Source organism: Giraffa tippelskirchi, chromosome 5 (genome assembly GCF_054371585.1).
Source record: "Giraffa tippelskirchi isolate mGirTip1 chromosome 5, T2T-mGirTip1v1.2.pri, whole genome shotgun sequence".
Taxonomy (NCBI): domain Eukaryota; kingdom Metazoa; phylum Chordata; class Mammalia; order Artiodactyla; family Giraffidae; genus Giraffa; species Giraffa tippelskirchi.
In genome coordinates, this window is record NC_137279.1 from 193,682,529 (window position 1) to 193,818,038 (window position 135,510).

General features: G+C 54.1%; 2 protein-coding genes across 17 annotated transcripts; one reads left to right on the plus strand and one right to left on the minus strand.

Moving 5' to 3' along the window:
- Nucleotides 1–752: 752 nt before the first annotated feature.
- FARP2 (FERM, ARH/RhoGEF and pleckstrin domain protein 2) lies at nt 753–103,198 on the plus strand. Of its 8 annotated transcripts, XM_081490584.1 has the most exons (28): nt 753–845; nt 16,107–16,320; nt 47,375–47,479; nt 48,657–48,699; nt 49,788–49,866; nt 51,988–52,085; nt 53,902–54,016; nt 61,795–61,942; nt 71,489–71,584; nt 73,205–73,368; nt 73,706–73,774; nt 74,371–74,428; nt 76,062–76,296; nt 83,839–84,002; nt 86,349–86,438; nt 87,013–87,146; nt 91,869–91,950; nt 92,945–93,194; nt 93,517–93,647; nt 96,504–96,572; nt 97,147–97,236; nt 100,073–100,093; nt 100,261–100,343; nt 100,995–101,113; nt 101,312–101,475; nt 102,070–102,177; nt 102,292–102,443; nt 102,701–103,198. In XM_081490584.1, the coding sequence occupies exons 2-28, from the start codon at nt 16,135–16,137 to the stop codon at nt 102,768–102,770; spliced, it is 3,123 nt and encodes a 1,040-aa protein (XP_081346710.1). In that variant the 5' UTR covers nt 753–845; nt 16,107–16,134; the 3' UTR covers nt 102,771–103,198. The 8 variants fall into 8 exon arrangements, with proteins under 8 accessions (XP_081346710.1, XP_081346711.1, XP_081346709.1 ...); XM_081490585.1 differs by lacking the exon at nt 100,073–100,093 and having other exon boundaries at nt 97,147–97,254; XM_081490583.1 differs by lacking the exon at nt 100,073–100,093 and having other exon boundaries at nt 100,237–100,343.
- A 108-nt stretch (nt 103,199–103,306) lies between these two features.
- On the minus strand, nt 103,307–113,042 carry STK25 (serine/threonine kinase 25). 9 transcript variants are annotated; one of them, XM_081490598.1, is made up of 12 exons: nt 112,961–113,042; nt 112,409–112,532; nt 108,674–108,858; nt 108,000–108,056; nt 107,328–107,436; nt 106,635–106,792; nt 106,361–106,546; nt 105,770–105,915; nt 105,519–105,633; nt 105,270–105,341; nt 103,969–104,105; nt 103,307–103,855 (listed from the first exon to the last, which is right to left on the minus strand). In XM_081490598.1, exons 4-12 carry the CDS (start codon nt 108,033–108,035, stop codon nt 103,816–103,818), a joined length of 999 nt encoding a protein of 332 aa, XP_081346724.1. In that variant the 5' UTR covers nt 108,036–108,056; nt 108,674–108,858; nt 112,409–112,532; nt 112,961–113,042; the 3' UTR covers nt 103,307–103,815. The 9 variants fall into 9 exon arrangements, with proteins under 9 accessions (XP_081346724.1, XP_081346721.1, XP_081346717.1 ...); XM_081490595.1 differs by having other exon boundaries at nt 106,361–106,444; nt 108,628–108,858; XM_081490591.1 differs by having other exon boundaries at nt 108,628–108,858.
- Nucleotides 113,043–135,510: the final 22,468 nt, after the last annotated feature.

Genomic DNA, 135,510 nt, shown 5'->3' on the forward strand with positions numbered 1-135,510 from the left:
TCCAGGATGGTTCGGGACCTACTCCCTAGATAGCGCGCGGGGTCGCTCCTGGCCTGCCCCGGGGGACGCGGGGACCGCGACGGGGGCAGGACCGGGGCAAGTTGAGCCGGGTCTCCAAGAATGCATAGGAGCTCACTCAACTGCTCGAAGAAGGGGCGTGTGCTCCTGCAAATCGTGGGCCTGGGGGCTCCGGAGATGGTGCCGCGTTTCCATTCCTCGGTGGGGGACCGGGAAGGCTAGGGGGCCGCTAGCCTCCCAGCACGGCCCGCTTCCTCTGCAGCATACCTTCTCCTGGCCCTCGGCGACCCTAGGCCGACCCCGGTAGCCCAGGAGAAGAGCACATGGTGGCAGGAGCTGGTAACAGGAACGCAAGCGGCCACGGTCCAGAGAAGTACGAGCCTGCAGACGGATCTGGGCCGGAGTCGCGCCCCGCCCCCCGAGCCGACGCCCCGCCCCTCCCCGAGCCGTAACCACGCCCCGCGCACTGAGCTGACGCCCCGCCCCCTGACCCGACGCCCCGCCCAGAACACCCCGCGGCCCTGCGAGCCGAGCTGGCCGAATTACATCCGACTCTGCGCGTGGCCTCTTGCCCTACAAATCCACCAATCAGAGCTCTGTGCCGCGCTTTCAGGCCGAGGCAGCGGAGGCCCCGCCCCAGAGGTACGGAGGCCACGCCCCAGATGCCGTCAGGCCAATCGGCGGCGCATCCGCGGGGCGGGGGCGGGGCTCCGGGCGGGGCGGGGAAGGGGCGCGGGGCGCGGGGGTGGCCCGCGGGCAGGAGGGAGCGGGCGGAGCCGGCGCGGACTCGGAGGCCGCTGCGGGCGACAGCTCGGGCCGGGCAGCCGGTGAGGGTGCGGGGCCGCGCGGCAGGGGGCGAGCAGGGGCCAGGCCGCGCCTCGGGGGCGGGCGGCGGAGGCCGCGGGCCGAAGCCCGAGGCAGGGCGGGCGCCTCCGGACGGCGAACGGCCAGAGGAGTCTGCTCCCGGGCTGGGAAGGCCTTCGGGCGGCCGGCCGCGTGTGAGAAGGGCGCTATGTGGGGAGCCTGCCGTCTGGGGGGCCCTGGGTGCGCGTGAGGGTCCCGCTGGGGGCCCCGGGGTGCGCGTGAGGGCTCCGGGGTGCGCGTGAGGGCCCCGCGTGGGGGCCCCGGGGTGCGCGTGAGGGTCCCGCGTGATGGCCCCCTGTGCGCGGGAGGGTCCCGCGTGAGGGCTCCGGGGTGCGCGTGAGGGCCCCGCGTGCGGTCCCCGGGGTGCGCGGGAGGGTCCCGCTGGGGGTCCCGGGGTGCGCGTGAGGGCCCCGCGTGGGGGCCCCGAGTGTGCGTGAGGGACCCGCGTGGGGGCCCCGGGGTGCGCGGGAGGGTCCCGCGTGGGGTCCCCGGGGTGCGTGGGAGGGTCCCGCGTGGGGGCCCCGGGTTGCGCGTGAGGGCCCCCCATAGAGGCCTGGGCAGAACCACAAGTGGAAGCTCGGGCGACTTGTGGCCATGCCCTTTTTGGCCTTTCCTTAAATGATCTTAAGGCTGGTATTAGGTGTTAATGCTTTTACTCCGGGAAACCTGGAAGGGCTCCTCAGGCAGTGAGAGCCTTCCAAAGGCCGTCCTGAAAGCTGGGACCTGACCATGCCTAGTGATAGCTCAGACCGGGGTCCACACCCACCCTGGTGGCGGCAGCCTCCAGAGGCCTTCCACGTGCTGGTCGGTCGTAATTGCCCTAAAAACAGCAATTCCCAGGAGGTGCACTGAAGGAAATAGTGTGAGTCCACAGTGAAAGGAAAGATTTACATCTCGGGGTGGCTTTTCCCTGCGCCTTTGCTGTTTCTGTGAGGGAGCTTTGGGCGGAGCACTCTGGAGAGCTTGATGGCCGTCAGGGGCACAGCGCCAGAGGGCTGGTGGTGTGGAGGGACCGTGGAGCACCTGGAGCTGGGCAGGCATGGAGTGGCCTTTGCTCGCAGGCAGACCTAATGCTCGTCTGTATCTGCTGCTCTTTGAAAGTTCTGTGAGATCCTTACACCACGAGACTTAACTCTCTGTGAGGGGTTATGAAGCACTTCACATCTGATATTTGTATTTTGTTTTGTTGTTGTTGATCAGTCTCTAAGACTAAGTCGTGTCTCTTTGCACCCGCATGGACTGTGGCACACCAGGCTCCTCTATCCTCCTCCACACACTGTTTCCTGGAGTTTGCTCAAACTTATGTCCATTGAGGGACTGTTGTCATCCAGCCGTCTCTTCCTCTGTCGCCCTCTTCTCCTCCTCTCCCTCAATCTTTCCAGTGAGTCGGTTCTTCGCATCAGGTGGCCAAAGTATTGGAGCTTCACCATCAGTCCTTGCAGTGAGTATTCAGGGTTGATTCCCCCTAGGATTGACTGGTCGGTCTGCTTTCAGCCCAAAGGACTCTCAAGAGTCTTCTCCAACATCACAGATTGAAGCATCAATTCTTCAGCACTCAGCCTTCTTTAGGTCCATCTCTCACATCCGTACATAACTACTGGAAAAACCATAGCTTTGACTATGCAGACCTTTGTCGGCAAAGTGATATCTCTGCTTTTTAATACACTGTCTAGGTTTGTCATAGCTTTTCTTCCAAGGAGCAAGCGTCGTTTAATTCATGGCTGCAGTCAAGTTGTCTCAAAATCTGCAGAGATGACGTGGCCAGGCCCTGGCCCCATTTGGAAACAGAGTGGGTGGCCAGTACTGGATCATGCCTGGACCTGCTTCCCGGGGTGGGACTCCTGCTTTGTTGCAGACCCTCAGTGAGCACTGAGTCATCTGGACCAGATGCTGGCAAGAGCTGCAGAAGTTTGCTGGCTTGTTTACCTGCTTGGACCTCCTCTCCTGGTAGACTTCCTGCTTCCTTCTATACTAATTCCTTTCCCAAAAGGGGAGTTTATATGATACATTCACGCATCTCTCCTCGGGTTTCTTATCAACAAATAAGGTTGCAGTTTACCTGCCTCATAGACTTGTTGTGAGGATTAAGCATCAGTAGCTAGATGCCTGGAACCCACTAAGTGGTTAATCGGTGTTGGCCGTCATGTTTTCAGGTAGAAGAGCAGTCTGAGTGCACAGTCAAGAGAAAAGGAGGCCATATTTACGCAGAGTTGTCCTGCTTGGGGGAAGGGTATGCCCTGTGTTGACAAAGATGGAGGCATGGATAGTTCTGTGCATGTCCTTTTAAATTCACCAGGCCCCTCCTCTCCTTTCCAGACACCTTGCTCTCTGCACATCAGTGCGTCCTCTGTCCTGAGCAGGCAGCAGATGGCTGGTCCTGCTGCTTATCCTTTCAGGTTACTTCCTGCTTTCCCTTCACCCACCCTCTTGTAAACCTGCCACCTCCCCTTTTGCCCAGTGGGTCGCGAGTTTCCTGCACACACTTGGCGTTCTGTGTGGGAAAACCCCTGTAAAGTTGACTGTTGAGCCGAAGTCACCCCAGTCCTGCTCTCTGAGATGCCATGTGTGGAGCATCATTGGACTGAAGCATATTTGTCAGTTCCAGGCTTTACCTTGGCAACAGGGCATCAAAGGTGAGGGCTCCACAGAGCTTAAGATAATAGAGGCCAGAATGTGATGGCTTTCTGGTGATTCTGTAAATTGGTCTAATCTTTTTGGAGAGCAGCTAGCAATAAGTGATAAAAGGTTTTGATTTTGGAACCCCGGTTTTGAAAACAAACCTGGATACACTCTGCATGTAAGAGTGATAGAGCGCTGTGCAGCCTGCAGACACTCCAGCAAAATCCCCTTCTTACTCTTCCCTCCCAACAAAATTTGAACCATTATGATCCCTGGAGATACGTTCAAAAACACACCTTAACCAAAAAGGCGAAGCCGTTTGTACACAGCAATTACACTGATTTAAAAATATGTGAGAATGTGGACAAGGATCGGAGAAGGTGGAGTGATGTAAGTAGTTTTATTTTAGGGTCACAGGACTGTTTTCCAGTTTACAGTCGTTTTAAAACTCAAGACCAGAAAGGCCCTCTGATGCCGTCGGATGCAGTGATGAACCCGTCTTCACCCGTCGCCCCTAGCTGCAGAGTACCAGGTGGTGAGATTCCACCCAGACCTCTGAGGTGGGCTCTCAGGACCCCCAGAGCCCAGCCCCGTGGGCGCCCTCAGGGTCCCGTCCGTGTGCACTGCCCTTGTCCAGCCGGCCTTCCGTTCCCCTGTGGACCCAGCTCCACTCCATCCTGGAGAGGCGGCTGGGCAAGGCCGGCCGCACCCCCTCCTCAGTGCTCCCTGGTGCTGCCTGCACTCCGCCGTGTGGTCCAGGCTACTTCCACGGCGTCTCCCCTTCTGGCTCATCCCATACTTGGCACATGAGGTCCCTTAAGCCCAAGAGGGGATGGCACACCGTGAGGTCGGGGGTGGAGTGAAGGTTGAGGTCACACGCGTTGCAAGTCACTAACCTTTCTGAGCCTGAATTACTTGTTTTGTGTGGCAAGGGTTGTGAGCCAGGTGCGGGCATGGCGGCCCCTCGGGACTCTTGGGGGATCTGACACAGACACCCATCTTTCGCTGAGGCCTCCTCCCTCCCTCGCCACCCACGAGATCCCTGGCGGCTTCTGGCTTCACTCCTTGCAGCTCTTACCAGCACTTAGGAGTCTGGCTCCTGTGTCTTCCCCGCTGTGATGGGAGGGGTTTTCTTCTCTCAGAGGCTCCTGTGCTTTTAGGGACTTGGACTTGCTCTGTTCAGAAGCAAGGTGCTTGCTGAACGTTTGGACGAGTCAGATTTCATCGGGGCAGAGTGGATGGCAGTTTTTATGGGACCTGAGATTTACCCAGTCTGGGGGAGGAAGCCTCTTTAAGAAATACAGTGTTAGAAATAAAAATTAACTTGGAGTGCAAGTATTTATTTAGAATGAGAAAAAGTAAACACGTTAGAGAGTTGAGAAAGCTGACCATTAATACAACAGCCAGAAAAATCCAGGAAAATCGCTTCTTTGTTAATTGCCTGGCACACCTCTGTTTCCCAGCGGCTCAGGGGTAAAGAACCCGCCTGCCGCGCAGGAGACCCAGGTTCAGTCCCTGGGTCCGGAAAATGCCCTGGAGAAGGAAATGGCAACTCACTCTAGAATTTTTGCGTGGAAAATTCCATGGACGGAGGACCTTGGTGGGCTACAGTCCATGGGGTCACAACGAATCAGACACAACTGAGCAAGTTAACAGCAGCAGATAGGAGTTGGTGTTGTCATCTTGAGCCCTCGACACACCTCTGTACCACCCTTCATTTGGCCATGTACTTTTTAATTCATGTGACAGAGAAGAGAATGAGTTCAGCGACTCCTCTAGCGTGGTCGATCAGAAATCTTTATTGTTGACTGTTAGGAGATATGAAACATGGTTTCACGCTTGCTCTTTCTAGCATAGCTACAGATTATGTCTTGGAACAGGAGGAGTTCTGATAAATTCTGTTTTGCAGAATTCCATTCAAAACAGTTAAAAATCTATGGCATATTTAAAGTACACTGCTGCGGTGTACGTTCTTTTTTCTGACAGGCAGGCGGTGCGGTTTTGGCTGCTGAGCGCCGAGCTCTGCTCGCCTTTTCACGCGTCTGACGATGACTCCAGTGTCTGGCTCCCTGCACCACCAGCCTTGCTCCTTTCCGAGGCGCACATGCCCCCTGCACCAGGCGCTGCTGGGCTGTCAGTGTTGCCACAGGGTCCAGCCTGCATGCAGTCCCCTGGCCCCGGGCACAAGTGCACGGCAGCAGCGAGGCTCCCGGAGCCAGGCCTGCGGCGTAATGGCTGGTGATGACCTCGGTGTGAACAACCGAGATGTGTCCTGTTAAGCCCGAACTCGGTGTGTGTCCTGCTCCTTGTGCAGGCAGCTGGGTCTTCTCTTGAGCCACGTGACCTGGGGACGGAGAACGGAGGCAGCATCAGGGTGGAAGGGACAGCAGTCTCAGCCGATTGCCATTGGAATATGTGTGTAAGCTTCCTAGAAGGCTTCACCAAGGGCCCCTTCTTAGGACCTTGGAAGGGGCCGTGCCAGCGAGGAGCTCAGAAATGAGGGAGACGAGCTTCAGAGTCACATGGCCAGCACAAAGGCAGGGTGTGGCCAGCTGCTTGAAGGTGCCTGGGACGCATGTGTTAAGGGTGCTTGGCACCTCTTCCACCAGCTGGTGGGGCGTGTTTGGAAGGAGGAAGCAGCACTGGGTCATTTTACAAATCACTGGAGATCTTCTGTCTCCTGTGGCCTTCGGATCCCGGCTGCCTTGGTGACAGTTAATAAGATGCATGTTGGGGGAACAAGTCTCAATACCTGAACAAGAAACCCATTCCAGAGACTGTTTAAAAATGATCATTTTTACTTTAACTGAACTGTTTAAGAAGGAGGAGACACAGGGTAGGTCCCCTGTTTTCTCCTTGGAAATGAGCCATGCTCAGCTCCAGGACCCCTGCTGTCCTCCACCCAGAAACCGTCTGATTTCAGAAGGAACGTGTGTTCGTCCCTGGAGGCAACTCCAAAACTACAGACCCTCTGAAGGAAGGAAATAGAAATCAACCCTCTTCCCAAAGAACACCATGCAGACACACTCTAGATGCCCAGATGTCGAGTTCTGTTTCTGGGAAGAGGCATAAGCCCCCTCCGCCCCAGCTTGCTCACCGCCGGTGGCTGCAGAGCTGGACGGCTGCGCAGAGCAGTTGTGAGGAAACGGCGGGTAACACTGCCGCACAAGCACTGCGGCTCCTGTTCCTCCTCCGCCTCCCCAGACTGCTCCCCGGGCAGCCAGAACCCAGAGATGGGCTCCAGGTGCAAACCGGGAGGGCTGCAGAAGGAGCTGCCCAGTTTGGGTTCCACAGAGACTGGGAGACAGGCACCATACCCACCTCCCTCTCCCTGTCCTCCAGCCGGGCCTGTGGCAGCAGGGCCTGCGGACACCTGTGCCTCCAGGGCACTCTACTCTCTCCTGCAGCCGGGGCAGCCCCCAGCAAGCAGGGCGTCAGCTGCAGGCTTCTGGCTGGAGAACTGAGGAGTAAGCCAGGGAGCTGTGGACAGGGGCAGAGGGGGTGACCCCCGTGGAGAAGGGGCCTGAAGGGATGACCACAGAGTTGCTGATGAATTTGTGGGCTCAGCGCTGAGCTATGCGTACACGGGGCCGACTCTGCACCGCTTGCCTGTGGGAACTCAGCTAAGGGGGAGACCACAGCCCCGGAGCCAGGCGGGCGCTGGGGATGGTGCCCAAGGAGGGTGGAGCCTCTGCAGGTGGGGCTGATGTTGAAGCCTCCACCCAACCCTGACAAGGCCAGTGTAGCTAAAACAGAGGTGCCACATTCTCGTGGGATTTAAATGATGCCAGAGACTCACAGTGCAATGTTTTGTCTGTTTTATTTATTTATTTGTGGCCATGCTGGCTCTTCATTGCTGCTCAGGGTCTTCTCTAGTTGGGCTGTTGTTCGTTGTGGTGTGTGGGTTTCTCGCTGCAGTGGCTTCTCTTGTTGCAGAGCACAGGCTGCAGATGCTCAGGCCTCAGACGTTGTAGCTTGTGGGCCCTGAAGCGTGCAGGCTCAGTAGTAATGCCTCATGGGCCTAATTGCTCCATGGTGTGTGGAGTCTTCCTGGACCAGGGATCGAACCCATGCGCCCTGCACTGGCAGGTGGATTCTTACCCGCCGCACCACCAGGGAAGTCCAACATAGTATTTTAACTCTCCAGGATACAATCCAAAATTACCTGACATACATAGAACCAGGGAAATACCAGCTCACAGGAGAGAAGACAGGCTACAGCTAAGATGACGCGGACATTGGAATTACTGGACAAAGACCTTGTAGTTGGCAGAACTTTGTCCCCTAAGGCCATCACCCCCAGTGTTACTTCTGAGAACAGGTTATGTTATGTGGCAAAAGCACTTTGCAAATGTGAGACCATCGACGAGGTTCCCTAGTTGACCTGAGACGTGAGCACCACAGACTCCAGAAACAGGGTTCCCAGCGCTGCCCTCCCAGCACTAGCCAGAGGTGGTGGTTTGGGCAATTTATCCTCCATTGTGCTTGTTTGAATGAAAGAAATGCGTCTGTTCGTAGTCCTCCTCTTAACCAGAATTCATGTGCCACGCACCCGCTTTGACCTGGCTCGTATCCACCTTCACACCGGAGAAGTGCATAGAGACCTTCTTCTCATGATAGAAATTCCAGCAGCCACCTCTGCTGTGGACGGAGGGCTGTGCTTGCTACTGAGCCACGTGCTCATCTTCCAGCCAAGGGGGAGGCAACTTGGGAGCAGCCCATTTTTTTTTAATAGACTTTTTATAGAGCAATTGTAAGTTCACAGAAACTCTGAGTGGAAGTTCTGCAGGTTTCCCGTGTGCCCCCCGCTCCAGACACGCACAGCCTTCTCTGTCGTCACTGCCCCACCCCAGTGGTACCTCTGTTACAAACCTGTATTGACACGTCATCACCCAGAGCTTCGGCAGACTTTTGAGCTGAATTGTTCCAACTTTAGAATGGAAATTATACATCACAAGGTGGTTTTGAAGTTTTTTTTATTAAATGAGAATATATAGGAGCCAAGTTCGTAGCACTAGACGTCAGTGGTGGAAATTGTATCCAGCCACCAGAAATAGTTTAGGAATGAAACTGCAAAACATTTCATTCACATAGAGGAAGAAAGGAAAATGAACTGGAGTCCCTTGTAAGTCCCTGGATTTTGATTGATTCCCTCCAGGTCTCTGGAGAGGGTCCCCCTGAGGAGGTTCCCTGGGTCCCTCTGGAGAGATCTCTCTGGAGAGGGTCTCTGGAGAGATCTCCCTGGAGAGGTCCCCATGGAGAGGTCTCCCTGGAGAGGTCCCCCTGGAGAGGGTCTCTGGAGAGGTCCCCCTGGAGAGGTCTCCCTGGAGAGATCCCTCTGGAGAGGTCTCCCTGGAGAGGTCCCCCTGGAGAGGGTCTCTGGAGAGGTCCCCCTGGAGAGGTCCTCTGGAGAGATCTCCCTGGAGAAATCTCCCTGGAGAGAGCCTCTGGAGAGGTCCCCCTGGAAAGGGTCTCTGGAGAGTTCCCCCTGGAGAGGGTCTCTGGAGAGGTCCCCCTGGAGAGGTCCTCTGGAGAGATCTCCCTGGAGAGATCCCTCTGGAGAGGTCTCCCTGGAGAGGTCCTCTGGAGAGATCTCCCTGGAGAGAGCCTCTGGAGAGATCCCCCTGGACAGGTCCTCTGGAGAGGTCTCCCTGGAGAGGGTCTCTGGAGAGGTCCTCTGGAGAGGTCTCCCTGGAGAGAGCCTCTGGAGAGATCTCCCTGGAGAAATCTCCCTGGAGAGAGCCTCTGGAGAGTTCCCCCTGGAAAGGGTCTCTGGAGAGTTCCCCCTGGAGAGGGTCTCTGGAGAGGTCCCCCAGGAGAGGTCCTCTGGAGAGGTCTCCCTGGAGAGGGTCTCTGGAGAGGTCCCCCTGGAGAGGTCCTCTGGAGAGGTCTCCCTGGAGAGAGCCTCTGGAGAGGTCCTCTGGAGAGGTCTCCCTAGAGAAGGTCCCTGGAGAGGTCCCCCTGGAGAGGTCCTCTGGAGAGATCTCCCTGGAGAAATCTCCCTGGAGAGAGCCTCTGGAGAGGTCCCCCTGGAAAGGGTCTCTGGAGAGTTCCCCCTGGAGAGGGTCTCTGGAGAGGTCCCCCAGGAGAGGTCCTCTGGAGAGGTCCCCCAGGAGAGGTCCTCTGGAGAGGTCTCCCTAGAGAAGGTCTCTGGAGAGGTCCCCCTGGAGAGGTCCTCTGGAGAGATCTCCCTGGAGAAATCTCCCTGGAGAGAGCCTCTGGAGAGGTCCCCCTGGAAAGGGTCTCTGGAGAGTTCCCCCTGGAGAGGGTCTCTGGAGAGGTCCCCCAGGAGAGGTCCTCTGGAGAGGTCTCCCTGGAGAGGTCCCCCTGGAGAGGGTCTCTGGAGAGGTCCCCCTGGAGAGGTCCTCTGGAGAGGTCTCCCTGGAGAGAGCCTCTGGAGAGGTCCTCTGGAGAGGTCTCCCTAGAGAAGGTCTCTGGAGAGGCCCCCCTGGAGAGGTCCTCTGGAGAGATCTCCCTGGAGAGAGCCTCTGGAGAGGTCCCCCTGGAAAGGGTCTCTGGAGAGTTCCCCCTGGAGAGGGTCTCTGGAGAGGTCCCCCAGGAGAGGTCCTCTGGAGAGGTCTCCCTGGAGAGGTCCCCCTGGAGAGGGTCTCTGGAGAGGTCCTCTGGAGAGATCTCCCTGGAGAAATCTCCCTGGAGAGAGCCTCTGGAGAGGTCCCCCTGGAGAGGGTCTCTGGAGAGGTCCCCCTGGAGAGGGTCTCTGGAGAGGTCCCCCTGGAGAGGTCCTCTGGAGAGATCTCCCTGGAGAGAGCCTCTGGAGAGGTCCCCCTGGAGAGGTCCTCTGGAGAGGTCTCCCTGAAGAGGGTCTCTGGAGAGGTCCCCCTGGAGAGGTCCTCTGGAGAGGTCTCCCTGAAGAGTGTCTCTGGAGAGGTCCCCCTGGAGAGGTCCTCTGGAGAGGTCTCCCTGAAGAGTGTCTCTGGAGAGGTCCCCCTGGAGAGGTCCTCTGGAGAGATCTCCCTGGAGAGAGCCTCTGGAGAGGTCCCCCTGGAGAGGTCCTCTGGAGAGGTCTCCCTGAAGAGGGTCTCTGGAGAGGTCCTCTGGAGAGGTCTCCCTGAAGAGTGTCTCTGGAGAGGTCCCCCTGGAGAGGTCCTCTGGAGAGATCTCCCTGGAGAGAGCCTCTGGAGAGGTCCCCCTGGAGAGGGTCTCTGGAGAGGTCTCCCTGAAGAGGGTCTCTGGAGAGGTCTCTGGCAGCAGAGGAGCTGCCCTCTGCCCTTTAGAGCCCACAGGACTGGGAAGCGCTTGCTGTGTGTCTCGTCTAGTTTGCATACTCTTGCCTTTTTAATGTTTATTTATAAGCACACAGAGCAAAACAATGTAATTTCTGTTAGGCTGTAATTTATGTAAAGCAGATTCAGTGCATACATTTTTCCTTTCTTCCTGTGGTCAGACTAGAGGAAGCAATCAGGCTGAGGCAAGACTGTTGAACAAGCAACTTCATGCTCCTACAGGGAGAGTTCTGTCACTGCTGTTTGCAACACAGCGGTTCCATCTGATTTTCTAAGTTCCTTTCTTCTTGAACTTTCTTAAGCTAAAAGATGTTCAGTTCAGTTCAGTAGCTCAGTTGTGTCCGACCCTTTGAGACCCCATGAATCGCAGCACGCCAGGCCTCCCTGTCCATCACCAACTCCCAGAGTCTACCCAAACCCATGTCCATCGAGTCAGTGATGCCATCCAGCCATCTCATCCTCTGTCGTCCCCTTCTCCTCCTACCCCCAATCCTTCCCAGCATTAGGGTCTTTTCCAATGAGTCAACTCTTCGCATGAGGTGGCCAAAGTATTGGAGTTTCAGCTTCAACATCAGTCCTTCCAATGAACACCCAGGACTGATCTCCTTTAGGATGGACTGGTTGGATCTCCTTGCAGTCCAAGGGACTCTCAAGAGTCTTCTCCAACACCACAGTTCAAAAGCATCATTTCTCCGGCGCTCAGCTTACTTCACCGTCCAACTCTCACATCCATACATGACCACTGGAAAAACCATAGCCTTGACCAGACGGACCTTTGTTGGCAGAGTAATGTCTCTGCTTTTCAATATGCTGTCTAGGTTGGTCATAACCTTCCTTCCAAGGAGTAAGAATCTTTTAATTTCATGGCTGCAGTCACCATCAGCAGTGATTTTGGAGCTCAAAAAAATAAAGCCTGACACTGTTTGCACTGTTTCCCCATCTATTTCCCATGAGGTGATGGGACCAGATGCCATGATCTTAGTTTTCTGAATGTTGAGCTTTAAGCCAACTTTTTCACTCTCCTCTTCACTTTCATCAAAAGGCTCTTTAGTTCTTCTTCGCTTTCTGCCATAAGGGTGGTGTCATCTGCATTTCTGAGGTTATTGATATTTTTCCCAGCAATCTTGATTCCAGCTTGTGTTTCTTCCAGCCCAGCGTTTCTTATGATGTACTCTGCATATAAGTTAAATAAGCAAGGTGACAATATACAGCCTTGACGTACTCCTTTTCCTATTTGGAACCAGTCTGTTGTTCCATGTCCAGTTCTAACTGTTGCTTCCTGACCTGCATACAGGTTTCTCAAGAAACAGGTCAGATGGTCTGGTTTCCCATCTCTTTAAGAATTTTCCACAGTTTATTGTGATCCACACAGTCAAAGGCTTTGGCATAGTCAGTAAAGCAGAAATAGATGTTCTTCTGGAACTCCCTTCGTTTTTTGATGATCCAGCGGATGTTGGCAATTTGATCTCTGGTTCCTCTGCCTTTTCTAAAGCCAGCTTGAACATCTGGAAGTTTGTGGTTCACGTATGGTTGAAGCTGGCTTGGAGAATTTTGAGTATTACTTTACTGCCGTGTGAGATGAGTGCAATTGTGTGGTAGTTTGAGCATTTTTTGGCATTGCCTTTCTTTGGGATTGGAATGAAAACTGACCTCTTCCAGTCCTGTGGCCACTGCTGAGTTTTCCAGATTTGCTGGCATATTGAGTGCAGCACTTTCACAGCATCATCTTTCAGGATTTGGAATAACTCAACTGGAATTCCATCACCTCCACTAGCTTTGTTCGTAGTGATGCTTTCTAAGGCCCATTTGACTTCACATTCCAGGATGTCTGGCTCTAGGTGAGTGATCACACCATCGTGATTATCTGGGTCGTGAAGATCTTTTTTGTACAGGTCTTCTGTGTATTCTTGCCACCTCTTCTTAATATCTTCTGCTTCTGTTAGGTCCGTACCACTTCTGTCCTTTATCGAGCCCATCATTGCATGAAATGTTCCCTTGGTACCTCTAATTTTCTTGAAGCTAAAAGATGAGTAATCATTAAATAGGATGTATGTGTGCATTGCTGATGCGTGATAGCAAGCAGAGCTCTCCTGGAGCATCCTCAGGAGGGTGCCTGGAGTCCTCCAGTCCTCTCAGGAGAGTCGTCCTCTCCTGGAGCATCCACGGGAGGGTGCCCCGTGGGCTCGGGTCCTCTCAGGAGAGTCGTCCTCTCCTGGAGCTTCCACGGGAGGGTGCCCCATGGCTCGGGTCCTCTCAGGAGAGTTCTCTCCTGGAGCGTCAACGGTAGGGTGCCCCGTGGGCTTGAGTCCTCTCAGGAGAGTGGTCCTCCCCAGGTGAGCCTCCAGGGTGTGAGGGTGTCTTGTGGTCCTCGGTCTCGGCTTCAGCTGGGTGGGTGTCTTCCTTTGACCAGGTGAAAATGACTGGGACAGAAGCTTGCTGCTCAGAAGACATATAAATGTGCAAAGGCCATGTTTTAGAATTCCTTAATCCAGGAAAAGTGTTTTTCCATTTATCTAACATGTCTTTTGTTCTTAGGAGAGATGAAACAGTGGTTGATTAAAAGTGTGCTGTTAAAACTGCATGAATCAAATGCACAGCTTAATGAGCTGAGTGAACAGTGTCCAGTTGGGCCGTGGAGCTGTGCTGGCCACACCTGCAGCCCTTCCCCTGCGCCCGCCCCCAGGGCAGCCCCCCAAAGGGACCCCAGCCCTGACTCTTCTGGGAACAGCCTCCCTGCACGTTCTTCTTGATGTTCCTCACCTGAATGCATACAGTAGGGTAGTCTGGTTTGGTTTGGGTTTTCTGTTGGTGTTTTGCTTTTTTTTAAGAAGTAGGTGTTTAGACATGACTTTCTTGTAATAAGTCAAAGGGAAGAACCTGAAGAAATTTTTTCCATCTAAAATTTTTATGAAAAAACATAAATGATAATTATACAATGGAATAGACAGCAGAACTGATTCAAAAAAAAATACCTTGGTTATGTATATTGCTTCAGAATTGTAGCTTTACTTAAAAGGGAAGCATCGTTTGGAGCCCACAGCTTGTTTCGGAAGGGCCTCTTCTGGTGGTGGGTGCGTGCTAGGAGCCAACCGCGTCTCCCTCTCAGCTGTTTGCACACCTGGGACCCTGGCAGATGGGCTCATCTTCCTTCACACCCTTGCTTCCACAGCAGCTTCTCACGTTTGTGAAGCTGGAATGAAAGCGCTGACATTCATGGTTCTCAGCGCCTCATGGATCTCACACTCAGTGACATGGAAGCAGGTTTCTGCCGCGTCGGTCACGACTGTGGCCTGCGCAGTGCCTCGCGTCATGACGCAGTGCATGCTCTTTGATGCCTCTGACATTAGCCACAGTAACCATTACTGCTCCCAGGGCCATGCCGCCTGGGGAGAGCTCTGAAGATGGTGGGTGACCGCCAGCCTGAACTGCCCTCGTGGGGTCAGCCGTTGGCTTGTGCGGAGGCCGGCTGGGAGCTGCGTCTGGCAGGATGACCAGCTGCCTCGTCACTTTGCTTGTGCTGTACATGTCTCACTTTCCCAGCGGTCTTGGCTTGTTTTCTGTTTGCTTGTTGATAAACCAGACGTGCAAGTCAGTTCTCAGCCAGACAGTTGGGAAGGCCTTAGCTGAGCAGGGCTGAAGCAGGAGGCGCTTGGCAGCAGGTCACTGAGAAGCTTTTCAATCTTAATTCAAGAGATAAAAAGTTTGTGAGCTAGTTTGTCTTGATAACAAAATTAGCTTGAAAGAGAGAAGAAGGCCAGGGAGCTCAGCATGAAACGGAGTGGACCAGGAGTCCAGTGAGATTAATTCTCCAAAATATTTACTGCAAACTAGTTGAAGACTTTTCGCAGATGATTAAGCAAAATAAAATGATTTTTGTGGCATCTGCATTCTTTCTTGATTAAACATCTGGTATTTGTTTTTGTTTTACCATGTTTAACCATTAAGTATGTTTCTTTAAATTGACTTTTGTACATGAATGCTGCTGCTGCTATGTCGCTTCAGTCGTGTCCGACTCTGTGCGACCTCACAGACGGCAGCCTGTACATGAATAAGCATATTTAAGAAGGGAATTTGCCATAAGTAGAAGGTAACTTTATTAATAAGGACAAATGAAAGCAAGTCTGTATTACTGGATTTTAGCAGATACTTAGCCTATTCTTTCATTGTTAAAGACAATGATGTTTTGGGCTCTTTTCAGCTTAATAGCTTAGAGCCGGAGACCTTTCCCCACACAGCAGGAAGGGTTGGAAGGGCGCAGGCACCTCCTGGGGCTGCTCCCTGAGCCTCTCATACCCTCAGCATCCTCACCACTGAGGAGGGCGGAGATGACAACGAGGTTATTGCAGGGCTGGGGCGAGGCAGTGTGAGCAACGGCAGCAGTGTGCGGGGCTCCCTGCGGCCTGTGCTCCCCGTGGTGTGTGCCACGCTGCCGTCAGGGCCGGGGGCTCCCCGTGGCCTGCACTCCCTGCAGCATGTGCCGTGCTGCCGTCCGGGGCGGGGGCGCCCCACTGTGTGTGCCACGCTGCCGTCAGGGCCGGGGGCTCCCCGCAGCCTGCGCTTCCTGTGGTGTGTGCCATGCTGCTGTCCGGGGCTGGGGGCTCCCTGCGGCCTGTGCTCCCTGCAGCATGTGCCACGCTGCCGTCTGGGGCTGGGGCTCCTCACGGCGTGTGCCACGCTGCCGTCTGGGGTGGGGGATCCTGGCGGTGTGTACCACGCTGCCGTCAGGGCCGGGGGCTCCCTGCGGCCTGCGCTCCCCGCGGCGTGTGCCACGCTGCCGTCTGAGGCAGGGGCTCCCCACCGCGTGTACCACGCTGCCATCCGGGGCCGGGGGCTCCCCGCAGCCTGCGCTCCCTACGGCGTGTGTCACACTGCCGTGTGGGGCCAGGCCCGGCGACGCCTCTGTAGCCTGGAGACACAGCTGAGAGACCAGGGCTTGCAGGGCTGGCAAAGGCGGCCCCAGCATGTCCATCCATCTTCCTTGCGCTGTCCCCTCCATGTCGGCGGGACGGGGACCCGTGACTCAAGCTGTGGGTACCCATCTACCTTTGCTAGAAGGCCCTGGGCAGCGCACATAGCGTGTGGGAAGCGCCTGAACCTCTGGGCCAGGGTGGGAGGAGATGGCTGGAAGGAGAGGCCGGTGGCTGTGGGCCACCCCGTTCCCGGGGCTGCGGGTCAGCTGGCTCTGTGCTCCACCCGCCCATGTATGAGGAAAAGATAATCTTTCTAAACTGTTTCCAGGTAGTTTAAGACTCACTGAAGTACAAAATCAGTGCTGAGAATTCTGATCTACCCAGTAATTTTCTTATGTTGTTTTAAAATGGAAATAACTGAAGATAATTGGGGGTTTTTTGTTTGTTTTAGCACACTCCTCCCTCTCAGCTGATGAAGAATGGAGGAACTGGAAGGAACATACAGGGTCCTGCAGACCCCGGGGACACGCCTGGGCACCGCGGCCCCCATGGGCATCAGCACCCTGGAGCCTGGGCTGGGCCCGCCTGGGGTGGCACGGCCAGCGGCCAGGACCCACCTCCGTGTGCAGCTGCTGGACGACTCCATCGAGGTATTTGACATCGAGGTGAGAAGCCCGCAGGCCTGTGCCTCGTGTTCTCTGAAAGTCAGAGGCCGAGTTCCACGTTGCTGGTGAACTTGGCCTGTTTATCAAGTTGCCTCGAGCGGCTGGGTAACAAAGTGCTTGGACACAGTGAGCCTGGAGAGTGACATTCTCCTGACTTTCCTTGAAGCTTCTGACGCGATGTGGTCGTTCGAGAGTCTGGCTGAGTGCCGTGTGCTGCGGGCGGGAACCAGCTGGCCTGCTCCCGGGTCTGGGTGGCCAAGCCGCTGTGTGAGGGGCACCCCTCAGCCTCGCCGTGTGTCCACTTCCTTGTCTGCATGTGGGGGTGACTCCAGGCCCCGCTTCTCGGGGTGGCTGGGTGAGGGCTGAGCCCTGGCACATGAGGAGCCTGGCGTAGAGCTCGTTTTCTGGGTCAACAACAAAAACGTTTTTACTTTGAAAATTCCCTGTAGTAACTTGCACTGATAATGTTGGCAAAAACAACCGAATGTAGCAAATGTTTGAAACATTGTTTCTGATTTTCTACATAGCATTAGAATGAATGGTCTTTATAAAAATTTCTTATTTTCATAAGTGTGTGTGTGTGCTTAGTTGCTCAGTTGTGTCCGACTCTTTGTGACCCTGAGGACTATAGCCCACCAGGGTCCTCTGTCCATGGGGTTCTCCAGGCAAGAATACTGGAGCGGGTTGCCATGCCTTCTCCAGGGAATCTTCCTGACCTGGGGATCAAACCCAGGTCTCCCGCATAGAAGGTGGATTCTTTACTGTCTGGGTCACCTGGGAAGGCCATGAATACTGGAGGGGTAGCCTATCCCTTCCCCAGAGGATCTTCCCAGGAATCAAACTGGGGTCTCCTGCATTGCAGGTAGATTCTTTACCAGCTGAGCTACCAGAGAATGCAGAAATATATTATTTTTTCTAATATTTTTTATTGGTTTAAAGTAATACCTTTGACAGTGTTCCCCTGCTGTTAACATGACAAACTAGAGAGAGAGTGAACTCTAACTTGAGCAGAGGTTGCCGTGTGCTTGAGGGGAGGTTGGGGGCTGCACAGAACGTGGGTGGGCACCGGGTGTGAAGGGGCTGGAGGAGGCCGGAGCCTGCCTGCAGAAAGCGCTGTGAGAGCAGAGGTGAGGAAGGTGAGCGTGAGGAGGAGGCAGGCAGGCCAGCTGGACTGGGAGGAGGAGCGGTGCCGCCCCTCCAGCTCAGAGCTCAGGGCCTGCCGGCCTCTCTTGCTCACGTGTTCCGTGGCAGGTATCCAGTGCCTGGGTCCGTAGTGTCTGGACTCGAGGACCCTGCAGGTTCTTAGGTCTCACCTGAAAAAGAAAGCAAGTATCACTTAATCAGGCAGTAACTGAAACTGGCAGGACCTGCCCGACCGCCTTCATCGACACTCCTGTGTTGCAAGAGGCCGCCTTTGCAGGACAGGGAGTCTGGAGCAGGCACCTTTGTGCCCCGGGCAGCGGGCAGCTCTCTGTTCCCTCTCACCTTCTCACCGTCCTCTGATGAGTCACCTGGAGGAAGCGGTTAAAGTCTGGGAATTAGTTGGGCTCCCAGGTCTCTTCCAGCCCAGTCTTTGGGAGGATCTCCACCCTGAAGCTGCCCTGCAGTGAACGCACTTGCTGTGGTCTAGGCTTCAGAGGGGCCTCTCAGGTGCTTAGTGGTGAGAAGCCTGCCCGCCAGTGCAGGAGACACAGGAGACGCGGGTCCCATCCCCGGGTCGGGAAGGTCCCCTGGAGAAGGCATGGCTACCCACTCCAGTGCTCTTGCCTGGAGAATCCCATGGACAGAGGAGCCTGGTGGGTTACAGTCCACGGGCTCACAAAGAGTCAGACACAACTGAAGCTACTTAGCATGCAAGCAGGCTTAGAAGAGATTTAGATTTTTTGAAAGAAAGGAAAGAAGGAAGGAAGAAGAGAAAAGAATTGCATTATTTAGGGTTTACTTTTGGAGCATCTTTTTTTTGGTCCTGGTTAATAGTCTTTATCAACTAAACCTAGGCTCAAAAAAGGAGAAAAGCAGACATTTATTGCCAAGTCACAAATAAGGTGTAATTCTTCTCTGGGAAATTCTCTTGTAAATCAGAAACACCATTTTATAAAGGTTCAAAATATATTGAACTTGTCAAAGTTTTAATAGATTGAAATTGCTGTTTCCTTTAATCGGATAGAACCATCATGTTTGGTACTTTGAGATACTTGGCGGAGTCCAGAAATTAAGAGTCAAATTGCTGTTGCGTATCATGAGTTGGATAGGGCACTTTTTAGGTGGTGCCTGAGGTCACTGATGTCTGCCTTTCAGGAGAAGCTCAAACTCAACAGATATTTTTGTAAATTACTTGTATTCTAAGTGCTCTGTCCTCCACAGCTGTTTCAGTCAGCTTTGCTGAGTAACAAGCCACCCCGAGACTTGATGACCTTAGCGAACCTTTAATGCTTCCTGCACGTCTGAGTGTTGGCTTGGAGGGTCTCCTGGCTTGGCCTGGCTCAGAGGGCTGAGTAGCTGGCACGGCCTCACTTGTGAGTCTGGGCCCAGCCAGAAGCTGTCTGCGTGTGGACCTCGCCCTCCAGCGAGCTGGTGTGGCCGTGTTGGCATGGGGATGGGTGTGTGCTCGGGGTGGGAGCCGTGAGATCCCGGCTAGGGTTCACCCCTGCAGCTTCCGCTGTATCCCCCTGCTCAGGCAGGCCACCGGCCAGCCGGGCTCCAGGGCGGAGAGGTGTGCCGAGTGGGAGCACTCACGAGGCCTTCCCAGCAGCCGTTGCCGGCAGTTAGGACTGCAATCTCTGTGAAGAAACTGTCCCGGAGCCCTGGTGTCGATGTCTTGGCTGGTGACGCCTCTCGGCCTGCTCAGGAAGGGCTGCAGAGAAGATGTGCCCGCTGCCCCCTTCTCCCGCAGATCCCGGACGCAGGGTCGAGGCTGGCTTCCGCCTGGGCCCCCTCCCCGCCCCCCCATCACCGCCCCTCTGTCCCCGCCAGCACCGCCCCCTCGTCCAGAGGCTGGGACTGAGAGGCGTGCTGTGGCCTGGTGCTTGCTGTGCGCTGGGGGCTGGTGTGGACGCAGGCGCTTGGCGGGAGGCCCCTGGCTGGTGGCCTGTCTCAGTAGCTCAGAGGAGGTCTCGTGGGCCTGGAGCCAGGCTCTGCTCCTGAAGGCAGGTCAGGGCAGCGAGGCCACGTCCACGTGTGGCCCAGTGTGGCCCAGGGCTGGGCGGGGCGCAGACGAGCTGGACGGGGGCATGCTCTCTCCCGGAGGGTCTTTGTTTCTCCTCGTGCGGCAGCGTCCTCTGACCTTAGGGGCTCACTTGCTGTTTGTGGGGGGCTCTCTGGCCACCCACGCCTATCGCGTGTGCTCATTTGGTTTACTTTCCACTAAGTGTTCCACAGTCACGTCTGTGAGCCCACAGGGTCAATGTGCTGACCTTCCCTCCTGGTGCAGACTGTGGTGCAGCGTGGGGAGGCCCATGGAGACCCTGAAGGTCCCTTCTCAAGGGCCGAGGATGCAGTTAGTAGTTTGGTTACTTTTGAAGCGTTGTCTCTGCCTCTGTGAGAAGCCCCCCGGGCTGAGTCTGACAGGCAGCCCTCGCGTCCCCGCCCCGGCCCCTGCCCCCCAGGTCCGAGCTCGTCCCCTCCCCCCGGAGCCCCAGCTCTTCCCACCGCCCACGGGGCCACTTGCACGTCCCCGGGCCCCCTGCTGCCACCCGAGCACCCCACAGTCAGCCACTCCAAAGGTAGGCCCGCTCTTTCCGGAGCAGCGTTGCACATGCTGAGCTTCACCGAGGTGTGACACACGCGGCCACACGGTCACCCCCGGAGAGCGTGCAAGGCAGCAGCTCTACCGTGGTCACAGACGTGCACAGCCACCACTGCGGTCAGCGCCCCGGTGTCTCATCCTCACGGGGACCCCACACCTTTCAGATGTCCCCCCCCACCATTGTGCTCCACCCTCGCCTCGGCCTCTGAGCGTCCGGGACCGGCGTCCTATCCGCACAGGCGTGAGTCTGTGTCCTTCCTCTGAGCGTCCGGGACCGGCGTCCTGTCTGCACAGACGTGAGTCTGTGTCCTTCCTCTGAGCGTCCGGGACCGGCGTCCTGTCCACACAGACGTGACTGCCGTGGGCTTTCCTGTGAGGAGCTGCACGTGGCCTTCTGTGGCTGGCTTCCCCCTAAGCGTGGTGTGTTAGAGTTTCCTCTGTGGAGCGCAGTGTTCAGCACTGTTTCCCTTTTGCTGGTAGAATCACACTCCGTGGTGCCTGTGGGCGGAGAGAAAAGTAGCTGAATGGCGATGGTCAGGCCCTCTGGCGGCACGGCCTCTTGCTCCCGCCCGCAGTTAGTAAAGACACGCTCATGAGACGGCTGAACCCGCTGCAGCCTGTGCGTGCATGTCACGACCTCCTCGCTTGGCCACGGGCCACGTTTGCTCTATAAACACATATGAGCTCCACCTGAGAAGCCCTTGCGGTTGCCTTGTGGCCGTGTCTGCTGGTCAGCCACGAGAGAATGCAGCATGTCTGCCGTTCCTACGGCCCCTCAAGTTTTCTTCCTGTTTCCCCGCTCTTGCCTTGCCTACCATGGGTTCAGCGAACCATGTGAACAGCGAGACGGTACCGACAGACCACGTTTCTCCTCCACCATCAGCTGGGGCCATTCCCGCGGGGCTGCAGTGGACACTGCTGCTGTGAATGTCCGTGTGCACGTTTGGGGGGTGCCCGTGTCCGTGTATCTGGACCAGACTCCCGTGTGTGAGCGCTCGGGGGGCAGGCCCACTGCCTTCCAGGGGGCTCCCCGTCTCCCTCCCACCAGCAAGGGCTGCAGTTTCTCCACGTTCTCACCTGCACTGACTATTACCTGACTTTTTGAGTCTAGCCGTCCTGGTGGATTTGAAGTCGTGTCTCATTGTGGTTTCAGCTAAAATTTTTTAAATTCTTAATGGCTTAAAAAAGGAAGGTTTTGAGCCCCAAATAAGAGAATTGTACTATTAAAAAGTCCCCTTTTGGGGTGGTTCCTTGGATTGATGGTGAGTCATTGTGAAACTAAGCGTCTTACTGAGCCCATGACCTCATGTGGAGTGAGCGTCTCTACACCCCAGAGTGGTGAGGACCACCGGGGAAGCAGGCCAGGGGCAGGGCCTGCAGGCCTGGGCACTGAGGCTGGCAGACAGCGGGGGCCGCCTTGTGTGATATCTGAAAACACTGACGTTCCATTTAGCGAGGTCGTGCAGACTCATCGCAGCGGGGCCATGTACTGACTCCGTATTTTCAGCTCATGTGTCTTATTATAAGTAATAGCTGCCAGTGTCTATGAGTAGCTTCACATATGTTGCTCATTTGTGCAACAAACTTAAGCTTATTATGGTCAGGTACGATGATGGAGCAAGATGTACTTTATGGTTCTTCTTACTGATCACTGGTTGAAACACTTCTGTTTTGTGTGGAAGGGTGGGAAGGGGAGAGAGAAGTCTGTCTGACGGATGCAGGATGCAGCTTCAACTGTGACCTATTTTAAGTGATGTTTGGCATTTATTGATGGCATTCTTAGCTCTTAGGTCGGTCAGCGGCCAGGTTTTTGATCTAGCAAACTCATGATTTGTTTTCAGTTAATTAAATGAATTCCATGGTTTTTAAATTAGAGATCTGGCCTCAGCTCTGGAAAGTCTTTGTTCTGATCCGTGAGAGAAGCCGTCTGGAGGCCGTGCCGGCCCCCTGGCCCTGTGCGCAGAGGCAGGCAGTGGAGAGCCCGCCCTGTCGGCGGGAGCCCCGTGGGGCCGTGCCGGGCCTGTGCCCCCTGGAGGGGCCTCCCCTGGCCCACGGGGCACAGCGTCGGGGAGGGGGCACATAGTGGGCCCTTTGCTGACTGGTCAGGGACTGAGGTCAGCTGTTGCTTTCCTGTTATCTGGAGCCGGTCTGTGGACAGAGTGCTACTTGGTGACTGAAAACCGTCTGGGGTGGTTTGGGCAGGGGGACCTCTCCCCAGAGTGAATGTCCTGCCTTTGCTGCCGGGGCTGGGGTCCCAGCGAACACGAAGCTTGTGCGCGTTCCCCCGTTTCCTAACACACTGAGAATTTCCAGAATGGGCTTCCTTTTCTTTTCTGTGAATTGCAAAAGCTTTGGCTTGAATATGTAACAAGTAGGAGGACAGACCTTGGTCATGAAGTCCCATTCTGGAAGACTTGAAGTTGCTGTTCCAGTAAAAACTTAGTGTCTTCTTTCTGGCCAGGAGGACAGAGCCAGGATTCCAGAAAGTGTCATAGCGAGACGTCTGTCACTGCTCCAGCACAAGCATCCTTAATATGGCAGAGAAACCGCCTCGGAACTTATTTTGGTCTGATCTCAGGAGAAGTCAGTAATTCAGCTTCTGAGGTTGGGGACAATGCAGGCTTCGCCCAGAGCCCTGCGTCTCCAGCCCACGCAGCCTCTATGTGATCCTGCCCAGCTCTGGAAACCTGTCATTTGGTTTTAGAAAGTTGGTCTCCGTTTTTGACCCTGGAGCCCAGGAATGTGGCAGGGTGAGACGGGCCAGGGGTGTGGACGTTTCCCCAGCTGTGGCATCGTAGCGTCAACACACACTCACGCACATGCCTGCACACGCGCACACCTGTGGGTTGGCGTGTACAGCCTGTTGGATGAGCCAGCGAGGACGACTGATGACACGTGGAAGAGAAGCAGGAGACGCCTCCCGGGGAAAACCCGGAGAACGGCCGCTGTCTCAGGGTCTCTGCAGAGGCCTAGGAAGGACACGTGCTGACGGACAGCCGCTGTCTCAGGGTCTCTGCAGAGGCCTAGGAAGGACACGTGCTGACGGACAGCCGCTGTCTCAGGGTCTCTGCAGAGGCCTAGGAAGGACACGTGCTGACGGACAGCCGCTGTCTCAGGGTCTCTGCAGAGGCCTAGGAAGGACACGTGCTGACGGACAGCCGCTGTCTCAGGGTCTCTGCAGAGGCCTAGGAAGGACACGTGCTGACGGGTGGCCTGAACCTGGGAGCTGTCCCCTGAGAACCTGAGACACCCGGTTGGCCTGTGTCCCTGGCCGCCCGGTGACGCATCTGGCCCGTGACAACCCCCCCACCCTGCTCCGCACACTGCCCCCAGAACCCTCACTGCTACCCATGTGGTGCTGTCATTTCTGACCAGGAAGAGTCTGATGTCCTCTGTTTGTGGGAGCCCAGGAGAGCTGAGCTGACGCTGTCTCACGTTGCTCTCCGAGTTGCCGCCCTGTTCAGCTTCCCCCATCCCTCCCCAGCTGCCCGCAAGGAGGCCCTGCCCGCCTGCCCAGGGTGGGCGCCCCAGCCACCTGGGCCTCCGCGGGGTCACCTGGCCTGCAGCTTGTCGCCCCCCCCGCAGTTCCCTTTCCCTAAGGGGAGCGAGCTGCCCTCTGTCCCTCAGGACGCCAGGTGGGGCAGGTTGGGACCAAGTAGTAGGTCTCAGCCTGGGTGGCTCGAGGCAGCGCCTTTTCCAAGTCTGGGCGCAGCTTTGCTCAGGGCCCGTCCTGACGTGTGGGCACCTGTCTGCTCCTGTGGGGACTGCGTGGGCCGGCTGGGGCAGGAAGGCCCAGGGCCACCCCACAGGCCTCTGCTCAGCTGCCCAGCACCATCCCCCACCCTGCCTGAGCTGGAGCCTGCTCTGCTCGGGGTGGACAGTGTCTGGATGTTAGGAGCAGGGCTGCTGCGGAAGTTGTGTGTGTTGCACACACGTGTGCACGTGTGCAGATTTCCCCATGCTGTGTCCCCAGCATGGCCTCTGTGGCTGTGAGTGTGCCCGTCTTTGCCCTGCCCGGGTCCGTGAATCACTCTGGGGACGGGCTAGCCTGTCTCCCTTGCCACTGGCTACGCGGGACCGCTGCCCGGCTGTCCTCTGGGTCTCTGGCTGTCCCGCCGCCGCGTCCACAGGGCTGCCGCCCAGTGCGGGCTGCTGCTGGGGCCGGGCCGTCTCCTGCGTGCGTGTCCTGATTCTGCCCCCGGCCAGGTGGTCTCTGCTGAGAGCACTGCCATGCTCCTGGTCCCCCACCCAGTCTCCAGTGGGCCCTGCTCACCTTTTGCACATCCGGGTCGCCAAGGGCACCTTTAAAACCTCCTGTGTTGCTGAGGCATCTTCAGGTGACTCTGGGCAGGATGGGCAGCCGGTGGCTTGGAGAAGAGCCGCCAGGTTCTGGAATGTGCGCCCTCCCAAGCGGGCGGGCTCCCTCTGCTGACCCATCCTTCCTGACCTGCCCTCCTCGTCTGCCCATTCACTCAGTCCCGGAGCAAAACAAGCACACCCCCCTCCCTATCCCCTCCCTCCACACCCACCCCTCTCCTCCCTTTCCATCTCCCAGAGCTAAGGTTTTTCCAGTGGTCGTGTATGGATGTGAGAGTTGGACTATAAAGAAGGCTGAGCACCGAAGAATTGATGCTTCTGAACTGTGGTGTTGGAGAAGACTCTTGAGAGTCCCTTGGACTTCAAGGAGATCCAACCAGTCCATCCTAAAGAAGATCAGTCCTGGGTGTTCATTGGAAGGACTGATGCTGAAGTTGAAGCTCCAATACTTTGGCCACCTGATGCAAATACTGACTCACTGAGAAAGACCCTGATGCTGGGAAAGATTGAAGGTGGGAAGAGAAGGGGATGACAGAGGATGAGATGGTTGGATGGCATCACTGACTCAATGGACATGAGTTTGCGTAAACTCCAGGAGTTGGTGATGGACAGGGAGGCCTGGCGTGCTGCAGTCCATGGGGTCACAGAGAGTCGGACACGACTGAGCAACTGAACAACCAGCACCCCTCCCCCTCCCCTCTCCCTCCTCCCCCTCTCCCTCCCCTCCCCCTGCCCTCCCCTCCCTCCCCTCCCCCTCCCCCTCCCCCCCCTCCCCAGGGAGGTGCAGTGTTCCTCATCTGCTTCTTGGTGGACTTTTCTAGGTCATGCTGGGCCCATGATTCAGTTTCTGTCTTAAGGGACCTAACTCTGAGTCACTGATCACTTTCAGTTGAAGGAAGTCACGAGTTTCTCCAGAAAGCTGAGTGTAGGGTGATGGTTGTCCGTGTCTTGTCGCAGAGCGCATGCTGGGTCTCCGCTGGTACGATGTTTAGAACTTGCGGTTTTTGAGTTCCTCTCACTGTTTCCCGACTAGCGTGTCCCCCAGTATTAACCTTGAACCGCAGCCTCGCCCTGGTGAAGCCCTCACAGCTGGCACCTCGGAGACCAGCCAGGACGGCACGCAGGGTTCCTGACACTGCCTGTTTGGGTCACAGCCAAGACCAAATTCATGCAAATCATATGTGTTCGTTGTAGAAAAACAAAGGATGTTGAAAGGCCCACAGCCAGGGGTCACCCCGGGCGGGGGGGGACAGCCATGTGCAGTGTCCTGGGTGTCCTCCCAGCCTCTTCATGTACGTTAGCTCAACACGCCTGGAATCAGACCACACACGCTTGTAGTCTGTCTTTAAACTTCACATAGTACAAGCGTGTTTCTGTGTAACTTCTCCTGAAGGTTTTAATGCCTTTGTAGCTTTCTGGCTCTCAGCTTCTTTAATGAATCTTTATGCACGCTCCGGGTTTTCCATTGAGATAAGTATGTGGAGTGGAGGTTCTGCGTCATCCGGTGTTGTGTGCCCCCCAGGGCCACAAAGAGCAGGAGCCCCTCACACACCCCTGCCCAGCAGCGGGTGCCTAGTACGGTTTCAATACGATCTCCAGTTTAACAGGCGGAAGTTATGTTTTTAGACACAGGTTTATCAGACTTGGCTGTTTGGGGTTTTGTTTTGAGGGATTTTGTGTATGTGTGTGTGTATGGGTGTGTGTGTATGGGTATATGGGTGTGTGTATGTGTGTGTATGTGTATGTGTGTGTACATGTGTGTTGTGTGTGTTGTGTGTATGTGTGTATGTTTGTGTACGTGTGTATGTGTGCTTGTGTGTGTGTGTATGTGTACGTGTGTATGGGTGTGTACCTGGGTGTGTGTATGTGTGTTATGTGTGTGGGGGTGTGTGTATGTGTGTGTATGTGTACGTGTGTGTGTGTACGGGTGTGGATGTGTATGTGTGTGTGGATATGTGTGTGTGTGGGTCTGTGTATGTGTACGTGTGTGTATGGGTGTGGATGTATATGTGTGTGTGGATGTGTGTGTGTATGAGTGTGTGTATGTGTGTATGGGTGTGGATGTGTATGTGTGTGTGTGGATGTGTGTACATGTGTGTGTATGGGTGTGTGTGTACGTGTGTGTGTATGTGTATGGGTGTATGTGTGTGTATGTGTGTGTATGTGTGTGTACGTGTGTGTATGTGTATGTGTGTATGGGTGTGTATCTGGGTGTGTGTGTACGTGTATGTGTGTTGTGTGTGTGCATGTGTGTGTGTGCGCGTATGTGTGTATGGGTGTGTGTATGGGTGTGTGTATGTGTGTGTGGGTGTGTGTGGGTGGGTGTGTGTATGTGTACATGTGTGTGTGTATGGTGTGGATGTGTGTGGATGTGTGTGTGTATGTGTACGTGTGTGTGCGCACGTATGTGTGTACGTGTGTGTGTATGGGTGTGTGTATGGGTGTGTATGGGTGTGTGTGTACGTGTGTGTGTTGTGTGTGTACATGTGTGTGCATATGTGTGTATGGGTGTGGATGTGTGTGTGTGTGTGTGGATGTGTGTATGGGTGTGTGTATGTGTACGTGTGTGTGTGTGGATGTGTATGGGTGTATGGGTGTGTATGTGTGTACGTATGTGTATGTGTGTATGGGTGTGTGTGGTCAGCACTTTTTTCTCAGTGAAATGCATACATCAGAGATGCACCACGTCTGCCGTTTTTCAGTGTGCAGCTTGGTGGACCGGGACTGTGCACACCGCTGTCATCCCCGTCACACTTCCTCCTGTGACGCTGAGGTTCTGTCCCCAGGAAATGCTCACACACCCCCGCCCCCCCCCGTGACTTCTCTGAGCACCCCGTGAGCGTAGGTGGAATCACGCATTTGCTCTCAAGCGAGCGGCTGGTTTCCCTGCACGTGAGGTTGAGGTTTGCTCCTTTCAGGGCAGATGGTGTCCTGCTGTGTGGACGGACCACACTTTGCTGAGCTGGTCAGGTGCTGAGGGACAGTTGGGCAGCTTCTGTGTTTTATCTGCTGTGAACATGGGTGCAGACGTCACCTCGAGACACTGCCTCCATTTCATTTGAGTGTCTCCCCCGTAGTGGGGGTGCTGGATTGTATGGTTCTACCTTCATCATTGGAAAGTGAAAGTGAAAGTCACTCAGTCCGATTCTTTATGACCCCAGGGACTATACAGTCCATGGAATTCTCCAGGGCAGAATACTGGAGTGGGTAGTCTTTCCCTTCTCCAGGGGATCTTTCCGACCCAGGAATCGAACCGGGGTCTCCTGCGTTGCAGGCGGATTCTTTACCAGCTGAGCTGTGAGGGAAGTGCTGGAGGGGCCTCCGCACTGGTTCCCACAGTGGCAGCGCCGTTTCACTTTCTCAGCCCCGGTGCACAGGGTTTCTCATCTCTCCACATTTTGCCGATGCTTGTGTTATTTTTCTTTCAAATTTTTCCTTTCACTCTTTCTCTGCTTCCTTCCTTTTTTGATAGCAGCCATCCTGACAGATCAAGGATGGTATCTCACTGTGGTTTTGGTTTGCATTTCCTGATGATCAGAGATGCTGAGCATCTTTTCATGGGCTTATTGGCCATTTGTGTGTGTGTGTATATATATATATTATTTGTGTGTGTATATGTGTGTGTGTATACTTGTGTGCATATATATGATATTATTTGTGTATGTATATGTTATATTGTGTGTATATGATGTTACTTGTGTATATATGTAGTATATGTGTGTATATGTATAATATTTGTGTGTGTATATATTATTTGTGTATAATTTGTGTGTGTATATATATTATTTGTGTGTGTGTTTATATTATATTATTTGGAGAAATGTCTATTCAAGTCCTTTGCCCACTTTTTAATTGAGTTGTTTGGTTTTTTGTTGTTGAGTTTAAAAGTTCTGTATATATCCTGAATCTTAACCCCTTATCAAATACATGATTTGCAAATTTTTCTACATCATATTAGAAGTTTAAAAAACAAACAGGAATTTGAGGGCTGAGGGAATGCTAAATATCTTGTATTTGAAGTAAAAAGAACAAGTCAGGGGATGCCGGAGACCCAGCAGCGGACAGCTTTCAGTGAGGAAACAGGAGTGAAGGCCGGACACACACGGCGCGTCCACAGCGGGACCGGACGCCTGCCCAGGCCGTCAGCGTGGCTCTATGCCGCACCCCGGGGCCCCTGGCCCTCAGGAGGCTGACACTGTGGAAGGCCGGCTGCAGCCTCTCAGTGGACGGTGAGCCGCCTTCTTCCTGCTTGTGCTGCAGCAGGAGCTCAAAGATTCACCAGGGGAGCTGAGCCCTTAGTGCTCAGAGAGAGACTGGGGATGGGGCAGGACTGTGGGTCCACCTCAGACAGCAAGGCCTGGGGACAGACGGGCGCTGCGGGGCCACGAGTGTGCGCGGGGCGTCGGCGGGTGGGTCCCCGGGGAGGTCCTGGCCCTCCCACGCTGGCAGCCCCGGCTCCTCGCAGGGAAGCACGGCAGTCAGTCGTCTGGGCTGTGGGCCACGGAGGCCGCTTTAAACCCCGCTGTTCCTTGACTCCTGGGTCGCAGTAATTATGGGCTTTTATTTTTAGCGAGATTTTGGCCAGTCATTAAAGAGGGACACAGAGCAGCTGTAGGTGCCTCCAGGTTGTTGTTGTGGGACTGCTTTGGTGTGTTCTTTGCACACGTGTTGTGGCTTTGCATGTGTGTGTAGTTTATGTAACTTTGGGTGTTCTTTGCACACGTGTTGTGGTTTTGCATGTGTGTGTAGTTTATGTAACTTTGGGTGTTCTTTGCACACGTGTTGTGGTTTTGCACGTATACTTGTGTAGTTGATATAACTCGACTTGATTTTGCCACCGTGGCTGTGAGGATCCCAGCCAGCCTGCAAGGGCTTTTTTCTGGTGAAAATCAAACTGACATTTTCTTGCTCAGCCCTTGGTCCCAAACTCCCTCCTGGGTTGAGCTCTCTTTAGGAGCCTCTGTGTAGACTTCTGTCCCAGTTTCACTGTCCAGCCTAAGATATCTTTCTTTAAAGTAACTCTAACATTCCTAATTATGAAAAATACATCCTTTCTTACTGTTCTAATTGTAGATATTTATAGTGTTTTCTCATAATTATATTTTTTGCATATGTTTAATCCACTAATATGTGACCTTGTGCTTTTTTGCATATTTTGATATTTGAATCTGATGAACTTAGATTTTTGTAGCCGAAGAAAAGCTTTTTTTTTTCCTATTGAAGTAATTTTCAGTGAGTTCAGTTCAGTTGCTCAGTCGTGTCTGATTCTTTGTGACCCCAAGGACTGTATAGCACTCCAGGCCTTCCTGTCCATCACCAACTCCCAGAGTTTACCCAAACTCATGTCCATCAAGTCAGTGATGCCATACAACCATCTCATCCTCTGTCGTTCCCTTCTCCCGCCATCAATCTTTCCCAGCATCAGGGTCTATTCCAGTGAGTCAGTTCTTCACATCAGGTGGCCAAAATATTGGAGTTTCAGCTTCAGCATCTGTCCTTCCAAATAACACTCAGGACTGATCTCCTTTAGGATGGACTGGTTTGATCTCCTTGCTGTCCAAGGGACTCTCAAGAGTCTTCTTCAACACCACAGTTCAAAAGCATCAATTCTTTGGTGCTAAGCCTTCTTTATGTTCCAACTCCCACATCCATACATGACTACTGGAAAAACCATAGCTTTGACTATATGAACCTTTGTTGGCAAAGTAATGTCTCTGCTTTTTAATATGCTGTCTGGTTTTTTCATAGCTTTTCTTCCAAGAAGCAAGCATCTTTTAATTTCATGGCTGCAGTCACCATCCGCAGCGATTTTGGAGCCCAAAAAATAAAATCTCTGTTTCCATTGTTTCCCCATCTGTTTGCCATGAAGTGATGGTACCAATGCTATGATCTTAGTTTTTTGAATGTTGAGTTTTATGCCAGCTTTTTCACTCTCCTTAATTAAAACTGTTAAACAAATTCGTTAAGGCTGAAGGATACAAGATCTATATACAGAGATTAATTATATTTCAACACATTAGCAATGAACAATCCCAAAATAAAATTAAGAAAACAGTTGAATTTACAATGGTATCAAAAAAGAATAAAATTCTTGGGGAAAAATAAAAAGAACCTCAAAAGTTACATGCTCCTTGGTGGTCAACTACTAATTTTTTAAAGGGGAAATCTAGTTTTAACCCACAAAATCAGTTGTGAAAAGCCAGTGAGGGGCTTCCCTGGTGGCCAGTGGTTAAGAATCTGCCTGCCAACACAGGGGACACAGGTTTGATCCCTGGTCTGGGTGGATTCCACATGCTGCGGGGCAGCCAAGCTCATGCACCACAGCTACTGAGCCCATGCTCTGGAGCCTGGAGCTGTAAGTGCTGAAGCTTGAGCATTCTAGAAGCCCGTGCTCTGCAGCGAGAGAATCCACCGCAGTGAGAAGCCTCAACACCAGAGCTAGAGGATGCCCTTGCTCGCCACAACTAGAGCAAACCCAGGAGCAGCAACAAAGACCAGATGTGACCGGAAATTGTAAAAATAATAGATTTTTTTAAAAATTGCAAATTCTCAAGCACAATAAGTTTCTAATTAAATTGCCATCCAGTAATCTTTTAATAATTTATGTGGTCAAATTATCCTCGCTTTTGTATTATCTATTCATTTTCCTATATTTTAAAACTTAAATCAGAGTGGTATTTATGTTGAATCCAGCTATAAAAATATTCATCATTTTTAACATTGCATTTTTTTCCTAAAAACTAAACACAATAATATGTGTAATGTCCTAAAACAATTGACTCTGTCCATTTGCATTTGTGTTTGTCTACTAGCAGTACTAATTTGTGATAGAACAAGAGCGAAGTTTTCTTTGAAAAGCTCTATTAATTGTGGGGCAGGAAATGCCTGCATGTAACTACAAACAAATTCAATGAATCTCACTCTGTGTCTCTGAAAAACATGATCTTTAAAGCTGAATTTTAAATGCCAGAATCAAATGTCAGGAGAGACTGAGCTGGGTTTTCTTTTTGCCTTCAGTGAACAGCTAAAGATTAAAATTAAAGATGTGGTTTAGAGAGCACATTCACTGGCGTTGTATTCATAGGATAGTGTTTGTTACAGTGCCGTTGCGACTGCTTATTTGCAATTGTAACTTATTTGTAACTGGTTCCTCCTGCTTCTAGCTGAAGGCAGTGAGAGGGAGCTTGCAGCTCAGCGGTGGGAGCCCCAGTGTCCTGCCCTGTGTCTCATCCCCACCGTTACCCATCCCGTTTGGGGTGGCCCAATCCTGACCATCACCAGGGCCAGTTCAGTGCAGTCCCAAACGCATCGGAGCTGCAGTGAGACTGGTAGTTAAAAACGAAACAAAGCCATGGGCACTGGAAACTGTAAGAGTGCTGAGAGACATGAAAGACCGAAATCAATCAGTGGGAAGACGTTCAGTCTTGTGGATCAGCTGAGTTACCATTGTTCCCCGGGCAGTGCCCACCGATGACCTACAGACTGAACGTGACCCTGTGAAATCCCCGCTGTGTCACAGAATTTGACAAGCTGGTCTTAAAATGTATGTGGGAATTCAGAGACCTAGAACAGCCAACAACAGTCACGAAAAAGAAGAGCTGGAGATCTCACCTGAGTGGCTGGACTGTGACAGCGACCCAGGCCACGCTCTGTGTCCACAGATTCACTCAGCCACGGGCAAGCCGTGGGCGCATAACCTGCACGCCCGGAGGGCCCCCGGGGCCTTGAGCGGCTGCGGATCCACAGGGTCCATGGATACCAGGGACGGCAGCAGTGGAGTAGAATTGAGAGCCCAGAAATAAATCCTTCTGTGAAGTTAGACCTCTGCCTCACCACACACAAGAACTCCTCAAAATGGGTCAGTGACCTCAATGTCAGACTTACTAATAAAACTGTCAAACTCTTGGGAGAAGACCTAGAAGTAAATTTTCATGCCCCCAGGTTAGACAGTAGTTTCTTAGTCATGACACCAAAATCACAAGTGACAAAAGAAAAATAGATAAATTGGACTTCGTTTTTTCAAAAAATTGTGCTAGTTTAACTTTAACTGTGAAAATTAAAGGAATTTTCTTTCTTGATTTTCAATGATTCCACCAAGAGGCTGAGGAAATGCCAGTCTGCTCTGCCACCCTCAGGAGAGCGTTTCCCCACCTTCCCCTCCTGGACGTGGCTAGGTCCTCATTCGCGGCCCTGAATCTGAGCTGTACTCCATCGTCCACCCGATGCCCACGCGGGCCTCACCCGTTCAGTCCGGGCTGCCTGCTGGCCGCGTCCGTCGTCCACCCGATGCCCACGTGGGCCTCGCCCGTTGAGTCCGGGCTGCCTGCTGGCCGCGTCCGTCGTCCACCCGATGCCCGCGCGGGCCTCGCTGGTTCAGTCTGGGCTGCCTGCTGGCCGCGTCCGTCGTCCACCCGATGCCCGCGCGGGCCTCGCCTGTTCAGTCCGGGCTGCCTGCTGGCCGCATCTGTCGTCCACCCGATGCCCGCGCAGGGATGCCGCGTCCATCGTCCACCCGATGCCGACGCGGGCCTCACCCGTTCAGTTCGGGCTGCCTGCTGATGTCTGATTTCTGGAGGGAACTTTTATTTTCCCTCTTGCTCTTTAGTTGTTGTTTTTCTTTTCTTCGAAATCTCATTTTATAAATACATTGACCTCTTCTGTTGACCTTTTGGAGGATCTTCATTTTTTCTTTATGTGAAGTTGTTCAGGGTTTGGTTGCCACCTCCGCCCTGTTCATCAGGCATTCGCCTCCCTGCTTCCTCGGTCCACACCTCTGTCTCAGGAGTTGGGCGTTAAGCATCTGCTCATTCCTGGTTGTCAGTGCATAAGTTCCAGGCTGATGGGTATCGGTTCCAGTGACCTCTTTAAAGGCAACAGTTGGGTATTGCAAGCAGGCCTCTGCTCTGCAGGGCCGTGGGGGTGAGCAGGGCCCTGGCCGGGGAGCAGGCAGGCTCCCCAAGTGCGCTCACGGCAGGACAGGCACGCCAGCTGGACCTCCCGTGGACGCAGAAGAAAGAAGAGGTGCGCCCAAGGGCCTCACTGCGCTGGGAGAGCCACGGCTGAGCTAGGTACACCCTCCGTCTTATTTTCCCTGATGCCGAGTTAAGGAATAAAAGCATAGCGGGTGGATCGCCCAGCGACTGAAACCCACCAGAGAGACAGCAGGGTGCTCCCTTGGCTGCCGCCGGTGACATAACCCACGTGAAGACGTGGGGGAACACCGGCCTCGTTCACCGCCCCCCACCGTGTGCTGAGCCTCTGCTGGGGGAGCGGGACGGGCCTTCCTGCCTCCTGCGGGGAGAGGGGCTCCCCTCTCGCTCCTCCCTGCCCCCACCGCAGCCCCCCACCCTTGGGGGCCCGTCAGGACACTCAGCCCCGCCCCTGCCCCGCTCGTGGCCCTGCCGGGAGGTGGCCGGGCCCAAGCAGGGACCCGGAGCAGACGTCTGAGCGGGCCAGGTTTAAGCCTCACCTGGGCCAGCAGCGTCGTGCTGACGCCTGTGCTTGGGCTTAGAGGCTTGCTGTGGACCTGACTTCGCCTGTTTAAGCGCTCTCCACTCTAGGCTGTGCTGTCTGGGTGCCGCCCAGTCAGGGCCCCGAGCACACCCTCTGTGTGAACTGGGAGACGTGTGATGATTCACTAGTCCCGGATACTAACTGGGAAGGTGGAGGGCGGCCCCGGCCCACCCCACACAGGGCCCGCTCTTCCCGTGCGGCCCCTGGCTGGTCAGAGGGCAGGCCCGCAGGTCCATCTGGGTCACAGAGCAGGCGGGGGGGCGGGCTGGGAGCGGACGGGCGGCCCAGCCGGAACTGACGGATGGGTAGCAGGTTCGGGGCTGGGGTCTGGAGCCTGTCTCTGAGTGGCTGGAGGAGCTGCCAGAGGAGGAGCCGGGGCACCAGCGGGCCCACGGGCGCGAGTGCTCTCGGGGTGGTCTCTGAGGACACGTGTGCCTGGCCTGAGAGACACACTCCTTCCCTGAGGAGCAGGCGGAGCTGCCCTGTCCTCGCGCTCCAGCAGGGCTCCAGGCTGGCAGCCGGCAGTGCAGGGGGCAGGGGCCCTGCTCACACGGCGCCTGGGGAACCCGGAGACCCTCGGGCTCCAACGGGCTTCGGAGCAAGGGCTCAGCGCCTGGTAGAAGCGCTGCTGACCTTCCAGAGGGTCTGCAGTGCGAGTGGCTGCAGTTGCCTCTGGGCTCATGAAGTCACCGTTGCTGCGCCGTGTGATTTACAAGTAGAAGTCTGGGGCTGATCTAATTATTAGATGGAAACACCGTACGTCCTGAGGCTCACAGGGAGACGTGGGTTTGGTAACAGGAGCACAGACGGAGGTCCTGTCATCCGGCAAACAAGCTGCAGAGGGCACGTGGAACAAAGGAGCGGAAGGTTGGAGTCAAGCGTTTTCTAGAAGCGTTTTCCCACACTGTACACACAAAGGATAAAGAAGTACTTTGTTAGTGAAGCTTCTGTAGCCCGTTTCCATCCAGACAGAATCTTTAATGGTACTTTTGTTGATGTAAATTTTAAACAATATGCTTTATGTCTAAGCTTGGAGACGAGCTCTGCTGTGGAGACCAATTGGGAAAATGGAAGCCCTGCACCATACACTCGTAACCTGTATTTTCTATATTATCTTGTTAGCGCCACATCTCTCCAGCTTGGCATTCGCATCCCAGTCCTGGTTCAGGCTGTGAAGTCAGTCTTGGTCGTGTCTTTTGGGGGCGCAGGTTCTCAGGGCGCCTCCACGTGGTCAGGCAGCCCCGTTCCCTCTGACCGCCCCTATAGGCACAGACCGTGGGGACCGCAGTCCAACTGATGGTCAGTGTCTGTATTTTTAGGAACAGAAGGTGAACCCTGAGTGTGGAAGCCGTGAGAGGGCACAGCCGGGTCGGGGGCTGGCTGCCGTTTCGGAGCTGGTCCGGCAGCACACCGATTATTTTTCCTTTCACTGTCTTGACCGTCGATGCCAGGACGGAGGGCCCTAGGGCGTCTGGGAGCAGCCTGGACGCCACGAGTCTGCCTCCTGCTTTCCTTTCCCGATCTGTGTGCGGCCTGCGTGGTCCCTCACACGTTTCTTGTCCTCTTGTTCATGGTGGATCACCCCATCTTTTAACAAATGACTTTGGATTGGATGTCAATATTTCTGGTCAAAACTGAAGGTTCTCAAGGCAAGACTACTGAAGTGGTTTGCAATGCCCTTCTCCAGTGGACTGTGTTTTGTCAGAACTCTCCGCCGTCCCCCATCCATCTTGGCTGGTCCTACACGCCTTGGCTAATAGTTTCATTGAGTTAGACAAGGCTGTGGTCCATGTGATCAGTTTGGTTAGTTTTCTGTGATTGTGGTTTTCATTCTGTCTGCCCTCTGACAGATAAGGATAAGAGGCTTATGGAAGCTTCCTGATCCCCATGAACAGTATGAAAAGGCAAAAAGATATGACACTGAAAGATGAACTTTCCAGGTCGGTAGGTGCCCAATATGCTACTGGAGAAGAGTGGAGAAATAACTCCAGAAAGAATGAAGAGACGGAGCCAAAGGGAAAACAACGCCCAGTTGTGGATGGGACTGGTGACAGAAGTAAAGTCTGATGCTATAAAGAGCAATATTGCATAGGAACCTGGAATGTTAGGTCCATGAATCAAGGTAAATTAGAAGTGGTCAAACAGCAGAGGGCAAGAGTAAACATCAACATTTTAGAGTCAGTGAACTAAAATGGACTGGAAGGGGCGAGTGTAATTCAGACAACCATTGTATCTTGTGTGCAAGAATCCCTTAGAAGAAATGGAGTAGCCCTCATAGTCAGCAAAAGAGTCCGAAATGCAGTACTTGGGTACAATATTAAAAATGACAGAATGATCTCTGTTTGTTTCCAAGGCAAGCCATTCAGTTTCACAGTAATCCAAGTCTATGCCCCGACCAGTAATGCTGAAGAAGCTGAAGTTGAACAGTTCTATGAAGACCTACAAGACCTTCTAGAACTAACACCCAGAAAAGATGTCCTCTTCATCACAGGGGACTGCAATGCAAAAGCAGGAAGTCAAGAAACACCTGGAGTAACAGGCAAGCTTGGCCTTGGAGTACAGAATGAAGCAGGGCAAAGGCTAATAGAGTTTTGCCAAGAGAATGCACTGGTCATAGCAAACACCCTCTTCCAACAACATAAGAGACGACTCTACGCATGAACCTCACCAGATGGTCAACACTGAAATCAGATTGATTATCTTCCGTGCAGCCAAGATGGAGAAGCTCCATACAGTCAGCAAAGACAAGACTGGGAGCTGACTGTGGCTCAGATGATGAACTGCTTATGGCCAGATTCAGACTGAAATTGAAGAAAGTGGAGAAAACCACTAAACCATTCAGGTATGACCTAAATCAAATCCCTTATGATTATACAGTGGAAGTGACAAATAGATTCAAGGGATTAGATCTGATAGGCAGAGTACCTGAAGAACTATGGATGAAGGTTCATAACATTGTACAGGAGGCTGTGACCAAGACCATCCCCAAGAAAAAGAAATGCAAAAAAGGCAAAATGGTTGTCTGGGGAGGCCTTACAAATAGCTGAGAAAAGAAGAGAAGCTAAAGGCAAAGGAGAAAAGGAACTATATACCTATTTGAATGCAGAGTTCCAAAGAATAGTAAGGAGAGATAAGAAAGCCTTCCTCAGTGATCAATACAATGAAATAGAGGAAAACAGTAAAATGCGAAAGGCTAGAGATCTCTTCAAGAAAATTAGAGATACCAAGGGAACATTTCATGCAAAGATGGGCACAATAAAGGACAGAAATGGTAGGGACCTAACAGAAGCAGAAGATATTAAGAAGAGGTGGCAAGAATACACAGAAGAACTGTACAAAAAAGATCTTCATGACCCAGATAACCACGATGGTGTGATCACTCACCTAGAGCCAGACATCCTGGAATGTGAAGTCAAGTGGGCCTTAGGAAGCATCACGACGAACAAAGCTAGTGGAAGGGATGGAATTCCAGTTGAGCTATTTCACATCCTAAAAGATGATGCTGGGAAAGTGCATCACTCAATATGCCAGCAAATTTGTAAAACTCAGCAGTGGCCACAGGACTGGAAAAGGTCAGTTTTCATTCTGATCCCAAAGAAGGGCAATGCCGAAGAATATTCGAACTACCACACAATTGCACTCATCTTACACGCTAGCAAAGTAATGCTCAAAATTCTCCAGGCCAGGCTTCAACAATAAGTAAACTGTGAACTTCCAGATGAGTCAAGCTGGATTTAGAAAAGGCAGAGGAACTAGAGAGAAAATTGCGAACATTCCTTGGATCATAGAAAAAGCAACAGAGTTCCAGAAAAACATCTACTTCTGCTTCATTGATTACGCCAAAGCCTTTGACTGTGTAGATCACAACAAACTGTGGAAAATTCTTAAAGAGATGGGAATACCAGACCACTTTACCTTACCTGTCTCCTGAGAAATCTGTATGCAGGTCAAAAAGCAACAGTTAGAACTGGAGAAAGAACAACAGACTGTTTCCAAATTGGGAAAGGAGTACGTCAAGGCTGTATATTATCACCCTTCTTATTTAACTTCTATACAGAGTACATCATGCGAAATGCCAGGCTGGATGAAGCACAAGCTGGAATCAAGATTGCCAGGAGAAATATCAATAACCTCAGATACGCAGATGACACCACCCTTATGGCAGAAAGTGAAGAGGAAGTAAAGAGCCTGTTCCTGAAAGTGAAAGAGGAGCGTGAAAAAGCTGGCTTAAAACTCAACATTCAAAAAAATGAAGATCATGGCTTCCGGTCCCATCACTGCATAGCAAACAGATGGGGAAACAATGGAAACAGTGAAAGACTTTATTTTCTTGGGTTCCAAAATCACTGCAGATGGTGACTGCAGCCATGAAATTAAAAGACACTTGCTCCTTAGAAGAAAGGCTATGACCAACCTAGACAGCATATTAAAAAGCAGAGACATTACTTTGCCAACAAAGGTCCGTCTAGTCAAAGGTAAGGCTTTTCCAGTGGTCACGTATGGATGTGAGAGTTCAACTATAGAGAAAGCTGAGCGCCAAAGAATTGATGCTTTTGAACTGTGGTGTTGGCGAAGACTCTTGAGAATCCCTTGGACTGCAAGGAGATGAAACCAGTCCATCCTAAAGGTAATCAGTTCTGAATATTCATTGGAGGGACTGATGCTGAAGCTGATGCTGCAATACTCTGACCACCTGATGCGAAGAGCCAACTCACTGGAAAAGACCCTGATGCTGGGAAAGATTGAAGGCGGGAGGAGAAGGGGACGACAGAGGATGAGATGGTTGGATGGCATCAGCGACTCAGTGGACATGAGTTTGAGCAAGCTCTGGGGGTTGGTGATGGACAGGGAGGCCTGGTGAGCTGCAGTCCATGGTGTTGCAGAGTTGGACACAACTGAGCAACTGAGCTGAAGATGTTTTCCCAGTTATTATGTGATTTATTCATTTATAGACATCTGAGTGCCTGTCATGTAAATGACTCTGCACAGAGAACCCCCTGGCGATGCTTTTGTAATTTAAGTATCAGGAACCACCCAGCATTTGTCCCCAAAGAGAGCCTGTTCTGTTGTAAGTCTGCGTGTGTCAGTTCAGTTCAGTTCAGTTCAGTCACTCAGTCGTGTCCGACTCTTTGCGACCCCATGAACCACAGCACACCAGGCCTCCCTGTCCATCACCAATTCCCGGAGTCCACCCAAACCCATGTCCATTGAGTCGGTGATGCCATCCAACCATCTCATCCTCTGTCGTCCCCTTCTCCTCCTGCCCTCAATCTTTCCCAGCATCAGGGTCTTTTCCAATAAGTCAGCTCTTCGCATCAGGTGGCCAAAGTTTTGGAGTTTCAGCTTCAACATCAGTCCTTCCAATGAACACCCAGGACTGATTTCCTTTAGTATGGACTGGTTGGATCTCCTTGCAGTCCAAGGGACTCTCAAGAGTCTTCTCCAACACCACAGTTCAAAAGCATCAATTCTTCAGCACTCAGCTTTCTTTATGGTCCAACTCTCACATCCATACGTGACCACTGGAAAAACCATAGCCTTGACTAAATAGACCTTTGTTGGCAAAGTAATGTCTCTGCGTTTTAATATGCTGTCTAGGTTGGTCATAACTTTCCTTCCACGGAGCAAGTGTCTTTTAATTTCATGGCTGCGTGTGTGATGAGTTGTTAATTGCTGAGCACGATTCAGAGTGCGGTTTCTGCTCTCTGCGAGCCTGTGGTGTAAGGAACCTCTCTGTCCCTCATGTCGGGCACTTGGTGCAGTGCTTGTTACAGACTGGAGGGGACTGGTGTGTGCCTGGGCGTCATGTTGCCCCAGAGACCCGTGTCTGCTCAGGTCACAGCCTCCAGGGAGTCCGTTCTAGGTGGAGCCCTGCGCTGGCCCTGGGCTTCTTGGGTGTGCTGTGTTCTGGGTCACCTTTCTGAAAAGGCCCTTGACTGGACCGTGTCTGGAGGAGATTGATCAGGGCAAGGTTTAGGGCAATGTATTTGGGCCCAGGGCTGGAAAGCGTTCCAGGCAGAGTGTCCAGCAGTGGAGCCAGGTGCCTCGGGAGCTGTGCGTCCTGATGCCATTGGGCAGGAGTGATGCCTCAGAGCATCTCTGGAGGGATCAATGTAAAAGGTGACAGGTTGCTTTCCCTGAACTCCCAGAGCTGTTTGAGTCCTGCTTTCCCTGTGGTGACCTTTGTCCTGAGGAGTCGCCTACCACAGTTGGGCGCACGGCCCTTGGAGTGCAGCCTGGTGACCCGACGTGTGTGCACCTGCCTCCCTCCCCGGAGAGCCTGCCAGAGGCCCCCTTGTGCCCTTACAGCCCCCACAGAGCCACTGCTTTGATCTTCAGACCATAAAGTGGTTTTGCAGATCCTCAGTTTGCTGCAAATGTAATCGTACAGTGTGGGCCCCGACATTTTCAGTAATCAACATCGCTGTACGAAGCAGTGTTTCTTTTTGTTTCATTGCTGGGTCATATTTCATTGTGTCAACAAAACCACTTATTATTTATACACCCTATCTGACATTTCCGTTTTTCCCTGTAAGTAAAGCTGCTGTCTTCCTCAGAGATCAGTGCAAAGAAATAGAGGAAAACAATAGAATGGGAAAGACTAGTGATCTCTTCAAGAAAATTAGAGATACCAAGGAGATAAAATTAGATAAAATTAGAGATACCATTTCATGCAAAGATGGGCTCAGTAAAGGACAGAAATGGTAGGGACCTAACAGAAGCAGAAGATATTAAGAAGAGGTGGCAAGAATACACAGAAGAACTGTACAAAAAAGATCTTCACGACCCAGATAACCACGATGGTGTGATCACTCACCTAGAGCCAGACGTCCTGGAATGTGAAGTCAAATGGGCCTTAGGAAGCATCACGACGAACAAAGCTAGTGGAGGTGATGGAATTCCAGTTGAGCTATTTCAAATCTTGAAAGATGACGCTGTGAAAGTGCATCACTCAATATGCCAGCAAATTTGTAAAACTCAGCAGTGGCCACAGGACTGGAAAAGATCAGTTTTCATTCCAATCCCAAAGAAAGGCAATGCCAAAGAATGCTCAAAGTACCGCACAATTGCACTCATCTCACACGCCAGTAAAGTAATGCTTAAAATTCTCCAAGCCAGGCTTCAGCAATACGTGAACCGTGAACTTCCAGATGTTCAAGCTGGTTTTAGAAAAGGCAGAGGAACCAGACATCAAACTGCCAACATCTGACGGATCATCGAAAAAGCAAGAGAGTACAAGAAAAACATCTATTTCTGCTTTATTGACTATGCCAAAGCCTTTGACTGTGTGGATCACAATAAACTGTGGAAAATTCTGAAAGAGATGGGAATCCCAGACCACCTGACCTGTCTCTTGAGAAACCTGTATGCAGGTCAGGAAGCAACAGTTAGAACTGGACATGGAACAACAGACTGGTCCCAAATAGGAAAAGGAGTACGTCAAGGCTGTATATTGTCACCCTACTTATTTAACTTATATGCAGAGTATATCATGAGAAAAGCTGGGCTGGAGGAAGCATAAGCTGGAATCAAGATTGCCACGAGAAATATCAATAACCTCAGATATGCATATGACACCACCCTTATGGCAGAAAGTGAAGAACTAAAGAGCCTCTTGATGAAAGTGAAAGAGGAGAGTGAAAAAGTTGGCTTAAAGCTCAACATTCAGAAAACTAAGATCATGGCATCCAGTCCCATCACTTCATGGCAGATAGATGGGGAAACAGTGGCTGACTTGATTTTTCTGGGCTCCAAGATCACTGCAGATGGTGATTGCAGCAGTGAAATTAAAAGACACTTACTCCTTGTAAGGAAAGTTATGACCAACCTAGATAGCATATTGAAAAGCAGAGACATTACTTTGCCAACAAAGGTCCATCTAGTCGAGGCTATGGTTTTTCCAGTGGTCATGTATGGATGTGAGAGTTGGACAGTGAAGAAAGCTGAGTGCCGAAGAATTGATGCTTTTGAACTGTGGTGTTGGAGAAGACTCTTGAGAGTTCCTTGGACTGCAAGGAGATCCAACCAGTCCATCCTAAAGGAGATCAGTCCTGAATATTCATTGGAAGGACTGATGTTGAAGCTGAAGCTCCAATACTTTGGCCACCTGATGTGAAGAACCGACTCATTGGAAAAGACTCTGATGCTGGGAAAGATTGAGGATGAGATCGTTGGATGGCATCACCGACTCAATGGACATGGGTTTGGGTGGACTCAGGGAGTTGGTGATGGACAGGGAGGCCTGGCGTGCTGCGGTTCATGGGGTTGCCAAGATTCGGACACGACTGAGCGACTGAACTGAACTGAAAGCTGTGTGGGCATCCGTGCTGACGTCTTCTGTTTGCACTGAACGTGGACAGGCGTTTCTGTGGCATGTGTGCCCGGGCTGACTGCGCCGTCACGAGGACGTGCGGGGTTTCGGCGGAGCATTTCCCCGAGAGCCCCGCAGCCTCATGTCCCCACCCCTGTGCCGGTGTGTCCGTGCCAGCCCCGGCGCCGCCGGCCCCTCGCTTTGGGTCCTGGGGGCTCCGATGCAACAGGGCCACCCTGTGCCACCCAGGGCAGCTCTTCTCTGCGTTGGTCTTCAGTTGCCTAGTCGTGTCCGACTCTGTGCAACCCCGTGGACTGTAGCCCACCAGGCTCCTCTGTCCATGGCATTCTCCAGGCAAGAAGACTGGGGTGGGTTGCCATGCCCTCCTTCAGGGCATCTTCCTGACCCAGGGATTGAACCCGCGTCTCCTGCACTTGCAGGCAGGTTCTTACCACTGAGCCACCTGGGAAGCCCCCTTCTTGCTGTGTATTGGCCATTAAATATGTTCTTTGAAAGTACCTATTCAAATGTCTTGCCCGCTTCTCTTTAGATGGACTGTCTACCTTTCCCTTATGATTTGTGGACCTTTGTTGGACTTTTGTGTTGCAAACAGCCAGTTTGTGACTTGCCGTTTTCATGCCTTACCAGTGTCCTCTGATGTACAGAAGTTTGGTTTTCAGGTGGTCCGTATATCCAGCCGTTCTTCTGTGGTTTAAGTGCCTTTTGTGTCACGTGGTTCAATTCTCCCAAACCAACGGTCACTGTTAGTTCACTGTGCCCCTTCCGAGGAGGGTCTGCTTTCACCTGCAGCCCGCACGTGTGTTTACAGGTTGTATGTGTATGTATGTCTCCAAGCCGCGGCGCGCGTGCGCTCTTCTGCAGCCGGCTGTGTTCTCCTCACAGTTTACCTTGATGGTCTTCTCAACTTCTGTGCAGAGAGCGGTCTAGCAGCCCGGCCTGTGCTGCAGCTTTGGGGTACATTAACCGTCTGCTCTGAGAAGCACTGTGGTGACGAAGGTTGTTCTACATGCGTAGTTTAGCACCTGTGAAATACTTCTTTTGGGCCCACTCCGTATGCCTTGCAGGATCTTAGTCCCCCTCCAGGGCTGGCCCCGTGCCCCTCAGCAGTGAGAGCATGGAGTCCTCCTAACCGGGAAGTCCCGAGAGGCCTCTTGAGAGTAGGGGCTTGACAAGCCCGGCGGACACTTCAGTCCTGGGGATTGGCGCCCTCGTGGGCTCCAGAGATGGTCCTGTTTGCTGCCCTGCCCCACGGGGGGCCTGTGTCCTCTGCTCCCTGACTCGGCGCCTTCAGATTCTCCGCCCGTCTGATAGACAGAAGGTGGGTCTGGTGTGGTTTATCTGCCTTTCTCTAACTCTGCCCAAACGTCACTTAGGCTTCTGTTTCTGTCAACAGCCTGTCCTTTTGCCATTTCCTATTCGGTTGCAGTTTGCTTGTTTGAGAGAAATCAGCCCTTTGCGGTGTGAGCTCTGAAAGTTTCTCCGTTGTCTTTGAAGACGTCTTCCGACTGTGCGGGGTTTCTTTGTGTGCAGATGTTTTATGTCAGTGTTCATTCTCTCAATGCCCCTGTGATGGCTGTTAGCTGCTGGAGTGGTCTTCTCCCACGCGGAGTACAAAACAGGTTCATCTCACTGCAGGACTTACATGGGTAGGTGCTTATGTGTTTAGATATTTTATTCATCTTGAAATTAGTATGTGAGATAAGGATACGCCTAGTTTTTTCCAGATGGATACCCAATAACGTTTATTGAATAGTCTGTTTCCTCCCACTGGTTGATCTGAAATGTCACTATTACCAGACATTCACCCGTTTTATGTGTTCTGGTTTATTTCTTCACCTCTCGTTGTATTTCCCTGATTCATCTGTATGGACGTGCACCAGATGTTTGCATTACTATGGTTTCTCAACAATTTGAGTATCTGCTAAGGCTCATCCTCTCTTATTTTTCTTTTTCAGAATTTTCTTGACTGTTCTTGCATTCTAAAAAATGTAATACATCAGCTGTGGAATGAGCCGATCCTTTCCTTAAAGAACCCTCTTGGTACTTTTATTAGGGGTGCCAGGGGTCTGTGGGTCAGCGGAAGGAGAACTGACGCCCCTGTGGGTATCTCTGCAGGAAGGCGGATGCTGTCCACCTCTGCCCCTGATTCTGTCTCGTAATCATGTTTTTAAACTTTTCTCCATAAGGCTCTCTTTTATTGGAAGTTTATTCCAAGATATCTCAGCTTTTCCATTGCTGTTCCAGACGTGGCTGTTTCTTCGTCTGCGTCCCGAAAAAGCCACTGGTATCTGTACAGTAATTTCCCCATCTCCTACCTGAATCCCAGCTTTTGTGTAGTGCCTTTCTAGTTGATGTAGTGCTGTGAAGCTCATAGGGCTGGCATCACAGGACCTTGACCTGGAAGGCCTGCGTCTGTGCTCCGTGAGCTGTATCTTCAGGGAGATCACTGAGTTCACCTTTCTGTCTGGACAAGGTGCTCATTCTGTGGTTCTCCGTGAGCATCCCTGCTAGGATGAGGGACAGGGTTTTATTCCTTCAAATAGCAGTTCTCACTTCAGGAGCCTCAGCATCTCCCAAGCATGCAGGGAAAAAATCTGGTGGTTAAACGTGGTTGTGTCCCTCTTACTCCACTTATGTGTATTTTATCTTAACTGCACAAATGACATGCCTGCTGATGGAAAATTTAGACTTTAATATCTAGGACTAGTTAATAATTGAGGTGAGCGTGGCAGGCCTTACCCCATCCCCCACTTCCGCTCAGCCCCTTAAAGATGCAGCACACAGCCTTCATGACTTGTCTCTGGTTTGTGTGGGTAGGGTGCGCCGTCTCTGTGGCGCGTGGGTAGGGTGCGCCGTCTCTGTGGCGCGTGGGTAGGGTGCGCCGTCTCTGTGGCGCGTGGCTAGGGTGCGCCGTCTCTGTGGCGCGTGGCTAGGGTGCGCCGTCTCTGTGGCGCGTGGGTAGGGTGCGCCGTCTCTGTGGCGCGTGGGTAGGGTGCGCCGTCTCTGTGGCGCGTGGGTAGGGTGCGCCGTCTCTGTGGCGCGTGGGTAGGGTGCGCCGTCTCTGTGGCGCGTGGGTAGGGTGCGCCGTCTCTGTGGAGCGTCGGTAGGGTGCGCCGTCTCTGTGGAGCGTGGGTAGGGTGCGCCGTCTCTGTGGAGCGTGGGTAGGGTGCGCCGTCTCTGTGGCGCGTGGGTAGGGTGCGCCGTCTCTGTGGCGCGTGGGTAGGGTGCGCCGTCTCTGTGGAGCGTCGGTAGGGTGCGCCGTCTCTGTGGCGCGTGGGTAGGGTGCGCCGTCTCTGTGGCGCGTGGGTAGGGTGCGCCGTCTCTGTGGAGCGTGGGTAGGGTGCGCCGTCTCTGTGGCGCGTGGGTAGGGTGCGCCGTCTCTGTGGCGCGTGGGTAGGGTGCGCCGTCTCTGGTGTGTGTGGGTAGGGTGCGCCGTCTCTGTGGAGTGTGGGTAGGGTGCGCTGTCTCTGTGGCGCGTGGGTAGGGTGCGCTGTCTCTGTGGAGCGTCGGTAGGGTGCGCTGTCTCTGTGACGCGTGGGTAGGGTGCGCTGTCTCTGTGGAGCGTCGGTAGGGTGCTCTGTCTCTGTGGCGCGTGGGTAGGGTGCGCTGTCTCTGTGGAGCGTGGGTAGGGTGCGCTGTCTCTGTGGAGCGTGGGTAGGGTGCGCTGTCTCTGTGGCGCGTGGGTAGGGTGCGCTGTCTCTGTGGAGCGTGGGTAGGGTGCGCTGTCTCTGTGGCGCGTGGGTAGGGTGCGCTGTCTCTGTGGAGCGTGGGTAGGGTGCGCTGTCTCTGTGGAGTGTGGGTAGGGTGTGCTGTCTGTGGCACGTGGGTAGGGGGCGCTGTCTCTGTGGTGTGTTGGGCTGTCTCTGTGGCGCATGGGTAGGGTGCGCTGTCTCTGTGGAGTGTGGGTAGGGTGTGCTGTCTGTGGCGCGTGGGTAGGGGGCGCTGTCTCTGTGGTGTGTTGGGCTGTCTCTGTGGCGCATGGGTAGGGTGCGCTGTCTCTGTGGAGTGTGGGTAGGGTGCGCTGTCTGTGGAGTGTGGGTAGGGTTGTTTTATGAAAGGGAGTCACAGTGTATGGAGACGGAAACTGCTTTCTTGACTGAACTGTTGTCTTGACTCTGTTTCATCATGGTCCATACAGAGTTCCGTGTTCTTCTCAAGGGATGTGTAACTTAATTATGGATGCGCCCATCACTACTCATTTTACAATTCTCTGCGCGTCCGTCCTTGCATGTCAGCTCTGCAGCTGTTCTGGGTTATCTGCAGAAGGAAGCGAAAGTGGAGTTGCTGGGGCAAAGGTGCACGTATGAGGTGTTTTCACGTCATCCGGGCAGTGGATGTGGTCTCCCCGCAGCCACACCGCGCGCTGCCAGCATCATCATAACCTGTTTGATGGGTGAAAAGGGAGACCTCCCTGTTTTCATTTATTTATTACCAGAGGCTTGAGTCCTTCGTTTGCCTGAAGCCATGCATATTTCTTCACACAGTTCATAAGAGCAGCATGAGACAGGAGTTGTTTAGCGTGATTCAAGATTGTAACTTTGCTCGGTGTCTTTCTTTTCAGAAAATGTTTAGTTTTGTTTCATTGAATCTGTCTCCCTTTGTGCTCTGCTTAGGGGACTCTCCTCACCCCGAGGCCACAGACACAGCCTCCTCTGTGTTCTTCCAGCCTTTAGTCCGGGGGAACTCATCTTTGGGAGCACAGTGAGGGCTGCCCTCTCACGCTGTGCGGGGCGGCCAGACACTGCCTCACCGCTGGGATCCCCTGCAGGCATGGACGCGAGGCTCACCTCTTCAGTAAACGTCAGAATCCTTTGATGAAATGTTTACTGAGGCTAAAAATGGTTCCTGTAACCTTAAAGTTAGGGAAGAATGTAACTAAACACACTGACAATGTCAAATCAAGGCCCTTTTAGCTTCATTGCCTGTCAGTTTCTGGGAAGGGAGAGCCTGTTCATTTGTTCGCGCTGTGACAGTTTGTGAGCCTCATCAGAGGGGAGAGGGCAACAAGGAGTTAAGGTAACAAAGCTCTGCCTGTGGGGAGGGGGAGGGGGAGGGGGAGGGGGAGGGCTCCCGCCCAGCGTTCATAAATCTTTGTTATTGACGGTAGTGTAATTAATCCTCCTCCCGTTTCCTCTATCTCATCACAGCCTAAGTGCGATGGCCAGGTCTTACTGACACAGGTGTGGAAGCGCTTGAATCTGATAGAATGTGACTACTTCGGCCTGGAGTTTCAGAACGTGCAGTCCTGCTGGGTACGTGCCCGGGGTGTCTTTTTGAAAACAGGCTCTGGATGAGCTGCGGGATGCTGACGGTGGTGCTCCTGGGCCAGTTCCCCGGGACCTGCTGGCATGATGCAGGCAGGGCACACTGTGATCCTCAGACTGTGCCATTGAAATGTTCTCTGTACAGCTTCAGAGGAACCCCTTCTGCACAAATTACAAAAGCAAGTAGCACATATCTTCTGTGATACTCTTTTCAAGGGTTGTTCAGGCTCTCAGTTGTGTCCGACTCTTTGCAACTCCATGGACTGCAGCACTCCAGGCCTCCCTGTCCATCACCAACTCCCGGAGTTTGCTCAAATTCATGTCCATCAAGTCAGTGATGCCATCCAACCAACTCATCCTCTGTCGTCCCCTTCCCTTCCTGCCTTCAGTCTTTCTCAGCATCAGGGTCTTTTCCAGTGAGTCATTTCAAGGGTGGATTTGAGCAAACTGCTTTACTAAACTGGTTATGCTCATTCTACTTAATAGATGAACCATCAAAGTGTGGAGCTTTAGTGTTTATAGGTGGGAATGTTCTAAAGAAACCAAATGACCTGTTAGTTCAGAAAGCACGTCAGCATCATGGAGCCACGGCCACCCCATCACACGGGAGTCCTCTCGTCAGCTCGCCGTTTACAGAGGCAGCGGGTGCCTGACGTGTGTTTGGTCCTAGCAGATACCCCTACATACACACACACTACATCACACCCACACCCCACACACCCCACACACACCACACGCCATACACACATACCACACTCACACCACACATCACACACACATACCACATCATATACACACACCACACAGACATCACACACACACACCACACACATACCACACTCACACCACACATCACACACACACTCACACACACACACACCACACAGATGTCACACACACACACCACACACATACCACACACCATGCACACACCTACACACACAGAGTTCTCTCTACTCTGCCCAGCGATAGCACACTCTGTGACTCGGTGGTTTACAGCTGGCCCTGCGGTACTTGGCGTCTGTTGTGTCAAGATTCGACATGGGGGGGATGTTCCTGCTTTAAATATTTGTCTTACATATAAATATTTTTGTGTTTTGTGATATACTTATTAAATAGAGAAGTAAGTTAATGAATTTGATATCTTTCCTTAAATTCTCTTTAGATCTGGCTTGAACCTATGAAACCCATCATTAGACAAGTACGAAGTAAGTCCTTTTTTTAACTCTTTAAAATTCTGTTCACTTAAGATGCCTTGTCCTTGACTGTTCAAATTCAAGGCACAGCCGATCATGGTTGTCTCCCTCGGGGCAGCAGTGAAGCAACACCAGCCGCAGGAGCACTTAGAGGTCGCTTTGCCGTTTAGCTTTAAGGGTGGAGGGTGGGGCGCCATTTAACTCAGATAGTTCTTGGTTACCTGCCTCACTTGTGGGAGAAATAAGACATGCTGGTCAATATTGCTTCCATTTTTAGCCAATATGCAAAATAAGTGTGCAGCTTCTAATTATGAAAGGACATTCAGGGTGACATCTCCAGTAAACTCACCTGTAACTTTCTTAGAACTAAATTGAGGGGCAGAGGATTATGGAAGGAATTTCTGTTCACTTAGAAGCCAAGGCCATTTCAATTGCCATAGCATTTTAGCAAAGCAGTTCCTCTTTTCTGTTGGTGAAAATTACATGACTGTGTTATTATAAAATTTCAGTAAAGCTAAAATACTCAGATGAGCTAATATCTTATGCTTTTCCTTTATAACATTTTTCTTTCACTAAAGTATATAAGAGTTTAAAGAATAATGGACTTTTAACTTTTTTATTTATTTTTATTTTTTGGCTTTACCACTCTGCTCATGGGATCTCACTTCCCTGACCAGGGGTTGAACTCAGGCCCTGGCAGTGAAAGCCCGGAATCATAGCCACCAGGCCACCTGGAAGCTCCCAGGCTTTTTAAATTATTGCTACTACTATTAGTATAAACACTGTAATTTTTTATCACTTTTTTACTCCTAAAATAAAAAGAATATATTTTAAGATTTTAATGTGCAGTCTTTTTTTTTAGGGTTTCAATAACCCCTGCTTAATACAAAAGTTTTTCATTTTTTTCTTTGCTACATGTGACCGGTACTTAGGACTAATAATAGCTCCATGCATAGGAAGTGTCTTAATATCCTCTTACTTGAAAAGATTTGCTCTAACAGTCCATTTGAAAGCACCAGCTCAGTTATGCCAGAACATGCAGAGAGATAGCAAATACAGAGAGTGACTTATTTGTGGACTTTAAATTTTTCTTTCTATAGGACCAAAGAATGCAGTGCTTCGCCTGGCGGTGAAGTTTTTCCCACCGGATCCGGGTCAGTTGCAAGAAGAATATACACGGTAAAGAGCCTGCCTGACAAGAGCCGCCATGAGCAGGGTCCCACTCATCCACGTCCTCTGCAGCACCTGTGTGTCCCCTGGGGGCCTGGTCCGGGTCCTTCACACAGAGAACAAGCCCAGTGTCCATGTCCAAGCTGGAACCAGAGCGTCACAGCTAAAAGAAGCATTGTTGGAGTTAACTCTTCACAGACCCAAATACAAATAGGATTTAGAAGAAAGATTGTGGTACAAATTTGAGAATTGAAAGTGGGGTGTTAGGGTACTGCTGAGCAAATATTCTCCAGATGAGCCTAGATTTGTGTGTGTGCACAAAGTTTGAAGAAGGGCATGGCACCCCACTCCAGTATTCTTGCCTGGAGAATCCCATGGACAGAGGAGCCTGGTGGGCTGCAGTCCATAGGGTTGCACAGAGTCAGACACAACTGAAGCGACTTAGCACGCTCACACAAAGTTTGTAGGAATTTTGCCCATTCCTTTACTATTTTATCAACAAAATGACTTTAACTGGGAGAAGGACCAGTGTGAGAGTCCTTAGGAGTGTACAGAGCAGAAATTCTTCAGGGAATCTCTTTTGTACTGCTTTTTTAAATTCATGATTGATTCTTTGCAGAAATGATTGAAAGTGTTTGCAGTCATTTCACCTGGGTAATAAGATTATGGAAGTGGTTTTTTCCCTTGTGTTTTATGTACCGATTTTATCATGAGGAATAAAGCAAAAATCTAAAAATCAAGTGAAAACCCAGAGTCGGATATAAGTGAAGAAAGGACTACAGTGACGATGCAATAGTAACAGAATAGCTTCCTGACCTAACGTAGATTTGTACCCGAATCCTCTGGGTCTTGGGCCCTCGGCCTGGGTCTTTGCCAACTGTTCCATTGTCATAAATCCCCAGGCTGGGCTGCGGGGAGGCTTAGACCACGTGGCTCCAGCCTCAAGTCTTCACAAGAGGGAGGCCGACCCCAGGGACAGCAGAAAATATGACTGTGCACAGAGCTTATTTTAACAGTGCATTAAATACCTGACATTTACCAAGAACTCCCTTTTCAGGAACCGCTTTTAAATATTTATACCTCGACAACTGTGAGCAACAGGAAGTGTCAGCCTAATTATGTCCTGGGGCCAAGCTGGGTTTATGCAGAAGGTCCTTGTTTTATTTATTAAAAAATGACATATCTGTGGTAAAAGAAAAAAAGCTTTAACGTTACGTGGAGTAAAAAGTGGGCATGCCTCTTCACTGCATGCCACTCCCGTCCCTGAAGGATTGACGCGGGGGCGTGTCCTCCAGGTGGAGTCCCACAGACCTGGGGCCTTAAATGATTATCTTACAAAACAGCATCAAACTGCACACGCAGCTGCGGGTGGGCGGCTTTTTCTGTCTGCGTGCCCGCTGCCTGCCGTGGACGTCCCTCCGTGTCCGTGTGTGTGGCTGCCTCCAGATTGGGTTGACCAGCCTCGTGCTGGTGCGGGTCCGGGTTGTTTCCAGCTGTTCTCTGCGGCAGCGCTGCAGATAAGTCTCCTTCTGCACACATCTTCATGAGCTCTGGGAACATTTCTGTAGAAAAGTTCACGGGGTGGGATTGTTTGAGAAGGGGACGCACATTTCCGGTGTGAGCCCCAGGAAGGACGGGGAGGCTGTCCCGCTCCCCCCGTGTCTCCAGCACCTGGGGCACCCTTGTGTTTGGGGCTGCCCACTGGTGGAGTGAATGAGTGTGTAAATGGTGTCAGCTCACCCCTGCTGCACTCTGACCAGTTAATTCAGGATGCCTGTGTCTCAGCCTCTAGCCAAGACCGGGTATTATCCATCTCTCTGAAACTCACAGCCACACTGACGCTCTGTCCTTGTTGGCTGTTTCTGCTACTTCCTACAAAACCGTGAGTGCGGTTTTGTCTATGTAACACAAGGAGCACGAGTTTGTGAGCCTCCTCCTTGAAAGCGTGGCTCCGGTAGTCTGGTGCCCGGGCTGTGGTGTGCCACCTGCCATGTGGATGCTGAGCTCTGTGGGGCCAGGCCTCCTGGGCACCATCTGCTCCGTGTGGCAGGGCTGTGTGTCTTCCTGCGACGTGGGGGCCTGTGTCCCAGGAGCCTTGGGGCTGACAGCTGTGCTTATACCTCCTCCTAGATACCTGTTTGTCCTGCAGCTTAAGAGAGACCTTCTGGAGGAACGTCTGACCTGCACGGACACCACGGCTGCCCTCCTGGCGTCCCACCTCCTGCAGGGTGAGTGTCCCCACATGGTCCACACTCATGGGACCCGTTGTGCCCAGGTTTTTCTGAGGGGCTAAAGGTTAGCTTCCTGCCTGGGAGGGAGACGGGCCATGCGAGCCCCCAACGGTCTCCCTTGGCCTTAGACCTCCAGTTTGGCCTCCAGGCTGTACCCTGACTCTGGGGTGACATCACAGCCCCTGCGACAAGGCAGGTGTCAGTCCCTGAAGGACAGAGGAGACCCTCCAGTATCAGCAGGAGATGCTTCAGAGCATGAAGCGTTATGTGACTTCAGACATGAGCTGGGAGGAGCGTGAGGGGAGGCTGTGGGCAGCAGGTGTGGGCTCCCCCTGTGCAGGACAGAAGGGAGGAGACCCAGAAGGCCCCTGGATGGGACCGTGTCTTCCTGTGTAGAATGGGGGCTCTGGAGTGGAGGCTCAGGAAGCAGGGCGTATAGAGGTTCCAGCACGTGAGGACCACAGGGTATGTGCCCTTCCTTGGTCCTTCCCTGACACACCATCTCCAAACAGCAAATGTTCTCAGAGGTTTGCCACCCTGCCAGGTGGGTCTTGTTCACGGTTGGCAACACAAGTGTCGGAGCATCTTTATCGTTGTTCAGTCACTCAGTCGTGTCTGACTCTCTGTGACCCCATGGAGTGCAGCACACCAGGCTTCCCTGTCCTTCGCTATGTCCTGGAGTTTGCTCAAACTCATGTCCATTGAGTCAGTGATGCCATCCAACCATCTCATCCTCTGTCGTCCCCTTCTCCTCCCGCCTTCAGTCTTTCCCAGCATGAAGGTCTTTTCATATGAGTCAGCTCTTCGCATCCGGTGGCCAAAGTATTGGAGTTTCAGCTTCAGCATCAGTCCTTCCAATGAGTATTGAGGACTGATTTCCTTTAGGATGGACTGGCTGGATCTCCTTGCAGTCCAAGGGACTCTCAGGAGTCTTGTAGTTATTGTCTGTCCTGGGTCCTCTCAGACGGAAGGTGGCCTTCAGTGCACGCCGCCATTTGGCGGTGCCTCTTGCTTGAGGGCTGTGTGTGCAGCTCATGTGTCCCTTAGTGACTTGGCCACCTCGGGCCTGTGCTGCGGAGACTGGAGGCCGGTGAAGACGCATGCGGCCAGATGTCCCGGAGGGTTCTGACCTGGTCCTTGGCTTTAGAGACACGTCAGGCAGCTGCCAAGCCGTGCCCGGGGCTGAGGCTCAGACGCAGCAGCAGGTGGTCCTGGTCTGGGTGGTGGGTGCGGGGTGGGGTGAGCAAGTCCTGTTGTGTATACACTCGTGCCAAGGTGTGATCCTGTGCCTGCAGCTCTTCTCTGAGTGTGAGACTGTCTCCAAACAGAGTATATTGCCTAAAATGATTGGGCTTGAACCACTGTTTTTCAAATAAGTGGAGCCTTAAAATACATGAAACTAGAGAGACAGTCGTTGTTTCCTGAGAATTTGAGAAGTCCTGAAGGAAAAAACAATTTAAAATACATTATCCCAAAACAAAGCACAGGACCTCATCCTGGGTGCAGTGGTCTTGAGACAGCTGACAGAGAGAGTGTGGATGAAAACGTAGCCGACAGCAGCTCGGGATTTGCCGCCCGAGTTGCTTGCCAGCATCTTTCCTGTTTAAGACTCAGGAGAAATTCCCTTCACCTGCCTGTGAGTTTGCTTCTAATAGCATAAAGTATTTGGGAAAATCTAGTATAAGATTTTGTTTGAGGGGTATATTCTTTTATTACAGAATTAGAATAATTTTTTTGCTTTTAATTCATGCGTTTACATGCTTATATTTTTACGTAAGCACTAAGATTGCCTGCTGTTCCCCTCTCACCTCAGCTGAAGTCGGGGACTACGATGAGGCACTGGACCGGGACCACCTGCGCGCCCACGAGTACGTGCCGCGGCAGGAGCGCACCCTGCACAGGATCCTGGAGTTTCACCGCGAGCTCGCGTGAGTTGGGGCCTCATCAGGCTTGGGCGAGACACTCGCCCCTGCCCGCTCCGCAGGGCAGACCTGGTCCTGTGGCGGCCACGCTGGGTCCGGTGTCCGGGGTGGGGTCATCCGTGCCGCAGCCCTGTCGTCTGGCTCCCTGAGACTTGGCCCTGGGGTGAGGTGAGGGCGACCCGAGGAGGGGCTGAGAGATGGAGAGGCCGGGACGGGCTCTGGTGGGGAGGGTCCTGGAGGCCTGGGCCTGGGGAGGGAGCCTGCAGATGCAGGCGCGCCGACGCCCTGCAGGTGAAGCTGCCCTGCAGGTGAAGCTCCGCTGCAGGCCCTGCTGTTGGCTCAGGGTAGGGGTGGCTTTGAGTGACGCAGACCCAGGTCAGACCCTTGACGATCCCCTCCCCTTCCTGAAGGGCTGTGCTTGCCCACGTGTTCTGCTCGCAGCCAGAGGAGCCTCCTGCATGTCTGGTTGGGTGGCACTGGCTTCCAGACCTGTCATTTGTGACCTGTGGGCTGGAGTGATGGGCGGAGCCCACTCTGAGAGGACCGCAAGGGTGAACCACAAGGATGAACCTAAAAGATGAGCCACAAGGGTGAACCACAAGAATGAACTGCAAGAATGAACTGCAAAGATGAGCCACAGGATATGGCTGAGGCAACAGCCTGGGATGGGAGGGCCGACCAGCACCCAAGGCTCTAGTCCTGGTTTAAGCCATGGAGCCAGAAAAAGCCTTGTAGAACCTGAAACCATGAAACTCCTGGAAGAAAACAGGCAGTGTGTTCTTGGACATGGATTTTTGCAATACAGTAGACCCCTTAACAACATAGGCTCGACCTGGGCAAGTCCACTCACACACGGGCTGTTTCAGTAGCGGATGCTACATGGGGTGGTCCGAGGCAGGTTGAATTCTCAGATGTAGAACCATGGATACCGAGGGCCGACGGGGGTGTGTGTGCAGAGGGTTGGGGCCCCTAACCCCCAATTTGTTCAAGGGTCACCTCTCTCATTCTGGATCTGTCTCCTCAGGCAAGGGAAACAAGCAAAAATTAACAAATGGGACCTAATAAAACCAAAAAGCTTTTGCACAGCAAAGGAAACTCATCAACAAAACAAAAGGCTACCTACTGAAAAGGAGAAAATATGTCTGGTATGGTAAGGAGTCAGTATCCAAAATATACACAGAAGTCATACAACTCAGCGTGAAAAAAAAAAAACTTGATTGAAAACTGAGCAGAGGACCTGAAGAGACATCTTTCTAAAGAAACACACAGACACGTGAAAAGATGCTCAGCATCACTAGTCATCAGGAAAATGCACATCAAAACCACAATGAGATACCCCCTCACACCTGTCAGTTCAGTTCAGTTCAGTCGCTCGGTCATGTCCGACTTTTTGTGACCTCATGGACCGCAGCACGCCAGGCCTCCCTGTCCGTCACCAACTCCCAGAGTCTACCCAAACACATGTCCATTGAGTCGGTGATGCCATCCAACCATCTCATCCTCTGTTGTCCCCTTCTCCTCCTGCCCCCAATCCTACCCAGCATTAGGGTCTTTTCCAATGAGTCAACTCTTCGCATGAGGTGGCCAAAGTATTGGAGTTTCAGCTTCAACATCAGTCCTTCCAATGAACACCCAGGACTGATCTCCTTTAGGATGGATTCGTTGGATCTCCTTAAGTCCAAGGGACTCTCAAGAGTCTTCTCCAACACCACAGTTCAAAAGCATCAATTCTTCGGCGCTCAGCTTTCTTTATAGTCCAACTCTCACATCCATACATGACCACTGGAAAAACCATAGCCTTGGCTAGATGGACTTTTGTTGGCAAAGTAATGTCTCTGCTTTTTAATATGCTGTCTAAGTCGGTCATAACTTTCCTTCCAAGGAGTAAACGTCTTTTAATTTCATGGCTGCAATCACCATCTGCAGTGACTATACAGTGGAAGTGAGAAATAGATTTAAGGGACTAGATCTGATAGACAGAAAGCCTAAAGAACTATGAACAGAGGTTCATGACATTGTACAGGAGACAGGAATCAAGACCATCCCCAAGAAAAAGAAATGCAAAAAAGCCAAATGGCTGTCTGAGGAGGCTGTGAAAATATGGGAAGCGAAAAGCAAAGGAGAAAAGGAAAGATATACGCATCTGAATGCAGAGTTCCAGAGAATAGCAAGGAGAGATAAGAAAGCCTTCCTCAGCGATCAGTGCAAAGAAATAAGAGGAAAACAATAGAATGGGGAAGACTAGAGATCTCTTCAAGAAAATTAGAGATACCAAGGGAACATTTCATGCAAAGATGGGCTCAATAAAGGACAGAAATGGTAGGGACCTAACAGAAGCAGAAGATATTAAGAAGAGGTGGCAAGAATACACAGAAGAACTGTACAAAAAAGATCTTCACGACCCAGATAATCACGATGGTGTGATCACTCACCTAGAGCCAGACATCCTGGAATGTGAAGTCAAGTGGGCCTTAGGAAGCATCATGATGAACAAAGCTAGTGGAGGTGATGGAATTCCAGTTGAGCTATTTCAAATCCTGAAAGATGACGCTGTGAAAGTGCTGCACTCAATATGCCAGCAAATTTGGAAAACTCAGCAGTGGCCACAGGACTGGAAAAGATCAGTTTTCATTCCAATCCCAAAGAAAGGCAATGCCAAAGAATGCTCAAACTACCACACAATTGCACTCATCTCACATGCTAGTAAAGTAATGCTTAAAATTCTCCAAGCCAGGCTTCAGCAATACATGAACCGTGAACTTCCAGATGTTCAAGCTGGTTTTAGAAAAGGCAGAGGAACCAGAGATCAAATTGCCAAATCCGCTGGATCATCAAAAAAGCAAGCGAGTTCCAGAAAAACGTCTATGCTTCATTGACTATGCCAAAGCCTTTGACTGTGTGGATCACAATAAACTGTGGAAAATTCTTAAAGAGATGGGAATACCAGACCCGCTGACACCTGTCAGAGGCTGTTACATAAAATACAAGAAATAAATCAACAGAGGAGTGGATAAAGAAGATGTGGTGTGTGTGTGTGTGTGTGTGTGTATATATATATATACACACACAATGGAATACTACTCAGCCACAGTAAGAAAGAAATCCTGTTATTTGCAACAATACGGATGGACTTGGAGGGTAGTGTGCCAAGTGAAATAAGTCAGATAGAGAAGGACAAATACTACAGGATTTCACTTACATATGGAATCTTAGAGATACAGCAAACTAGTGGGTAGAACAAAGAAGAAACAGATGCATGACACAGGCCACAAACTAGTGGTTACCAGTGGGGAGAGGGATGGGGAAGGGGTGGGCTAGGGGTAGAGGAGTAAGAGGGACAATCTACCGTGTATCAAATAGACCAGCCACAGGATGTACTGTGCACACAGGGAACATAGCCAGTTGTTGTGAAGTCACTCAGTCGTATCTGACTCTGCGACCCCATAGAAGGCAGGCTTCCCTGTCCTTGATCATCTTCTGGAGCTTGTTCAAACTACTGTCCGTCGAGTCAGTGGTGCCCTCCAACCATCTCATCCTCTGTCGTCCCCTTCTCCTCCTGCCTTCAATCTTTCCCAGCATCAGGGCCTTTTTCTAATGAGTCAACTCTTCACATCAGGTGACCAAAGTGTTAGTATTGGAGCTTCAGATTCAGCATCAGTCCTTTCAATGAATAGTCAGGACTGATTTCCTTTAGGATGAACTGGTTGGATCTCCTTGCAGTCCAAGGGACTCTCAAGAGTCTTCTCCAACACCACACAGTTCAAAAGCATCAGTTCTTCAACTCTCAGCCTTCTTTATATTCCAACTCTCACATCCATACATGACTACAGGAAAAGCCACAGCTTTGACTGTGTGGACCTTTGTCAGCAAAGTAATGTCTCTGCTTTTTAACATGCTCCCTAAGTTTGTCATTGCTTTTCTAACAAGGACCAAGCATCTTTTAATTTCATGGCTGCAGTCACCATCTGTAGTGATTTTGGAGCCCAAGAAAATAAAGTCTGTCACAGTTTCCATTGTTTCCCCATCTATTTGCCGTGAAGTGATGGGACCAGATGCCATGATCTTAGTTTTTGAATGTGAATTTTAAGCCTGCTTTTTCACTTTCCTCTTTCACCTTCATCAAGAAGCTCTTTAGTTCTTCTTCACTTTCTCCCATTAGGGTGGTGTCATCTGTGTATCTGAGGTTATTGATATTTCTTCCACCAGTCTTGATTCCAGCTTGTGCTTCATCCAGCCCGGCATTTCGCATGATGTACTCTGCAAGGAGATCAAACCAGTCAATCCTTAGGAAATAAGTCCTGAATATTCATTGGAAGGACTGATGCTGAAGCTGAAGCTCCAATACTTTGGCCACCTGATGAGAAGAGTGGACTCATTAGAAAAGACCTTGATGGTGGCAAAGATTGAAGGCAGGAGGAGAAGGGGACAACAGAGGATGAGATGGTTGGATGGTATCACCAACTCAATGGACATGAGTTTGACCAAGCCCTGGGAGTTGGTGATGGACAGGGAAGCCTGGCATGCTGCAGTCCATGGTGTCACAGTTGGACATGACCGAGCAAGTGAACTGAACTGAACTCTCCATATAAGTTAAATAAGCAGGGTGACAATATACAGCCTTGACATACTCCTTTCCCAATTTTGAACCAGTCCATTATTCCATGTTCAGTTATAACTGTTGCTTCTTGACCTGCATACAAATTCCTCAGGAGGCAGGTAAGGTGGTCTGATATTCCCATCTCTTGAAGAATTTTCCACAGTTTGTTGTGATCCGCACAGTCAAAGGCTTTAGCATAGTCAATGAAGCAGAAGTAGATGTTTTTCTGGAATTCTCTTGCTTTTTCTGTGATCCAGTGGATGTTGGCAATTTGATCTCTGCTTCCTCTGCCTTTTCTAAAACTACCTTGTACATCTGGAAGTTCTTGGTTCACATACTATTGCAGCCTGGCATGGAGAACTTTGAGCATTAATTTGCTAGCATGTGAAATGGGTGCAATTGTGCAGCAGTTTGAACCTTCTTTGGCATTGCCCTTCTTTGGGATTGGAATGAAAACTGACCTTTTCCAGTCCTGTGGCCACTGCTGAGTTTTCCAAATTTGGTGGCATATTGAGTGCAGCACTTCCACAGCATCATCTTTTAGGATTCGAAAAACCTCAGCTGAAATTGCATCACCTTCACTAGTTTTGTTCGTCGTGATGCTTCCTAAGGCCCACTTGACTTCACATTCCAGGATGTCTGGCTCTAGCTGAGTGATCACACCATCATGGTTATCTGGGTCATTAAGATCTGTTTTATGTAGTTCTTTGTATTCTTGCTACCTCTTCTTAATATCTTCTGCTTCTGTTAGGTCGATACCATTTCTGTCCTGTATTGAGTCCATCTTTGCATAAAATGTGCCCTTGGTATCTCTAATTTTCTTGAAGAGATCTCTAGTCTTTCCCATTCTATTGTTTTCCTCTATTTCTTTGCATTGATCGTTGAGGAAGGCTTTCTTATCTCTCCTTGCTATTCTTTGGAACTCTGCATTCAGATGGGTATATCTTTGCTTTTCTCCTTTACCTTCCATTCTTTTCTTTCCTCAGCTATTTGTAAGGCCTCCTCAGTCAACCATTTTGCCTTTTTGCATTTCTTTTTCTTGGAGATGGTTTTGATCACTGCTTCCTGTACAATGTCATGAACCTCTGTCCATAGTTCTTCAGGTGCTCTATCAGATCTAATCCCTTGAAATATTTCTCATTTCCACTGTATAATCGTAAGGGATTTGATTTAGGTCATACCTGAATGGTCTAATGGTTTTCCCTGCTTTCTTCAATTTAAGTCTGAATTTGGCAATAAGGAGTCCATGATCTGAGCCACAGTCAGCTCCTAGTCTTGTTTTTGCTGACTGTATAGAGCTTCTGCATGTTTGGCTGCAAAGAATATAATCAATCTGATTTCATTATTGGCCATCTGGTGATGTCCATGTGTAGAGTCATCTCTTGTGTTGTTGGAAGAGGGTGTTTGCTATGACCAGTGCGTTCTCTTGGCAAAATTCTGTTAGCCTTTGCCCTGCTTCATTCTGTACTCCAAGGCCAAATTTGCCTGTTACTCCAGGTGTCTCTTGACTTCCTACTTTTGCATGCCAGTCCCCTGTGATGAAAAGGACATCTTTTTGGGTGTTAGTTCTAGAAGGTCTTGTAGGTCTTTATAGAACCGTTCAATTTCAGCTTCTTTGGCATTAATGCTTGGGGCGTAGACTTAGATTACTGTGATATTGAACGGTTTGCCTTGGAAATGAACAGAGATCATTCTGTCGTTTTTGACATTGCATCCAAGTACTGCATTTTGGACTCTTTTGTTGACTATGAGGGTTACCCCATTTCTTCTAAAGAATTCTTGCCCACTCTAGTAGATATAATGGTCATCTGAATTAAATTCACCCATTCCGGTTCATTTTAGTTCACTGATTTCTAAATATATAGCCAGTATTTTATAACAACTATAAATGGAGTTCAGTTCAATTGCTCATTCGTGTCCGACTCTTTGCGACCCCATGAACCGCAGCACGCCAGGCCTCAGTACATAACCTTTAAAAATTATGAATCCTCTTGCACACCTATAGCTTATATAATATTATACATTAGCTATACTTCATTTTTTAAAAAAACAGGAAATAAGTGTTGGTGAGGATGTGGAGAAAAGGGAACCCTTGTGCAGTGTTGATGGGCGCGTTCGTCGGTGCGGTAGCCGTGGGAAACAAAATGGAGGTGCTTCAAAAAACATAAATCGACTCAATATTCTGTGGCCTATGTGGGAAAAGAATCTAAAAAAGAGTAGACATATGTATATGTGTCAGATTCACTTTGCTCTACACCAAAAACTAACACAATATTGTAAATCAACTCCAATTTAAAAATCTAAAATTAAATACATAAAAATTTAAACTAGAGCTGCCATATGATCCAAAATTCTACTCCTGGGTGTTTACCCAAAGAAAACAGAAACACTGACTGGAACAGATGCACGCACCCCCGTGCTCACAGCAACATTCCTTATGGTAGCCAGGACACAGACGCCCCCTGAGTGCCCATCAGGAGACGAGCGGGTGAAGAATATGTGTACATACAGTGGGGTCATCGCCTTGCTGATGGTTTATTAGAGTGTCGGTTGATAAGCGTCTAGTCAGCTTCAAAGGATGGACATTTCTTCAAAGAATGGAAATCACAGGAATGGCGTAAACCAAGCAGTCGTGTTATTCCTAAAAGATCCAAAACCTCAGGCCCTCAGAAGCATGAAGGAAAAGAGCTGTTTATGGAAGTTGCTCGTGGGGGCTCTGGGCTGTCCTGAGCGCCAGCCCTGGGGCCGCTCGGTGTCGCCGGCCGTGTGCCAGGCGAGGACAGCGCCAGTTGTTTTGGTGATTCTATTTTTGTTCATTTTCATAATTCAATTTTTATAAAGGTATATTCTAATGGTTAGAATTGTACACGTTAAAGTTTTGAAGTGGGTTTAATGAGATACTAGGGTTATCCGTGGTCTGTCCTGTATTTAGTGTTCCTCTCTGCCTGTAATGTTTGCACATCACTTTGTCCATATTAAGATAAAATTATAAGGCTGAGCATCTCATGAGTGCAAAGAAACTACTCGCCCCCTGGGGATTCCAGAGCAGAAGGAAGGGGGCAGTTTCTGTGGCCTGTGTGCAGTGCTGTTTGTCGTGGGTAAGTATCTGTAGGGGACGCTGGTTGTGCTCCGTCCTGTTTCCCCGGCTCTCTCAGGGGCGCTGTGAACGTGTTGTCTTTTATTGCAGTGGCCAGACGCCTGCGGAGTCAGACTTCCAGGTGCTGGAAATTGCCCGGAAGCTGGAAATGTACGGCATCAGGTTTCACTCGGCTTCTGACCGGGAGGGGGCCAAGATCAAGCTGGCTGTGTCCCACGCGGGCGTCCTGGTCTTCCAGGTAGGTGGGCAGGGTGCTGGCCTCACGTGCGCTGGGAAGTCCTGGTGGCTGAGTCGCCTCGGACCGGGAGGCAGAGCGTTGCGGACTGTGCGATCCGGCCCGACCCCCTTCGAGAGGTCGTTTTCTTGTCCTGGACTCTGTCCCGGAGCCCGCTCTTCCTTCTAGTGCTGCTCGGAAGGGCCCCCACTCGGAACCTCACCCCGGGGCTCAGAGCACCCTGCGGGGCGGCGTCTCCCCGGGGGTGCGGGGCTGCTGCCGGGGGGCCTCCGCCGCGGGCCGCAGCCCCACCGAGTGCGGGAGCCAGAGCCGCCTGGAGACCCCCTGGGGCAGCCCGTGGTCCCGGGAGCGCGGAAGGAGGCCCGTGCGGGGCCCCGAGCTGCCCCAGAGGCCGTGTCCGCGTGCTGCGCCGGCCGACGCGCCCGCCTGCGGCTCCGGAGCCCTCCCTGGCGCGGGGCCTCGGCGCCTCCGGGGAAGGCGGCTGCAGCTCCTCCCTCCGGGCCCGGCTTCACGCAGCCCCCGAGACAGCGGGTCTGAGCCCGGCCTCCCCGACCGAGAACGCTTAGTTTCTCCTTCTCTTCCTTTCTTTTTTAAAATTAGGCATCAAATTTCAACTTCCTGTCAGAAAGAAGGTCAGGGTTGCGCTTAGTCAGCCGTGTGGCCTCCTCGGGCGTCCAGGCCCCCACGTGCGCCCTCTGCCGGCGGCCCCTGCCCGGCGCGCAGGGGCGAGCGCAGCCCTCAGGATCGAGGCTGTCATCCTTCCAGAAAAGGACAGGCCATCTAGGACCAGAAGACATCGTAAAAGCAAAGGATTAGAGACTTTGGGTTAAAGGCGGCAGACTGAATCCATTTCCACTCCCTCAGGATCCCCACTGGAAGAACAGTGAAGGGACTTTTTAAACTTGACATCAGTAAGAACCAAGAATGGAAGGGAGACCGCAGCGAGCAGGGACTGTCCGCGGAGTCTGGGAGCTGGGAGGCGAGGGCCGGCGGGCCGGGGGCAGGGCAGCTACAGTGGCCGCCTCCCCGGGCGAGGGCCTCCCCGAGGAGGTGGAGGGGGGCGCCTGCGCGTGGGCTTCTGACCCCGGGGTCCCCACTCCAGCCCCGGGAGCTGCTGGCCAGCCCTTCAGAGCCTCCTCCTTAAAGACTCATCACAGACACGTTCCGACGGCCTGAAAGCACCGAGAATCCGAAGAGCTCCCAGAGTCCCACGTGCTCGTCACACAGGCTCTGCCCACACGGGCTCTGCCCAGCGTGTGCTCTCACCCCTGCCCCTCCACACATACAGATCACATATTCAAGGGCCAGCACACGTGTGCATGAACAGACAGGCAGAACACACACACGCTGACACATAAACACACACACAGAGACCACATACACACACGCAGACACATACACACACGGACATGCATCCAGACACATATCCACACACACAGACACATATACAAGGACCAGCACACACATCCGCACACAGAACACACACACGATGACACATAAATACACACACAGACCACATACACACACACGCAGACACATACACACAGACATACATCCAGACACATATTCACACATATCCACACACAGAGACACATATACACATCCAGACACATAGACACACAGACACACATATATACATACAGACATACACACACATATCCACACACAGAGACACATATACACACATAAACACACACAAACACAGAGATATATATATACACAGACATATCTGCGGACACACAGACACATAAACATACATACAAACCACATATACACACACATACATACTGACACACATATATACACAGAGAGACACATATACATACAAAGACATACACGCATACACACAGACCACACATACACAGTTCAGTTCAGTTCAGTCACTCAGTCGTGTCCTACTCTTTGCGACCCCATGAACCGCAGCACACCAGGCCTCCCTGTCCATCACCAACTCCCGGAGTTTACCCAAACACATGTCCATCTAGTCGGTGATGCTATCCAGCCATCTCATCCTCTGTCGTGCCATTCTCCTCCTGCCCTCAATCTTGCCCAGCATCAGAGTCTTTTCCAATGAGGCAGCTCTTCACATCAGGTGGCCAAAGTATTGGAGTTTCAGCTTCAACATCAGTCCTTCCAATGAACACCCAGGACTGATCTCCTCTAGGATGGACTGGTTGGATCTCTTTGCAGCCCAAGGGACTCTCAAGAGTCTTCTCCAACACCACAGTTCAAAAGCATCAATTCTTCAGCGCTCAGCTTCCTTTATAGTCCAACTCTCACATCCATACATGACCACTGGAAAAACCATAGCCTTGACTAAATGGACCTTTGTTGGCAAAGTAGTGTCTCTGCTTTATAATATGCTGTCTAGGTTGGTCATAACTTTCCTTCCAAGGAGTAAGTGTCTTTTAATTTCATGGCTGCAGTCACCATCTGCAGTGATTTTGGAGCCCAGAGAAATAGTCAGCCACTGTTTCCACTGTTTCCCCATCTATTTGCCATGAAGTGATGGGACCAGATGCCGTGATCTTAGTTTTCTGAATGTTGAGCTTTAAGCCAACTTTTTCACTCTCCTCTTTCACTTTCATCAAGAGGCTCCTTAGGTCTTCTTCACTTTCTGTCATAAGGATGGTGTCATCTGCGTATCTGAGGTTATTGATATTTCTCCCAGCAATCTTGATTCCAGCCTGTGCTTCCTCCAGCCCAGCGTTTCTCATGATGTACTCTGCATATAAGTTAAATAAGCAGGGCGACAATATACAGCCTTGACGTACTCCTTTTCCTATTTGGATCCAGTCTGTTGTTCCATGTCCAGTTCTAACTGTTGCTTCCTGACCTGCATACAGGTTTCTCAAGAGACAGGTCAGGTGGTCTGATATGCCCATCTCTGTCAGAATTTTCCACAGTTTATTGTGATCCACACAGTCAAAGGCTTTGGCATAGTCAATGAAGCATAAATAGATGTTTTTCTGGAACTCTCTTGCTTTTTTGATGATCCATCGGATGTTGGCAATTTGATCTCTGGTTCCTCTGCCTTTTCTAAAACCAGCTTGAACATCTGGAAGTTCACAGTTCACGTATTGCTGAAGCCTGGCTTGGAGAATTTTAAGCATTACTTTACTAGTGTGTGAGATGAGTGCAATTGTGTGGTAGTTTGAGCATTCTTTGGCATTGCCTTTCTTTGGGATTGGAATGAAAACTGACCTTTTCCAGTCCTGTGGCCACAGCTGAGTTTTCCAAATTTGTTGGCATATTGAGTGCAGCACTTTCACAGCGTCATCTTTCAGGATTTGAAATAGCTCAACTGGAATTCCATCACCTCCACTAGCTTTGTTCGTCATGATGCTTCCTAAGGCCCACTTGACTTCACATTCCAGGATGTCTGGCTCTAGGTGAGTGATCACACCATCATGACTGTCTGGGTTGTGAAGAACTTTTTTGTACAATTCTTCTGTGTATTCTTGCCACCTCTTCTTAATATCTTCTGCTTCTGTTAGGTCCCTACCATTTCTGTCCTTTATTGAGCCCATCTTTGCATGAAATGTTCCCTTGGTATCTCTAATTTTCTTGAAGAGATCTCTAGTCTTCCCCATTCTATTGTTTTCCTCTTATTTCTTTGCACTGATCGCTGAGGAAGGCTTTCTTATCTCTCCTTGCTATTCTCTGGAACTCTGCATTCAGATGCGTATATCTTTCCTTTTCTCCTTTGCCTTTCGCTTCCCGTATTTTCTCGGCCTCCTCAGACAGCCATTTTGCTTTTTTGCATTTCTTTTTCTTGGGAATGGTCTTGATCCCTGTCTCCTGTACAGTGTCACAAACCTCCGTCCATAGTTCATCAGGCACTCTGTCTATCAGATCTAGTCCTTTAAATGTATTCTCACTTCCACTGTATAATCATAAGGGATTTGATTTAGGTCATACCTGAATGGTCTAGTGGTTTTCTCCACTTTCTTCAATTTCAGTCTGAATTTGGCAATAAGGAGTTCATGATCTGATCCACAGTCAGCTCCCGGTCTTGTTTTTGCTGACTGTATAGAGCTTCTGCATGTTTGGCTGCAAAGAATATAATCAGTCTGATTTCGATGTTGACCATCTGGTGATGTCCATGTGTAGAATCTTCTCTTGTGTTGTTGGAAGAGAGTGTTTGCATAACACATACACAGAGACACACACATATACAGAAACAGACCACATACACACAGACACACATATATACAGATACATATATATACACAGATACACACCCACAGCCACACACACATATACACAGAGAGAGACACACACAAAGACACACACATACAGACCACATATAGACACACAGACACACAGAGGGAAACATAGACACACGACACACACACACAGACATGTACACACATATACACAGACACACACATATACACACACACCCACATGTACACACATATACACACACACCCACATGTACACACATATACACACACACCCACATGTACACACATACACACAGACACATGTATACACACAGACACACAGGCCACATGTATATGCACAGACACGCATGTGTTTCTGAAGCTTCTGCGTGTGCTCCCCAGGAGGAGACCGGTCCCTGTCGTGACTGCTGGGCAGCTGTCACTGAGGCCCCTGATTCTTGAATCTACGGGTCTGTCCCCAATGTCGTCAGCCGGTCAGTCGTGTCCACGCAGCTCGTTTTCCTGTAGGACGGGCCAGTCTAGAAGCAGCCCCAACATTCAGCTGTCATGCTGCAGCCGCCTGTGACCCGGAGCACTGTAACTCTGAACATGGAACTCTGTGGGCTGTTTTCCTGTGGCTAGAATCAGGTGACGGTGCCCAGCTGGACCACATGCGGGTGACATGTGACCCCCTCGGGCATCACCTGGGCACCACCTGGCCTCCCTGGCGATGCAAACGCTGACCCCTGTGCTTTCTGGTTCTTCCACTGTATTGTTACTGGTCTTTCTCTTTCAACCAAGAAGCATCCTTAGAGAGATGCTGGACCTTGTCCAGTGCCCCGTAGACTAGCATCCCCTGGCGGTGCCTGGCCAGGGTTTGCCAGCTGGTCTCTGATTTGGGCACACCAGGGGCCCCCTGCTAAACTCAGATGGTGACAGGGAGAACCAGGAACCTGAGGAAAGCCTTCTTTCCGAGGAGGATGGTGTTTGCAGGGCAGGTGCCAACCTAGTGGGAAGAAGAGACTCAGAGAAGCAGAAACTCGGGGCTGGAGGAGGTGCAGAAGCAGGAAGGCCCCTTTACCCCACGCCTCGTGCCCAAGGAGCAGGGCATGGCTTCAGCACGTGCGTAAGCTCTCTCTCGTGAGTTTTTATTCTGGCCTGGTTTGTCATAGTGAAATACTGGTAATTAACCGTTAGAAGGCTGGTTATGCAAGTGGTGCTGGCATCTGTGTTACAGGATAAGTGGCCACCTGTCCAGAGGATGCAGACTCTGTGCTAATAAATGAGGCAATCTTTGAGATACGCTGTTACATGGAAAGAGTACCAAGAGCTGTGTGTGTGACTTGCTGCCACTTGTGGGGAAAAGAGAGGAAATCACAGACAGGCACACCCACACACAATTTATTCCCTACGGAAAAGCTGGCATTGACCACCCCTTGGATGGTGACTAGAGTCAGCAGGCTTTCAGAAGAGAGGAGAAAGAAAGTGAAAGTGAAGTTGCCCAGTCATGTCTGACTCTGCGACCCCATGAACTGTAGCCCACCAGGCTCCTCTGTCCATGGGATTCTCCAGGCAAGAATCATGGAGTGGGTTGCCATTTCCTTCTCCAGGAGATCTTCCCGACCCAGGGATTGAACCCGGGTCTCCCGCATTGTAGTCAGATGCGTTACCGTCTGAGCCACCAGGGAAGGTGAAGAGGGGAGAAGGCAACGCTAAATCTGGGCTCATTGTGGTGCCTTGTTAGTAGATTACTGCATTGCATGCTCTTTCTTTTTTTAATTTAAAAGTACATTATTGCTAAAAGTGTTAACCATTATCTGAGCCTTAAGAGAGTCATAATCCCTTTGCAGTAATAATGTCAAAGATAACTGATGACAAATACCTTAGCAAATATAATAATGAAGAGGTTTGAAATATTGTGAGAATTACCGAAGTGTGGTACAGAGAAGTGAGTGAATGCTGTTGGGAAAACGGTGCCCATAGACTTGCTCAGTGCAGGGTTGCCACCGACCTTCATTGTGTCTGTAAGACATTCTCCAAGAAGCCTCAGAAGTAGGAGAAAAGCCCACACCTTGAATCAAGAGCTGGGCAGGCACAGGGACACAGGGGCCCAGAGAGGCACAGGCTGGCGGCAGGAGGACTGGGAGACACGGCCGAGAGCTCCGCAAAGCAGAGGAAGAGACAAAGGGTGAGAGACGGAGAGAGAAGTAGAGGGAACTCCAGCAGTGTCCCAGAGGCCCAGCATCCCAGGATTCTAGAAGCAGGACCCAAACGGCAGCGGAGGAGTTGTTACAGACATGCCAGGAGGAGAAGTGTCCAAACCTCCAGGCACGGGTTTCCAGATGGAAGGTGCCCACAGGCTTTATTCCTAGTGAATGAAGATGGGCAGGACTTGTCTGTCTGAGACGTCAGAACACAGAGATCAGAGGGCTTCCTGGGGAGAGGCAGGGAGGCGTGAAATGCCGCCGGGCGGACGCTGAAGGATGGAGGATCTAAATGTTAAAGAAAATCATTTCCAACCCGTAATTCTGTGCCTGTGCAGCCGGACTCCTATACAAGAAGGAAATAAAAGCATTTCCAGAGATGCTGCTTTTCAGAAAACTCAGTCCCCGCACAGCCTTCAGAAGCCCGAAGGTCCGGGAGAGGCCCTGGGCGGGAGCTGAGGACACAGGGCGACGTGCTGGGGCGGGCGGGCGGGGGGAGGGTGCGCCGTGCTCAGATGCGGAGAACCTGTGTCAGCAGAAGGACATCAGGGGCTCCAGGGAAGGCTGCCAGGAAGGAAACAGACCTGACCAGACAGTTCCCTGAGGGTCCAGTGGTTAGGACCACTGGCGTGTGTGTGCCCTCAGTTGTGTCCGACTCTGTGACTCTTTGGACTGCAGCCCACCAGGCTCCTCTGTCCTTGGGATTTTCCAGGCAAGAATACTGGAGTGGGTTGCTGTTTCCTCATCCAGGGGATCTTCCTGACCCAGGAATCGAACCCGCGTCTCCTGTTTGATCCCTGGTTCCCAGGTTCAATCCCTGGTCGGGGAACTGAGATCCTGCAAGCCCTGCAACACAACCAAAAAAAAAGCTGATCAGTGATGTCATGGGTGAGATCATATTGAAGAGTTTTAAAGGTCTGCAGGGAAGTTTTGAGCTGAACCAGTAATGGGTACATAGAAAATTAAGCAAATGGAAAGAGGCAGTTAGTAACCCTGGGAGAATTATAGGTAAAGGAGGAAAACACAGTTGTAATTCACCCCTGCCGGGTTTGTGAGCAGCACTCACATGATCAACAGCACAGGTCAGACTGGGGCGGGGGGCCCCGGGGGAGCGGTGGACTCGGAGTCCCATGGTGTGCGGTCCAGGCAGACAGCAGCGTGAGCGAGCTGTGTGGACGCGCAGGCACTGGCAGGCCCTCTTCCTGCCTCTCTTGAGCCCCACGTCCAGAGCCAGGAGCTGAGGCACGGCTTTCCTTCTGGTGCTGTTTGAAGGTTCGCTGGTTCTGAGGATGGAGTTGAGAAGCCTCCGGTGTCTCACTTTGAGCCGCAGGTGGAGTGATTCCACGTCGGCTGCGTCGGGAGGTGGGGGCTGACATTTGAGTCAGGACCTCAAGGACATCTCTTAACTCAGGAATGCAAAGAATTGAGACGGAATTCACAGAACGTGACGTCCACCCTTCAGAAGTATAATTCAGTGTTCTCAGTATTAATACTCTCTTTTTAGTATCTCTGGTGGGAAAGCATTCTGCATCTTGCCATTCCCCCATCCTGAGTTTGTGGAAAAGAGTAAATGGTCATGAAGGCCAAGGACAGAAAAGAAAATGCCAGAAGGTGCTTCCATATGTTGAGAATTTTCATTCTGAAACGTTTTCAAGCTTAGAGAAGTACAAGGACGTACCGTGAGCCCCTTCGCTGGGGACCCCCACCTGGGTTCCCCAGGCACCCCCGCCTCACTGATTTCAGATGCTCCCAACCGAGGTCAGCTGCTCCGCCCGGTCAGGGTCTGCCTGTGATCATTGGTGGGAACCGTCTCTCTTCTCTGCTTGTCCCCACGGCTGGGGTGCTCCGGAAGGTCCAAGGCCAGTCGTTCGTGACGTGGGCCTGCCTGGCCCGGCTGCTGCTGAGACCGAGAGGAAGCCGCTCGGGCGGTCAGTCACGGGAGGGAGGCTGTGCCCGGGGCAGCCACGCAGCGGCCCGCAGTGCCGTCTGTCCCTGCTGGGGACGGCATCCGTCGGAAGGCACGGACAGGCTTCTTTGCTACAAGGTGACTTTCACAAGCTGTGTCTTTATTCGTTGGCTGCACTGGGTCTCTGCTGCTGCACTTGGGCTTCCTCTAGCCTCGGGGAGCGGGGCTCCCGTTCACCGCTGTGCCCGGGCTCGGGAGTGGTGGTGCGTGGGCTTAGTTACTCCGTGGCCTATGGGATCTTCCCAGACCGGGGATGGAACCCAGGCCCCTAGATTGGCAGGTGGGTTCTTATCCACTGCACCACCAGGGAAGCCCGCAAGGAGACTTTTTATCCTTTGTAATTAGTATTTTGTGGAGAGATACTTTAAGACTGTGAATTTCCCTCATGGTTGCCAAAGGGCCGCTTTTTAAATTCCATTATTCACACTCCTGGGAGGGGTTTCTCATTTGTTTTATTTCGTCACTGTGGACACGTGGGTTTGTCTCACGATCATACTGTCACTCGAGGTGTAATTCAGGCTGTAATCCGATAGATGATCTGTTGTCGTTATTTCTTTTGGTCTTTAAGTTGCCCCCCATCTGGGAGTCCCTTCAGGTAACTTCTGTGCCCTTTTGACACCTCCCTGTCCTTTCTGAGCACTTATTTACTTTGTCACACAATAATGTGGTGGAGGTTCCTTTGTTCCTTGCCTGCCCCCCCAGAAGAGCAGAGAGTCCCAGTCTCCAAGGTGAAGAGCGCTTAGCAGCCAGAGTCCTGACCCCGGCGCTCGCTCTGTCTGGAGAGTCAGGAGTTCAGCCGCAGCTCCAGGCCCGGTCGGGCACCCCCGGGGTCACTGCATCCTCCTCACCTTCCTTCGCTGAGCAGCTCAGCTCTGCTCCAGCCCTGCCCAGCCACCCCCAGGCCCCTCGCTGGGGTGGCTTCAAAGTGTTCACTGTTAACACTAACAAAAAAAGAGAGTTTGTATCAAAGCTTTATCGGAGCAATAAAGTATTCTTCCTGAAACAGATTAGTATGTTTAGTATTGACGTTTTAATTGAGTCATTCCGAATGTAACAACTGTATAATGAGTTCTAAATATAATTTGCTTCTGACTATAACATTGGGCTTTCTAGCAAGGATGTAACTCAAACCTCTGTTTCATGAGAAAGCGTGTGTGTGCGTCTGGATTACACGCGTGTCGTTACTCAGTGTGCGTCTCTTGGATTTTAGAGCAGCACCAGAATCAACACTTTCAACTGGTCCAGGCTCCGAAAGCTCAGCTTCAAGAGGAAAAGGTTTCTCATCAAACTCCACCCGGAGGTCCATGTGAGTGTCAGCGTGAGAACTCGTGAAGTGAAGGGAGCACCCCTCTGCTCAGTTGTCAGTTACTGGTGTATCATTTCGGCATAATGCACACGAGAATGCAGGACAGGATCGGTGGCCGGGACGGGGCTCTGGGGAGACCTGCCCCGCAGGGCTGGCCCGCAGGGTGTGCCGGCAGCCAGGGGTGGCCAAGTGGCCTCAGTGCGTCCACGGCTGACGGGCTCCCGGGCTGCTGAGAACCGTAGCTTCACTGCAGCCGCTCCTCCTTTGGGTGGCAAAGCTGAAGTGCAGAGTGTGTAGCTGTGGTCCGAAGCCCCACAGCAAGTCAGTGCTGGGGCTTCTGTCCAGCGTGAATGGACGGTGTTTCCAGTGCCTTTGACTGAGAAATTGACCCTTCTATAGTTCTAACTGAGGAAGCCTTGGCTTTCAGAAAATAAATGTTCCTTTCTTTTGTGAGTCCATAAGTTGATAATTAAATATAAATTTACTGAAATTAGTAAAAAGGGACACACGTCTATAGAGTCTGATGGGAGGAAAAATCCAATGCTTCAGACAATTCTAAGATGTTCACGGTGTTACATGTCCACTGTGCCAGGAAGCTGGGAGGCGGATCAGCCAGCCGCTGTGGGAGGAGGGCCTGGGGGCTGCAGCTCAGCCTCACCCCGAGCCTGGGAGCCTGGGCGCCTGGGAGCCTGGGCGCCTGGGAGCCTGGCCCAGCCCGGGGAGGGGCCGCCCCTAAGCTTCTCAGAGGCACTGGATTAGCAGGGGCTTTGTCAGACCAGGGTCACCATGACCTGCAAGTGTGTTTATTTTGTGCAGAAAGTGTGGACAGATAGCTTCATTGTTTGTTATTCAAATATTTCTTCTAAGAATGAAAGAGAAGTATAAAGAATGCCAAGAACACGTACAAAATGCAAGTAAAAGGCTGGTTTTTTTCCTCTATAAGTTAAGTGTTTTTGGCAATTATTCCACAGAGACAGGGAAATAAGAGAATTAGTGCAAAATTCTGAACTGTGTCTATTTCTACACCTGGTGAGGTTATGTTTTATATCGAGTCCTAAGCACTTAGATTTTTAGGATTAAATATAGGAGTTAAAGTATTGATATTATACTCTTTTGGAAGATAATTTGGTAATAAACATCACAGTGTCCAAAAATGTACATTGTTTTTGAGTTCAGTATAACATTTCTAGGCATTTATCCTAAGGAATAACCATGAGAGATAAGGCAGTAGGTTCTTCACGCGATGTTTGTGAGCCTGAAAACCTGTGTGTCCGGCTCATCCCAGACACCCTCAGGACACCCACAGGAAGGTGGCTGGGTGACGACAGGCAAACGTGTCGGCCGGCGCAAAAAGATGCCTTGGTTTCCTCTAACGTGGGAAAAGGTTTCAAAAGAAACTTCAAAACATTAGCCCTTGTGATTTAGATGACCACACTTCTCTGGTATTTCTACAAAGAAATACACCACTATATTTTTCTCCTCTCAAATATAAATGGAACCAGAAGTCTATACACAACTTCCAGAAAGACAGTCTTCCAGGTTTTAACGCTGGAGCAGCCCGTGGTCTTCCTAGATTCTCACCCTGCTGCAGTTACTCGAGCCTTTGCCTTTCCCTCACAGGGGCCCTACCAGGACACCCTGGAGTTCGTGTTGGGCAGCAGAGATGAATGTAAGAACTTCTGGAAGATCTGTGTGGAGCATCACACCTTCTTTAGACTCGCTGATCAGCCAAAGCCGAAAGCTAAAGCCGTCCTCTTCAGCAGAGGCTCCTCCTTCAGATACAGGTGGGCGGCCGCAACGGGCAGCTCTTGGCCTTGTCGTGGCGCTGAGAGCCCAAACGTCCAGTCAGGATAAGGGTGGTTCATTTACAGAGAATTCCGTACAGGCTGCGGCCACGGAGCCACTGGAGAAGCACAGCAAATACAGCAGTGGAGAGATAGGCCTGCTGACGGCTGTTTGGAACATTGGTTATGCTCATTAATGCAAAGCATGCTTTTTAAATGCATGTGTAAACTTAAAGACAGAAGCTGGGCAAGTCTTACTTTTCCTTTGCTTCTGTGGAAAATTTGTGCTGTCTATTTCTGTTTGTTCTCTCATGTAAAATCTGAATTTTATTCTCAGTGGAAGAACTCAGAAACAACTTGCTGATTATGTCAGAGACGGTGGGATGAAGAGGGTTCCGTATGAAAGGTAAATTCTCTCCTCTTCATGATGCAGAGTGTGGGCGTTTAAATCAGCATTTTAAGTATCTTAACCTTTGCTTGAATAAAAGGTGCTTCTGCTGTGTAAATGTGTGTCTTGACACTTGAGTTCCGTTTCTTCTCTTTGATTTAACGGTGATGGTTTGCGTTTTACGTCATTTAAGTTGTTCAGACGCAGATGACCCTTTTTGCTTCCAGTCTGCCTCGCTCCACGCAGACGCGATGCTTTTACAGAGCATGGTTTTCATGGTATTAAACTTGGGGTCTGTTTCTGTGAATGTGGGTCTCGTCCTTAATTTCACCTCTTCTGGACGTGTATTTTTGTTTGCATCCTTGTTTTCCGTCATCCTGCCGTTTCTAGTTAGATGCCTCAGGCGTGTTACAAACCCTTGACCACGTTTTCATGTGAGTCCTCACAGGTGCAGCACAAGCTGCTTTAGAAACAGGGTCGGCACCTTAATGCTGTGCGCTCCAGGAGTGCCTCTGATGATGGCATTTTTAGTAAAATGCACTGAAGATGAAAAAAAAAAGCGGGGGGGTCAGGCAAGCAGGGCATGGGGCTCACAGCCTGTCCTCTGCTTGCAGGAGACACAGCAAGACCCGGATGTCTCTCCGTGCCCTCAAAGTGGACTTGCCGCGGCAGGTTAGTCCTGCGTAAACGTACCCGATGTAGTCCCCGGTCCCCTTGTAGGAAATAGCCTGGCGTGGTTGTAACAAGAGTCCTAAAGTTAGTCTCATCATTTACATGGCAATTCCAGTCCTGGGACCCTGTTTGCAGAAAAGAGTCCTGAGTGAAGAGGAAGCTTTGTGGGTGCACACGTGTCACGGTGTCGCTTGTGATCCTAGAGACCCCAGCAACCACCGTCCGTGCTGGTGAGCCACCAGCTGGTCTGGATGTGGCCACCTGTCGGATGACTCAAGAGCCACTAAGAATCCCATTTCAGAAGAGTGGAGCCCGAGCGGGACACGTTCAGGAAGCATTAGCAGTGACACTGGCAGTTTGCACAGTGGCCCGTGGAGAACCCTCTTCCTGATTGAAAAAGACAGCTGGGTGCACGAGGGACTAAGCCTCACAGCGGTTCCCGCCCGGTGCTCGGGTCCCGGGCGGCTCTATCTCCTTATGCCTCTCGTTTGACTTGGTTTTCTGCAGTGGGCACAGGCTTTTTGTTGTCAGGAAAACAGCTGAGAAATACAACTTTTATAAAAGTGTGAAGTGATGAGAATGCCAGCTTGCGGAGGTGGGGGGGTTGCGATTTGCTCAGTGAAGCTGTGTTCACTCAGTGGACATTTTAGTATTATGTTAAAGGTAAAAAGCAAGGAGCAAATGTGTGCACCGGAGTGTCTGACATGACCACAGCTACTAAAACAGGTGCACACGGGCCCCCACACACGCTCCACAGGGAGCACGTGGCCCCCGTGCCAGACGCGACCGCAGCCGTTCTATGCCCTGAGGCCGGGGCGTCGCGGACTCCGGGTCGGTCTGCTTCGCCGTCTCTCCCTGTCTTCGCGTTTGCGTGTTGACTGCCACGTGCGAGCCGATCTGTATGTAGGCTCTCGCTCTTTCCATGTAGTATTATTTCATAATCCTCTGTGTGCAGCTGTATAGTTTCATATTAATAATTTTTTATTGCTGCACAGTGTTCATTTTTGTTGCAAATTTATCATTTATACTCTAATAGTATTTATAGAGCTACAGTTGTACCTCATTTATTAACACTTCTGTGTCCCAAATTTTTTTAAATTGGGTTTTTAAATAAAAACATTCTTTGATTCTTCTGGGTACGTTTTCTATTTAGGAATTCCTTGCTAAATCATTGAAATTAAAAGAGCTTACCTTTGGATGCACCCACGCGTCTCATCCCCCAGCAGCCCTGGCGGGTCGGGGGCACCTTGCTAGCTGCGAGGGGCAGCTGAGCCCATCTCCAGCCACCCAGCCCCAGGGGACGCCGGTGTCCAGAGACGCCCCAGGGAACTTCAGGGTGACCTGGGTGCCAAGGCGACTTGGGACTCTGGTGACAGAAGGGGTGTGGCACCGAGCGCGTAGAGAACAGTGGGGTCCCAGGGACCGTAGACAGGCGCTCCTGAGCCAACCTCAGCCCTCAGCAGCGCTCACAGAGCTTCTGTTCTGCTATTCGGAGAGGGACGGTCTGACCGCTGCCCCCGTAGGGGCCGTGAGAGGCGCGCGTGGTGGGCTCACCTGAGCCTGGCCTGCCGTGCGCCTCTCCGACGTGACCTGTCGTCTCACGCACTCCTTCTTTCTTCTCATTCTGCCCCAGAGCTTCTCCTTCTCCGAGGGTGTGAGGACCCCTGTGATGCCGTCGCCCACAGCTGCCTCCTTCTGCTCGGCCCCCGCGTCCCCTCCAGCTCCCCTGGGCCTGCGCGATTCCCAGGTCAGCGGCGGCAGCTCCGAGACGGGGCCCCCTGCGCCTGGCGCCCAGCGGCCGGCTACAGAAAGGAGCTCCGTGGCTGCAGCCCAGCCCCCCAGGCCGCCTGCACTCCAGCCTCACCAAGGTGTCGGGTTCGGTTGGGGCATGAGGAGCTGTGGCCCCCGCAGTCCTGAGGGGCTGAGCTGCCCCACCTCAGGCCCAGACACAGGGGGTGTGGGCAGGGAGTGCCCGGCTGTGGGGCGCAGTGACCGCAGTGAGGGACCCCTGACCGGGGGCTTCTCCTCCAGGGAGGGGCACCTGTGCGGCCTGCTGGGCCGCGGGGGGCGCCCGGTTTTCACATTGACAAGTGCCCAGCTGCAGGTGTCTGAGGAGTTCATAGACGACGACCCTGCAGACATCTCCTTCTTCGCCGGGGGCTCGGAGGCATTCTCCTTCCCCTACGGGGGGCTGGGCCCAGGCTCCAGCCCGTCCAGCCCTGAGGGGTCTTCCCCAGAGGTAGCCCCCGGTGACAGGGAGCACGGCTTTGAGTTTGAGGAGGGCAGCCTTGGCGATGTGCACCCCTCGGACACCTCGGAGCTGCTGGAGGTGAAGGCGCAGGCCAGCCTGATGCAGCGCCTGCTGAGCCCATCCGACACCAGCTCGCTCCGGAACAACCAGTCCGAGGCCAGCTCGCTGAGCAACGCACCCCTGCCCGGCAGCCTGTCCGCACACACGCCTGGCTCTGCCCCCCAGTCCGGGGCTAGCTCCATGGCCAACTTCCCCGCCTGCTCCGTCCGCTCTGAGGCCAGCTCGGCCTTCCAGTTCTCCGATATTGTGGACCAGTTGGAGCAGCTGAGCTACCCGCCCACGACGGCCGAGGACTCGAGCAGCTCGGACACGGACTCGTGGGGCTCTGAGGCCGAGGTCCCCCTAGACGTGAGCCTTTTCTTCGGTAACCCCTTTGCACAGGCGAGGGCGGACAGAGTCATTTTTGATTTGCAGAATAACATAAAGAATTTGATTCCTGGAGAGCGAATTGATGAAAACCTGCCCTGACCGTTCCCGGGCTCCCTTCTGGGGTGACCCCCGCCCGCTTGTGGGGCGAGGGCTCAGGTTGTTGGCTTTGGTGTAGGAAGTGATTTTGTGGTCATGGCTGGGTATTCTTCATCCCCCTGATTCCCTGACTGTTCCATTTTAAATGTAAAGAAGTGAAAAGATGCGCTTGTTACGGTGTTGCAGGCTGTGCAGCAGAGTTAGGATGGCCACGTGTCCCCTGCCACCCCTCGGGACCACTCTGTCTTTGCAGCTTTACTCTCCAGCATTCGCTCTCATTTGGCTGAACTGTGCATTTCGAGTGATTCGGATTCACATTGGCCTTTAGTGGAACACGTGCCTTATGCCTGTCGCTGCTTTTTAAGTTGAGACGCTGCCCAGGATTAATTAGCTCGTAGTTCTGTCTGATCTGACTGTGCGAGACCCTGCGGGAGCTGCATGAGACCCGGTCCTGGGGCGGGGGTGCTGCGGCCTTAGGGCCCAGCGTGCCTGGTGCCTGAGGAGTCACCATTTGTGACTGACCCCGGGGCTCTGCTTGGGGGAGGCGGTGGGTTAGCCTGCGATGGAAACAGGGCCGTGTCCTCTCTGCTTTCCTTGGGGGGCGCTCTGTGTTCGGTTCAGGGAAGGCAGAACCAGGCACGGCAGCCAGGGCTGACAGGACTTGCTCCCTGTGGAGACCCGGCGCCCAGGGCCTCCCTGAGCCGTGGGGGCTCGACCTTTTGTACGGATGCCGGCTCCTCCCTCGGGTCAGGCGCGTGCTGGACACAGCTGCTCCAGTTCTGACAGAGCTCCCCCCCGACACGTGGTATTAAGGCCGGGCCGGGCGTGTGTGTGGACAGGTGAGGTGGCCGCGCCCCTGGGGGCCCCGCACCCCACACCCCGAGGACGTGGCTGGCCACGGGGAGAGACTGCAGTGTTGGGTTTCTCACTGGGTCCATGGCCGAGTTTCTGCTCCTTTCTGGCTGCACCTGGTGGAACAGCTGTGTTTAAAGGGCAGTTTAATTCTGAAAGTCGACTCCCCCTGTGGGCAGGGGCCTGCTGGCAGTGCTGTGAGGAGCTGCCCAGGCTTCTCTGCAGGTGTGGGCGCCTCCCGGCGCTGGCGGCGGTTGGCACCGGCGGGGCCTCCACTGACGTGTCGGTGCTTCACCTCCACACTCCTGCCGGGCACGCGGCCGCGTGCAGGGGCGTCGGCCCCGTGGCCCCGCACTCGGCCCCCTTCCGTCGGTTCTCATGCTGCCCTGGCCGGCCATGCTGTGCCTTCTCGTGTCATGGGTATCCCCGCAGCCCTCTCCCAGGGAACCCGTGTTTCTAAGACTGTGGTAATGACCGAGGTGTGGGCAATAAAAGCTGTGCAGACAGCCTGCTGTGAAAGCCCTTGGCTGTCCCCGCGGTCGTCTCTGCCAAGTCCTCTGGTGCTGGGGCCCAATGCAGCAGTTTCCAGCACAGGCACCGTCTTCCGATGCCGCGAGGGTGGCTGAGCGCCAGGCAGGCTGCGCTCGGTCCTCTGGGCATGTGGGCCGCGACCCCGCGGCATATGACGCGGACACCAGGTTTGCGTCTGCAGGGCTCGCCCGGTTCAGAGTCACAAAACCTTAGAACAGGGAGGGACACAGCCAGGTCCCGTCGGCGCCCGACATGGGCATTCTCGTATCTGTTCTCAAGGCTGTGGAGGGGCGCGGGGGCCGTGCCAGCCTCGCTCCGGGCCAGATCTCCTGCCTTCCAGCCGCATCCCCTGGTGCCGCCTTTTGCATGAACGCGTCTACGTCCCCAGGAGTGAGGAGGAAAGGGTTGGCGTTTCCCTGTGAATCTGAACTTGCTTATTCTTTAAAGACATGTTGACATTTCCTGGCTTGTGGTTCTTGAAAGTTTGTTTCCCTTTGAAATCGCCATTTATGCAGATATGTACTGACTCAGAAACCTTTTGTTTACTCAATAAAATAAGGGAGCGTTTGCTACAGATTTTAGTGCCTTTTTAGCTTCCTCTCCTCTGCTCGCCTGTGGTTTTGATTTACATGCACTGAAGGTCGTCTCGTGTGCCAAGCCCACCCCTGAAGCGGCCTGTGTAGCCTCCGTCTGTGACTGCAGCCAGCCAGCCCCACGCTGCCCTCGGCCTGCCTCACTGCGGCCGTGGGTGGTGACTCCCTACGGGAGGCCAGCAGGGGAGCCTCTCGCCTTCCTGAGCAGCCCCGCTCCGGCCTGCCGTGGCCCTTGTGATCAGAATGTAAGGAGGGTATAGGGAGCCCATGGTCTGCTGCTCTGGGCCCACACGAGCCTCCACGGTGGGGAGGAAACACGTGGTCCTCGGGCACAGAACACGTGCTGTTGGCGTCTTTTGAAAATGAGGCCATTATTGCCTCCCCACAGTCAGCTAGTCGCCCCCCACAATCCGATCCTTGGGCTGAAATGAGGCAGCTGCTCAGATTCTGGCCCCCCCTTGGCCACCAAGAGCTCTCCGCACCTACAGGAGCCGCCCACCTCTCCAGCCCCCAGCGTCCCAGGCAGCGGCTCCCGGGGGCCGGCTGAGGAGAGTGCCCAGCAGCACAGGCCTTGGGGAGGGGTACCTCCGCTCCAGGGCCTGGGGGCACCTGGCACCCAGTGTGGGGGGTGCCGGGCAGCTCTGGACCGGCCCCTGTTGGCCCACGCTCCCTGGAAACCTGCGGCGGGCGGTCACGACTCTCAGAGGAGAGGACAGTGGGTCACGGGGGCATAGGTCCCTCTGTGACTCCGGCCCCAGCCCTGACTGGTGCCTCCGTGCCGGCGCCCCCAGGGGTGAGCCTGGTCGGTCCCCAGGGCGACCAGTCAGGAGCGTAAAAGCTGTGTGGCCTTGCTTTCCGGGAACGTCCACTCAGGCTGCAGCTCCCTGCCAACGAACGTCCCTGCAGACCGCCTACTGTCAGGAATGCTTTGCTTTGGGAACCTTGCCTCCAGCGCTCCAGTGGTCCAGAAGATCATTAAGTGACAGCTTCTGAAGCTTTAGACAGAAGGTGTCGTTTATTAGAGCCTGCTCCCTGGGCCAGCCGGAGTGTCCCCCAGAGAAGACCCCACACCTGGCGGGCGTCAGCCGGACAGTCGGCCCAGAGTGGGACTGAGCTGTCCCCAGTTGGGGTGCTCGCTTCTCTCAACAAGGAAAGAGTTACGTTTACTTAGAAGGAAACTCCAGGAGATGCCCCCGGGCAGGCCGTGTGCATCGACGTCACCCCTGAGTATTGGGCCACGGGCAGACTGCGGGGTCTCAGCCCTGGGAGAAGGATGGACACAGCGCAGGAAGAAGGGGAGCTGGTACTTGGACCCCTCAGAGCTTTTACTTTATGAGCCGGATTTTGTATGAAAGTGACTCACAACATCCTGGGCCAGACATGGAGCCAGGCCTGGCTTCCACCAGTTCCCAGGGTCCTGTTTCCCAGGAGTGTAGGGAGATCGGCGCTCCCCTTCTCTTCTGGGACGAGTGGTCACCGTCCCAGCCACCGAGGCGCTGCCGCAGCTTGCACCCCTCCACCATCTTAACCCTCAAGCTTGACCTTAACTTTTCCAAACCGGAGCAGACTCTTGTTCCACTGTTAGGCACAAGGTTTCAAGATAATTTTATTACAGCGTTTTGAAGAAGACAATTTAAAGCTATGAAGTAAAAGTAGCTCAGCTTCCCATCTAAATGTGGCATTTCTCTTTTGTCACCCGATCAGATGGTCAGGAGAAGGTTCCAGGAAAAGACGGCTGTGCTTCTCAAAACAGCGTCGACACTGTAGGAGGATTCTTAGGAACCACTAGAAATAGAGTCCACAGAAAAACTCTTCCAGAGTGGTTTCCTGCTGACCGTTTTCAATGGAAGTTTTACATTTTCAGTGGTTTTTCTGAAGACACGCAGGCCTTGGCCCTGCAGCTTTGAGAGCAGAGTCTGCCGTGACCTCTGGGTGGACAGCAGCTGTCCGCATGTTCCACATCATTTGCTTTTGGATCCTGTCACAACATGCCATTTGCAGACGTGGTCTGTCTGCAGGATCTAGTGGTCCCCGAGGCCGCGGGGGGACAGTTGTGCACCCTGTGTGAGCAGTCGGTCCTGGGGCAGGACTCCTGTCACTCAGCTGCACTGCCCCGGCCTGGCTGTTTCCCAGTAGAGGACCTTGCACGCAGGGGTTGGTGTTTACAGATGTTTAAGATTCTTTACCACATCAGTTAGGGCCACACATACTCTGTGGCACCTAAAACATGACGTTTAGCACCTTAAGAACGCTTGAGCCACCTGTCTGCCCGTCAGCGTGTGCACTGATGCAGGTCGTCTGCGTGGACAGGACTTTCCACGCTCACCGCCTGTCATGTCATCACAGGGTCCAGAGCAGTGTTCACACCCCCTAGGCCCTCCTGGAAGTGGCTGGAGGAGCCACAGCCCCACAGGGGGACGCCACGACAAACAGTGGCCCACACGCTCCAGAGCCGCGAGTGTGGGTGGTTACGTGTTTCCCGCCACGCGCCTGAGAACAGCTCCCCACAGATGTGTTCGCCTCATCTCCTGGCATCTGTGTCGACAAAACCGATGTAGGTATGACCTGCACCGTTTCACTGTAGCTGACAGATCAAATACAGATAACCATCTGATGCCAGGTTGTGGTGCCTGTTAATCTGGTCACTAGAGGATAGGCTGGCAGTTTGCAGAATAGGAATCACAGGCGTCGCCCAGCAGTCACAAGGGTGGCTCCAGGACCCCGAGAGAGCACGCCCCCCGCAGGAAGGGCCCTTCTGAGAAATGGTGTGGCGTTGGGACACGGCCCACCCACGCGCCCGGACACTGTAAACCCGCGCTGGCAGCGCTCAGTGAACAGGTGTGAACAGTGTAGACGTCTGCCTGGGCAGCACGTTCATGTGCTGCTTTCGGGGGCTTTCTGGAATGTTTTCCCCGAGTAAATCCAGCCCTCGCTGATTGAACCCTCAGATGTGGATTACACAGATACACGGGCAGCCGTGCCCGCAGTGACCGGACCGGATGGTGGCTCTCGCCACCCCCAGAGGCCAAACAGTGGATTCCAAACGAGCCGCCCACTCGTCGCCGCCCCCCGATCCCACCCCTGCCCACCCTGGCCCGTCTGCAGGAGGCTTCAGCGCCACCACGAGCTCCTCACCTGTCACCTTCTGCGGTTTAAAGTCTTTGTGCGAGACCTTTTGGTAAACGGCACAACAAGCTTCCTGTGGGCGGCCCCTTGTGGAGGAGGGCCGCGTGGGGCGGGAGGACGCCGGGCCGCCCCGTGAGCTTGCTCTCAGGACCAGGGAGCCTGAGCGTCGGCCCTCACCCCGGGAACGGCGGGCCTGGGGGACACGCATGCCCCTTGTGAGCGGATTCTACCCGCTTTCTGGTGGTTTTTGGATTGAAGAGCGGCCGGTCGGCTGGTGCTTTGTCGGTCGCCGCCGTCCGGGAACGCGTGTCGCCCATCAGTGCTCGCGTATCCCCTCCTTCTCGAGCCCCCGCTGCTGCGCTCTCTTCTGAGTTTTCAGTGGGTCGTGGTGTCTCATCACGCGGTTCCGGGCTAAGGAGGGACAGAAGGGCCTCTGGAGTGTGATCCTGAGAGCTTGTCTGGGGAGCGGGCCTCTTCTCCGGTCGAAGCAGCTGTGTTTGGGCAGACGTGACCTCGTGGGCTTGGCGTGGCGGGAGGGGACGTGGGGAAGTCACGTTATTTTAAGGTGGCTTAGCCGATTTTAAACGTGTAATAAAAGCATGTTTTAATAAACTGGTTCTAACTATTGCTGTTCTTACGTTGTCCGGGTTTTCTGATGTCAGTGAAGATTTCTCCGTGTCTGCAGTCGGTGCGGTGTGAGAACCCCAGAGGTCAGCTCTGCCGTCTGGCCTAGGGAGCCTGTACCCGGGAGCCCTGGGTGGGGTCCCGGCTCAGGCTGCCCCGGGCTCTGAGCTTGTCAATGTGAAAGCGGCTGCTCCGGCTGCTCCCGCACCTGGGCTGCGGCGGGAGGGGCGCCGTGCCGCGGGGGCCGCTGTGTGGGGCTCCCCGCGCCGCCTCCTCCGCCCCGCGCGTCTTAGGCTGCCTTCAGTCGCCGGTTAAGCGTCTTCGCTGAAACTCTGCGTGGAGGTAACTGTCAAATTTGGCGTTTAATAGTGACCAGTTTCTCGTAGGAAAACATTATAAACCTTTGAGGATTTTTTTAAATGGGTAAGATAATTTTGTATTACAAAATGGTGGGTGAAATAGAACAAGGTCGAAACTTGGCCTCAGTCTAGTCACGAGCAAACGTTACTTGAAGAAGGGAAGAAAACTGTTAGTTGCTTTTGTGGTACAATTCTAGAAAACCAAATTAAAGTCCTTGTTAATGAACAATTCAGGGATGTAGAAAAGCACACGGGTCACTCCGTGTGATCCAGCTTTCTGAGTGAAGGAAGGGTTCATGACTGGCCTCAGGACACCTGTCTTCCTCCTCACGCACCTGCAGGCCCCTCCCCGCTCTCTGGCAGCCGTATCTCTCCCGGGACCCCGAGCCCCGGGCCAGGCCACCCTGGAGGCTCCCTGGGGAAGCTGGGTACACCGAGCCGTGCCTGCCGCCGCGGCCCCTAGAAGGGCCTGGTGGCGGTGCTGCCCCTCGGGTCCTCCCTCGCTCATCGCCCCCCGCTCATCGCCCCCCATCGCCCATTCACTTCCAGGCCTTTCAGCGGAGAGTCCTCAGCCTTCTCCCTCTACCCAGAGAAGCCTGCCGGGCCTGAGCCCCCCGGGCCCGGCCGCGCAGGGCCCCAGCCCCCTCCTGGGCCCCGTCCTCAGTGACGCTGCTGGAACTAGGACAGACGACCGGGAGGAGCCGAGACGCAAGGTGGGCGCCCCGGGGGGCTTGCTGCTGGGAAGGGGGGGTACCCCGGTCTTGAGACCCTCCCCTCACCTCCGGGGGCTCCCGCGCCACAATGGGCCTCCCCGCTGCTCTCATGGTTTCTGGCATCCGTCGGTTGCGAGTGTGGGGCTAGATCCTGGAGACCTCAGCCTCGCCACTGCCCGAACTGCTGGCTTCAGTTTAACAGCAGAGGAGCTGGGAGGAGGCCCAGGGGTCAGGGGAGCAGGGGCTGCTGGCCGAGGTCGTCCTGGAGGGGCGTCCCAGAGCTGGGCATGTGGCAGAAGGGGAGGCCCCCGCCTGCAGGCTCAGTGCCAAGCAGGAGTGAGGTTGACAATCAGAGCTGGGGACCGAGGAGAGACGCTGCTCATGAGCGAGGCCGTGGCCTGAAGTGGGGGCACCCTGGCCTCGGGGCCCCCCAGCTTTAGGCAGGGAGCCCCAGTTTCCCTGATGACCCCCCCGGCAGGGCTGGGGCCGCCTCCATGTTCCTCAGCCCCGCGGTGGAGCGCAGGGTCCAGGAGCCTTGGCGTCCACCGGCCTGGCCTTGGGCTCCTGCGTCAGCGTTGGGCTGCCCAGCTGAGGGGTGGGGTGGGGGTGGGGAGCTGCCCAGTCCTCCCCCAGAGTCCAGTGCCAGCTTGCTGCCTGAAACCCCTTCCCTACCAGCGTCTCCCACTAACTGTGTGGGAACTGGTGAGGCTCCACAGTATAGGGACGGCCTGAAACGGAGCTGGTGCTCCCATTCTAATGGGTGCTCCTCTGCCTGTTGGTGGGCTCCAGGCTCGGGCTCTGCGAGAACAAAGCCTGGCCCCTCCCTCTGCCCTGACCTGGGCCCTGACCTTGGGAGTGTGGCTGGCAGAGCAGCGGAGGTTTTGCTTTCTCCCCACTGAGTTTCCTAGAAAGTGCTATTTGATCTGGAAATCCGGGGCTGGCTCTGGCTACCCAGGCTGGCGTCCATGAGCCTGCTGACCACCTTGCTGCTGGCAGCCCCTTGTCACTAACTGGTGACACCTGCGGTACAACCGTGACCTTGGCAGTGATGCTGCCCTGGTTGTTTGCAGGCACCTCCACCTCCCAGCGGCGTTCCCTCCTGGATGGGGCATTTCCCTCCAGGCTTTCTCGCCCTGACTCGCTGCCCTCAGAGAACCTGGTCTCAGGCCCCAGGAAGCCCTGGCCCCTGGCCTCCCTTCCCCAGCATGCCTCAGACCCCACCAAGCTTCATCCCCAAGCTGACCACCTGCAGCCTTGGACTCTCACCCTCCCCGCACTCTTTCTCTGTAGACTCACCTCCTCCACCCACCTGGGCCCAGACCTCCAGGATGTGTGGGGGCCCCCCCTCACCCTGGCTCACCTCCCTTGCACCTCCTGACCAGCCCCAGCCCCCAGACTCACCTTGGGGCCAGCACACCGTCTATGCTCAGATAGGCCCCAAAGACCCTGCCTTCCTGCCACTGACCACTTCTCTCACCTCGTACCCCGCCCCCACCCTCGACCTCTGAGCTGACCCCGACCACCCACCCTCCACCCCACCTGCTCCCTCGTCCTGTACACTTGGCTGCCCAGATGGGTCACTTCCTCAGTAGCTAGAGTTGCTTCCTACCTGTTTCCTCCTGGGAGGCTGTCCACTCAAGGGCAGGAACCTCTGCACTTGGCACGTCCCAGGTACCTGTGGTCACAGTTGACACGGGAGGGTCAGCCCCAAGTCTTCCACCTGGGGGAGGAGCACAGGGGTGAGTGTGCAGAAGCGGAAGGACCGGGCGAGCGCCAGGTGGGAAAGCATGGAGGAGGGGCCATCAGGCAGACCTTGAGTTGCTCAGGGTGCAGTGGGGCCCTGCAGGGGCAGGACGCAGCCCCCGGCCCAGGTGAGCACGAGGCCTGGGCTACCCTGGGTGCAGCCCTGCCCTTCCCGCTCTAGAGAGTTCTGTCACCGTGGACTGGCCCCTGCACATTTATTTGATCCACTTTCTTGTAATGTTTGCTTTATTGTGGCAGTCTGGAACCCAACCCACAGTTTCTCCGCGGTGTGCCTATATTTGTGTGTTAACCAGCTGCAGTCCTGGGAGTGATAGCGGAACAATAATTTCATCACAAAATAAGTAATTAGTTTTAGTGTATGCCACTGTTTAAGCAGCAATTATTTTCTCAAAAAGAATAACATAATACGAGAGAAACATCTGAGGGAGATAAAACTGGGCTTATATTTTTACTCAGAAGTGACTCAGGAATTACATGTGAAGATCACACAACAGTGTTAATTTCAGCAGAAGAGATGGCGTGTTAGGACCGTCGGTGACATGGCCGGCAGACATACACTCACACTGTCTGCACTTCTTGCAGTGTGTGCCTGCGGACGAGGCATATTTCATAGCAAAGGAGATTCTCGCTACAGAACGAACATACCTGAAGGATTTAGAAGTTATTACCGTGGTATGAAACCTAAATCCTTTGTTACTTTGATTTTATGACTGCTTCTTAAATCTCGGTCAGAGACAGACTCTCTCCTGATAAACTGCTCTTGGCTGTCATGAAATCTGTGTATGGATGTCTATGTGTGTGAAGTGTGTGAAGTGTGAAAGTCACTCAGTTGTGTCCAACTCTTTGCGACCCCGTGGACTATACAGTCCATGGAATTCTCCAGGCTAGAATACTGGAGTGGGTAGCTGTTCCCTTCTCCAAGGGATCTTCCCAACCCAGGGATCGAACCCAGGTCTCCTGCATTGTAAGCAGATTCTTTATGAGCTGAGGCATATATGTTCTGTTAAATATATCTGCCTTAAAACATGTCTAGTCAGGTCAATACTGGGTCCAATTTTTGTAAACCTGGCAACATATTCCTTTGAAGCTTTTCATCTAGAATTGTTTTCTTATATCGTGAAAACTGGGTGATCAGCCGACAGGCTGGCTCGAGCACTGGTTTGAGCTGTCCTCGTGGGGGCTCTGCGATCAGGGCTGCGTCTCCTAAGGTGTGAGGTTCCTGGGTCACCCTGAGCTCTTCTGGCAGTGGTTCCGGAGCGCGGTGGTCAAGGCGGACGCCATGCCTGCAGACCTGATGACCTTGCTCTTCTCCAGCATCGACCCCGTCTACGAGTTCCACAGAGGCTTCCTTCGTGAGGTGGAGCAGAGACTGGCGCTCTGGTAATGCCCTGCACAACCCCCCCCCGTCCCCTCCCACCATCACTGCTCTCAAGAGCTTTCCAGCTTCGGGAAGTATTTCACAGGAGTCATTATTTCATTGAAACAGATATTAGTAGATACATAAGTTGCTTTCATTCATCCTGTTCCAGAAGAGAGAATTTTGTTGTTCAGTCACTCAGTCGTGTCCAGCTGTTTGCAACCCGTGGACTGTAGCACACCAGGCTACCCTGCCCTTCACTGTCACCCAGAGTTTGCTCAAACTCATGTCCATCGAGTCGGTGATGCCATCCAACTATCTCATCGTATATCTCCCTCTTCTCCTCATGCCCTTAATCTTTCCCAGCATCAGGATCTCTTCCAATGAGTTGGCTCTTCGCATCAGGGGGCCAAAGTATAGGAGCTTCAGATTTAGCATCAGCCTTTCCAATGAATATTCAGGGTTGATTTCCTTCAGGATTGAATGGTTTGATGTTCTTGCTGTCCAAAGGACTTCAAGAGACTTCTCCAGCACCACAGTGTGAAATCATCAATTCTTTAGCCTTCTTTATGGTCCAACTCTCACACCCATACATGACTACTGGGAAAACCATAGCTTTGACTATACAGACCAAAATGATGTCCTTTTCATCACAGGGGACTGGAATGCAAAAGTAGGATGTCAAGAGATACCTGGAGTAACAGGCAAGTTTGGCCTTGGAGTACGAAATGCAGCAGGGAAGAGACTAACAGAGTTTTGCCCAGAGAACGCACTGATCATAGCAAACACCCTCTCCCAACAAGAGACGATGCTACACATGGACATCACCAGATGGCCAATACCAAAATCAGATTGATTATATTCTTTGCAACCGAAGACAGAGAAGCTCTATACAGTCAGCAAAAACAAGACTGGGAGCTAACTGTGGCTCAGATCATGGACTCCTTATTTCAAAATTCACATTTAAATTCAAGAAAGGAGGGAAAACCACTCGACCATTCAGATATGACCTAAATCAAATCCCTTACAATTATACAATGGAAGAGACAAATAGATTCAAGGGATTAGATCTGATAGACAGAGTGCCTGAAAAAATATGGAGAGAGGATCATAACATTGTACAGGAGGCAGTGATCAAGACTGTCCCCAAGAAAAAGAAATGCAAAAAGGCAAAATGGTTGTCTGAGGAGGCCTTACAAATAGCTGAGAAAAGAAGAGAAGTGAAAAGCAAAGGAGAACAGGAAAGATATATCCATCTGAATGCAGAGTTCCAAAGAATAGTAAGGAGAGATAAGAAAGCCTTCCTCAGTGATCAGTGCAAAAAAATAGAGGAAAAAAGTAAAATGCAAAAGACTAAAGATCTCTTCAAGAAAATTAGTGATACCAAGGGAACATTTCATGCAAAGATGGGCTAGATAAAGGATAGAAATGGCATGGACCTAACAGAAGAAGAAGGTATTAAGAAGAAGTGGCAAGAATACACAGAAGAAATAAACAAAACAGATCTTAATGACCCAGATAACCACGATGATGTGATCCATCACCTAGAGCCAGACATCCTAATAGTGCAAAATCAAAGGGGCCTTAGGAAACATCAACTACAAACAAAGCTAATGGAGATGATGCAGTTCCACCTGAGCTATTTCAAATCCTAAAAGATGATGCTGTTAAAGTGCTGCACTCAATATGCCACCAAATTTGGGAAACTCAGCAGTGGCCACAGAACTGGAAAAGGTCCGTTTTCATTCCAATCCTAAAGAAAGGCATACCAAAGAATGTTCAAACTACCACACAATTGCACTCATCTCACACTCTAGCAAAGTAATGTTCAAAATTCTCCAAGCCAGGCTTCAATAATATGTGAACCAAGAACTTCCAGATGTACAAGGTGGATTTAGAAAAAGCAGAGGAAGCAGAGATCAAATTGCCAACATCTGCTGGATCATAGAAAAAGCAAGAGAATTCCAGGAAAACATCTGCTTCACTGACTATGCTAAAGCCTTTGAATGTGTGGATCACAACAAACTGTGGAAAATTCTTAAAGAGATGGGAATACCAGACCACCTTACCTGCCTCCTGCGAAATCTGTATGCAGGTCAAGAAGCAACAGTTAGAACCAGATATGGATCAATGTCAAGGCTGTATATTGTCACCTTGCTTATTTAACTTATATGCAGAGTACATCATGAGAAACGCTAGGCTGGATGAAGCACAAGCTGGAATCAGGATTGCTGGAAGAAATATCAATAACCTCAGATACACAGATGACACCACCCTTGTGGCAGAAAGTGAAGAGGAAGTAAAGAGCCTCTTGATGAAAGTGAAAGAGGAGCGTGAAAAAGCTGGCTTAAAACTCAACATTCAAAAAATGAAGATCATGGCATCCGGTCTCATCACTTCAGGCAAATAGATGGGGAAACAATGGAAACAGCGAGAGACTTTATTTTCTTTTATTTTCTTGGGTTCCAAAATCACTGCAGATGGTGACTGCAGCCGTGAAATTAAAAGATGCTTGCTCCTTGGAAGAAAAGCTATGACCAACCTAGACAGCATATTAAAAAGCAGAGACATTACTTTGCTGGCAAAGGTTCATCTAGTCAAAGCTATGGTTTTTCCAGTAGTCATGTATGGATGTGAGAGTTGTACAATAAAGAATGTTGAGCACCAAAAAATTGATGCTTTTGAACTGTGGTGTTAGAGAAGACTCTTGAGAGTCCCTTGGACTGCAAGGAGACAAACCAGTCCATCCTAAAGGAGATCAGTCCTGAATATTCATTGGAAGGACTGATGTTGAAGCTGAAGCTCCAATACTTCGGCCACCTGATGCAAAGAACTGACTCATTGGAAAAGACCCTGATGCTGGGAATGATTGAAGATGGGAGGAAAAGGGGAAGACAGAGGATGAGTTGGTGGATGGCATCACCAACTCGATAGACATGAGTTTGAGCAAGCTCCAGGAGTTGGTGACGGACAGGGAGGCCTGGCGTGCTGCAGTCCATGGGGTCGCAGAGTCAGACACGACCGAGCGACTGAACTGAACTGATATGGACCTTGTTGACAAAGTGATGTCTCAGCTTTTTAACATGCTGTCTAGGTTTATTATAGCTTTTTTTCAAGGAGAAAGCGTCTTTTAATTTCACAGTGGCAGTCCACCATCCACAGTGATTATAGAGCCTAAGAAAATAGTTTGTCACTGTTTCCATTTTTCCCATCTATTTGCCATGAAGTGATGGGACCAGAGCCATGATCTTAGTTTTTTGAATGTTGAGTTTTAAGCCAGCTTTTTCACTCCCCTCTTTTACCCTCATCAAGAGGCTCTTTGGTTCCTCTTCACTTTCTGCTATTAGGGTGGTGTCACCTGCATATCTGAGGTTATTGATATTTCTCCCAGCAATCTTGATTCTAGCTTGTGCTTCATCCAGTCCAGCATTTCACGTGATGTTCTCTGCATAGAAGTTAAATAAGCAGGGTGACAATATACAACACAGCCTTGACGTACTCCTTTCCGAATTCTGAACCAGTCTGTGGTTTTAAGTCCAGTTCTAACTGTTGCTTCTTGACCTGCATACAGGCAGCAGGTAAGGTCTCTGGTATTCCCATCTCTTTAAGAATTTTCCACTGTTGTTGTGATCCACACAGTCAAAGGCTTTAGCACAGTCAGCAAAGCAGTTTCTTTCTGGAATTCTCTTGCTTTTTCTATGATCCAACTATACTTTTTATAGTATATTGTATGCTTTGGTGCACACTCAGTCATGTCTGACTCTTTGCGACCCTGTGGACTGTAGGCCGCCAGACTCGTCTGGCCATGGAATTTTCCAAGCAAGAGTACTGGAGTGGGTTGCCATTTCCTCTCCAGGGGATCTTTCCGACCCACAGATCAAACCCACAGCTCTTGTGTCTCCTGCATTGGCAGGCAAATTCTTTACCACTGCGCCATTTCAGAAGCCCTATGATTCAACGGATGTTGGCAATTTGATTTCTGGTTCCTCTGCTTTTTCTAAATCCACCTTGTGTATCTGGAAGTTCTCGGTTCATGTACTATTGAAGCCTAGCTTGAAGGATTTTGAGCATTACTTTGTTAGCATGTGAAATGAGCACAATTGTGTGGTACTTTGAACATTTTTTGGCATTCTCCTTCTTAGGGATTGGAATGAAAACTGACCTTTTCCAGTCCTGTGGCCACTGCTGAGTTTTCCAAATTTGGTGGCATGTTGAGTGCAGCACTTTAACAGCATCATCTTTTAGGATTTCAAATAACTCAGCTGGAATTCCATCACCTCCACTAGCTTTGTTTGTAGTGATGCTTCCTAAGGCTCACTTCACTTCACACTCCAGGATGTCTGGGTCTAGGTGAGTGATCACACCACCGTGGTTATCTGGGTCATGAAGACCTTTTTTGTATAGTTCTTCCATGTATTCTTGCCACCTCTTGTTAATATCTTCTGCTTTTGTTAGGTCCATACCATTTCTGTCCTTTATTGTGTCCATCTTTGCATGAAATGTTCCCTTGGTATTTCTCATTTTCTTGAAGAGATCTCTAGTCTCAGGAGATGATCCCTTTTTTGCCTGGTCACTACCATTTCAAGGATGGTCGAGTTATGACAACAGCCTCTGTCAAGTATGGCCTCCCCCTCAGAGCCTCTGGGTGCTGTTATGAGCCTGGGAGTTGCCATCACACTAGCAGTGAGAGGAGAATTTCTCACAAGCTGTCCAAGGTTTTGACCTCATTTGTCCCTCTGCTCCAGGGAGGAATCTTCTAGTGCCCAGGCCACAGACAGTCACCAGCGGATTGGGGACATCCTGCTCAGGAACATGCTTCAGTTAAAGGTAGCATGGGCTTGTGTGAGGCTCTGGGCCTAGCAGCTGGTGGTGGGGACACCAGCTTCCTCCTCAGGACAGTGTTCTCCTTAGAACGACAAAAGGCAGGACAGACTTCCCCTCAGGTCAGCTCTGCCCTCAGGTCAGGACACGAGCCCTCTGAGCTATGTTCCTCTCCGTCAGGACACGAGCCCCTCTGAGCCTGTTCCTCTCAGAGTGCTATTTCCACCAGGACGGGCTTTCCTCAGGTCAGTGCCCCCTCAGAGCAGGGCTCCCTTCAGGCGAGGTCCTCTCGGAGCTGCCTCCTCCACCTCAAAGGCATTCTGTTCAGGACACACGCCCCTCAGGATCAACAGCGCCCCCCAGGGCTGCCTCCTGCCTGGCCAGGGTTCCCTCAGCCCGCGCCCCTCAGAGCCGTGGGGCGGTGCAGCTGCTCCTGCTGCGCTCGCGCCCCAAGACGGGGAGCCCGAGGTACCAGCTTCACCTGCGGCTGCGCCGCCTGCGCTCCCAGCGCTGGGGCTCTGGTTCTTGCGCGACGCGCCGTGTGCTCCTTCTTGGAGGCTTCCTGCCCAGACCCCGCCCCGCCCCTGAGGCCCCGCCCCGCCCCTGAGGCCCCGCCCCGCCCCTGAGGCGCCGCCGAGCTCCACCCCGCCCTGAAGCCCCGCCCCGCCCCTGAGGCTCCGCCGGGCTCCGCCCCGCCCCCTGAGGCCCGGCCCCGCCCCACAGTGGCGTAGGCGCCCCTTTTAGGCTTAAGGTTAGCGCGTTTCCCCCGGACGCGCCTCCCGGTTTTCGGCTCTCGGGGCGGGCTGTGAGCGCGTCCCGGAGGCGGCGTGAGCTTAGACCCACGCGCGCGCACCGTTTGGTGGCGCTTACCCGGCCCGGCGGCCGCCTGTGCGGTCCGCTGAAACGCCGGTTCAGGGGCAACCCCCCGGGGGCGTGGCTCCGAGGGGTTGACCCGGCGGGGCCGGGGCGCGAGCCGCCGCTCAGCCCATCCCGCCCGCAGGCGCTCACCGGCCACTTCCAGCGTCTGCACGAGGTCCTGACGGAGCTGGAGGCGGCCAGCCGGCGCTTGCGGAGTCTGGAGGCGCTGCGCCGCGACTTCGAGAGGCAGAAGGTCTGCTACCTGCCGCTCAACGCCTTCCTGCTGAAGCCGCTGCAGCGCCTGCACCACTACCGCCTGCTGCTACGCCGCCTGTGTGCCCCGGGGCCCGGGGAGCCCGGCCCGCAAGGCCAGGACCGCGCCGACCTCTGCGGTGAGTGCATTTTAAGGGAAACGTGAAAGAAGAGCCCGTGTCAAATGAGGGCCCATAACATTGAAGAGCTGTTGGCCAAGACGGCCCTGTCTCTTCACCAAGTCTCAACACCAATGGGTGTTGGCCGGGAGCAGTTTGGGCTTCACGAGTCCAGGGTTCAGGACCCACACTTGCTGTCCCTGGCAGTCCTGTGAAGAGTTTGAGCACAGTGTTCCTGGAATTAAAACCACCTTTAAAATGTCACAAGCTGGTGGGGGGAGGGTTTCGTCCCTGCACCCCAGCCCACCTGCCCCTGCCCATACTGAGGGACCTCTCCACACAGATGCCCTCCAGGCCATCACGGAGGTGACCGCCACGCTCCAGCACAGCCTGGCCCAGCTGGAGAACCTGCAGAAGCTGACGGAGCTGCAGCGGGACTTGGTCGGCATAGAGAGTCTCGTCGCTCCCGGCAGGGTGAGTGGCTTCATTTGAGAACGTTTTTTGAGCTGGTTACTTCACTGTTTTTGACTGAGACATAATGCAGAGTGTGTGATTCCATAGTTTTTTGTATATTCATGAGGTTGTGCCACATCGCCACTAATTCCAGGACATTTTCATTCCCTGAAAGAAACCCCATCCCTGTTCACAGTCACCCCACCCCTGCTCCCTGCTCCGGCAGCTGCTAATCTGCTTTCCGTCTGGATCCCCCACTCGGGACGTCTCACACACACGGAGCCTCACAGTGCGTGGCCTTCTGCGTCTCACTTCTTTCACTCAGCGCACCGTCTTCAAGGCTTGTCCGTGCTGGGGGGTAGAGGCTTCATTCCTTCTTGTGACTGAGTAGCGTGTTCCATCTCTGGAGATGGCGTATTTTGTCATCTGCTAATAGACACTTGGGGTTGTTTCCACTTTTTGGCCATGGTGAATAGTGCTTCTGTGACCACCGTGTACAAGTCCTTGTGTGAGCCTGTGTTTTCAGTTCTCCTGGGCACACATGCACGTACCTAGGAGTGGGATTGCCGAGTCACATGGTCACTCTGTGTTTAACATTCTGAGAAATTGCCCAAGTTGCCCCAGTGGCTGCAGCATTTTACACGCCCACCAGGAGTATGTGAAGGTTCTGATTTCTCCATATCTTATTTTTTTGACTTAGCCATGCCATTTTGATGGTATGCAGTGGCATCTCATTATGGTTTGATCTACATTCCCCTGATGGCTAACATCAAGCATCCTTCCTTGTGTTCATTGGCCGTTTCTGTGCCTTCTTTGGAGAAGTGCCAACATGGAAGGTTTTAATTTAGCTGATGTCTAATTGGTCTGTTTTTCCTTTGGTCACTTGTGCTTTTTTTAGGTGTCGTAGCTAAAACACTATTGCTTAATCCAAGGTATGAAGATGTACCCGTGTTTTCTTCTAAAAGTTGCCTACGTTTTAGCTCTTACATTTAGACGTGATTCATTTTGAGTTCACTTTTGTATATGGTATGAGATAGGGGTCCAACTTCACCCCTTTCCAGGTGGGAGTACAGTTGTCCCAGCACCTTTGTTGAACTGTCTTTGTACCTTAGTCAAAAATCAATGGGCCATGGAGTGTGAGTTTATTTTTGAACTTTCAATTTAATTCCACGGGTCTCTATGTCTACTGGGCTGCTTACTTTTTGTCATTAATAGCTTTTGCTTTGGAAAGAATCTGCCTGCAATGCAGGAGACCCCAGTTCAATTCCTGGGTCAGGAAGATCCCCTGGAGAAGGGATAGGCTACCCACTCCAGTATTCTTGGGCTTCCCTCGTGCCTCAGCTGGTAAAGAATCCACCTGCAACGTGGGAGACCTGGGTTTGACTCCTGCGTTGGGACGATCCCCTGGAGAAGGGAACGGCTACCACTTCAGTATTCTGGCCTGGAGAATTCCATGGACTGTATAGTCCATGGGGTTGCAAAGAGCTGGACACGATTTTCACTTTCACAGTACTGTCAACAAAAGAAAACTGGTTTCAGGGTTGCATGGGGTGTTTTCTGTCTCCACACACACGTGAGAGTATGGGGGTGTAAGTCCTATTTTCCGTTAGTCTTATTAGAAGAAGGTCCTGAGAATGTGGGACCATGACCCTAAGAAACGAGACTGAAGCAGGAAGGTCCTGCCCTCCTGGAGCCGGGCTTTGACTGGAGACAGGACAGACTGTCTCCTCTCCCACCCAGACTACCCGGCTCCCCAGGGCTGGGAGCTCCTGTTACTCTGTGTGTTCTTCGAGTGCCCCCAGGAAGCTGTCACCAGACGGACACATCAGCAAGAGCAGCCCCTCAGAGCTGGGATGAGGGCGGGCTCCCCGGGGACGAGGCCTTGCTGCTGTCACTGCTGCTCTGACAGAGCCCTGCTCTCATCACACCGGGGTGCCTGGCCTCCCCGGAGGACAGCACATCACTTATCTGAGGGGCAGGGCTGTGGGCCGCATGTGGCCGATGAGGCCCCAGGGTGAGCGAAGTGCCAGGACACAGGACTGTGGCAGGCCCACCCGCCAAGGCTGGGGCACAGGTGTTGGAGTTCTGGGGCGACGGGGCTGCTCTGCGGGCAGGAAGGCGAGCCTGCTGGGGGCCCTTCCTCTGTGGGGCTGGCCCTTGGCTTGGGCCAGGGTTTCTGGGTCAGTCTCCTTCTTGCGCCCTTGCTCAGCCCATCTTAGGGCTGCTGAGGCCGGAGTCCTCCGGGATGGTCTCGGGTCACCAGCCCACACTGCCTCCAGAAATAGTCCACAGCGACTGTCCAGGGTCCTCAGGACGACCCTCCAGCCACGGTACAGGCAGTCAGGGATGTCTGATGCCTGTGCCCCCGAGGCAGGTGTGGGGCCTGGCCTGGCGGTGAGGGGGCCTGAGTCCTGGGGGAGTGGGCTGCGGGACACGGGGGCCCCTGCCAAGCTCAGACCACTGGAAGGTCTCACACCAGCATGGCGCCTCTGTGTTCTGAGGGATCCTCTGGTCAGGCCCCAGGGCGGCCGCTCACGAGTCCCCTGCTATCTTTGGTAGGAACCAGGTGTCCCGTCCTCCTCCCTGCCATTCTCTAGCTGCCCTGCCCAGCTTTCCCCAAAGCTGAACTCAGGTCATCTCCGTGGCAGAACCTTCCAGAAGCACAGCAGTGCCAGCCCTCAGCACAGGCAGCCTGCGGCGGCTCAGACATGGGGCACCAGACAGGAGGGGGGAGGGGGGAGTGGCAGGTGGGCTCCCGGGCAGGAAGGCACTGTGGAAGGGCCGGCGGGGCCCGCAAGGGGCTCGGGGGAGCGTGGAGGGTAAGGAGCCATCTGCTGCGGTGCCCTTGCCCGGCCCTCAGGACCCCCTGTCTTCCAGGAGCTCATCCGTGAGGGCTGCCTCCACAAGCTCACCAGGAAAGGCCTGCAGCAGAGGATGTTCTTCCTGGTAGGTCAGCAGGCGCTGTCTGGGCAGGGCTGACCCGTCGGGGGCCCGTGAGGGACGCGTGGACACCCCGGGTATCGTCAGGGCCCGTGAGGGACGCGGAGACGCCCTGGGCCAGCCCCCTTCCTGGTTCTGGGTTCTGGGTACCTGTCTGCAGGCCAAGCAAAAGCAGGAAGGTAGAGAAACCCACACAGCTGGGGCGGCAGGGATGCCCTGCTCACGCCGCGTGCCAGTCCGCAGGGTCTGAGGCCTCAGGGAGTCCCTGCTGCCCGTTCCCACTGATCAGCCCCTCCCTCTTGCCCGGTTGGTGGATTCACCCCTCCCTGGGGGAGGGCCTCTGTCAGGACCACCACCCTACTCCTCCGCTGGCACAGCAGGCGGTGGCCCAACAGGCCTGCTGTTCACGTGGCTACTGGTCACCTCTGGTCAAAAATGATAACGGAGTGGAACAAAAAATCCCTTTTTAGCAAAAACCTCCAGCAACCTGAATAACCACACACGACCCCTCGGAGTGAAACTGGTCTGACTGTGGACGCTTGTTTTTAGAACTCGTTTACCTAAAGCTCTAGCCTCTCAGTTCTCAGACATGCTGCTGTACACGAGCAGAGACACCTCGGGGAGCAGCCACTTCCAGATCCGGGGCCTCCTCCCGCTGCATGGCATGCTGGTGAGTGCACACCACTGGGCAGGCCGGGCCAGGGTTGGGGCCTGGCTCACAGCAGCCCCTCTCCGTCCTCTCACCCTGCTATGGCTCCCGTCCCTGGGGCTCACACGGCCCCTCTGCGCCCCCTGATGACACCCACCAGCACCCACAGGCCCAGGCCCAGGCCCTCTAGAACTCCACCTGCCAATCCCAGGGAGCCCTGTCCTTTGGCAGGAGACCCCACGAAAAGCCTGGGGCAGACGCTGGGGCCACAGCGCTGCTGCAGGAATGGGACTGACACCGCGTCTAAGAGAGAGAGCCAAACCCCTCATCCCTAAGACGCTGCATGCTTTACCTCCTTGATATTATTTGTAAATTTCTTCTCTCAAACGGACAATTTTGATTCCTTATGGAGTCATAATTTGCTATTTCACACACACACAGCTTTAAGGTGGTAACACAGATACCACCACCTGGATGGGTGGAAAGGGTGGGCTGAGGCCAGCACTGGGCTCAGGGACGCGCCCGGCGGCCGCCCCCGAGTCCTGCTGTGCGGCCAGGTGACAAGGCACACGCTCCAAGCCCCGTGCTGTCGTGGGCCTGGGCTGCACCACGTCCTCCATCCACGCCACACACCCGCCGTCACAGGGAAACATGGGGCATGGGCGTTGTCTGATGAGATGCAGTGTGTCCCCTCCGTGATCATTAGTTTTTGTGGTGAGACACCCCCACAGACACTGACTCCCTCCCATGTGAACCTGAACTCAACCTGGAACCCATCTGGGGACCAGCAAACATGGGCGGCCGAGTTCGGGCTTCCGCCTGGAGACATGCTGCCGGTCAGCGAGCCCCTCTCGCCGCAGCCCCACCAGGCCCCATCCCCTGCGAGCGGCGGGTGGGGTCCCGTGTCCACTTCCCCAGGCGCCTGTTCTGTCCTCCGCCACGGTCTCCCTCTCGTGGCATCTGGCCCTTCTCGCCCCCCTCTGCACGCCGGGCACACATCTCCTTCCAGTGCCAGAACCTCCGCAGATGTCTCTGACGTTTGTTCAGCTTTTCCAACTCTCAGCATGAAGCGGTCAGTTTGAATGATGTCACCCGCCATCCCTGGAAGCAGATCCCCCTTTGTTTTAAAGTATAAAAGTGACATCTTCATTACAGAAAAGGCTGAAAATGCCAAGTGAAAATCACTGCTCCCCGTGCCGCCCAGCAGTGACCGCTGCGGGCCTCTGGCCGCCACCTGTGCCGGTTTCGCTTGGCAGCTCACCGCAGCAGCCCCTGTTCTTACTGCTGCCTCCGGAGTTCTGAGCACTGGACCAGGGAGCCAGGCCCCTGCTCATTTAACCACCTCCCCGCACTGGACACTTCGCTGTGTCTAGATTTTCAGGATGAGGAACAGCACCACCGTTTGTTTTTCGACACATCCTTAGTTACGTCCTTGAGATAAATCATGCGAGCTGGGGGCACTCTTGACCGTTAACGCTACGCGGCCGTAGGAGCAGCTGGCCGGGCAACCTTCCCACCAGCTGCGTCTGCACCTGCCTCTGCCCCAGCCCTGGCATCGACCCACCTCCCACAGCATGGAGCACGGTTCATGCCGTTTGTGAAGTGTTTCTAAACCCCTCCAGGCCTCGGGCGCTTGCCAGGTCAGTCATTCCTTTCACTCTGCCTTCAGTTTGGTTTCCCTTGGAGAATTTAAACTCCATCCAGACGGAGATCGTGTTTGTCTCACTCCGAGAACTGCATGTGGCACGGAGGCCCACCTGTTGAAGGAGTGACCGTCGCCGTTTTCAGTCAGTCAGTCTGTCCATCTTTTTCTCTGGGGTTTCTGTCCTTGCTGCGGGCTCAGAGAGTGTTTCCCACACCAAGATTGTGTTGCAAGCTTCTTTCCTGGTACACTTAAGTGTTTTATTGTTCTTTTATAACTAATCTGCCTAAAATTTGTTGTTTTGGGTGTTTTTACATTGAGATGCAACATTTTCTTCTTGTAGACAGCTTTCCCGTTATTTGTTGAATCCTTCATTTTTTTCACTGATCCCAAGGCTGCCTTGATCATATAAAACATTCTTTACACTTGGATTCTTTCTGGAGGTTCTGTTCCATTTCTGTCTGTCCCAACATCTGTCTACACTCATTAGTGGTCACCACATCGCTAAGTTCCTTCTCGTATCTGTCCTTGTGTTTAAAAAGTTCTTTGCTAATCTCAAGTATTTAATTCTTCTAAGTAAACTTTAGAATCATTTGGATGAATTTTTTCAAGGAACACGGTTGAGATTTCTGTTGAAATTGTATTAAAACATATGTAACTTAGAGGAGATGCCATCCTGATACACCTGGTCCTGCTGGCCTGTAAGTCCAGCGTGGGGCTCCCTGGTTGGCGTCCCGTGTGTGTTTGGGGGGGGCGGTCACCTGTAACTGGCTAGTCCTGGGGACAGACATGCCGTGCTTGCTCCTGACTCCGGAGGGAAGGATGGCGGCTCCTGACTGGTGGCCAGTCACTGCCTGTCAGCATGGCTTCCTCTGCTAGTCTGCTCATCAGACGCAGGACTTGGGCAGAGGTGCTCCAGCATGTGGAGATGGTCACTCTTCTCCCTGTCTTGGTGACACAGTGGGTTCTGTCAGTCAGCTTCATATCGTCCTGCATTTATGGAACCACCTGGCTTGGTATAGGATGATGTCTTGTCCCTGCCTTTAGGTCCAATTAGGGAATGCTTCTTTCTGTAGTTAGTTAATCCCTTATCATCGAGGTCAGTCTGTGTGGTTTTTGAGTCTTTGTTAGGTTTCGGTACCACTTTATATCATGAATTGTCCAACTCTCTTTTCAACAAAATGCTCAACGTCTTTTCCTGTGCTTGATTTTCAGCTAATAGTGCTGGACCCACCGGTGAGTAGTGGGGTGCCTATGGCCCTCAGCCCACCCACCTGGGTGGCAGGGCCCCACCATACGGATCCCGGTGCCCCCATAGCCCCTGGTAGAGTCAGCGGGGGCCTGGTGCACCCCTGTGTCCAGCTCCGCTCCTGGCCCAGAGCCCTCCTGCTCTCTGCCCACAGGTGGAGGATCGGGAGAGTGAGTGGGCCATCCCGCACTGTTTCACCATCTACGCGGCTCAGAAGACCATCGTGGTGGCGGCCAGGTGAGGGCCGTCCCCCGTCTGGTCGTGGGCCCTGTGCTGTGCGTGTCATTGTCACCGGGACACGCAGCCTGGCGAGCACTGCCTCAGGGGGGCAGCTTCACCCTCGGTGGGAGAGCGTGGCTTCTGAGACCGTCCCCAGGACTGCCTGGCCCCGCAGGCTGCCCCTGCCGCAGAGCTGGGCAGGAGGCCGCCTGGGCCGCAGCGCAGGACCAGGGGACATTTCCCTGCCCCCGGTCACACCCCCGGGAAGGAGACCCATGCTCCTGATGGCCTGTGCGGGCCTCCGTGGGGATCGGCACCGCCTCCCAGAGGAGGGGCCTGGGTCCTGCCACACCCCGTCGGGTCCTGGCTGGCGTCACGGGGCACTAGCCTGCCACCGGGAGACCTTGGCGGCTTAACTGTGACCCAGGCTCCAGGCGCCCATTTCCACACCACACCACCAGGACTTAAAATCCCGTGATTCAGGAACATAACACAATGTGGACCAGCCCCAGCCTACATGGCGGGGTCAGGCTGGGCCGTCAGCAGCACCTGCCAGCCCTCAGGACCCACAGCACAGGGTGCCTGGGTGGGGGAAACAGGCCCCCTGACTCCCTGCCCCACCGTGGGAGGGAGCCCTGCCCAGCGGCTGAGCCTCAGGCCTGCCCGCAGCACCCAGCTGGAGAAGGCCAAGTGGATGCACGACCTGAAAGCGGCCATCGACGCGGCCAAAACCAGCAGCGCCACGGCCCTGGCGCCCCCGGCCCGCGTGCTGCGCCCTCTGCCCCGCGGTGAGTGCTGGCCGAGCCCCTGGAGACAGAGGGAAGCCTTCTGGGGGCGGGGCTAGGGGTTGCCGGGCCAGCCCAGCGCTATGCCCGTGTGCCCTCCTTCCACGGGGCACGTTTGGGGGGCGGCAGGCGTGGGCACTCTGGCAGGGCCGCGTGTGGCCGGGGCTCCCATGTCCTCAGCCAGGGCCCACCTCTCCCCAGGGTCCCCCGACGAGGCCTCCCTGGCGCAGGAGCCCGAGGACAAGGCTGGCGGGGCCCGGGGCTCCATGGCGGGGCCAGGCCAGTGCCGTGCCAACACCACTGTGCACGTGTGCTGGAGCCGCAACACCAGCGTGTCCAGGGCCGACCACACTGCGGCCGTCGAGGTACGGCCGAGCGCGCAGGCACCCCTGCTCTGCCTCCCTCCCTGCAGCAGCGTGGAGCCAGGCTTGTCAGGCCTATCGGCACACCCCCCAGAGCAGACAGGAGCCAGGCCGGGGAGCAAGCGGGCAGCTCATGGGGACCCACAGGACAGGAGGTGACCTGGATGCCCCTCAGCCGTCTGTGCCAGCTCTGGGGTCAGAGGCCCAGGGCTGGCCCGAGGAGCAGCCCGTGCTGTCCATGGGCTCAGACCTGGGGCCGCGCCTGTGACGCCCAGAGAGGGACGGCGCACGAGGGATGCCGCAAAAGGGCATGTGGGCTCCACGCCGAGCGGAGCGCTGCCCCCAGCCTGCCGGGCGGACACCACTGAGGGCCTGTCCCGTGGAGCCCCAGCCTGTCCCCGTGCCTGTCAACAGGACACTGGCGACAGGAAGCACCCAGGCTCGTCCCGCCTCTCCCCGCCCGCTGGACCGCTAGACCACGGAGGCAGGCCCGGGGAGGCGCCGCGTCCCCGCCCCCCAGAGCACAGGGAAGCCTGGGGGCGGCCCTCTGCGGCCAGTGGTCCTGGGACACTCACGTCCGCAGACATCTCTTTTCAGAATCAGCTCTCTGGATATCTGCTGAGAAAGTTCAAGAACAGCGACGGCTGGCAGAAGCTCTGGGTGGTCTTCACCAATTTCTGTTTGTTCTTCTACAAAACTCATCAGGTAGGAAGGGGCTCCGCCTGTGGGCACTGTGCCCTCACGGAACCGCCTCTGCGTGGGCAGGGGGGTCTGGGCGCCTGGGCGCCTGCCAAGTAAGCGCACCCTGCCACCCTCCAGGACGACCACCCCCTCGCCAGCCTCCCGCTGTTGGGCTACAGCGTGAGCCTCCCCGGGGAGGCGGACGGCATCCACAAGGAGCACGTCTTCAAGCTCCAGTTCAAGTCCCACGTCTACTTCTTCCGGGCCGAGAGTAGATACACATTCGGGAGGTAACTACAGAGGCGCCCGGGGCCCCCAGTCCCGCCTCGGGCCGGCCACACCTGCTGAGGACCGGACACTTGTTCCCTGGGTCTGGAGGGGGTGCTGAGCACTGCTGCTAGGGTTTTAGTCGGCCCTCCCCTCTTGACTTGGGGTCGTTCTTGGGAAGAGGTTGGGGCACAAGCCCACTGATCTGACGGCCAGAGCACGCCCTGCCTCCCAGACGAGCAGTTGGTGGGGCGGCTCTGACATCTGCACCCCCTCTCAGGTGGATGGAGGTGATACAGAGAGCCGGCGCCTCAGCCGGGAGGGCCAGGACCCCCGAGGAGGATGCCTGAGGCCCACCTGCCCAGATGGAGACAGCCGAGCAAGCAAGCAGGGCCAGCACGCACCCCAAGACTGCTCGTCCCCCCAGGACGCTGGCGGCAGGCGGGCCTCCCAGCGACACCCCGGAGGCAGTGCTCCCCCAGGACGCAGCCAGCGCCTGGGCTCTGCAGGGCCCGGGAGGACGCGCGTAGGGGAAGCAGGCCGGCTCTGTGCGGTGAGGCTGGCGCTGCCCCCGCCCTCACCCACCTGCCTTCCTCCTCCCAGGCAGGGCCTCTCATCAGGCTGGGTGATGGGGGGGTTCCAGGCACAGAAGCCTCTCTGGTGCCCCGCCAGCCCACACTTCTGCAAAGTGGACAGCAAGCCCCCAGGAACTTATCGGTCCCGAGGAGTGTACGGAGCTCGCACACCGACTGGCTGAGAATAAAGGGTCTCCCCCTGGTCCTGTGTGCTGCGCCCCCCCACCTGCTTTCCAGCCAGTGGCCCCGTGTGCTCGCCTTGGGTGACGAGGACTCGGGAGCCTGAGCGCCCCGCCCACCACCAGCACATCTCAGTTCAGGTCTTTATTGAAAGTGGCAGGAGCCTCTCAAGAGTCTATGAAAACTAACACCCTAACCTCAGAATACTTAGGGAAGCAAGGAAGTTTGATTTTCTTAAAAAAAAAAAAAAAAACAATCTGGCTGACACGAGTACTTATGAGAAGACACGGTACCTGATCCACCAGCATGAGGTCAATCTACAGCCTCCAAGGGTGGTCGGGCCAGGCGGGAGGCAGCAGGGCTGTCCCGCGCATCTCTGCCCCTCCGTCTCGGCAGCGAGCGGAGCCCCGGGGGCCAGCCCGGCCTCGGGGCCTTGAGGCCTCGAGGAGACCAAGCCCATAGCCTCTGCCGCTAAGCGCGGCCTCGGCCCAGCTGGGAGGGGACGTGGGAATGGATGGCCCTCTGCTGGGCGGGGGCATGGCCCGCGGGGCCAAGGCCAGGACGGCACAGGACCCTGGTCAGCACAGTCCTGACCACTCAGCTCCAGACGGAGGCCCTCCTCCTGGATGCAGTCAGGGCTTCAGCGGGTCGACGTCAGGTGATTTCTGCTGTGGGAAAACCTGCAGACCAGGGACCGGGTCACTGCTCTGCCCTGGAACACAGGCGCAGGCCCTGCAGAGCCGAGCCCCGCCTGGCGAGGACCCAGAGCATCCTGCCGCCCCCAGGCCCTCACCTCTGCACCCGCTCCACCAGGTGGGCCATCAGCTTGTCCGAGATGCCGGGGCAGGACTCCTCAGCCAGGCTGAAGGCGTTCTCCAGCTCCTCCAGCGCCCCCACGCCCCCGCCGCTCTGCCTGTGCTTCTCTTTGAGCTGCACGGACACCCCGGGCGCCTGACTGGGGGCCAGGGTGGCGGCCTCCCAGCCCCACCCGGCCTGCGCCTCGCAGCAGGAGGCAGTGCTGCCCCAGGGTCCCTCCACACACAGCCAGGACAGCCAGGCCCCCCTGAGCATGGAGCAGGGGCTCCCAGGATGGTTGGGGGTCGCCCTCCCAGCTGGCCCCGCCCACCGGGCCTCGCTCCTCCAGTCACGAGCCTTCCTCCTGACCCCGGGTCCCGGAGCCCACAGCCCAGATCGCGTGTGAGCGGATCAGCCAGCCCCTCCAGCCTGACCACTGGGACTAGGGGCCCACTCGCACCCCCCGGTTGTGGAGACCCCACGAGGAAACGGCCTGGCCGGGGGGCTGGAGACGAGTCAGCCTGCTCGCCCAGCACACGGAAACAAGGGGCGAGGGGCGCACACCTCCCCGGACACCCACCCGGCAGCCTGACCTCAGCCCAGCCCATAAAACCGGAACCCAAAGGGGGCCCAGCCAGCCGGGGTGTGGCCACACCTCCCACCCACCTCAGAACCCAAAGGTGCCAGCCCCAGGAACCCTGCTGCGCGGCCCCAGGAGCCCACATGCCCAGGGACAGCCCACCCCTGCCAGCTCCTCCCTACCGGTCCCCTTACCCGCCCGGGCACCACGGGCCCCTGAGTAGGAGCCTGCCCACCCCCACCTCCCTTGGCGCGGCTCCACTGCCTCCTCTCTCAATGTCCACCCCCGCTCCCAGGCCAGCATCACCCTGGGTGTGAACCCGGCCACAGCCCACTGCTGGTGACTCACTCCTGGGGATGCTACTGTCTGCTCTTGAGCAAGCGACACAGGCGCCGGGTCATGTGACCACTGGGGCGTGGCCCTTAAGGGCTCCCTGTCCAGGGCCTGATGCCCAAGACCGAAATCTCCCAGGCTCTCTCTAGACTGAGGATCACCCCGTGTCTGTGGTTCAAAATAAAAGGTCCCAGGATAGCAGTTCATGTTCAAAGCCACCCTGGGGCCCCAGAAGACCCTAGCAGGCTCGGGATCTTGAGGGTCACCTGAGGCCGGCTTATCCCAGCCTTCTCTGGTCCTTCCACTCAAAACGCCGGGTCCAAGGGGCCAACCTCACGAGCCCCGAGGGACCCAGACAACCTGTGCTGCCCCAGCTTGCCCCTCACCTCTCCGAAGACGGGCCGGACCAGGGTGGACAGGCACTGCGACCTCGGCTGCCTCTTGACGGGCTCCGCCGACTACAAACGCAGAGCGTGCGGAGGTGAGCGAGGCTGAGGCGTCGGAGCTCGGGCAGGCGCGAGCCCCTCCACCCCATCCTGGTCTCCTGAAGAGCCACCCTGGGGGAGCGGGCGTGCCCAGGAGGCGGGCCCCCCACAGCCCGCTCCCCTACAGCACGCGCCCGGGGCCAGGCCAACCTTCTGAGGGCCGTGCAGGGCTGTCCCCTTGTGCAGCTTGCTGTGCGGGCTCGGCCGGATGGTGGGGGGGAACGTCCAGATGGGCCCCTGCTCTCCGTCCTCGGGGTCTCCGTCTCTGAAGAGGACGGTGGAGAGTCACACAGGACCTCGGGGTCAGGAGGGCCCCGAGATGCACTGGTCCTCACGGCCCCAAAGGCCGACCCCTGCCCCCGGGGAGCCCGCCTCGGCCCCGTGGGATGAGCAGGCCCTACATGTCGGAGTCCTCGGAGCTGGACTCCTCGCCGTGGCCCTCCGACCTCCAGCGCTTATAGCGGTCGATGAGCTCGGTGAGGAAGGAGGTCTTCTTGGTGTAGCGCGTGATGAACTTGTGCTTCAGAAGCTCCTTGGCGGTGGGCCGCTGCCGGGGACGCACACGGGTCACCAGGCGCCGGGCAGACGAGTGCTGCCTGGGGAGCCCCTGGCGCTCAGAGCAAGGAGGCCTGGGCCGAGCCAGGGCCTCAGCGTCGCTACCCCTGCTGGGAGCCTGGTCAGGGGCCCCCAGGAGGCTGGGTGGCTTCATACCATCCTCCCCAGGGGAAGGGCCTCCCTCCAGACCCTCCTGAGCTGGACAGGGGGCACAGAGGAGCCCTCCCTGGCACAGCGGAAGGGCCTCTGGCCCTGCCACCTGCGACCTCCCACTATAGACAGCATACCCCTCCATGCACGGACGCACGCGCGCACACACACACGTGCACACACCCACCCCTGCTGTCCTCTGGGGCCCAGTTTCAGGGGCCCCAACTACGCTCAGCCACGCAGGCCCCTCCTCACCACTCATGGAGCTTGGGGCGGGAGGTGCTTACAAATCGGGGGTCCTTGTTGAGACAGGCCTCCACAAACTCCTTGAAGGGCTTGCTGTGGTGGCCCTCGAGCGTGGGCGGGCTGTTCTTGGGGATCAGGAACAGGACACGCATGGGGTGCAGGTCGGAGTTGGGGGGCTCACCCTTGGCCAGCTCGATGGCTGTGATCCCCAGCGACCAGATGTCGGCCTGGACAGAGAGCCACGGGGCCACTGCAGCCCAGGCTGCCTGAGCCCCGCTGCCCTCACGCCCACACGCCGACCCCCGCCCAGCCCACCTTGAAGTCATAGGCCGACTGCTTGATGACCTCGGGCGCCATCCAGAAGGGGGTGCCCACGAACGTGTTCCTCTTGATCTGCGTGTCTGTGAGCTGCCCTGCCACCCCGAAGTCCGCCAGCTTCACGTCGCCCTGCTCCGAGAGCAGCACGTTGGCGGCTGCGGCACAGGACAGTAGGCGTCACCCTCAGCGCCGCCCGAGGAAGCGCCCCCTGCCAGCCTCCGCCCGGTCTCCTACCAGCGAGGTCCGCCCTCAGCCCCAAGGCCACAGAACACTGCCGGCGGGTGCCCGTGGGCCCCGCACACACACCCTCAGCCTGGCCCCAGTGCCCCCATGACGGTCCCCACCACTGAAAGCCCCGCGCACACAGCAACTGCCCTCCCTCCCAAATCGCTCAACAGGCGCAGGGGGCCCTGACTTTCCCTTGCTCTGCCAGTCACGCCCCTCCAGGCTGGCCTGGCCACTCACGGACACCAGCACGGGTGCTCTCACACACCTCACGTTCACAGACTAAGCAGGGGCCCTCCTACCCTACGAGCAGAGCCGGCTCCGCCCGTGTGCAAGGAGACAGCACTGACCCAGCCCCATCTGTTACTGGAAACAGCAGGACTGCCAGGTTTCCGGGGCCACGGTGGGCACCGGGAACCGCAGGCTCCACGCCCACGGCCCCCGCCACCGTGCACCCCGGGGCACCTTTGATGTCTCGGTGGATCTTGCGCTCCGAGTGCAGGTAATCCAGGCCTTTCAGGATCTCCCGCAGGATGGTGGCGATGTAGGTCTCCTCCAGGGGGCCCGGCTTCAGCTGCAGACGAGGGGCCAGCAGGGCCTCAGGCCTCCCAGCAAAGCCCACCCGCCCCTTCCCCACCGCCCCAGACCCAGCACTGACACTGAGCTCTCCTCCTCAGCGCCAGGGAGGGGGGACCCTCTGGATGGTGGGAGCCTCCTGTCTCTTAACCCACTGTGTTTTGACTGCACGGTCTCAGTTACACCATGGGAACTCTTAGTTGCGACACGTGGGATCTAGTTCCCCGACCAGGGATTGAACCCAGACCCCCAATATCAGAAGCGTGAAGTCTTAGCCACTGGACCACCAGGAAAGCCCTCTTTACCCACTTTTGAAATTAGAGTTTCAGATGGCTGTGGGGGATGTAACAGCTGAGAACGGGGACCTGGCCACACTCCGGAGCCTGCCTGCCGGGGGGACTAACCTCCTACCCCACAGGCCAGCAGAGGACCCGGAGCCCTCAGCACCAGCTGGGTCCTGAGGAACAGCCAGTCACCGAGACAGCGAAGGAGGGGAAGCCACAGGAACCCAGGGTTCAAGACAACCCCCAACTTCTTCAGTCTGGCCCTGCCCCAGCTCACCAGGTCCAAGGCGGAGCCGCCACCCAGGTACTCCATGATGATCCACAGCTTCGTGCTCTGGGGCAGAGAAGTGTGTCAGCAGGTGGCAGCAGGCAGCATGGGGCCCCGACACGTGCCCAGCTGTGATGACTCAGCCAGGACGCCCACCGGGAGCGGCTGCAGGAGCCTGCCTGGCTCCCCTCGCCACAGCCCTGTGCAGACGCTGCAGACAGGCCATGCCCTAGCGATGGCGGCCGAGCTCACTCGGTCCAAAGCCCCTGGGTAGGGCTCCGGGCTCCAGGGGGCCTACCCTGCCCCGGGAGGGGCACAGATGGGCCACTCCAGAGCCGGCCGATCCCTGCTCACGCCCTGCCACCCCCGGGCTCCCTTCAGGACAAGGCCGGGCCCCCGGCCCTGGGTGCGGTCATTCCCTGGGGGCCCGGTCCATGCTGAGCTGGGTCCGTGTCCTCCTGTGGGGACCCCCACCCTGCAGACCAGGCCTACAGGGGGCAGACCCAGCCAGGTCTCCTGAGCAGACAGGGCCCGCCAGCATCATCCCCACTCTGGCCACAGGGAGCCTGGGCAGCCCCCTCTTTGAGGGCAGGGTGCCCGTCACGGGGTGGCCAGAGCCAGCCCCCGCCTGCGGCACCTTCAGGTAGGAGCCGAAGTAGCGCGTGATGTAGGGGCTGTCGCACTGGCTGAGCACGGTGATCTCCTGCTGGATGTCCTCGATCTCGTCCTCTGCCTCCTCCAGGTCGATGATCTTGATGGCCACCACCTCCTTGGTACGGTTGTCGATGCCCTTGTACACCTCCCCGAAAGAGCCCTTGCCGATGCGGTCAAGCTTGGTGAAAAGCTCCTCGGGGTCCACTCGCGAGTGCTGGAGACATGGACGAGCGGCCTGGTCAAGGGCGGAAGGCCAGGGTGCACCCCGAGGTGCTCTCCTCACTTCTTATACCTCTTTTCATTCAGAAAACCTAAAGTTACCTCCACACAGGGGCAAACGTCCCCAGAGAGAGCTGAGAGGCCGGGGCTCTCGCCAAGAAACCAGGGCCACGGGGAAGGTAGAGCGGCCACGCAGGTCGCCCCTCCATGCCCACAGCCCAGGCGTGGGGAGGACCCAGAGAGGCAGGTCATGGGTTAGGAGGGACGAGTGGGTGGAGCACAGGGAGCTGAGGGCAGTTGGACAACGGGCCTAGGCGAGGCTGTGACCACACAGGGCCAGCCTCGCAGGCTGCCAGCTGCGTGAGCAACAGCCTGACCATGCTGGGCCAGCAACCATAACAAACTCCAAAGAAGGGTCGAGGGATGCAAAGAACTGTCACTCACCTTTCTAAACTGAAAACTGCTCTAAAAAGTAAAGCCTATTCATCAAAGAATAAAAACAAAACTCAACAGGTATTAACTGAGTTCTCCCTGCACACCTGGAAGCCACACCCCTTAGAGTCCTCAAGACAGCGATGCCCTCACCGCAGCTTGCAGCTGAAAACCCACGCTCTCCTGGACGGTCAAACGGACAGAACACCACCCTCCCCACCTGGTCCTCAGACTGGAGCACAGACCCGCCTGACAAGGCGCGGAGCCTCAGGCAGGCTCAGCACCAGGACACGTAGGCTCGGGGCGTCCATGGAGCAATCTGGCTTTTGACCTTGACCCTCAGTGTCCAGGCCTGAGACAGCTCAGCATGGGGCTGCGAGGAGGACAGCGGGCATGCCTCACCCCGCCTGCATGGCCCCCTGTGCTGAGGTCACCTTGCTCCCCCACCGCAGGCACTGGAGACCCAGGACCCCAATGGCACTGGTAGCCTGGCAGGGAGCCTGGCATCTGGTCCCCACAGGGGCAGAGAGGGTCTCCTGAGTTTGCTGGACCTCAAGTCCACTGGACACAGCTCCCTCCAAACCGCAGCACCACCCTGAGGGCGTCTGGGTGCCCCCCTAAAGCAGCACCATGCCCACCTGCCTGTGCGAGTGGCCTGGTGCTGAGGGGGGGCCACGCTGGGGCAGCTGCTCACAGGCTCTGAGCAGAGTCTTGGGGGCACAGGGCTCCCCCCGGGCAGGGCACTGTTCAGGGCCCACTGGCTCCAGACCGAGAAGACGTGTCAACCCAAAATGGCCAAGAGCTGCCTTTCCGGGCCTGTCACCAGCAGGGAAGGACTCACCCAACCTCTGAGCGCCAGGCGAGTGGGAGAAGGTGCAGGCGACGGCCTCGGGAGAGAGCCGGGGCAGGGAGCCCAGGATGCCGCCTCCTGCCGATCCCCACCCCCGGCCCCGCCCAAGCCCACCCTGGCTCTGCCAAGCACACCTCCACCTCCAAGGACACGGCTCCTCTGCCAGTGACACATCCCCCCCAGGACGGGCCAGAGCCGGGTCTGGTCCCTCAGTGTCCTGACCAGAAACGCCCCAGGTGGGGCACCCAGCTCTCCACGGCCCCAGGCGGGGGGAGGGGACAGGGCGGACCCCTAACCAGAGGCCAGGCCTGGCAGGGAAGCGGGGAGCCTGGCCCAGCTCTCAGTCTCTTCGGGTCCCCATGGCTGCAGGGCGGGCACCTGAGTGGACAAAGGGGCCCCACGGCCCATCCCGGGGCAGCCTGCTTGCAGTCTCGCCGGAGACAGGAGAGACAGGACCCTGGGGCCGGGTCCCAGCGGCCCTTCCAAGACCCGGGCCTGGACAACCACGCAGGCTGCGCGCTCGGCCCAGACCTCTGTTCTCTGAACCAGCCCTGGGGCTGCCCGGTCTGCGGCCACCACTCAGCGGTCTGCACGTCCATTCAGCAACACGCCTGCCGTTAGCATCACTACCCACGTGAGCGGTGTCCAGAGGCCTCCACCCGCCCCACGACAGGCGGCAGTCACGCACACAGGGTGCTTCCGCAGCCACACAGACCCTGGGCAGGGGTCGGCCAGGTGGGGGCCTGACACCCCAGGTTCCCCCGCGGGGAGCAGGCCCACTGCCCCACGCACACGAGGACCGCCTCACAGGGCACGGCGACCACCATCTCAAGGAAAACAACGTCCTGTCAGGCTTCCTGCCACCAACAAAGACCAAGCGTCTCCACCCCTAAAAGGACAAAAGGGGCTTCCTTCCTTTGGGGTCCCTTCCTCAGCTCCTCTGAGCGCCGCTCCGTGCACGAGCAAGATGCAGACAGCCAGGCCCCGCTCAGAGCACCACCAGCACCCAGGTAAGGGGCAGCTCACACCTCCACGTCCGCACACGGGAGCTGTTCCTACAGCTCTTGACCTTGAGCCAGACTTCTCTCCCAGCACCTTAGTCAAGGGACTCAGAAGACACACGTGTCCAAGACGACTGTGGCCCCGTCGGTCACATCAGCCACCCACCTGCAGCCCTGGCCGTGGCCCAGCAATGGCAAGGCGCTCCGGGGTTCTCCAAAGAGCCCAGACGTCTAGAGCCAACCGGACTCCAGCTCCTCCTCCCCCATGAGAACACGCACTTCCTGTTCCTCCCAGGCACCCAGTCCTCCCAAACTGGGCTGATGGGAGTGAGCCTGAGGGCTCAATTCTCTTCGAGAGGAGCTCCCACCACCTCACAGCAATCAGCCTAAGCCGCACCCGAGCTGACCACTTAAGAGCAAAACCCAGCGGCTAGGATGAAGGACCACCGGACCAGCTGGGGGGTTCACTTCACAGCAGCTTCCAGTCACACCTGCGTTGCAGTAACAGAAAAGGGGGGGCAAGTGTGGACCACAATCCCTGACGGTGGCTGCCCCGGCCCCCAGCTGCAGTCGTCAACCTCAGGGCTCACTGTGGAGGGTCCCCTGGACTTAGGCAGTTAATGCACAAAGCCAGATGCCTCAAAGTGCTCTGGTGTTGGTAATTTCGAGAACCAACCAGCCAAAGAGTGGGCATCTCCCAGGCAAGGCCCCCCCAGCCCAGTGGCAGCCCTCTCCACCCCTCAGGAGAAACGCACACGCGTGTCCTCTGCCTTCCCTGCATGGATATTCCCAGCCCCCCTTGCCCCCCACAGCCGCTGCCAGGACCAACGAGGCCCCTGTCCGCCAATCCGAGGTGCTCGTGGACCCTGACCTTCCACAGCCCTCCAGGTGCACAGACCCGGTTCCTGCGGCCCAGCCCTGTGCCAGCGTCCGTCTCTGCACACCCACAGCTGACCCTGCACTGAGGCTACACTTTAACAAGCTGGTGCCCCACAAGACGCTGCCAACGGGCCAACCCCAGTCAGCCCTGCACCCACCAAGTCTGAGCACCTGGAGACTGCTCCGGCTTTGCCCAGGGCTGTGCATCACAGGGCTCCCACCCCTCCTCCCACACGGGCCTAAAAGGGGCTGCTCTTCTGAGACCCCCAGACCACTGTTCAAAAGGCAGTCCTTGCTGAAACGGCCTTTCTCGAACTCTGCAGCCGGCGCTCCGTCCCGGACCAGTGTGCACACCCGCGCACCTTCCAGACGCCCCCCCTTACCTGGTTGGCAAATCCCCTGAGGTGAGCCATGTCTGCGCGGCCCTCAGACCATCCGCCGCGCCCCCGGGAGGCCCCGAGATCCCGCCTGGAGGCTCTGGAACCAGCTTCAGGCCGCTTCAGTCAACTGGAGAGAGAGCAGACCGGCTCGGGGCCCTGTTCCGGGTACGCGGGGCTCCCCGCCCTCCGGGGCCAGCCCCCTCCTCCAACCATCTGGGGACCAGCTAGAGTCAGAAGGGTCCCCTCGAAGGGCTCTCGCCGCGCGCCCTCCGCGCCCGACCCTGCTTCCCCGGGGAGCTCCCCGACACCCGGCCCCCCGACGCTGCGCACACCTCCCCGGCCCCCAGCCTTCCTCAGACCCCGGACCGGGCCCCCCCCCAACCCGCCCCCGGGGCGCCTCGCCCCGCCTCACCCCCGGCCCCGCCCCACGGCCGCGCCGCCCGGCCCCCTCCCCAACCGGCCCAGGGGCGGGCCAGCTCGGCGGCGCGCCCACCTCCGGGGGGCTCCATCCCGGCCTCCCCCGGCCCGCTCCGCAGTGCCCGCGAGGGCTCCCACCCGCAGCCTCCACTCGCCCACGGACGCCTGGGCCCTCAGTTGGCGAAGCAGCGGCAGTGGCGGCGGCAGCCGGAGAAAGTCCGGCGGCGGCGGCGGCGGCGAGGGCACGCGGCGTCGCGGACCAGCGCGGGGCTTTCTGGGATAGCGAGTCCCTCTCGCGCCCCGCGCAGGGGAGCCCGCGGGCCCCGGACTACAAATCCCGGCAGGCTACGGGATGGAGCGCAGTGGAGGCCCGCAGGCGCGCCGCGGGGCGCGCTGGGACTCCGAGTCCGGCTTCCTGAGGGGCGCGGGCCTACGTCTCCCGGCAGGCCGCGGGGCGGGGCGGGGCGGGGCGGGGCGGGGCCGGACGGGGCCGGGCGGGGCGGGGCCGGGCGGGGCGGGGCCGGGCGGGGCCGGGCGGGGCGGGGCGGGGCGGGGCGGGGCGGGGCGGGGCAGTCGCGGGTGGGGCCACTCCGCCCTCCCGCCGCCCGTCCGCACCTGGGCGGACCTGGCCCCAGGCTCCCTTGTGGTCCTTCAGGCCCCACCCCTTGCGGCGTCCGGGCTTGGGAGGGTGGACCGGGCGTAGAAGTGTCTTGGAATGTTATTAAGTCTGAAAAAGGGAGGCGCTTTTGACACAGGTCGGCCTGGGTGGACCTTGACGACGTGGCACTGAGTGACAGAAGCCAGACCCAGGCGGACAAACACGGTTTGATTCCATTTGTATGAGGTCCCCAGAGTGGCCAGATTCATAGAGACAGAAAGGCGAAGCATGAGTGTGGGGAGAAAAATGACAGAATGAACTCAGCAAATGATTTCCAAGGCTAATCATTCAACATCACAATACTTCCAAGTTTATGCCCCAACCATTAATGTTGAAAAACCTGAAGCTGAACGGTTCTGTGAAGACTTACAACACCTTCTAGAACTGGCAATAACAACAAAAAATATGTCCTTTTCATCATAATGGATTGGGATGCAAAAGTTGAAGGTCAAGAGTTACCTGGAATAACAAGTTTGGTGTTGGAGTACAAAATGAAGCAGGGCAAAAGCTCATAGAGTTTTGCCAAGAGAACGCACTGGTCATAGGAAACACCCTCTTCCAACAACACAAGAGATGACTCTACACATGGACATGACCAGATGGTCAGTACTGAAATCAGATTGATTTTAATTTTAGCCCTTCTAATATGTGAGTACTTAGTATCTCATTATGGACTTAACTGGCATTTCCCTGAGAGCTATGATTTGAGTATCTGTTCACGAGCTGTTTGCCATCCATGTATCTCCCTAGTGAAGTGTCTACTCAACTACTTTCAATTTTTTCTCACTGGGTTTAAAAAAGTGTTTATTTATTTGGCTGCCTTGGGTCTTAGTTGCGGCACGTGGAAATTCACGGGGGGCATGGACTCTAGCTGACGCGTGCAGGCTCAGGAGCTGAGCGGCACGGGCTTGGGCGCTCCGCAGTGTGTGGGATCTTAGTTCTCTGACCAGGGATCAAACCACTGTCCCCTGCACTCCACAGTGGATTCTTAACCACTGGACCATGAGGGAAGTCCTAGGTTCATTTTAACTGTTGATTTTTGAGAGCTCTTTATACATTTTCAGTACTTATAGTCGGATATGATTTGCCATTTTTCTCCCACTCTAGAGCTTGTCTTTACATTCTCTTAAAATGTTTTTCTGAAAGGAAAATTTAAGTTTTTGATGAAATCCAACTCATCATTGCTTTTTAAAAGTTTGTGGTAAAATATAGATAACAAAAAATATGTTGTTTTAGGGACTTCTCTGGTGGTCCGGTGGCTGGGACTCTGTGCTCCCAGTGCAGGGGGCCCAGGTTTGATCCCTGGTCAGGGAACTAGATCCCACATACTGCAACTAAGACCCAGCGCAGCCAAATAAAAAATAAATATAAATAAATAAATAAATAAATAAACTTACTATTAAAAAAAAATGTTGTTTTAACCGTTTTTCAGTGTGCAATTCACTGACATTAAGTAAATTCACCATGTTGTGTAACCTTGATCGTTATCTATTTCCAGAATTGTGTCGTCACTCCACAGAAACTCTGTACCCACTAGGCGGTATCTCCCCGTTTCCTCCTCCCCCAGCCCCTGGAAGCTCAATTCTACTTTCTGTCTCTTGGTCTATTCTTGATACCTCACCTAAGTGGATGGATTAGGAAATGGCAACCCACTCCAGTATTCTTGCTGGAATAATCCCACGGATAGAAGAGGCTGGTGGGATACAGTCCATGGGGTTGCAAAAGAGTCAGGAACAACTGAGGGCACACACCTAAATGGAACCACACAGCATTTGTTCCTTTGTAATGGGCTTACTTCCTTTAACATGACATTTTCAAGGTTCATCCATGTTGTAGCATATGTCAGAACTTTCATTTCATTTTATTTTTAATTGTGGTAAAATGCAGATCAAATACCTCCTGAGAAATCTGTACGCAGGTCAAGAAGCAAGTTAGAACTTGACATGGAACAACAGACCGGTTCCAAATTGGGAAAGGAGTACATCAAGGCTGTACATCGTATATCGTCACACTGCTTATTTAACTTACATGCCGAGTACATCATACGAAATGCCAGGCTGGATGAAGCACAAGCTGAAATCAAGATTGCTGGGAGAAATATCAATAACCTCAGATATGCAGATGATACGACACTTAAGGCAGAAAGTGAAGAGGAACTAAAAAGCCTCTTGATGAAACAGGAGAGTGAAAAAGTTGGCTTAAAACTCAGTATTCAGAAAACTAAGATCATGGCATCTGGTCCCATCACTTCATGGCAAATAGATGGGGAAACAGTGGAAACAGTGTCAGACTTTATTTTGGGGGGCTCCAAAATCACTGCAGATGGTGACTGCAGCCATGAAATTAAAAGACACTTGCTCCATGGAAGGAAAGTTATGACCAACCTAGACAGCATATTAAAAAGCAGAGACATTACTTTGTCAACAAAGGTCTGTCTAGTCAAGGCTATGGTTTTTCCAGTGGTCATGTATGGATGTGAGATTTGGACGGTGAAGAAAGCTGAGCGCCGAAGAATTGATGCTTTGAACTGTGGTGTTGGAGAAGACTCTTGAGAGTCCCTTGGACTGCAAGGAGATCCAACCAGTCCATCCTAAAGGAGATCAGTCCTGGGTGTTCATTGGAAGGACTGATGTTGAAGCTGAAACTCCAATACTTTGGCCACCTCATGCGAAGAGTTGACTCATTGGAAAAGACCCTGATGCTGGGAAGGATTGGGGGCAGGAGGAGAAGGGGATGACAGAGGATGAGATAGCTGGATGGCATCACCGACTCGATGGACATGGGTTTGGGTGGACTCTGGGAGTTGGTGATGGACAGGGAGGCCTGGCGTGCTGCAATTCATGGGGTCGCGAGGAGTAGGACACGACTGAGCGACTGAACTGAACATGTGAAGAGCTGACTCATTAGAAAAGACCCTGATGCTGGGAAAGATTGAAGGCAGGAGGAGAAGGGGATGATAGAGGATGAGATGGTTGGATGGCATCACCAACTCGATGGACATGGGTTTGGGTGGACTCCAGGAGTTGGTGATGGACAGGGAGGCCTGGCGTGCTGCGATTCTTGGGGCCGCAAAGAGTCGGACATGACTGAGCGACTGAACTGAACTCCTGCATTGCAGGCAGATTCTTTACCATCTGAGCTTAGGGATTATACAGTGGAGGTGACAAGTAGATTCAAGGGATTAGATCTGGTAGACAGAGTGCCTGAAGAACTATGTGTGGAGGATTATAACATTGTATAGGAAGCAGTGACCAAAACCTTCCCAAAGATAAAGAAATGCAAGAAGGGAAGGTGGTTGTCTGAGAAAGCTTTACAAATAGCTGAGGAAAGAAGAGAAGTGAAAGGCGAGGAGAAAAGAAAAGATATACCCAACTGAATGCAGAATCCCAGAGAATAGCAAGGAGAGATAAGAAGGCCTTCTTAAATGAATAAAGCAAAGAAAGAAGAAAACAATAGAGTGGAAAAGACTAGAGATCTCTTCAAAAAAATCAGAGCTATCAAGGGAACATTTCATTCAAAGATGGGCTCAATAAAGGACAGATATGATAAGGACTTAACAGAAGCAGAATAGAAAGAAGAGGTGGCAAGACTTCACAGAAGAACTGTACAAAAAAAGTTCAAATAACTGTACAAATAACTATGATGGTGTGGTCATTCACCTAGAACCAGACATCCTAGAGTGAGAAGTCAAGTGGGCCTTAGGAAGCATTACTACAAGCAAAGCTAGTGGAGGTGATGGAATTCCAGCTGAGCTGTTTAAAATCCTAAAAGATGATGCTATTAAAGTGCTGCACTCAGTAGGTCAGCAAATTTGGAAAACTCGGTAATGGCCACGAGACTGCAAAAGATCAGTTTTCATTCTAATCCCCAAGAAGGGAAATGCCAAAGAATATCCAAGCCTCCATTTGAACAGTTTTGCTCTTTTCATATGCTAGTAAGGTAATACTCAAAACCCTTCAAATACTAGGCTTCAGCAGTGCGTGAGCTGAGACCTACCAAACGTATAAGCTAGATTAAGAAAAGGTAGAGGAACCAGAGATCAAATTGTCAACATTCACTGAATTGTATGAAAAGCAAGGGAATTCCAGAAAAGCATCTTTTCCTGTTTCATTGACTACACTAAAGTCTTTCACTGTTTGGATCACAACAAACTGTGGAAAATCCTTAAAGAGATGGGAATACCAGACCACCTTACCTGCCTCCTGAGAAACCTGTATGCAAGTCAAGAACCAACGTGACAAGAAACAATGAACTGGTTCAAAATTGAGAAAGGAATAGGCAAGGCTGTATGTTGTCACCCTGCTTATTTAACTTACATGCAGAGTATATCCTGCGAAATGCCAAGCTGGATGAAGCACAAGCTTCCATCAAGATTGCTGGGATTAAAAAAAAAAAAGATTGCAGGGAGAAATATCAACAACCTTAGATATGCAGATGATACCACTTTAATGGCAGAAAGTGAAGAGGAACTAAAGAGCCTCTTGATGAGGGTGAAAGAGGACAGTGAAAAAGCTGCCTTAAAACTCAACATTCAAAAAACTAAGATCACGGCATCCTGTCCCATCACCTCATGGCAAATAGAAGGGGGAAAAGTGGAAACAGTGACAGATTTTATTTTCTTGGGCTCCAAAATCACTGCAGATGGTGACTGCAGCCATGAAATTCAAAGATGCTTGTTCCTTGGAAGGAAAGCTATGACCAACCTAGACAGCGTATTAAAAAGCAGAGATATCACTTTGCTGACAAAGGTCCATGTAGTCAAGGCTATGGTTTTTCCAGTGGTCATGTATGGATCTGAGAGTTGGACTATAAAGAAGGCTGAGCACCAAAGAATTGATGCTTTTGAACTGTGGTGTTGGAGAAGATTCTTGCGAGTCCCTTGGGCTGCAAGGAGATCAAACCAGTCAATCCTAAAGGAAATCAACGCTGACTATTCACTGGAAGGACTGTATTGAAGCTGAAGCTTCAATAATTTGGCCACTTGATTCAAAGAGCCGACTCATTTGAAAAGGCCCCGATGAAGGGAAAGGGAAAAGTTGAAGGCAAAAGGAGAAAGGGGTGACAGAGGGTGAGGTGGTTGGATGGCATCGCCGACTCAATGGACGTGAGTTTGAGTAAACTCCGGGAGATGTTGAAGGACAGGGAAGCCTGGCGTGCTGCAGTCCATGGGGTCGCAGAGAGTCAGACATGACTGAGCAACTGAACAACAACAGCAACAAAATAAAAATCACTGAGAATACCAAGTGCTCACAAAGACAGGGTGGCCAACCATCGTGGCTTCCCAGTTCCATTACTGAAAGTCCCCTGTGCCAGGAAACCCTTAGGTCCTGGGGAGGCAGGATGGTCGGTCACTCAGGGTGAGGACGCAGACCAGGGTCACAGGCCGTCAATGCTGAGAATGCGAAATGGTGCGGCCGCCCCAAAGAGCATGTGGCAATTCTTAACGTCAAGCAGAGATTCTGCATGTGATCCAGATTGCCACTCTTGGGTATTTATCTTGGAGAAACGAAAGCTTACTTCCACACAAAAGCTTGTGTGTAAATGTCTACTGCACGCCTTCATGATCAGCCCAAACTGGAAACAACCCAGATGGACTTCAATGGAGTGAGTACGTTGACTGGGGTCCATCCCCACCATGGAGCTTCCAGGCAAGAAGCAGGAACTAAGCACTGGTACTTCAGCACCTTGGGGAACCACAGGCGTCCTGGGAGAGAAGGGAGCCAGTGGCTAAAGGCTCTGGACCCGGCACAGGGCTCCATTTAGGCGACACAGCGCCGAGCAGTGGATCCGGGCCGTGGGACTGCTCCGTGTCCTGCCTGTGCTGGAGGTAACACAGAGCCATACTCACGTCTGTGAGAGAAGCTCAGAGAACGGAGAACTGGACGCCAAGAAAGATGGTGCTAGTGTATTTGTTCACAGATAAATTTTTTACATTGACTGACTCGTTAATACCAAATATACAGTCAGTGTTCAGATTTCACAGACGTGTGCGTGACCATTAACGTGGTCTCCTGTCTGTGACCGCACACAGTTTGCTCAGACCGAGCTCCAGTGAGCCCCCGCCGTACGCGCTGCCTCTGGGCTCCTTTCCCTTCGCCGTTCTGGGGCCCCTGGTTCTGTGGAGGCTCCCAGGCTGCACTTTGCTGATCGCCCCCCGCCCTGCCTGCTGCTGTCCCCTCCTGGGACCTCACGGGGGACTCCAGGCCCCTGGCTTCCGTGAGCAGGTGTGGGTCACCCTTATCGGATGGCACACCCCCCACAAAGCGGAGGGGACCCGACATGTCCCTCTGGGAAGTCCTGGAGCCCGGGGTGCTGAGGACCCCCAAAGACGCCCAGCCCTGCTGCGCCGCCCAGGCCAGCCCCACCACAGCCGCATAGTGCTGCCCTGAGGTCGTGCAGAAATGTAGCTGGGGAGGGTGCACCCCCTGGGGCCTCCTCGTGAGGGACCCCGAGAAACTAGAGAAGAAGACGATGCGGAGACAGAGGAAGCAAGGCTGCCCCAAAGCCGGGGGTGCGGAGCCCCGGACCCTGGATGACCCTCCCACCTGCGCCCAGACCTCAGGTCAGGAGAGCCACAGCTTCTGGACAGACCAGCGGCCTCCCAGGCCTGCTCACTTGGCTGTGAGACAAGCAGCCTCCCGATGGACCTTTGTCCAGGGCCAGACCTCAGGGCTGTGACCTTCCCTCCCTGCAGGACAGGGTGCTGCTCGGGGGCTCGGAGATCAGGACCCCAGGCTGGGGAAGGCCAGGCCTGGTCCTGGGGAAGCCGTCTGGTCCTACCTGGTCCTTCAGCCTCCTCTTCTGTTCAAGGAGCGGACTCATACATAAACCATAAACCAGTGCAGGCCCAGAACTGGAGAGGGGCTGGCCCCGGGTGTGGTCCAGGGCCCACGCCATCCCTGCAGCAGCCCAGCCCGCATGTCGCTTCTCTGCGGCCACATGGAGGGAGGCGGAGAAGGTGCTAGCAGACCCCCAGGGCGAGAGCTCGGGGGTGGTGGAGAGGGTGGAGGAGGTGCTCCCAAGGCTGGGGATTCAGCCTCCAGGGGGGCTGGGAAATACCGAGGAGCTCCCAAGAGCTCGTCCTTCAATTTTCAGGAGTTTTGAGAGCCGGGTGTTACCTGCAGTCATTACAAAAAACTAAAGCAAACACTTAGAATGAGTTACATCAAGAACGCATCGTCTTGATCATTTCGCTCCATTTTCCTATTGTCTGTGCCCTGAGTGCGTCAGCACAGGGGATGTCACACCGGCCGCCGGCGGGGGTTACATCCTGGAGGCGCAGACCTGAAGCTTGGAGCCCAGCCGGCCCCTCCTGGGGGTAGGGCTTCAGCCTCCTCCGGTTTGGGGGGCACACAGCACGCTTGGGTGATGGTGATGCGGAAACAATGAGTCCAGACGACGGCTGGGTCCAGACTCACAAGACAGACCCACAGCCAGGGCGGCTCAGAGGGTGGACGTGTATTTCTCACATCAGAAGGCTGGGCAGCCAGGCCAAGGCCCAGGCTAGGAGGGTGTTTCCTGGGGGAACCCTCTTCTCAGCTTGAAGGCGGCTCCGCTGTGTTCTCACATGATGGACAGGCACACACATGGAGCTGGGGCCCTCTGGGGTCTCTGCAAGGGTGCCAGTCCCATCTCGGGGACCTCATTAACCCTCATTACCTCCACGAGCCCATCTCCAAACACCACCACACTGGGGTTCAACATATGAATTTGGGGGACACAATTTCATCCACATGATTCTAGAGGGATGGCGAGCAGGCAGGCAGGGAGGGCGGGGGGGGGGCAGGGGCGCCTCCCGCAGGGACGGCCTGAGCCCGCAGGGAGGCCCCTCGGGGGAAGGTGCTGTGGCCGGGGGTCTCCTCCCCGCCGTCTTGACTGCCAGGCCGGACAGCGAGGCACTGTTAGGAATCCACTGACGGAAACCTCCTGCCTCACCCAGCCCTACTGGCCTGCCTGAGTCATCTCTCAATAGGACGACCCATGAGGAAACTCACCAGGAGAATTCGGGAGGGACCAGAGAGGGAGGGGATGACCGAGCTCCCAGGACCCTCCTCTGGACTCCCTCCTGGCTGAGTGATGCTTGCGCCACCAGGAAGGACCCTGAGTCAGAATGACTGCTGTTGTTCTGCAGTTACTCAGTCGTGTCCGACTCTTTGCGACCCCATGGACTGCAGCACGCCAGGCTTCCCTGTCCTTCATCATCTCCCAGAGTTTGCTTAAACTCATGTCCATAGAGTCGGTGATGCCATCCAACCATCTCATCCTCTGTCGTCCCCTTCTCCTCCTGCCTTCAGTCTTTCCCAGCATCAGGGTCTTTTCCAATGAGTCAGCTCTTCAAATCAGGTGGCCAGAGTATTGGAGCTTCAGCTTCAGCATCAGTCCTTCCAGTGAATATTCAGGGTTGATTTCCTTTAGGATTCACTGGCTTGACCTTCTTGCAGTCTAAGGGACTCTGAAGAATCTTCTCCAACACCACAGTTTGAAAGCATCAATTCTTCGGTGCTCAGCCTTGTTTAAGGTCCAATTCTCATACCTGTACATGTCTACTGGAAAAACCATAGCCTTGACTATATGGACCTTTGTCGACAAAGTCATGTCTCTGCTTTTTAATATGCTGTCTAGGTTGGTCATAGTTTCCCTTCCAAGGAGCCAGCATCTTTTAATTTCATGGTTGCAGCCACTGACCACAGTGATTTTGGAGCCCAAGAAAATAAAGTCTGTCACTGTTTTCATTTTTTCCCCATCTATTTGCCATGAAATGATGGGACTGGATGTCATGATATTAGTTTTTTGAATGTTGACTTTTAAGGCAGCTTTTTCACTCTCCTCTTTCACCCTCATCAAGAGGCTCTTTAGTTCCTCTTCACTTCCTATCATTAAGGTGGTATCATCTGCATATCTAAGGTTGTTGATATTTCTCCCAGCAATCTTGATTCCAGCTTGTGCTTCATCCAGCCCGGCATTTCGCATGATGTACTCTGCATATAAGTTAAATAAGCAGGGTGACAATATACAGCCTTGAAATATTCCTTTCCCAATTTTGAACCAATTCATTGTTCTAAACCCAGCTTGTGCATTTGGAAGTTAGCAGGTTTTGAACGTGCGGGTGGGAAAATGCTGGGGAGTCTTCCTGAACTCCACGGAAAGCTGGGACAGCACCTGGGCCTCTGCACAAGGCCATGCTCATCAGGGAGGTGTCCTGGGGCAGACGCCTCGTGCTCACCCTCTTAGCGGGGGCTTCTCTGCCACCAGAGCTCGTGCTGTTCTTGGCGATGCCCAGGAGGCCCCATGCTTCCTGTTCCTGCCGCCCCCTTCCTGGGCTGTCTGGGCTCCCCATGGCCTGCGTGACTCCAATAGCAGGGTGAGCCTGGTGCTGGGGTCAGAATTCTGCAGGGACCCCGGGTCTGGGGCCTCTGGGTGGGGTGGGTGCCCGGCCTCTGCTCCACAGGGCGGCCTCCTCCAGACACACTGGGGTCCGCCCGGCTCACCTCGGGGTGTCGGAGGTGTGCGTCCCGAGTGGGGACAGTTGGTGGCCAGTGGGGCCTCCTGGCCCCAGGAGCAGGTCCCTGAGGGAAATCGCCAGGCCTAGGGCTGAACCTGGAGGTGGGCCCTTGTGGAGAGGGGGCAGCGAGGGTGCTGAGGCGGTGCTGAGGCAGTGCTGAGCGGGCAGCGGTGGGGCCGGCCTGGCCTCCTCTCCCAGGGCTGAACCCGCCCCTCTGGCTTCTTCCAAGGATGCGCACAGCCGTGGGTGGGGGTGCAGAGGGCTGAGCCATGCCCGGGGTCCCCCCAGCACCACTCCCTGGATGCAGGGACGCAGGAGGAGGGGTGCTATGGGAGCAGAAGACAGCGCATGTGGGGAGGCGTGACGCCGACGGCCGGCACCACGGGGTCCACAGGGCCATCCATCCTGGGGTGTCCGGGGACAGTCTGGGTGACAGGGGCAGCAGGGGGCACCAGGTGGAGTGGCCCCTGGGCGGGCGCAGGACGGAGCCAGGCAGCGGGCACCTCAGGGCAGAGGACTGCTGGGACCCCGGCCGGCCAGCACGCAGGCCTGCAGCCCCGCGGGCCCCTGGGGTCTCTGCCCACCCGCAGACTCTGACCCTGCTGCCCACACACGCCCGCGCTGAGCCTCGGCTTCCCCTCGCTCCAGCAGGGACGATGAGCCGACCCCTGGCCGAGAGAAGAGGTCTCTCAGCCTCACGCAGCCTGGTGGGTCCCTGGGACCGGAAAGCTCTCTCTCTTTGGAGCCCAAGTGCAAACCCCAGGCGGACCTGGCCTTGCCAAGTGTGATATGGCCCCCCCAACACCCAGAGCTGGGAGGGGGCAGTGCCTGCAAAGGCAGGGGTCTCCCAGGCAGGCTCGCCTCGTGGGTGAGGCAGGAGCCCCTGGTTATGGGACAGGAAGCCCACAGCCTCCAGGCCAAAGGGGCGCCAGGGGAGCTGGAGCCCTGAGGGCAAAGCAAGGTTTCAGAGCCACTGGCGAGTGTGTGTCCTGCTCCCAACTGAGGGCGAGTGGGCTGAATGCAGTCCTGGTCTCTACGCCGCACAGCCTGCAACCTTTCTTTCTGTGCACTTTCCTCGTTTTCCAAGTATACTTACTGACCAGGATTTACTGTTACAGTCAGAAAAGTATGTTGTCTTTGGCTGCTGGCCGTGACTTTGAAATCTCAGAACAATGCAGAGTGCTTCAAAATAGCATATTTGTGCATAAAGAGGGCCTCCAGACCTCAGGAAGGGGGAAGAAAAACGGAAGAAAAAGAACTTCTGTCTGGAAAAGTGATTGTCCCAAGAGGAGGAAGAGGGCCCGGTGGTTGTCCGGCCCTCTGATGCCTGCCCCTGTCGCCGGGGCCGCTTGAGGACCCTGCTGCTTTCTGTGCCGCTGCGGGCCGTGGGCCCCTGGCTGCCCCTGGGCAGGCGAGCCCCTCACACCCCCGGCCCACGGGGTAGGCCTCACATGCGGGCTACCCCCAACTCGTTCACCCTGCTGGCGCCAGGCAGGCAGGTCCACACCTGTGGTTAATTTGTTTATCACAGATGAGAGGAAAATCATCCACAGTTTATGGCCTCGGTGGAGTGGCTATGAGGCTGGCTGCAGGGTCCAGTTCAGGGTTGGAGTCGAGGGGGGGAGCGCCCTGGTCTCCAGCTCCACAAGGAGGATGGGCAGCCGGGAGGCGGGGGGTGGGGGGGGCCTGCGTGCCCAGCTGCCCCTGGAGCCGGGGGTGGGGGGTCAGGGCCCTCCCCTTCACTGGATCCTCCCGAGTGTGGAAACTGAAAGGGAGGGAGGCAGCCCGTCCCCCCGCCCCCCCGCAGAGCCCTGCCCCCAGGCCCCCTCCCCCCTCCCCTTACCGCTGCCCCACCCCCCCACCCCCCACCTGCCCTCCCCCGCACCCCAGCCCCTCCCCCGCCTCCCCGGGGCCCCCTCCCCGGCCCCCTCTCACTCTGCAGGCGCCTTCTCTCCTCCCACCTCTGCCCCTCCCCAGGGGAGGGGCAGGGGACCCCTGCCCAGGGGACCCCTGCCCACCTCCCAGACCCCCTCCTCGCCCTAGCTGGCCCCTGGGTGGGCAGGCAGAGTTGGGACCTGACCCTTGGGACTGCCCTGAGGGCTGCCATCCCGTTTCTCTCTCTGGAGCTCGGCCTGAGCCCAGCCTGACAGCAGCCTGGGGTCCTCGTTCTGTGTGGCCGGGCAGGGTCCCCAGGGCAGGTCTTCCCTCCCCCACCGGCTTCAGCTGGCCTCTCCTCAGAGCCGTTCAACCAGGAGCGTCCACTTTGGCCAAAGGTCAGGCAGCCTGTGTGGGAGCTCACCTCCCAGCCTGCAGGGCACAGAGTGGCCCTCGGAGATCACCCAGAATAAGCTGGAGGACAGGTGGGGTGTAGGGGGACAGCCTAGCCTCCTGGCGACCGGGACTGACCCGAGCCGTGCTCCTCTCTGCCCACGTGAGCGCCGCGTCCGGAGTTGGGGGCACGCGGTGTTTCCTGAGTTCGCACCCCAGGGAGTACTCCCCTGGGCAGGCGGCCTGCAGACCTGTCAGGACTAGTGGCCAGGATGGCCACGGGCAAGCTGCCACGACGGCCACTCCCACAGGCATCCCTGCAGCCTGGGCCGTCTTCTCCAACCTTAGGCAGCCAGCTTCACCTTCTAACTCTGAAGAATGTTGTTGTTCAGTTTCTAAGTCGTGTCTGACTCTTTGTGACCCCATGGACTGAAGCACATACAGCTTCCCTGTCCTTCACCATCTCCCGGAGTTTACTCAAACTCATGCCCATTGAGTCGATGATGCCATCCAACCATCTCATCCTCTGTCGCCCCCTTCTCCTCTTGCCCTCAATCTTTCCCAGCATCAGGGTCTTTTCCAGTGAGTCAGCTCTTCGAATCAGGTAGCCAAAGTATCGAAGGATGTTTGGAGACGGTCAAACCCAGTTTGGTGAAGCCGGTGCCTCCTGACTGGCACCAGCATCTGCCTCCTGAATGCTGCCAGCACTGTCTCTCTGGAGAGAGATGGTCGGGCTCCTCCCCGAGGGCCCGCTGTTCTGTGCCTGCTGGACAGAGCCCCACCTGCTCAGCCCTGTTTTGGCTCAGATCCTGGTACCAGACCTCCCAGGGGGTCCCCACAACACGGCCCAGAGGTGGAGCTTTCAAATCTCCCCTTCCTGCTGGCGCAGGGGCGCTGAGTCTGGGCATCAAGGCCAAGAAAATGACCAGAGACACATGATTTAGCTCAATCGTGAAAAAATGCGAATTTCAAAACCCAGTGACATAACTAAGGGAGGAAAAGGCCAGTCCAGTGGGATGTGGTGCAGATGCCAAGCTGCTGCTGGGACGGACAGTAGGTGAGGCTCAGGCTGCGTGCCAGCGGGGGAAACAGAACCCCTCCCCCTGGCCCCTCTCCCCTCCTCCACAGGCCCTCCCCCCTACCCCCAGGCGTCTCCCCCCCCCCCCCACCGTGGCTGCCGGTGAGCCAGAGCATGAGTCTTCAGCGCAAAATTTTAACATTTTTTTCTATATTTTCCAGAATGTATCAAATGAAGCAGTGTGAGTTTTATGAGTAAGATCCTGGGGTCAGCGGCCTGCAGTGCAGGGCCCTAGGCCCCCTCCTCCAGCAGGCTGAGGAACTGGAACAGAGCCACAGCCTCTAAACCCCAAGATGAAACTGCAGTGCAGGCGTGTGTTTCCTGCACGTCCTGGGGTCGCAAATCACCACAAACTGAGCTGAAGACCAAGACAAGCCAGCCTTATCAGACAGCCATCCAGGGCAGAGGTCTGGGGGCTTTACAACTGCCAGCAGGGTCAGTTCTCCTGGAGGCTCCAGGAGAGTCTGCTCACGGCCTCTTCCAGCTTCTAAAAGTGCCAGCGTGCCCCAGTCTGTGCCCTTCCCCCGCCTGTGACGAAGACCCCATCACACGTCCTCCCGCCCTCTGAGCCGACCCTCCCTCCCCATCACAGGGCCCTTGCGATGGCCCTGGGCCCACGCGACCATCAGGGCGCTCTCCCATTCAAGACCGTCATTCAGTCCCACCTGCTCAGGGCCCGTGGCCGTGGCCGGGGGAGGTGGTGTATCTCAGGAATCCGCACAAGGCCACCCTCGGCGGGAAGCACCAGCTCCCCAAGCCTGGGAAACACAACTGAGGGAGTGGCCAGGGGAGACCCCGGAGGTGGGGAGGCCCAGCGGAAGGAACTGTGACTCTGCAGCGCACACACCGGGGCTGCAGGAGGCAGAGCCCAGAAAAGCCCAGTCACAGGACACGGAGAAGAGGTGCCCGGCCTTCCAGGAGGAGACCAGGGCAAGGACGGGGCGGGGAGGCACCCCGCACACACTGGGAGAAGTTTCCCCCCAAACTGAAGAGAAATGTGGGCCTTCCGGTTAGAAACTCTTGACCTGACACACAATAGAGAAATGTCACAACTCCAAAGATAAAGACAAATCTTAAAAATGGAGGAGGGGGCTTCCCTGGTGGCCCAGGGGTTGGGACTCTACCCTTCCAATGCAGCGACGTGGCTTTGATCTGGGGTCAGGGACCTAAGATCCCACACACCAGGTGGCTGGGCCAAAAACATTTTACAAACTGGAGATGGGTGCTGTGGATTGGAGGCTGTACCCCCGACAAGGAAGCTGCAGCCCTAGCCCCCCAACACCAGTGGGCATGACTTCATTCGGAAGTGGAGACTTAGCAGATGTGACCGAGTTAGGATAGGGTCGCCCTGATGTCCTCAATACAGTGACCAGCGTGCTCGTGAGGAGGACGCCGAGGGGCCACGGGATGAGCCGGGCAGACAGGGCAGTGATTCAGGGCCAGGCCGCGGCAGTTGGCACAGCACACCCCCGCCCCACAGCCCACAGGGGCAGGGCCCTGCCACACCTGGGTGTTCGGACGTCCGGTCTCCGGAACTGGGGAACAGGCGTCTGTCGTTCTGGGCAGCAGGCTCGTTCTCTGTGACACTGAGGAAGGGGTGACGGGCAGGCAGGGAGGGGGCGGGTGTGCGGGGCAGGGCACCAAGATGAGGCTGGCAGGTACACCTGGAGTGTGCAGCCAGCGGAGGACGCTCCCAATTCTGCTCTAGCCACAAGCTTTCGAGCTGCCGAGGAAGAGGATCCCCTTTCGGGGTCCCTAAGAAAGAGGCCACCAGTCCCCAAGCTCTGCTCAGACCCCACGGGGAGCTGCTGCCCCCTCTTTTCTCATGGAAGGACAGCCAAGGAAGCCACTCCCAGCCCCCGAAGGGAGGAACCAAGTCACATAGAAGAGCTGGAGAAATGGGGACAAAGCAGGAAACCTGGGACGCCAGCCACGGACAAGCCCCTGAAACCACAGTCCCCGGAGACTGACACGGTGTCCCCAGAATGGAGCCCAGGGTCCTCTGCTGAGGCAGCAATCAAGGAGTAGGAGGAGGTGTCAGAATCCAGGGCAAAGGCCGGGGCCAGGGCGAAAGCGCTCTCCTGACCTGGGGACCTGCAGGGACTGGCGGGAGGGCGCAGGGGAGGCCTCCAGGAGGCCATGCTGCCCGACCATCTGGAAAAGCGGCTGATACGTTTTTGCAGGGCCGTGACGTGCCGTGGATATCAGTGCCTGCCACGTGGACACAGTGAGGGAAGCGGCGACTATACCCCCGGGCGGGAAGCGCGTCTAATCTGCTCAGCGGCACCAAGGCTGATGGGGACATGGTCGCCCCAGAAGGACGGGGGATGTGGGGTGGGTGGGGAGACTCCATCCTCCCACTGTGGGGGGGCTGTCACCTTCAGTTCAGTTCAGCCGCTCAATCATGCCCGACTCTTTGCGACCCGTGGACGGCAGCGCGCCAGGCCTCCTTTCCCTCCCTGTCCTTCAGCACCTCCCGGAGTTTGCTCAAACTCATGTCCATTAAGCCAGTGATGCAACCCAACCATCTCATCCTCTGTCGTCCCCTTCTCCTCCCACCTTCAATCTTTCCCAACATCAGGGTCTTTTCAAATGAATCAGTTCTTTGCATCAGGTGGCCAAAGTATTGGAGTTTCAGCTTCAGTATCAGTCCTTCCAATGAATATTCAGGACTGATTTTCTTTAGGATGGACTGGTTAGATCTCCTTGCTGTTGAAGGGACACCTTCATCTGGATGATTAAAGGGCGCCAGTGCACATGCTTGCTCCATGTTGCCCTGTCTTTCATGGGCAGGAAAGGGGCTTCCCTGGTGGCCCAGGGGTTGAGCATCTGCCTTGCAAGGCAGGGCCACCAGGCTGATCCCTGCTCCAGGAGGACCCCACAGGCCTGTCCTCTAGGCCTGGAAGCCCCGTGCTCCACCAGAGAAGCCACTGCAACGAGAAGCCTCCTCAGCAAGAGGAGGAGCAGCCCTTCCCTCCCCACAGGGAGAGACAGCCTGTGCACCAGCGAAGACCCCCCACAGCCAAGAAATCCACACACAAACAAATCTTAGGGGAAAAAGTACGATGGGGTAACAGCAGCCCACAACACTGTGGTCCTCATGGAGTCCTGGGGGAGTGAGGGGGCCGTGGGATCAGGGCCCATGAACGCTGGGTGTTGTCATCTGGGGGGAACACCTGAGTCCAGGGAAGCCTGGGTGCTTGGATGTGCCTGTAGGGGACTTTGGGGTGTGTGGAAGGCCCCTAGAAAATTAGAACTGTGAACATGACTCCAAATCTATTACAGAGAGCAGAACCCTCCAGCAGCCTACTGGAATGAAGAACCTGGAAACTTTAAAAAGAAACAGAAACCAACCAGAAATAAACCCACACACCTACAGACAATTAGTCCTTCTCAAACAGGCAAGAATACACAAGAGGAAAAAGACCTTCTCTTCAGCAAGTGGTGCTGGGAAAGCTGGACAGCTGCATGTAAGCCAATGACTCCCTCCCACCATCCACAAAAATAAACTCAAAATGGGTTAAAGGCTTAAATATAAGACAAGACACCATAAAACTCCAGAGGAGATCACAGGCGAAACATGCTCTGACATAAATCTACGAGGCTGGCTGAGTTCAGCTCCCCGAGGCAACAGAGATAAAAGCGCAAGTAAGCAAGTGGTGAAACAAACAAGCGAAAGTAATCAACCTTACAAGACCATAAACAAAGCAAAAGGGCAGCCTACAGACGAGAGAAAACACCTGCAAATGACCGACCAACAAAGGCTTAGTTTCCAAAATATACAAATAGCTCATAGGGCTCAGTGACAGAAAAACAACCCAATTGAAAAATGGGCAGAAGATCTGACCAGAATTTCTCCAAAGAAGGCATACAGGTGGCCAATAGGACGCCCATGAAAAGATGCTCAATATTGCTAACGATTAAAGAAATGCAAATCAAAACTACCATGAGCTACCCCCTCACACCGGTCAGAGTGGCCATCATTGAAAAGTCTATAAACAGCAAAAGCTGGAGACGATGTGGAGAAGAGGGAACCCTCTGACACTGTGGGAATATAAACTGGTCCATCCACTATGGAGCACAGTTCCTCAAAAAAACCACAACTAGAGTCTCCATGTGATCTGGCAGCTCCACGCCTGGGCGTGTTTTGCTGTTGTTGTCCGTCAGTCACTCCATCGGTGCATCTTTGTGACCCCAGGGACTACAGCCTGCCAGGCTCCTCAGTTCATGCAATCCTCCAGGCAAGAATGCTGGAATGGGTTGCCATTCTCTTCTTCAGAGGATCTTCCTGACCCAGGGATCAAACCCGGGTCTCCTGCACTGTAGGCAGATTCTTTACAGTCTGAACCACCGGGGAAGCCTGGCATATATCTGGACAAAACTATAATTCAAAAATAAACATGCATCCCAGTATTGATAGCAGCAGTGTTTACAATAGCCAAGACAAAGAAGCAACTTAACTATGCATCGACAGATAACTGGATAAATAAGATGTGGTTGGTCTGTGTACATATATGGATATATATAATGGAATATTACTCATCCATTCAAAAAGAGTAAAATAACGCCATTTGCAGCAACATACGAAGTGAAGTAAGTCAAAGAAAGACCAATACCCACGCCATCACTTATATGAGGAATCTACAATATGACAGGAAAGATCTCCCCTAGGAACAGAAACTGACTCACAGACAGAACAAACTGCTGTTGCCAAGGGGGTGGGGGATCAGCAGGTGCAAACTATTATATAGCGAATGGGTAAACATTGTTTACGTTGTAAACAAGTTCCTACTGTCAGGCACAGGGAACAATGCAGTGTGCTGTGCTAAACCATGATGGAAAAGGATATAAAAGAGAACACTGTATATCACGTATACACCGATACATTTTTAAAAACTATTTATGTATTTCGCTGTGCTGGGTCTTAGCTGTGGCATGTGGGATCTAGTTCCTGGGGGCTGAACCCAGGGCCCCTGCATTGGGAGCATGGAGTCTTAGCCACTGGGCCACCAGGGAAGTCCCCCGATAAAATATTCCTAAGAAAGAAAGAAAGGGGCCAGGAAGTAGGGGTGTGGCTGGGGAGCTAGTTCCTTCCCCACCCCGCACCCAGCCCTGTAGGCGCCCCGCTGAGGAATCACTCAGAGCAGGTGCCTGGATGAGCCATGCTTTGCAAACTGCTCACCTGGGAGGTGGTCTCCAGACACTTGCTGTTCACGGAAACCCCCCCCAAACCACTGGATTCTTTCGATTATGGACATGCATCATTTTGGCTAAAATGCACAACAAATGCACACAAAAATGCTTGCGAGTTGAAATTCCTGTGCCAGGTATCAATTCACACAATAAAGTAATAGGAAGGGTGAGGGCCTGGAGCCGGGGTAGGTCTGGGACACAGAGACGGGTTTCAGCTCGGGGCGTCATGTCCTGGAAAAGCACAGGCGTCTCCAGCAGGAAACACAAGACCAACTGCCAGCCTGATTTGGGGAAGAAAAAGAAACAAGCGTCTTTTTAACAGTCACAAAAATGGATTTTTAAAAAGCACAGCAGAAGGCCAGGAACAAAGCTTAGGAGCCCTGGAGGCGGGGTGGGGGTGGGGGACATTTGCAGGCAAGAGATTAGCACCCAGAATATAAAGAACAGGGCTCAGCCAGTAAGAGAAAGAGGTCAGGCTGGAGAAACCGAGAAAACCCCCTATAGGGAGGAGTCCTGGATGGAAGGGAAGGTGCTGGGCCCCACCGGCTGCTGGGGGCCTGCAAGTGCCTGACACAACCCAACGCCCGTCCACACTGCAGACACACAGGACTTCACCTCGCCACTTGTAACAACTACCCCAGGGTGCTGCCGAAGGGGCAGGAACGGCATGGCTGGTCCAGGGGCCCCGGGACAGGAGGCCACACCGCCCTGGAGCCCACCCTGCCAGCCCCCACTGCACACGGCGGGGGGCACTGAAAGCCGGGCACATGGAGCCCTCCCTCGGCCATTCTGGCCCGTATGGTGCGGGCTCCCAGGTTGTTTATCTCGCTCTCATCCAAGTTTATACAAAACCCTTATGGCCTGGGCTCTGATTCCCCATGAAGAACGGGGAGGGGCTGGCCCTGGACAGTTCTGAGCCAGTGGTGCTGACGCCCCCAGGCACCCCCGCCCCATGGGGCAGCCACATCACTATCAGACCGTCAGGTCCCTGGGAAAGCGGGACTGCACACCCACCAGACAGGGTCCCCAGGAGCAGGGCCCCTGTCCCAGGGCCTGCCCGGCGCCCACACAGCTCTGCGGAGGGAGCAGTGGGGGTTCTGGACCCCAGCGTCACCGGCGGGACCCCTCCACACCGGGAGCTGCATGGGAGCCAGGCTGCAGCTCCCACCTTTTAGTCCCTGGGGTGGGTGGGGGCCGCAGAGGCCCGAGAGGAGACCCCTGAGAGCCAGCCCACTCTGGGCCTGCAACCCTGCGTGTCCCCTCCAAGGCTCTCAGCAGCCTCCTGGGGGGGCTGGATCTGCCGGGGCAGCGGGGTGGGGGTGACCTTGTCAGAGGCCAGGGGGTTGACGCCTCCCGCTTCTGTGATTCTTTAAGCATCTCAGGGTTCGAGGATGCCGTGAACAAGCTCAGGGTCGGGATCCACCATCCCCGGGCACGCGGCTCCTGTCCTGAAGGGGCCATGCTGCACAGGCGTGCCCACAGCTCCCGGGTCAGGGTCCCCGTCTCTCCTCAGGATCCCATTTCTGGCAGGAGGAGGCAACAGGCTGCGAGTAGGGCAGGAAGCTGCCCGAGGCCACACGCTGGGGAAGGCGCTGGGTCCTCCCCGGCCAAAGGTCCGGTCTACTGGCCCGCGGATCACGGTCCGGCTATGCCCAGTTCTGCACTGATGCCTTGGCAAGTCCCCTTCCCGCTCTGGGCTTCCGTATTTTCATCTATAAAATACAGGTAATCCTCAATCTTACTGTGCACTCAGTCGCTCAGTCATACCTGACTCTTTGCAACCCCATGGACTGGGCCCACCAGGCTCCTCTGTCCATGGAATTTTCCAGGCGAGAATACTGGAGTGGGTTGCCATTTCCTTCTCCACCCAAATCTTAGGGCTCTTCAGAAATGCCAGAGGCAGACTCTGGCTTGCTCCAGGCTCTGTATTAAAGAGTGTGTTAAAATGCACACTCACATTTTAGAGTTTTTCTGAAAAAACTGCCAACAATTACTGAGCCACTGCTGTTCAGTCGCTAAGTCGTGTCCAACTCTTTTCGACTCCATGGACTTCAGCACACCAGGCTTCCCCGTCCATCACCATCTCCCGGAGTTTGCTCAAACTCATATCCACTGAGTGGATGGTGGCATCCAGCCATCTCATCCTCTGTCGTCCCCTTCTCCTCCTGCCTTCAATCTTTCCCAGCATCAGGGTCTTTTCCAATGAGTCAGCTCTTTGCATCAGGTGGTCAGAGTATTGGCACTTCAGCTTCAGCACCAGTCCTTCCAATGAGTGTTCAGGGCCAATTTCCTGAGTCATTACTATATGACAAGTTCTTTCACACATGGATTAACTAATTCTGTTCACGAAATGTAGGTATTATTATTTTCTCTGCTCCACAGACGGGGAAGCCGAGGCAGACAGAGGTTCAGTACCTTCCTAGCGGGCGTCAGTATCAGTGTTATGATGGCCTCACATGATATGGGAAAGGTTCCCTCATTTTCTATGCTTCATGTAGGTTTGCGCAAGGTCAGTGATATTTCAACTGTTTAGAGAAATTCCTTAATGAAACCACCTGAACCTAGAAGTTTCTTTGCGGGAAGTTTTAAATTGTGAATTAAATTTATTTAATTGTTATAGGATTATGCAGAATTTTCTATTGCTTCTAGTGTCAGTTTTGATAAATTGTTTCATTAACATTTCAAATTATTTTCATAAAGTTGCTCATACTATGCTCTTATTACCTTCAAACAATGATTTGGCTGTGCCAGGTCCTAGTTGCAGCATGTGGGATCTAGTTTCTTCACCAGCGACCCACCTGAGGCTCCTAGCGTTGGGAGCACAGAGTTTTAACCAGCGGACCGCCAGCGAAGTCTCTCACCGTTTGAATGTTTGTTGTATCTGTGGTTATGTCCGCTTTTTCATTCCTGACATTGGAATTTGTGTTTCCTTTTTTTTAATCCATTATTTCCAGGGGTTTATCCATTCCATTCTCTTCAAAGTACCAACTTTTGGCTTGGTTGATTTTCCCTGAGTTTTGCTTTTTTCCCACCAATTTCTGCTTTTATTTTTATTTCCTCTCACTTTTGGGTTTAATTTGTTGTTCTTTTTCTAGCTTCTTGAGTTGCAGCTTAGAGCATTAATTTTCAAACTTTTCTCTAAAGCTAGAAGTTTTCCTCAAAGGACTGCTTTATCTGCCTTCCATAGCATTTAATGTGTCATATTTTCATTACTGTTCATTTCAAATTATTCTACAGCTTCTCCTGTGATTTACTATTTGGCTCATTGATGATTTAGAAGTGTGATATTCAATTCCAAGTCCTTGGAGGCTTTATGGTAGTTTTCCTGTTTTTGAGTTTTAATTTATTTCAGAGAGGACACACTTGTATAATTTCAGTCCTTTGAAATTTGTTGAGACTTCATGGCCCAGCACATGATCTATTTCATTTAACATCCTATGCGCACATGGAAAGAACATGTGTTCACACATACTGGGTGCAGTGTTGTATACGTGTGAATTCAGGCAAGTGGGTGCATTCTTTTGTTTGAACTATGGGATGCTGACTTAAGGATAGACAAACAGGGATGTCCCTGGCTGTCTACTGGTTAAAGCCACTCTTCCACAGAGTGGGTTCGATTCCTGACCTGGGAACTAAGAACCCACATGCCAAAAAAAGAGAGAAATGGAATAGTGGGACAGAAAAGCACCCAGAACAGATTCTCACATATACAGTCACTTGGTTTATAACGGGACTGTTCTCCAGTTCAGTGGGAAGAGGTTGGTCCTTGCAATAAAAGATGACGGTCCACTGGACATCCATGTGGACAACACGAGCTCTGACTGCTACCACAATATTCACAAGAATTAACCTGCCATCCATCACAGATATAAATGTGAATGCTAAAACAATTAAGCTTCTAAAACAGGGTCGAATGTCCTAATGAAAAATCACTGAAGGTGAGAAAAGTGATCAGTTGGACGTCATATGGAGAAAACTGTTCAACATAC

Bases quoted from the DNA above. Each gene is read 5' to 3' on its own strand.
- FARP2 (XM_081490583.1), top strand. From the start codon at position 16,135: ATGGAGGAACTGGAAGGAACATACAGGGTCCTGCAGACCCCGGGGACA. The intron at 16,321-47,374 runs GTGAGAAGCCCG...ATCTCATCACAG, and splicing joins TCGAGGTATTTGACATCGAG to CCTAAGTGCGATGGCCAGGT. The intron at 84,003-86,348 runs GTGGGCGCCCCG...CACTTCTTGCAG, and splicing joins GGGAGGAGCCGAGACGCAAG to TGTGTGCCTGCGGACGAGGC.
- STK25 (XM_081490591.1), bottom strand. From the start codon at position 112,438: ATGGCTCACCTCAGGGGATTTGCCAACCAG. The intron at 106,793-107,327 runs GTGCCCCGGGGT...CCTGTGCCGCAG, and splicing joins GATCCACCGAGACATCAAAG to CCGCCAACGTGCTGCTCTCG. The intron at 105,634-105,769 runs GTAGGGCCTGCT...CGTCCTCTTCAG, and splicing joins AGCTCCGAGGACTCCGACAT to AGACGGAGACCCCGAGGACG.